At 38.3% G+C, this 107,556-nt stretch overlaps 3 protein-coding genes across 14 annotated transcripts; 1 reads left to right on the top strand and 2 right to left on the bottom strand.

Moving 5' to 3' along the window:
- The first annotated feature begins 4,182 nt into the window (after positions 1 to 4,182).
- SYCP3 (synaptonemal complex protein 3) lies at positions 4,183 to 16,776 on the top strand. 11 transcript variants are annotated; one of them, XM_013947572.1, is made up of 9 exons: positions 4,209 to 4,284; positions 6,368 to 6,509; positions 8,190 to 8,265; positions 9,334 to 9,368; positions 11,694 to 11,811; positions 12,873 to 12,972; positions 13,955 to 14,053; positions 16,352 to 16,456; positions 16,597 to 16,776. In XM_013947572.1, exons 2-9 carry the CDS (start codon positions 6,380 to 6,382, stop codon positions 16,648 to 16,650), a joined length of 717 nt encoding a protein of 238 aa, XP_013803026.1. In that variant the 5' UTR covers positions 4,209 to 4,284; positions 6,368 to 6,379; the 3' UTR covers positions 16,651 to 16,776. The 11 variants fall into 11 exon arrangements, with proteins under 11 accessions (XP_013803023.1, XP_067164401.1, XP_013803021.1 ...); XM_013947569.2 differs by lacking the exons at positions 4,209 to 4,284; positions 16,597 to 16,776 and adding an exon at positions 4,183 to 4,198 and having other exon boundaries at positions 6,365 to 6,509; positions 16,352 to 16,534; XM_067308300.1 differs by lacking the exons at positions 4,209 to 4,284; positions 16,597 to 16,776 and adding an exon at positions 4,186 to 4,198 and having other exon boundaries at positions 16,352 to 16,534.
- On the bottom strand, positions 8,746 to 38,954 carry CHPT1 (choline phosphotransferase 1). 2 transcript variants are annotated; one of them, XM_067308227.1, is made up of 9 exons: positions 38,659 to 38,954; positions 29,899 to 30,046; positions 28,699 to 28,840; positions 25,610 to 25,694; positions 23,828 to 23,959; positions 23,247 to 23,405; positions 20,719 to 20,844; positions 20,086 to 20,196; positions 8,746 to 9,093 (listed from the first exon to the last, which is right to left on the bottom strand). In XM_067308227.1, the coding sequence occupies exons 1-9, from the start codon at positions 38,899 to 38,901 to the stop codon at positions 9,022 to 9,024; spliced, it is 1,218 nt and encodes a 405-aa protein (XP_067164328.1). In that variant the 5' UTR covers positions 38,902 to 38,954; the 3' UTR covers positions 8,746 to 9,021. The 2 variants fall into 2 exon arrangements, with proteins under 2 accessions (XP_067164328.1, XP_067164335.1); XM_067308234.1 differs by lacking the exon at positions 8,746 to 9,093 and adding an exon at positions 16,515 to 16,676.
- A 5,544-nt stretch (positions 38,955 to 44,498) lies between these two features.
- MYBPC1 (myosin binding protein C1) lies at positions 44,499 to 96,665 on the bottom strand. The gene is given in 32 exon segments (XM_067289869.1): positions 44,499 to 44,599; positions 53,037 to 53,223; positions 53,977 to 54,113; positions 55,749 to 55,908; positions 58,162 to 58,301; positions 59,012 to 59,207; positions 60,552 to 60,640; positions 61,163 to 61,330; positions 62,239 to 62,280; positions 62,474 to 62,544; positions 65,976 to 66,009; positions 66,012 to 66,046; positions 66,122 to 66,260; positions 67,720 to 67,908; positions 68,541 to 68,645; positions 70,250 to 70,406; positions 71,564 to 71,697; positions 72,967 to 73,073; positions 74,380 to 74,542; positions 76,268 to 76,434; positions 76,742 to 76,847; positions 78,001 to 78,125; positions 79,866 to 79,998; positions 82,964 to 83,130; positions 87,112 to 87,168; positions 88,778 to 88,829; positions 90,106 to 90,223; positions 90,598 to 90,746; positions 92,217 to 92,321; positions 94,896 to 94,931; positions 96,239 to 96,274; positions 96,632 to 96,665. Coding segments are annotated over 32 exon segments (3,639 nt in total).
- Between the last annotated feature and the right edge of the window lie 10,891 nt (positions 96,666 to 107,556).

Here is a 107,556-nt window from a genome sequence, read left to right as displayed (position 1 = left end):
CTCTCATCTAGAGAGGTTTATTGCCTGCCAGGGGCTCAAATACCAAATGTCATGGAAAGACTGCCAAGGCTTGTCCATGTGTCAGACTATTACCCTCTGCTGCTCTTCCCTGTGGGCACTAATGATATGAAGGGCAAATTGGAAACCATCAAACAGGATTTCAGAACTCAGGATAGTGGTCAGGGGTCTGGGATCCCAGGTCATTTTCTCCTCAATCCTGCCAGTGAGGGGAATGGATGGGAGGAGGAGACGGATTTTCCAAGTTAACTGGCTGTACTGCTGGTGTTGGCAACAGGGTTTTGGTTTCTATGACCACAGGACCCTTTTGAAGATCGACAACTGATGGGGAGAGATGGGATCCACCTCACTAAGCGGGGCACACAGGTCTTTGCCAACAGGTTGGCCAACCTGGTAAGGAGGGCTTTTAACTAGGAAAGATGGGGGAAGGGGTGAGTTATAGAGACAGGGTAGTCGGCAAAATGCAGCTCAAGTCAGGATGCCTCCAACAGGTGAATGCAGCCAGGGAGCTGCGCACAGGACATGGCTATGGAGGATCCATTTTGCACCCCTCCTGGGAAACCTGCATGCTCGATCACCTCCCTAAAATGCCTGTACACCAATGCACGCAGCATGAGGAATAAACAGGAAGAACTAGAGATCCCTGTGCGGTCGCAGGGCCATGAGCTCATTGCCATTACAGAGACATGGTGGGATAGCTCGCATGACTGGAGTGCTGTCATGGATGGCTACGTGCTTTTTAGGAAAGACAGGCCAGGAAAGTGAGGTAGTGGGGTTGCTCTTTCTGTGAGAGAGCAACTGGAATGTACTGCGCTGTGCCTAGGGGTGGATGAAGAGCGAGTCGAGAGCTTATGGGTAAGGATTAAAGGGCAGGCTAGCATGGGTGGCACTGTTGTGGGTGTTTACTACAGGCCACCTGATCAGGATGAGGAAGTCGATGAGGCCTTCTACAGACAGCTGGAAGTAGCCTCACGATCCCAGGCCCTGGTTCTCATGGGGGACTTCAACCACCCTGATATCTGCTGGAAAGACAACACAGCTAGGCACAAACAGTCCCGGAGGTTCCTGCAGAGCATTGGTGACAACTTTTTGATGCAGGTGGTGGAGGAGCCAACAAGGAGAGGTGTGCTGCTGGACCTTGTACTAACAAACAAAGAAGGACTGGTGGAAGATGTGAAGGTCAGGGGCAGCCTTGGCTGCAGTGACCACGAGATGGTGGAGTTCAGGATCCTGCGAGGAGGCAGCAGGGCACCAAGTAGGATCGCAGCCCTAGACTTCAGGAGAGCAAACTTTGGCCTCTTCAGGGACCTACTTGGAGGAATCCCATGGATTAGGGCCCTGGAAGGAAGGGGGGTCCAAGAGAGCTGGTTAATATTCAAGCATCACTTCCTCCAAGCTCAAGAGCGGTGCATCCCTATGAGTAGGAAGTCAAGCAAAGGAGGCAGGAGACCTGCATGGATGAGCAAGGAGCTCTTGGCAAAACTCAACCAGAAGAAGGAAGTAGACAGAAAGTGGAAAAGGGGGACAGGCCACTTGGGAGGAATATAGGGACATTGTCAGAGTATGCAGGGATGCAACGAAGAAGGCTAAGGCCCATTTGGAATTAAATCTGGCTAGAGATGTCAAGGACAACAAGAAGGGCTTCTTCAAATACATCAGTAGCAAGAGGAAGACTAGGGAAAATGTGGGGCCTTTGCTGAATGGGGTGGGTGCCCTGGTGACAAAGGATGCAGAGAAGGCAGAGTTACTGAATGCCGCCTTTGCTTCAGTCTTGACTGCTCAGCCCAGCCCTCAGGAATCCCAGACCCTGGAGGCAAGAGAGAAAGTCTGGAGAAAGGAAGGCTTTCCCTTGGTTGAGGAGGATCGGGTAAGAGATCATTTAGGCAAACCTGACACCCGCAAATCCATGGGCCCCAATGGTATGCACCCACGAGTGCTGAGGGAGCTGGCGGATGTTATTGCTAGGCCACTCTCCATCATCTTTGAAAGGTCATGGAGGACAGGAGAGGTACCTGAAGACTGGAAGAAAGCCAATGTCACCCCAGTCTTCAAAAAGGGCAAGAAGGAGGACCCAGGGAACTACAGGCCAGTCAGCCTCACCTGCATCCCTGGAAAGGTGATGGAGCAGCTCATCCTGGAGGCCATCTCCAAGCATGTGGAGGAAAAGAAGGTGATCAGGAGTAGTCAGCATGGCTTCACCAAGGGGAAATCATGCCTAACCAATCTGATAGCCTTCTATGCTGGAATGACTGGCTGGGTAGATGAGGGGAGAGCAGTGGATGTTGTCTACCTTGAGTTCAGCAAGGTTTTTGACACTGTCTCCCATAACATAGGCAAGCTCAGGAAGTGTGGGCTAGATGAGTGGACAGTGAGGTGGATTGAGAACTGGCTGAAAGGCAGAGCTCAGAAGGTTGTGATCAGTGGTGCAGGGTCTAGTTGGAGGCCTGTAGCTAGCGGTGTCCGCCAGGGGTCAGTCCTGGGTCCAGTCTTGTTCAACTTCTTCATCAATGACCTGGATGAAGGAACAGAGTGCACCCTCAGCCAGTTTGCTGATGACACAAAACTGGGAGGAGTGGCGGATACACCAGAGGGCTGTGCTGCCATTCAGAGGGACCTGGACAGGCTGGAGAGTTGTGTGGAGAGGAACCTCATGAAGTTCAACAAAGGCAAGTGCAGGGTCCTGCACCTGGGGAGGAATAACCCCATGCACCAGTACAGGTTGGGGGTTGACCTGCTGGAAAGCATCTCTGCGGAGAAGGACCTGGGAGTGCTGGTGGACACCAAGTTAACCATGAGGCAGCAATATGCCCTTGTGGCTAAGAAGGCCAGTGGCATCCTGGGGTGCGTTAGGAAGTGTTGCCAGCAGGTCAAGGGAGGTGATCCTCCCCCTCTACTCAGACCTGGTGAGGCCACATCTGGAGTAGCGTGTCCAGTTCTGGGCTCCCCAGTACAAGAGAGACATGGAACTACTGGAGAGAGTCCAGCGTAGGCTACGAAGATGATTAGGGGACTGGAGCATCTCTCATATGAGGAAAGGCTGAGAGAGCTGGGACTCTTCAGCCTGGAGAAGAGAAGACTGAGAGAGGATCTTATCAATGTGTACAAGTTTCTGAAGGGAGGGTGTCGAGAGGATGGGACCAGACTCTTTTCAGTGGTGCCCAGCGACAGGACGCGAGGCAACGGGCACAAACTGAAACACAGACAATTCCATCTGAACATGAGGAAAAACTTTTTCACTGTGAGGGTGACAGAGCACTGGAAGAGGTTGCCCAGAGAGGTTGTGGAGTCTCCTTCTCTGGAGATATTCAAAGCCCACCTGGATGCAATCCTGTGCAATGTGCTCTAGGTGACCCTGCTTGAGCAGGGGTGTTGGACTAGATGATCTCCAGAGGTCCCTTCCAACCTCAACCATTCTGTGATTCTGTGACTGCTGAGAGAAATATTGCCTGTTGCATTTGTTGATGGAAAAATCATCTTTCGGCATCTTATCCCGTGAAAACAGAGCTAAAGATCATAGGCACTATGCACCATAGCAATCTATTTCGCAGGCTTTTTGTTGTCTGAGCAACACCTTGAAGCAGTTTCTAAGAAAAACAGGTAAATCTTCAGATGTGTGAGGTTTAAACCAGTTTAATCGTGAATCAGAAAAAAAAACAACCAAAACAACCAAACAACAAAAAACTTCCTTGGAGATGGACCTCTGCTCTCCATGTTTCTCCTGGCTGCCTTTCCCTTGGCAGACAGCTAAGCCTGGATGCCTGTTAGGCAGAGGTGAGTCTCTTCAACGTTATACTACCAAGTCAGTTATGCCCGGTTAAGTGCTTGGGACTCTTAACGTTGCGGTTTCTTTCGTTTGGCTTTTGGGCGGGTGTTTCTGCGTCCTAAATCTACAAGTGCTACACCGCGACCCCTCCCCAGCCTCCGAGCCGCTGCAGTGCCTCGGCCGCCGTGGTCCCGCGCACCTGCACGGAAGGGGGAAATGCCGGCCCGGGAGTTTCCTCTGGAAAACTGCTTCGGGGGGGACGCGTCCCGGGGAGGGCGGCTGAGGCGGGAGGGAGGCGCCGCTATGAGGGTTCCCGCCGTGCCGCCGCCCGCCCGGCACTTTCCCGCCCTTTCCTGCTCCTCTCCCCTCCCCCCGCCCCGGCTCAGCCGCTGCCAGAGCTCGGGGGGCGCCGTCGGGGTGAGGGCGCGGGCATCCTGCGGGAGGTCGCTGCGAGGCGCCCTGCCTCCCTCTCTGCCGTTGTAGGCGCTTTGCGGTGGGAGGCGGTGAGAGAGGAGGGGCTGAGGGGGGCAGGGGGAAACGGACACGCTTGGGGGGGGGGGGCAGGCGGCGCCCCTCGGAGTTTGAAACGTTGTGGCGGCGTGCCGGCCGCCGCCTGCCGCGCCGCTCTGAGGTAAAAATGGGGGGGGGGGGGCAGGTAAAAAGCCCCACAAGTGAGATTCGCCTCAATATTGGCTTATCTTCCCAGACAGGGAGAAACGGGGCGGATGGGTTTCTCTGAAGAAAAAAAAAAAGTCATTAAATAAACGACGGCAGGTGGAGGATATTTGAATCAGCCGAAGCAGGTAGTTAGGCAGGATGGGGCTGCCTAAAGCCTTGGTGTCTGGAGGGGCTGGGGAGCTACTGCTTGGTATACTGAGCTCCAGCACGCAGCAACGTGGGTGTCTGCCCCTGAGATAAATTTACAAATAAATACCTTTCTTCTCATGCTTGCAGTTTAGAAGGTCGAGAGTTTTTTTGGCAGCGCAACCGGACACAGTCAGGTGCCTTACCAGTCCTTTCTGCCTTTAGTCATGCTCTCAACAACTGCAGTAGTTGAAAATCAAAGTATGAGTCTTGAGAAATTTAGAGCTGTCCTAAATTTTCTCCTATTTGAGGATATTTTCAGTGCAAGGGGTTTTGATCCTTCAGTCAATAATTTGAAGAGAAGTTTCGGTCCTTTTTCAAAGAAACTTTTACGTAAGTTTGTAAAATCTTTGCTTCAAACTATACAGAGAAGCATCAAAGAAAAAAATGGTATATTTAAAAAAGCAGCGTTCCTTAGCAGCATAGTGTGATCGTGTTGTACACATCCCTGTAGTCTGTGGCTAAAAAGGCAAAGGTTGATATTTTCATAGGTATAGGCTGCTAATTCACGAAACGGGAATAGGACATTCCAGCATGTGAGATACAGCTGTTAATGTTGGGGGGGACTTCAACGTCCTGGAAATTCATAAGATTTTCACTGAAGTTCTCATTCTCTGTATAAGAATTTAATTTTCAGAGCTATCTTTGCCCAGGCTTTTGGAAAATACATTGATATTTCCAGCTGTGTTGAATTGTGTCTAGAACAAGATGTTTATCCACTGCTGAATCAAGTTTGGAAGACAGGGTACTTAAAGCTGTTGGGTTTTTTTTTTTCTTTTTTTCCTTACTCTTTCCCTCTTCCAAGTAGTCTTGTTATTTTTGGAAGGATTTTTAAAAGTATGTGCCGTGTAACACTTAGCAAGAGATACCAAGTATTTCAAGTTATCAGATTATGTACTTCCATAAGAGAAGAAATATTTTAACAGGAGCTCTGTATCTTGATGTTTTCTGTTATATTTATGTATTATTTCTGTTGTTGATAAAGCACTGAGAAGAAGTGTTTTTATTTTGTCATTCACACATTTAATGATTACAACTAATATTCTTTTCTTCCTAAACAGGTATTTTATTTCCTAAACATTTGTAAAAATACACAGTATATACTAAAATGAGAATTTCTAAAGTATATAAATGTATTTTTTAAGGATAGTGTTTAATTAGTAAAAAAATTACAAATATGGAAACTACATTAAAAACACAGTGCAGAGGCATAATAGCTAAAAGTTAAGATAATTCAGAAAATGAATGTAAAGTTTGACCAGGATTTTTTAAAATTGCTTGTGTGTGTGTATCTGTCTACCTAGCATGGAATGGAATGTAGAATCAGATTGTTCTTTATGGTTTATCATTTCTGTGTTCTATAAAATAGAATGTAAGCCTATTTTTATGGGAAAGTGGTACTGAATAGGACAAAATATTTAATAAATGTTATGGAAGCTGAGCTGGCAGGCACCTTAAAAAGTTATATAATTTACTTACCTGATTTTGCAGAAAAGCAAGGATGTTCCCAATAGTCCTGGTATTTTTAAGCTGTTCTCAAAAACACCACTGATGGTTAATCCTGTGGATTACCTCACAACTTAACTAGTTCCACTGCTTCAGTACCCTTACAGATGGAAACTGTTACAGGGATGTACAAGTCACTGTAAGCATCAAAGCATATTTATCTTTAAAGTATTGTAGGAGAAGTTATGTAACAAATACAGCATATTGTTTTAGTAGGAAGAAAATCTCATGGCACCATCAGGAAGAAAGCATCAAGGAAAAGCTGGTAAACCAGCACAGGAAGATCAAGCCATACCTGCCTATGACTTTCAAGAGGAAAGAAAAGAGCTGAGTGGATCTGAGGAAGATATTAGAGAAGGTGTTTATATCAATTAGATTTTCATTTTTTGAAAATGTGAAGTTTATGATATTTCTGACTATGAATAGAAATGAGGCTATTTCTGTGTTAGCAAGGGCCTGATCAAGCATGTTTCATAATATTTCTAGCAGTCTTCTAGTATGGTTTTGATTGGTAAGAGAAGAAAGCTCTTAAACCTACAGGTGGTGTCTTAAAATAAGATTGTTACGTGTTTTTGTTACCTTTTTTCAATGCCATATCTTTCTATCACCTGGCTGCATTTAATATTGTGAGAAAAGGACAGAAGAAAAAAAGCTCTGCTAGCTTGTATGGAGTGCTGCGTGGTCACTGCAATGCAAGATGAGCTCTACAGGGATGAGGAAGGGTAATTGGAGTCTTATACTGGCAGGGAGAGAAGGAGGCAATGCTAGAGTTAGTGGTGAAAATTTAAAGGAAAAAAGGTTAAGAATACTTTAGGAAGAATCTGAACGGAAGAAAAGAATGAGGAAGAAGCAGAGACATGAGGAAATAGAAGTCAAACAGCAGATTCCTTTTTAGTTTTGGGAGAAGTGTGAACCTTGCTTAAAAATGCAGTTCTCATTCACCAAAGGATAGTATTTTCATAAAGTCTGATGCAACTCTGCTTCTTTTGAGTTTTGTCTTTCAGCAGGCATCTCTGGGCTTTGTTTATCTATATTTTTCCCCTTCTTGTTATGCTCAAACTAAATCTTTTCCTTACAGAGAGTAAATTCTATGGGCAAATAACAAAACCAGCATCCTGAGTATTCCTTCTGAGGCTCGCTTGGCTGCATTTTGAGAAACATCTGATGGGTCTAATCAGCACGTTCTGGCCTTAAGTAGAGATGACTGTATCTGATTTATTTTAGATACTATATGGATCAAAGTGTACATTCCTATAACTTCTTGAACAAAGGGGTTGCAGAATTTGGAATTGGGAAAAATGTGTTCAGTGTGGGTTTTGTTTTATTTTTATTTTTTGCCTGCCAAATGAATTTCTTGTAAGGATAGCTGAGCTGCCTCACGCTACATAATTGTCTGCTGTTCTCAGGATAGCTTCTGTGGCTGTGCACACTAACATACAGTTTCAAACAAAATGTATATTTATATTTGTATTATGTTTCATATTTCGGGTAACATGTTTCTGGTTCGAATTGGATGTAATCTTTTTTTTTTTTTTTCCCCCCTTTGGTAATGGAAATCTGACCTCTGAGGAAATTGTTTATTTTTTAGAAAAAACATAAATATATACCTTTAGTTTTGCTCTTTTAAAGGTCAGAGCACACAATTTCAGTACTTTACAGTAAAAGGAAATTCTTACAAATTGGGCTTTCTCAGTTTTTTAGATTATTTTTACCTTTCAGAGTATTGGTATGTTGTGAGTTGGCGTATTTGTGTAGTAGTGGATTGAGAAACTAAAACTGGTTGAGACCAGTCTAGGGGAGCTCTGGGCATTGTCAACTGAAATCTAGTCTTGCAGAAGAATTCATGGCCGTCTGTCAACATCAGATTCAAAGTTTTAGGAGCTGCATGTGTTTTAGCATGCCTAATGGATGAGAGCTGACCCATGAGACATGTTCAAAGAAGTGGGGTTACAGAAAAATAACTATACTTTTAATAATTCAAATGACCCTCTGTGAAATATAAGAGACTTTTGTAAATTGTTTTAAAATTTATATTAAGGTGAAACACCAGTGGTGGACAAGCATGGAAAGAAAAGACCTTTGGTGACTCCTCATGTGGTTTCAGATGATGTGGGGTAAGGTTTAGAATATCTTTTTTTTCCAAGAAGAGCAAGCAAGTCTTAAATAGATACTGATTTCAGTTATTCAGTATGTTTGTTTTCCTTTTTTAAAAAACATTTAATTCAATTCAGGAAAAAATTCAGGTGACATAATATGTTAGCTGTATGTGGGAAAGAAAAACATTTAAAAATCAATTCTACAGCTTCTTTATAGATACTTTTCAACATCAGTGAAGAAATAAGTATTTGTGTGAGTTCTACAAATTCTGTTTCTTTCAAAAGATGATTTAAGTTTTATCCTAAATTGTTTGTTGTTTCACTAAATTTTTCCCTCCGATCTTAGTTGTTTGATGTTATTAACAGTACTTTAAATGATCCAACTATTACATGAAAAATAAACAGTGTAAAAGTAATGAAAAAATACAAGGGTTTTTTTTTTTTTTTTTAGCAAGATTAAGAACTGTTAAGTTGAAGATGCAGCTTTTTCTAGTTGATGAAAATGAAAGTGACATCCTGTGGAAAAGATAAGATGCATAAACAAGATAAACATTTTTCTTTATCTACTGTGTCTCTTTTTGTATTTGTCAGTTACTGTACCACTGCCTTACACAGTGGTGTACACATCTTAAAACTACTATAGAAACAACCCTGGTATTCTTTGATTTTTCTTACTGTGTCAGTCATGCTAAGCTTGATAGACTTCTTTTCATTTGATGTTCCAATTATATTTTGTGTTTTCTTTTCTGTGTGTGGAATAAGCTTTCTTATTTGTCATCCTTCCTCATTCAGGACTGTCCAAAGGCTTAATAGTATCTTTCTCTTGGAGAGTAAGTTAATAGACTCCTGTACATTAAAAAAAAAAAAAAATCACTCAAATTAGTCTAAAAACAGAACTCTTGCAGGAAGGGGAGAGGAGTAAAAGTGACATTTTTTATCTTGTAGAACAGCAGCAGCACTGTCATTGCTTGCAGGTAATAGGCATGTAAAAAAATTAGACAAAGTTTTAAGCGTATACATCAGGTCTTGTTCTGAAGTAGCTTGTGCAGAAAACAGGCAAATAAATTTTTAAACAATATTTTGTAGGGGTGAAGTACAGAATATGTTGGAACGATTTGGAGGTAAGTATATGTACGTTCTAATAAATTAAAACATAATTCATGTTTAAGTTGCAAAGTTGAAATAATTCTTTTTCACAAAAGTAATTTTCAAGATTTAGATAAAATGACCAATCATTATATTATTGGCTACAGCCACTTTCCAGGAAAAAAAGTAATAATTAATATATCTAAATTAGAGCAGAGGGAAAAGGAAGGAAGGGAATAACTGCATGTAAAAGGAGATGTAAGTATCAGTGTAGATGAATTATAAAGGGAGAAAAGGAAAGATACATGAGTGCTTTTGATTATCAATCTTATTTGTAATTAGAAAACAAAGATTCTTAAGACAAGGTTTAAGAGGCAGTGATTATATTTCAGAGAGATGGGACAATGTGAGTTAGAAAGTTCTCTCAATTTTTGTTACAATGAGGTGGAAGAGACTGGGGGTTGCAGGACTGGAGTGAGAAAGATACGTGTAAATATGAAAAGAAGTGGCTAAGTAGAACAAATACTTCAAAATCTAGACAAAGAATGGCTGTAGGTTGTAGAAGATGGTTATGATACAGAATGAGCTAGTAATCTGTACTTTACACCTTCAGAATTCTAGAGAATAGGTATTCAGTACAAAAGGGAATTTCAGCAGTCAGGAAGAATAATGCAAGTTTCTAGCAGAGCCAAAGAATGAGGCTAAGTGATGGTGATGGCCTGGTGATGACGGTAGAGAGATTTATGTATATCACCATATATTTATGTACATCACTTTACATTAGTCATTCACAGAAAATGTAACAAATCAGCAAATGCAGTGGAAGGAAGGGATAACATCTTAATACCAGTGTTACCTCCTTAATAGCTTGTTGATAATTTTGTTGTATGTGTGAGTAAATGCCATATGCAGTCACTGTTTGCCTATAGATCTTAAGGTGAAAGAGGAGTTCCTCTTTCCTTGCAAGGAATTCCTTAATCTGTGAATTGAGGCTTTGCTGTTAAGGCAAATATTAGAATGCTGTTGTAGATCTAGCAGTCTAGATAGGAGGAGGATTTCAATGTTGAATAGTAAGAAGCTAGGATTGCTTTTTACTGAAGACTCAAAGATAGAATAAAAAGAAGAAAAATGAATGAATCAGAGAGAGGATGCTGTCTGCTCAGAAATAATAGAGTTGGCATTAGCAGCAGCAGATGCCTCAACAAATTAGAGAGACAAACTCAGCAGATGTTTCCTGATATCTACAGCAAAAAGGAAAAGCAATTGCCTTATGTATTAAACCTGAGCTAACTATGACTTGTTTATTAAATCTCCAAATGTAAATTGAGACAGCCATATTAACTGATATTAACTTGAATACTTTTAGAAAACTACTCAGAGACTCTTGGAGGTATGAGAAATAGTTTGTCATTTGTTCATTTAATATGTTGACAGTGATAGTGATCACATACTTCCTTTAATTTATTTCTGAAATCTAATTTGAATGCATATTTCCCCAAAACACTTGGGTTAATGCTTTATTTAAGGAAAAAAAGACATTTTGAAAGTATTAGCGTAACTAAATTCTGTGAAGGCCTAGAAATTATGAGCTGGTAGTGCAGCCATGCAGCTAAATTAATGAGGATTTTGATGGTGTAACTGAAATGTTATTTGGACACTAGAGAAAAGAGCAGATGCCTTTACTCAGGTTTGCACAAGACATCTCTAGCTTTGAATAAAAGAGAACTTGCAGACTGGGAAATCACCAAATACCACGTTTAAGGTGCATAGTGTGAGCAGATTGGATAATGCTGCTAATGTTTTAAGCACGTATGTGTGCTTACTGTATAGATGAAGTTCATCATGGTTCATAATCAGTAGGAGAGCACAAGATTCAGTGCATAAGGAACTAATTTAAATGTATATAATGGAAGAACTGCAGCTATCCTAGATTCAAACTACTGGACAGTTGTGCTTTGCTGTGTGCATCTGCTCAGAGCAAACATGACACTGTATCCCCGGCCGTACTGCCTGAAGTCGAAGAAGCGAATGCAGAGTCAAGTCATGGTGGGGCCTGCTGGGTCTGGCCTCTGGGAGAAGTGGGATCCAAAGCAGGTGCTAGTGTGGTCAGTGGGGCTGGGCAAGGAGCTGTTGCGATGCCAGGAGTCGGGTAGGGTCTCTGGAGACTTAGGGAAGCAACACTGGAACCAGTGCCAAGAGCAGGCGGAGAGAAACTCTTAAAGGAGCACTCAGGAGCCCAGAACACATTAACTCTTTTCCATTAGAATGCACCTTTTCCAAAGAAAAGGGCACCAACATCTTTAGTAAAATGCATGTGTCTTGGTATACATAAATTCTAAATATTCTTTGTCTCAATCCAGCTGACATTAACAAGGCTCTGCTAGCTAAAAGAAAAAGATTAGAAATGTACACTAAAGCCTCACTCAAAACCAGTAACCAGAAAATTGAACATGTTTGGAAAACACAGCAGGAGCAAAGGTAACATTTGCACATGCTTTTTAAACATGTGAAGTCAAATTCCCTTTTGTGTCACAGCATGAGATAGTTTTTACATGATCTTAGATACAAGTTATATCCTACTTATATGTCTAGTCAAGTGCTCTGTTTCTTTTGACTCCAGTTATCTGCTTTGTTAAATTGTCAGTAACAGTTTAGCATAGCACTCTTTTGAATGAAGAAATTTGAGAGCAAGGTAACCTATATGGCTGGGTTACTATTTTATTTTTATGAAAAATGACCTTTAAAATTATTTTTGTCTTTTAAAAAATGTTTTTATTTCTTTAACTTCAGTTGGAATTTTCTATTTTATTCTACTTGAAAACTGAAAAATGCTCAGGAGAATTTTTTTGGTTAAAAAAAGAAAATTATTTTCAAACATTGTAAACAATTTTCACCCTTATAATAATGGCACTCTTGCCTCTTACGGCATGTTTAATTACTACTACATCTGATACTACAGGTAGAACAAATTGAAAAATGATACAGATAGATAGATAAAAACTGAAACTCAGCAATGTTTGTAACTGTCTTGCTGTTATATATATTTTATATATAAATATTTGAAACTTACACTGACAAGATGCAAGTTTACATAGATGAGCTAGAGCATAATGAACTAATGAATGAGCTAATTTATCTTGATGATTCACAAGTTTTTCATTACAAACCCCTTGTGCTAAAGCCATGATCGGTAGTTGGATTAGAAAAATGTAGTAAATCTGAGACAAGCTGACATTCTCTGTTAGAAAAAGTAGTTGTTTGATGTCATTTGTTTTTTTAACCTGATCATTGTATATGAGTGCTGTCTCCTTATATGTATATAATTCATATTCAGTCAGAAAAGAAGTGTGTGTTTGTGTATGAGCATTCAGTTAGGGCCAGATATCAAAATATCATTTGCCTTATCTATACCAGCTCCTTTATTATGATAGGAAAAATGTATATAATATAGATATTCTACTTCATGCATATAGACTTTTAGCTTCCCTTCTAATTCTTCATAGCATTTGTAATACTTAACGGCTAATGTCTGTTTATAGGCAGAAGCTCAATCATGAGTACTCCCAGCAGTTCCTGACTTTATTTCAGCAATGGGATGTAGATGTGCAGAAAGCAGAGGAACAGGAAGAAAAACTAGCGGTGAGTTTGCAGCATGGTGTGTATTTTACAGTGTATGCACAAGCAGAAAATAGTGCTGTTCAGACACTGAGAGTGCAGAAGTGTAAAAATACTTTATGTAGTTCAAACAAAATATAAGATTGTTTGCATCTTAAAAATTTCATTCAGGTTTGGTGACTTCCAAACCAGAAATGTTTAAGTTTTGTAATACACGGCAAAGAGAAGAGGTGAACAATGAGACTGTAGTACTTTATTGTAAGTTTATAAAGGTGAATAAATGGTGCCTTAGGCCACCATATGGCTTGGTGAAAGGCAAGACCGTTACGCAGGAGAGAGAAGCGCTGCTTCTGTGCATCCATAGACTGTGGGTTAGGGGAAGAGAGGATAAATGTAGAAGAATTGTAAAGGCAAGTAGTTGTCTTTTAGCCTGCATTGTTTAAAAATGTCTGTGTATGACAAATGTATGAGAATTTGATGATTAAAAGGGGATGGGAACTGTACTGTGGAATGTAATCACACGACATTGCTGTACTTGTACCCCCAGCATGTTTGCAAGTTTTGCTCTTCCACGGGCAGCACGTTTCCCTGGGCAACTCTGGAGAACAGAGTTGGATAGCAATCCCCACAGGATCATGGGATAATTCAGATCGGACGGGACCTCAGAGGTCACTCAGGTCTCTATCTAGTCTTCAGTCTTTCATTGATAAGAAAAAGGATAACTGCAAGCATATTTAGCCCAGGCATACAAAAACACTCTTGGAGCTAGCACAGAAGCAGCAAAAGCCAGTACAAGAACAGAGCAGATAAATCTCAGCTGGGTTCATGTAACCCTGCTTCATCTACCATTCCCCTCCCTCTCACCTCTGCAGACGTCTCAGCAGAGAGCTAGATTATAGGACCCAGACTTCCAGTGAAGGCAGAATTTCTGATTCTGACAAATGACATCAGTTTTGCTGTCCAGTTGCTTTTGGTCAGCTAAAATGATTTTTTGCTTCTGCTTCAGAATATGTTTCGTCAGCAACAAAAAGTTTTTCAACAGGCAAGAATAGTGCAAAGTCAGAGACTGAAGACCATTAAGCAGCTGTATGAGCAGTTCTTAAAGGTATAGTACATTCTTCTTAAGAGGCAGCTTATCTTTATCACATCAATTATTAAAGCTGTATTAATTCAGCCTTTAGAAAATACAGAGATGTAAGGGCCATTTAAGGAAAATAACAGCCTTGCATGAATCTTCATGTTATGTTGTTAGTATCATTCCCTGTTTTGTTCAGAACATGGCTTCTTCTCTCTAGACCTGCATATACTTTGCCCCTACTTAAAAAAAATAAGGTTGAATGTGTTCTGACAGGGATCTGATTGGCTTACCTGTTTCAAATATTTAACCTTAGCCCTCAGCGCATAATTTCTGAATAGAACTCAGTTTTGTGCCAGTTTGAAGGTTATGCATTAGTCAAATCAACAGGATTTTATCTTGCCTCTTAGATTTTTGGTAAGAAAACTGTGAAATTTCACTTCTTTCAACATCAATCTATTAAAAAAGTAAATTTTAAGGTGTAATTTTTTGCTTCTTATATGACTGCTAGCAGTAGCATCCCCCATAATGAGAATTAGATACGAAAGCAAAGTCATCTGTCATTAATCTTTCTAGCTATTGCTGCTTCTTGCAAGGGAAGTGCTGCTTAAAAATATCACTTATAAAGCCTGTAAAATTGCCCAGTTATAGTTCCCTTCTTTTTTTTTCTAAGCAACACTGATCAGAAAGGGTTTTCCTTTGTATAACCTAATACTAAAGATAAACATTCACTAAGATACCAACAGGAAGTAAGAAATAACAATTTATGGTGAAAATAGGATGACTGTCCAGCTGCATGGCTATATAATTGGTCCTGTTTAACTTTCCTGTTGCTTCAAGTGTAATTCATGTTTTTGCTGGCACTCCCTACAAATACTGTTTTTTTGGATGGTGCACATGGAACAGGTTATATTTTAAACATATGATTCACAGTGAAGTATTATTGGCCCACTAAATATGAGGTAGTTGGTAACTTTAAAATATATACTTTTTTTTTTTACTTTCTAATCTGCCATTTTAGTATATGAAGATCTTCAAATATGGGTGAAGTAAGGCTGTTGATAATGGCTTTCCTTGTTCAAATCTGAAAACTTTGTTTCCTCTTAATTATATATTAATGTAGATTTAAAAAGTAAAAGCCTAAGCCTGCACTGCTTGTTTTTTGAATTTTCTGTGGCAAGCAACATCTCTGGTATGTTGAATATAAATTAATATATTTTATTTTTTCCTATTATTATCAAACTTGACTGCTTTTTTAACAAAGCAGTTAACATACTAGACAGCAAAGAAAGTGACCAGTCAATAATTTGACTTCTTTTATCTAAAAACATAAGTTTTTTCTGCTGTCATTTTAAACTAAGAAGAAAACACTTGATTCCTAGAATTCCCTTCCCCCACTATTTCTAATTGAGTTATTAGAAATCTAAACTGAGAGAAAAATAATAGTACTTTAGACATTTGGTTTTGTAGTGAGTGCAGAGGCAGAGTAGGTTCAAGTCTTAGTTTCTGAAAATCTTTGATTTCTGTTCAAGTCATTTCTCCACTAGCTCTTTTTTTTTTTTTTTTTTTTTAATGAAATTTCAGTTAGGTATGAGGTCTGGTTTTTTTCAAGTCAGGCAGCTTTGAAAAGTAATCCAAAATAGAGCAATTCTTAGTTTTAGATAGTTGAAATTTACAGAGGATGTTACAGAAATGTGAAAATAAGTAATAACTGTTTTGCGTCTTCATCAAAGATGCAAAATCGAACAGAAGTTCAAGTATTGCTATGATTTTTTTTCCTCTGAGAAGATCAAAATGTAGAAATCAAGCCTCAAATAAGGTTAACTTTAAATTCGAGTCAAGAAAAACATGACTACGCACATGCATAAAGTTAGGTATAACTTTATGTATGAAAGGAAAGATAGCCTGTGAGCTTTACCTTAGCTCGTTTGAGGAGTAGTATGCAAAAGGGAGGAGATTTAACATTTTTTTTATATTCTTTACTTGTAGCCTCCAAGTTTGTCATTAGTTTAAACTGTACCTCTATCATTTCTGACAGATGTCTGTCTAATCTTTTTTTGAAGAACTTTATCTTTATTGATGTGCAGGATACTAGCTGAGGCCTCACAGATGCTGAGTGAAGGAGATTGTTTCCTTCACAGCATCTATATTATTTAAACATGAATGTAGATTGAAGTATAGAGTCCTGTACAGTTTCTTTCAAGTGCTTGACAAAATTTATTTATAATTATGAGTGACTAATACTGCTATAAAAATTGAATTGTAGTCTGAATAAAGTTTTTTTTTTTTAATTGTCAAAGTGTTAATTAAGCTTATCCATAACTTCAGAGCATGGAGGAGCTGGAGAAGAACAATGAAAGTCTTCTAGCTGGTGCGCAAAGTGAACTTCGCAAAGAAATGGCTATGTTGCAGAAGAAGATTATGATGGACACTGTAAGTATTGGATTTATAAAAAGTCAGTTAAATGCAAAAATAGAACATTCTATAAAAGTCATTTGATATTCATTTAATTAGCTCAGGGAATCAGATCTGGTATGGCATTAGTTCAGTATTATCTCCTTTTCTTGTAACAGCAACAGCAAGAGATGGCAACTGTTCGCAAGTCTCTTCAGTCCATGTTATTCTGATGGCTCAATGGAGAAACAACTTTTACCTAAGTGACATGATACAAGTATAGGCATTAGCCATAGAGAAGTATGTTAAGATTTCAATGTTGTAAAGTTCCTATTAAATGGTTTCATGGATTGTTCTAATCTCATGTTTGATAATGTTGTAAGAAGGCATATTGGTAAGTTCACTTTTTTTTTTTTTTTGGGGGGGGGGGGCAGAGAACAGGACCCAAACTCTAAAGCATTTACTATCTGCCCAATTCATTTTTAACTAATTGATACTCACTTTCATTAGCATTGGACTGCTTGAATTGCTTCACTTCTTATAATGCCAAATTGTGAACCACAGGCAAAATTAATGAAAAATGCATTACACAGATTTTGCACAGTAATTTTAGGCTTTTAGATACATTGTGCAAATAGAAGTATTTTTCCAAAGCTACAGAATCTTAAGATTTTCATAGTTTCAACATTTAGCCTGACCTATCAGCAGTTATAAAAGCCCATAAAGTATGACACATCTTGTGTAAGACTGTTAAATAATGTAATGTATATTACAGTAAATTAAGGTAAACTTTTAGTCTTTTACTGTGCTATGCCTTGCAATATTTTATTATCAGTAGGAGACTAGGAACTGCTGTAATTTGTCCAGAAGGCAAGATTTCTTTAATTCAATTAAGAGTTGAATATCACAGCTTTATATGACATCTGCTTAAATAAGCATAATTAAACACTACTACATGCATTTGGGGGTATATAGTTCTTGCAGCCCCCTGCTGAAGTAATCTAGCTCATACATTTGGTACAAGCTATTACAACCCTTAAGATGGAATATTCACTTTTGCGGTTTCAGATGACTAGCAATTTAGGGAGGCCTAGATTTTAAGGAGGAAATGCTTTATTTTAAGCTGATAACATTTAAACTGATAAGCTGATAACATTTAAACAACCAGCTTAGTGTGCACGCAGTTTGTTTCTACAGAAAGCCTTTAGGTAGGCTGAAATATTAGATAGTACCTGAAATATTTAATGCTTGGATTCCAATACACTACAATACCAGAGCCCCCTACGCACCTCTCCCCCCTGCCCAAATGTGATGTTTTCTTAACAATGTATTTCAAAACCAGTCCATACAGATTCTCTCCCCTACAACTTACTAGCATTTATATTTCAGAATCAAATTATCTGCTGACAGTTCCCCAGTTTAGAAAGACAGATTAATGATGGCTAACTTAGAGAGAATCAGCTATTAGGTTGCAACAGAAGTTGAGCGAGTAACCAGGCTGGAGCTGTTAAGACTCAGGGAAGGAGCAAAAACTGAAAATGTTTATTTCTAGAATACTGTCTGAGAAAGTATGAGCATGTGGTGGGTAATCAGGTAACCACACTAATTTGTAATTGTGGTACTCAGTCTCTGCCTTTTAAGGATATTAGATAATGCTATGAAATACAGTTAACAATTCTGGCTTGATATTTTTACTATGAGGGTATTTTAGTATTTCCTATTTCTAGTTTTCTGACTGACTCTGCATTAGTTTCCTATCATTCAGATACCTCAACTATATCTTTTAAACTACTTATACCTACCACTCTGGGACACCCATTTCTCCAGCATCCTGGGAAACCAAATTGCCTCACTTTAAAAGGTTGCCTACATCTTCTCCTACTCTTTACTATTTTCCCATCTGTTTGTCAGGGTGTAGGCTAAGTCCACTTGTAGATGCTTTGTCTTTCCCAGCTTTGAACAGGAGTAGTTGGACTCATTTGGAAAGGGGACTAAACTCGTAGTCTGTATTACTCATTGAAATGCTATTCCTTTGGCAGTAACTGGTATGATTAGCTCTCATGTATGAATATAGCCTTCTTATGCAGGAATGTGGTCAGTGGATAGTTACTATGGATGGTATTCCCCTCACTCTGCCCCCAAATTTAGCAAAAAACAGACCACAGTGGAAGTTCCTTGAACATCTCAGGCAGGTTTTTTTTTTTTTTTTAATTAATGTGCAGCAGCTATACAGCTGTAATGGTAATGTCTTTAAAAACAAATTATAGCATTCTTTATTGTACAGTTCAAGAAGGATTTTATGAATTCACATCTCAGCTACAAACCAGTAACTGGAAGTGATAATGAAAACTTACATTCAACAGCTTTTTACAGAAACCGTATTAAATATCTTTTTTTAAAGGATCTTAAGTTTTTAGGGCATGTTTGTTTGCAATTTACAATTTGCTGGTACTGATAAGCTACTTTTATTAATAAGTTACTTTTATTCAGCTTTTCTCTAATGGCAACAGCAGAAAGTAGCACAGAGCCTTAAAAACAGCCCTTAAGCTAGGCTCATTATGTTATCTGATGGCTCTGTTCTTAAAGAAAGAGAGGGGCTGATACTGGGCCTGACTTTTACTCTTTAAGACAGTTTCTATACATTAGGTCTTAGATCCTTGCAGTTTTGTTTGGATAAAGTACAGCTGTAGTTAAATTACAAGGCTAAACTAACAGTGATAGCAAACAGACTTCAGAGAGAATTAAATATGGGTGGGTTGTATTGTCACAGTCAAACAGTCACAGTCATGTAAGTTTATCAAACAACTTAGTCATTCACAGACACAAGTTAGGTGTAACAAGTTAGGTGTAACTAACATTAGCTAGGTAAAGCTAATGTCCTCAAAGTACCCACTAACTACAGTGTAGCAAATGATGCTGTACAATGAGGCAAACAAATTATTATGACTGCAAAACCAGAAACTGGCCTTAAAAAAAATGCAAGCTACAATTGTATTTAGTAACAGTAGGATATATTCTTAGATACTAGAGAATGAATACTAAAGGCATTCATAACAGTATTTGGAAATAGAGGAGTTTTCCTGATCTGTTTCCTCCATCCTAATATTTCTAAAGAAAAAGGTACTGAATTATCAGGACAGGCATTAACTTCTAGTTTTACCTCACGGATGCCTCATTCTACCAGTCTTAATAATGCAGTACTGGATTCATCAATACCTCTGACTATCACTTCACAGCAGTTCTAAGAAGACTTTAGAAGTTAATGCTAGGAAGACATTAGTTACTTAGTCTATGAAAAAGTGAAACTCCTCCTAGAATTCTGAGTGGCAGCACTTTGGGTTGCAGTCTACAGGCACCAGAACAAAAGTACAGAATTAAAGTTATCTAACAGGAGATGGCAAGTTTGAACATGGTATTCTTGATATTAAGTAACAGCTGCAGTGTCTAGAACACAGGGGAAATACATCCTGGTTCAGAAGTACTAATCATGATAAGATCTGCAGGACTTTGTATTTAGTAATAATCTAGGACAGTGAGCTCTCTCATAGATTATTTTCTTGAAAAGCTTAATCTGTCTTCCCAAAAAGAGAGGCTGCTTCATTCAACATTCCCCTAACTGCTTCACCTCTTCTCCTTGATCTATTTAATCAGTCATTATGGTTTTGAACCTGTTCAGGAGCTTGATGAGATGAAATTCTGAAGACATGTATATGAAGATGAGCAGCAATCTGTAGGCACACACCAATGGCATATCTCAGCATGTCAAACAAGGATATGACCTTAAAAAGAACAAAACAGAACAAGTTAAAAACAGAAATATCTTTCAAGATTGTCCCTACTATAAATTCAGCTTTACTTTACTCAGAATCTATCCAAGGTGGCAAGTTTTATAGGCATTTTAAGAGTTTTATATAGACTGATCTAGTTTGCCTGGGAAAAACAAATAAAGAAAAAAAAAACCCAAATCCCTCACAAACCAGTACTAAACACTTATGCAAGACTGAGATCCAATAAGCAAAGCTTAATCTACATTTAGCAGAATAACTTTGAACAAACCACCTGAATTAAAGCATAATTACAAGAAAGATCTGTAATGTTACTTTCACATCTCTGTTCCAAGGAAAGAAAGCCAGTCCATCCCAAAAACATAAGTTTACACAGTATCCTGGCACTCCATTGCCAGTGACAGCTGAAAGTGGAGGAAGTCTAAACAGCAGAACAGAATAATAGGGACAATTCTCAATCCATTCCTTTAAATATATGTTACACATGAAAAGACAAATGTAAAACAAAATACTTACCAATGCTATCCATAGAACAATATATTCATCAACAAAACTGTTGAAGTACTGGTCCAAAAACAGAAGCCCTGGCCCAATAAATGCAGTGTCTTGAAGAGAGATTTCACTTTTTGTCATGTGAGCCACCTATTAAAAAACAAAACCAAACCACTACTTTATTAATTATCAGTGTAACTACCAGAAAACCACCACCTTATTAAAAAAAAAGGGGGGGGGGAGGAAGGGGGAAACGTTGTCCTTCCCCTCAATAGCCTGTTGCCCAGGGCCCTAGGGGAGCAGTCAGCAGGCAGGCGAAGGGTTTGACAAATGCTTCAGCGCCTACTGTTCCCTGCCAGATTCTTGCTGAAGGGCTAAGTAACTTCTCTTTCTGTGTCATTCAAAATACAATACTTTAATCAGCTGATACCAGCTATTTGAGTTACCAAACAGTGGAAGTCTCTTAAAGGAATCTCAGCTTCTCACAAGGACTTCATGTTTAAAAGCTGCTATATTTACTGCTGCTATTGCATTCCAGAAGCTTCAAATGAAGAGCACCTCAACAAGTCTGCCAAAACATCTCTTCTCCCTTCCCAGTTCACATCCATTCATTAGTGGATCAGTTTCAGCTGTGCTGCTGTTGGTATTTTTAGACTTTATTATAGAATGTTTAATTGTGTGTATGTTCTTGAATGTTCTTGTGTAATATGTAAAGTCACATCTATCCCATTGTCTTTTAGCTACTTGGAAGGGTTTCCCCACCCTTATTTTTTCCATGCTATATTTGAAGGTTAAGACTATGCCAGTGTATTACTAGAAGTGAACACTATTCACTTAGTGTTTTTAAATTGAATTTGAAGAAGATGGTTGTATTTAGCAAAAAAATGAACTTAGAAACTAAGCTTTTGCTCAGGTGACAGCACTTGTTTTCACTGTTTAGTAGAGATACTGACCTGTGTGCACAGAAACACTTTACAGAATGACCAAGAAAAGAAGAAAGATTACTGGGAAGTGGGAGAGAATCTATTTTATTTTCACCTTGAGCCTTCCATATCTAGGATTCTTTGAGACAACTTAAGTTCACCATTAATTGAGAGGGAGCAGAAGAAAAGCTTTTATAAGAAATTGGAGATTGAATAAAGGACATATGAGGAGAAGTCCATACCAGGAAGCTCAATAACAACAGAAGAAAAATGGTCTAGCAGGCATGTCTGCCATAAGAAATCACCCTATCATTCCTTGCTTCCTTGCATTGCATAACCTTAACCCTACTTCCCAAGTGTATCCGTGCACTTGGTTCCCGAGAACAAAGTTGTCTCTTGGCATAATATACAGCTCAATTATATGCCAAATAGCAAAATTCACAGGAAAGCCTGTGCCCTAAAGATAGGACAACCCCCAAATGTTTATACCCAGAAGGCGGCTGGTAAAAGGCTTCCACTCTAAGCCAACTAAGGATGCATCTCCACTGCTAAAGGCATCTGCTGCAGGGAGGGATTCCTGGCTCATAGTCCAAGTGGGGCACAATTGTTACACGGGGTCAGCCTTCCTGGAGTAGCTCTGACACATCCAAACTGTACAGTGCTTAACCCACCACTCCTCTGGGCCTCACACACAGTACCATCCTAAGAATTTTTGATTGCAGTTCCCTCACTCCAGCATGTCTAAAGGACAAGGCCTCCTGAAGTAGCATCAGCAAACTGTGGGAGCTAAACTTGGCATAGTCCTGTCCCCCCGCCTGTATACATCAGCCTCTAAAGCAGACGATCCTGAAAGCTACAACATGAACAATTAGGGCAAACTATGATTTGCTCAAAAAAGTCCGTGAGTGAATTAATATACACACAGTGATGACAGCTGACTAAGAGGACCTATGAGCGAGCCAAGGTATTTTACAGTGTAGATGAAGAGCCTCAAGTTCAATCTTAAGGCTCAATCTTCTTAACAGAGCCCTCCCTCATGAACTAAGTTAGTAGTAGAGGTCACTAAGTGAACTCCTGTTTAGCTAGGAGGTCTGCACAATACCTGTTTTCAAATGCATGAAAAACTTCAGGCTGTTGCGGTGGGGGGGGAAGCATCAACTGACTGGATTACTGTTAGCAAATATGTAGTAGGGCAGATTTTTGTAAAGTGATGACAAAGTTTTTAAATCCAAAGGAGATAAGAGAAAATTTTATCTCATTTTAATGATAAAATAATGTTTCAGATAATTAAGCTGGAAGTCACAGCACTGTTAGTAAGGCCCTAGCTTGAGGGGCCACAGTTTTGACAGTAAAGACATAATATTGTATATAAATTATTATTTGTTATTCCTAGTAGTGAGCTAAGCAAATCTTTGAAAGTTCTAACAAGTACATTCAACAATAAAATATGTTTGCATCAGTGTCAAATATAATCTCTCTATGGAAGCCCAAGTAGTCTAGTTCAGTGTTTTGGTCATTATGAAATTGGTAACCCAACAGCAGAGCAGCACCCACTAACCTAAGCAAGCAAATCTTAAACATAGCATAGTTCTTGGCTAAGAAGTTTAGAACTGAAACAAGATTCCTCACCACTAACTTCTGTGAGATTTTAGCATTCACAAATCCAAATGTCAAGACATACAGGCAAGGATGTTTTTCAAACAGCTGCGTTGTCGATTTTTTATAGATCATAATGGCCAGTGTAATAAGTAGTCCAATATTTAGACCTGGTGAAAGAACACTTGTTCCCTGAAATACAAAGGGACAAAAGATTATTCTTAAGCTTGAATCACACCATATTGTCTAGAATTTACACTTATCGCAACTCCCACTCAATAAAAACAATTAGAATTGCTCAAAACTCAGGGAAAGTTCTTAAGCACTATGCTGATGCCATTCATATCCTTCACAGTGACATCTAATCAATTTTATAAAAAAATTCCTTGCTTGTTCCTGTTACAGAAGATATCCAATAATAGGTGTAGAGAAGACATGAAATCTCTGCTTTGGCCACTCAAAACTCAAAATATAATGAATAAATAGCACTGAAGTGTGAAATTTGTATGCTAGCATGCTTAAATGCTCAAACCTTTACAGTAATCACAAATCCCACCTTTTTTGCTAGTAACATAAATTATTCAAACCCCATTCAGATTTTTAAAGCAACTTACTGCTATTGTAGATCCATTCTTTCCAACTCCACCACCAAAAATGACATGGAAGTAATTGAAAAAAGAAAGTGCTGTTCCACACAGTATTCCAAAAACTGGCAAGAACTTCAGTTCTAAGCCTATCAAAGGGACCTCAGCAGGAAAAGCAAGAGAAAGATGTTACAAGTTAAGGATAACAGCATTTTTAAGAAGTGAATAAAAAAAGCTACTGATCCGTACTAAACAATTGTTTTATCTGACCTATTGCTTTCCTGAGAACAAGCTCAGGAGGACAGTACAGGAATTTGTTTCTTTACTAAGGAGACAATGGATTTCTTCTGGAATGTTTAAACTCCACTTTTGAGTATTTAAGTTCTGGTCTTGAAACTCAGCTAGATTTTAATGTATTTGTCCTTACAATATTTTTCGAAAAAAATTTTTTTTTTTTACTACATAATCAAAAGCTTGACACAGACTCCTGCATAACCAAGGCATAGGAGGGAGAGAAGGATAGTTCCTCATACTTCACTGGGTTACACAATCAGAATCACAGGAAACGCAAACACCATCTGCCTGCTTTGTGTTTTGGTACATATCGTTTGTATGCTGTATCTTCACATTTAGAATAGTATCCAGACAGAAACTTTAATTAAACAGTTACCTTTCAGAATCAATTGCAGTTTCAAGGAAACTTCCAAAGGCAGCAGAGGATTAAAGAAAAAAAGAAAAGTAGCAATTGAAACCATTGACTATAAGTTTTTGAATATAGATAGTTTTGAGATACAGCATAACTACCATAGATTTTAATGCTGACAAACACAAAAACAAAACCCCAATCATAATTCATTAGGGTTTAAAGTCTAATGCAGCTAACTTTGTTTTCCAAAATGAAAATAAGCTGTTGGAAAACAGAGCAGAAGTGGTTTTCGAGATGGGGGAAGAAAAACAAAGTTTAGATAAACATGTCATAATTGTCAAATAAACTAATGAATTAATCTGAATTATTGGTGGTTTATATTTAAATTAATTTGCATTGGTTATCAATACCATAGAATGGTCTCAGCTGGTTCGTGTCCTGTAACCAAACAGAACTATACATTTCTGAGTAAATAGACTAGAAAGGATCATGAAGTTAGTCTAATATACTTTTGAACCCTTCCACTTGTGTGTCTTTAAAAATCAGAATCAAAGCTAGAGATAGGGAAATGCTTCTGGACAGAAAATACTTTGTAAATATAGATATTTACATAGTTAGAAATATGTTTAGAAGCCAGAAGGCTAGAATTAGCTCTGTCATAAATGTTAAAAGTCTAGTACATCTCAGTTGACATATAAATATGGTTTATTTAACCCCCTCCCTCCCAAAATGAAGCCCTAACTTCATCCCATGGTTTCTTTTAGATTAAAGCATTTAATCCTTAAGTTTTAAAATAAAGCATCCTGTAAGAAGTCATTTAACTGAGCAGAAATGTATGTCTTACAATAAAATATACAAAGGGAAAAAACCCACAAACTCTTTGTTAAGGCTTAAGCATGATCAGAGTATTAGTTGCAGATCATAAGTTTATATATGGCAGATGGGGTCTTTTTTCCTCTACATAGCTCTGAATTCATGCATAGGAAGTCACAGCATTTTATCAAAGGTAACTACAATGTAAATATGACCTACAGTCCATATTTGCACAATAAGCTATAACAGAAGATTAGATGACTAATAAGTGTTGATAATACTTGCACAGGATATCTTCAAATACCATAAGAAATCTGAATACTTAACAGGAGCTGAATTCTCAATGCACTTACCTTATAGTCCCATACTGCTGTTCCACCACAGGCAGATATTAAAAGGAGCATTGTTATGGCTAGCTGAACCTCAGTTACATCAACTCTAGGAAGGGAAAAAAAAAGAGGGAGGGGAAGGAGATCTAGTTCAAGTAAAAGTATAGTATAAGTGTGAGGGGGATCAAAAAGTAACAGTTACTTTAAGTTACGTCCTCATGCTATGAAATGCATATAGAATATGATTTTCCTTGACTGAGGAAGATAGTCTATAGGGAAGCACACATCCTTAGTTAACATTTAAGATTACACCCATGCTCTTTATATACAGACAGCTACATATAAATTTAATATAGGAGAAAAAGCTTTAATTGTTAACTATTTGATAATTTTAAACAAATTTACAAACTTGTTGCTGTGTAATTATCAAAACAAAGTTAGAAAGTTAAGCTAAGTTCATAGTAAGTGCAATCAAATCTTTCCATTAATAGTATATCATATAACAATATGATCCATGAACAGCAGGTTGGGACAGAAGGGATTTTTAAGCCATATTAACATCTGATGTTACTGTCCACATTAAACTTTTCTTTCATCTGAAAAATAGTGGTAAAATATGCTAAGTTTTATCACATGCTTCAAACTTAGTCTTAGAAAAGCCAATATTTAAGCAGCAACTAGACAATATGCCATGTTGCTCTTTATTGCTCAAAGCCATTGGAATGGGTAGTCCTCTCTCCTTCCTCTGCTTTTCTCTTCACTCACTTGCCCTAGTATTGGTGATACTCATAGGATGGTAAGGTGAGCCAATTCAACTTGCTAGCCTAGCTTACATTTTTATTTTCTGTCTGTTTAATGAGTTGACTCAAAGTCAAATGACAGAGTCCATGCAGGCAGAAAATGGGACTATGCTGCTGGGACTGGGCTTTCCCTCTCTACCAGGGATAAAATTTTACAGTAGCTCAGCTGCTGCTGTAGTTGCACAATAAACATGTCGTGCAAACATGTACCAAAATTTAGTATTTCAACTTTCCACAGAGGCTCAGACAGTTGGTGGCACCACAGTCCATCTTCTGTACCCTTTACTAATCCAGCACAAGTCAACAGGGTTCAAAGATTTTTCTCGGTATTTTGCAGTATTCTGCATAACCTGACAGTGGCACAGTACCCAACTGCTCCAGTCCTTGCTGTGATCAGTGCTAGGACCCTCATCCATCACTTTACTTCTAGAAGTCAGAGCTGCTAGCTGAGGAACAGCATCAGTGAAAGCTTCCATCCATGTTATATATTATAGTTAGAGCAGTAAACTATTGACTTAAGCACAGAGATGAGAGTCTAGATTAAGAGAAATAAGAAGGAATAACTTAGAAGATATTTCTAAAGTTAACAAAAAAAAAAAAAAGCTTAAAACTGCAAGTCTCAAAAAAACCCCAAAAAACTGTTTTCACTAAACAGAAATAAGGTCTTAGAAAAGTTGTGTCTATTTAACTTCAAAAAGCAAACATGGAACACATGCTTAAACTTCGACACCTTTTAAACCGTTTGTGCTGTGCAGTATCACTGTATTCACAAAAAATCCATTAAGTTTTTATGAAGAAGTTTTTATGTGGTATGGGAGCTTCAGTGCCTTCCTGATATGGGGAAATCATTTTCATATTTTATGCATGAACAAAAGGCACAGAAAAGCAATCATTTGTTCAAAATCCCAAAGCTCACAGCACAGTCCATTTCCTTTCATGTAGTCTACTGTCTTAGGCACAGAAATTATTCTCTTTGATCCATCACTCTAAAACATCTATTCTTGTCTACCAGACAAGATGTCCTTAATAATAATTAAAAAAAAAAAAATAGAGGATGGGTAAGCAGGTAGAACAGTTACAGTTTGTGTGGTGAAATGCATTATCAGCAAGTAAAAAGAGCTCTTAGCATCACAACAGAGACAGCTTTCTTTTGAGACAGTATGCATGGATAGCTGATTGCTAGCCTGTATGCCCAGTGATACTCAGATTTGCTAAAGGGCTTGTTACAGGTCAGAGCTAGATAGTAAACAGGTGATTTAAACTTGACTAGAATTATCTGAGGAATAGCTTTCATATATCACATTTCCTTTTTTTTTTTTTTTTTTTTGCCAAGAAAGTCACTGACCTTCCCCAGTCATCTGGCTGAGAAATTTACAGTTGTAAACTGGAGTCATAAGCAAGACCCTATTCTTTCTATTTTCAGAAATCATTACTAAAGTGCAGCTCATTGTTTAAACACAGTAAAAGACCATGGCTAGGCACCACCACAGCTGTGGGAGGGTTCAGCATTCCCCATCCTATTAAGGGTTAAATTGAAACAGTTATCTTCCATACAAATGTCAATGACTCCTTCCACTACAATTTGGGGAGAACAGACTACATTTCTACCAAGTCATGAATGGCATCACAGGAATCAATACAACTGTCATCTAACACAAAACCTAAAGGACATCAAAGGCAACATGAGCTAGATTAAAAACAAAGCCCCCAAATAAACCTGGGGTAATTCAACATGCACTAGGCACAGCTTGTGCAATTCCTTGCCAAAGGATGTGATAGATATGAAGAGTTTGTTCAAAGGAAGATTGAGCATGGTCATGGAAGAGAAATCCATTATCAGGGGAATTTCTCTAAAAAGGCATGTGGTTCAGATTCCCCTGAGCTGAAACTGGTGGCTGGGAGACTACGTAGGGAGGTATAGTAGATGCTTGCTCTGTTCTTACTCCTACACAGAGCACTTGTTTACAGTCCCTGTGGGCAAGACAGAGCTTCAGTCTGAGCCTGCATGGTGCTTGTATAGGTTCTGTGAATAATTCTGCAGACAAAAAAGCCAAAATACATGGAAATGAAGCTTATGTAGCTAAAATCAGTTGCTAAAAGAACAAGTCCTGTACTCAGTATAATGCAGAGTTTTAAAGTCCTTACCAGGTAGGACACAAGTCTGCTGGAGTTAGGGGGAAGGAGGAGAGAGGAGGAGGAAGGGGAAGAAGGGGAGGAGGAGAAGAAAGCAGGAAAAAACAAGAAGAAAGGGAAATCAAGCAGCTAGTAGTCTCCAAGATTAAGTCACATGTAGTTCTAAAGATACCTACTTACTTTCCAAACTTTAACATGCCTGATACATATGTCTGCCAGTGAGCAGAATAGAACATGAACAGTCCCACAAAACAACAGAAAAACAACCAGTCAGGATTTGTTCCTAGTCGGATTGCTATGCAGGATCCCAGGACAACAAAAACTGAAAAGTAAAAATGAACATGTTAGTCAAATACCCTCTTTGCTTGCAGTTAAGAGAAATAAAATTACAAGGCATTCTCCATCACTGTAACAAAGTAATTACATTACTGCTATTTTACTCAGTAGCTAACACCAGAGACAGTTCTGGCAGGAGAGACCAAAACACTGGACTCCTTTTCTTCCAAGTGAGGGCCCCAGTTTCAAGCCCACAGTGGTCATTCCCTCTTCTCCTGGCCCTGGGACTTTATGTTCTTTGCTACCCAGGGGCCCAGCTCAGCTCATCTAGACACTGGTAGTTAGCACTTCTCCAGGAACTGTGGATGCAAAGAACATACTGACTCCCAGGGCAAATGCTTCAGCCATTAAGCTATTATAGAAGCATAAGTATTGCCATCGACAGCAGTTGAGTTTTGGAAAGGAAAACTGAGTGAGGCTTACTTTTCAGGGGCTCTAAATCAAAATTTTTTTTAAATCATTCTTCTAAGGAACATAAATCATCCTCCTCCTCCTAACTGCGTGGTGGGCTGCCCTATTATCAAGCTGATGTTTTTGTCACCTGGATCCTAAAGTGGAACCCTTAACTTCACATGTGGAAATATCAGTCTTTTAGGTACCTGAATCCTTTAGTAGGTATCACCTGTACCCTGCTGCAGAACACATGCTACAGAGAGTAAAAGCCTGCCTAGAGATTCTTTACTGGTCTTTTTGTTCACAGTTCTGCTCATTTAAAGAACTTCATATTTCTTCATCTAGAAGTAAGAGCAGAGCGCATGTTACCCAACATCTGCCAAAGCAGCTGTTTAAACATCCTCCCTGATACTGGTCACGGATACGAAGGTCAGGGCAGGCCAGGTTGCAGTGACCAGGAGATAGTGGAGTTACCCTAAAGAAAAGGGAACAAGGCAACCTGCTCTAGCCGACCCTGCTCTGAGTAGGGGGTTGGACTAGATGGTCTCCAGAGGTCCCTTCCAACCTCAACTATGCTGCGATTCAGCAGCTCCTCTTGACAACAGGCAACTTCTCTTAAAACTAGGATGGATAACAGTAGGTTAAGGCTACCTGTGGAAATAGAGTCGCAACCATGATCAAAGAGCTCTCCTAGAGGAGAGCTACTGTTTGTTCTTCTGGCTTGCTTCCCATCAATGGCATCCAGAGACTGGTAGATAAAAAGTCCTAATGCACCCAGGATGTATGTCCAAAAAGGTGCCTGAAAGAGATTCATATAAAGTGTCACTAGGCAGTTCCCAATTTCTTATCCAATAATCTATTTCATTAAAGGTAAAATATCTTTTATCACAGAATTAAACTACATTGTGCTATGTGGCATGTAGTTAAAGGACAAACCAAATTCTGTATGCTATTCTCTAAATAAATTGTAGTAGCTTATATAATGAATTACTCCAGATACACCAGTGAAAGAGGTCCTTCTTTAATTTTATTTATTAAACTTAGCCTCACTTCTGCATCAAGACTGAGTTATTCTTCCATCTTAACACTGAAGTATTTCTATAGTTATTTGTATTCCTCATACTGAAAAATGTTATAAGAACAAAATTAATCTTTAAAAAAGAAAATGATAGTAAAGCACTTAAGATTCTTAGCAGTTTGTGATAGATGCTTAGGCAATTTTCTCAGATTTTTAATGTACAGATATAAAAAAAATTACATTTTACTAAATAAAGACTTCAGCTCTGAGGGAAGGAGATTTTTCCAACATACAAAAATTGACTACATATGTACTTTGGAAAAGAGTCTGAAGAATTTAAGCTATTCACTAAATATGAAGGAGCAACTGTCTAGTTAATGTAGACTAGTTATTAGAGTTGCAAAACAAGCTGTGAGTTATAGTAATGCTGGTCTTCAGGTCCAAAGGAACTGTCCCACAGTAGTATCTTTTAAAAACATTCATTTCATACACAAAGCCAGAATGTCTTTGCCCAGGAAGTAGTTTTTACTAAAAAATTACTTAAACTTCTTGCACAAAGTACAGGTCACATTTTTGTCTCAAGTGGATTACAGCTGTATTATTAATATTAGTCTTTAGAACTGCTGTTCATGAAGAGAGCAAAGTTAGGTATAAATGCTGGAAGCAGCTTGCAAGTAAATATGTGAACAGACATAGGCAGTCACAAAGCTTAAGTCTGTTCCACTCCCAGGTAATGGCCTGCAGCTGTGGCTTTAGACCTTTGCAATCCCTCTCTTGCAGTGCAAATAGGCCATATGATGATGTTTATTTCCTAAGTCTAGTAAAAGCTATTAAGTATATTTAGACAACAGATCAAATCTCAGTGAGTCTATAAGTGAGAACACACTTAGAAATCCATGCAACTTGTCCACACGCACATAAACCCAGTGTCACTATTGGGAAAAAGGAAAAATGACAGCTGCAAATCAGTTGTGATACTTCATATGAAGGGACAGGAGATCTTTCAAGGCAGCAGTGAGAATATAAGTGAGGTGAGCTGCTTCCCCAGCCCTTTTGTCTTCTCATTGTTATACTCACTGACTTGATTTAGAAAAAAAGTTACACCTCAAATTAGATCAAAAACCAGATTCTTCCCAAGAACCACCACGCCTAAGGAAAGTTCAAGTCTGAGCCTAAAAAATAGTAATAGCTTTTCTGTTGTTATTTAAGACTTTTTCATGTATTGAAGGGTGGCTGATAGACTATGTTATCCCCTAATTTTGTGCTTTTAATATGGAAACAATATTGTCATCAATTCTATGATATTCCAATTATCCATTATTTGGATGATTTTATTAATAAAACATTCTGTCATTTAAAGTCAAATTGTATGCTGCTTTGCCTAGCTTTGAAGCAACAGACATTCAAAGTAGTAGGGACTCCGGCTATAAGTCTAGATTTGCAAGTACATAGAGACCTAGAAAACTTATCAAGATTCTTCAGAACTGGCAAGGCCATCTCTTCCCTTAACCCAAGGAAGCGAAGAAAAGCTGCAAGCCTACAGATAATGACTATGAGTAAATACTTTCATTCCAGCTGACATTCAAGATATTGATGTCACAAAAAAAAAAAAAAAAGGCAAAGAAATCACACAGTGGAAATCCACCCCAAGTGATTACACCAATACGTGTTTGTTGTTTACCAATGGAATTAGTCAAGTTATTTAGGTTTCTTCTCCCTTGATAGTTGAGTTAAACTGGAAGGAATTTTATTTTGAGAGGAAGGGGTTAAACCAAGAAAAAGGGAATAAGTTCTTAACCTTCATTTAGAAAAATTTTATCTCCCCCTAATGAAGGGGGAAAAGGCAGAACCTATCAACAACAGGAGGAGTCTATTGCCACACTTAATTTGTGAACCACAGAGAGCTATGTGCAGGAAGAAAGAGCTCAAGGGCCTTAATGGGCACAGGCTCTCTTTGGCATGTTCTGCATGGAGGCAGAGGCTACCTGCACCATTCTTGCTCTAGATGTTTCCAGAATATACGACTATCAGCCATAAGCCAGACATTTCAGGACATAAAATAACAGTTAGGACCCTGTTGAAGCCAAGATCAATCATTTTACTTGTGACATAATCCACATATTGAAGCTACCACAGTAGCTCTAGTGACTTTTTCAGAATAACTTTGTTATGCTGTGAATATTTGTTATTCTCAGCCAAACCTGCTCCTCAGACTTATGAATTAAGCCTTATGAGCAGAAAACTAAGAGAAAGCAACAGTTTCACTGTAGTACTATAATAATTTTAGAGGTACTTCCTATTTTATCACTGATATCACTTCGAAATGCCACAAAGTTAATTCGCAATATTTTATGAGGTAGAGTTACTGTGACATACTTCTACAAATTATGAAAAGCTAGCTTTAGAGATCTATTCAACTTGTCTTGCCAGTCCCTCAATTTTAGAAAATATTCAGGCCACATCTGGCAATTATGTCCAGGCCACCACTGGTATTTCATTTGCATTAAATCCCCTCTTTTTGCTATCATCTACCTATAACTGAATAGATTTTAGCATGCTTTCTAAAGTCATCTGGTTCTGCGTATCATTGACAAAAGTAATATGCTCGCAGCCTTCCTTAACCTCTCTGTATTCCTCCACACAGTGTCACACAGATCACCAATTAAGTAAAACGCCAGTGTGTGGGCAGGTTCTTATTTCTGACTGGATCATCTCCATAATTGAAACACTCGTCAGTAACAGAAGCCTGTTATGTCACTTTTTTCATCATTAGCTCTAATGCTTCTAATTCCTCCTCACTCTTGTGGCTGTATATTTGGTATTATCATGATCTTTTGAAATGAAATTTCCATGAAATACAGCTCAATTCTAATCAATACCAAAGGTTTCCACGTTGGTTACTGCAGTCAGTTTATCGAAGTTTCTGTAACACCATAGTACATGATATAAGTATTCTTCTTCAAGGTAATGTTATTTAAGTTTATTTTATCTCAAAACAAGTGTGACACGTTAAATGTAAAAACAAGCCAGCTTTAAATATCAGACCTCCATTAGATCTTAAAAGCATTTTTGACAAAACAATGGCTTTTGTCTGGTTGCGAGTTATAGTATGAGTTTTATCATTAAGTCTACTGACTCGGTTCTGTTTGTGTTAGTTCCTGCTGGGACAAATCAAAGCAATGGTGTCCCCTTGGACTCCAAAACGAGAACGCTCTGCTCCTTGACAACCTGAAAAGAAGGGGAGAGTCTTCATCCTCCTTCCATGGAAAGAGAGGGAGAGTTTTCATCCTTCTCCCAGTGCCTATTATCTGTATGTGCTAACACTCTAATGGATATATCTGTATTCCCACACCTGCGAAGAGGGGAAGAAGATTCATTAAGAACATAAGAACAGGTGTCTGAACTGCTTGAGGGATTAGAAACAGAATCTGGAGCATTTCGCCCCTACGCTATCAGTTCAAATCTAACTAGTAATAGCCAAAAGTAATTTGTTATCAACTACACTTTTAACAGCTTGAATGATCTAGTTTTTATTGGTAAAACACAGTTTTCCAAATCTCAAAAAGTGCACAAGGGTTTCCCAAGCTCCTAATACTTTCTACTATCCACCCTCTCAGAACAGATACAGCTGCCTTCTCCTCCTCCTTCTTCTCACATGCCTGCCTCTCCATCCAGGGATGTCCCTCCCAGCTTCCCACGCTGGGCCCAAGCAGTTTGTAAATTAGAGAGGTGGGAGCATTTGAGAATGCTGACATGGCTGACAGACTCAGCAGAAGGTCATTTGGAGGTTCCCAATAATCATCAGCTCTTCACTGATGAGGTGTTTATTACCTCTGCCCAAAGTTACATCCTGTCTAAGCGAATATATTATCTGGCCAGAGCTAGATGCTATTCTAATGGAACTAGAGGGGAACACAAATCCTGTAAAAGACTGCTTCTCGGCTTCAATTAAAAAGGACGTATGAAAGACTATAGAGCCCTAGAATCCTGTCAAATGCAAGTTTTGTACAGGTTAGGTCATCTACCACTTTAGAGGGTGTCACATCTACGTTTAGAGATGCCAAGACAACTTGCATATAGTGTTTGACAGATGTGTGGCATGCCTCTCCTTCAGGAGAAAGTGTAGGTTGAACAGGGGTCCTTATTCTTCTGTTCTTGTGAGTCCGTAACACAGAAAACCACAGACAGCTGCAAGAGATGAGATACCCTCCTAAGATCACTTACCATTTATTTCAAGAAAAGTTCAAGCCCAGAGAGTTCAACAGCCCAAGCTTATGCTATGTTTAAAGATTTGGGCCTCTCCATTACTCACCATATTTATCATGATCTAATTCTCTCAGTCTGACCACACAGCCACTGATTTTTTTCCAGGGTCTCCTGAACCTCCACTGTCTTCCCTTATGCCAAGTGCCTTTTTTTCCCATTCAGTACTGGAGTGCTCCATTCTTCATTTCATGGGTACCGTGTGGATTCCCTCCCACCCCAGTGTTTTACACCTTTCCCTCTACCAGGTCAGGGGCTTAATGCTTTTTCCTTCACACTCCCACACCCTAATTGATACCAACTGCTCCACCCCACCCTCTTCTCTGCTTCCTTATTCTCTCCCATACAACACTCAGCTGTGTACTTGGCATATACGGAATGGCATGTAAACATCCTGTCAGTCTCTTCCCTTCATTTCTATTTGTGGGAAAAAATCTCAGACAGTCCCTCTTTCAGTTTAGTTCTCACCTAAGGTTTGTTTTTTGAGGGGGAAAAAAAAAAGGCAAAGCAGAGCTACTTTCGCTTCAAGCAGTTAATAATAGGGCTAGCAAGAGTCATCTGCAACTTCCCTTTTTGGTCTCCTCAGATGTATGATTTTCTTGATAGCATGTTTCAGCAAGGTATGGTGTCCCTCTATAAATGCACCCTACCGTTACTTTAATGCAACTCTAGAAAGGTAACCATCCCAGCCCTCCTTTCCCTCCCTGGCTGTGCTTTCTCCGCACAAGCACCCTACAGCTTCTACCCCCTTTTGCCATCACTCACCAAATTGCAAATCCATAATCTACACTTTTCTCTTCCTGCCTTCCTCTATTCCCGGTGACCTGTATCGACTTAACATGAAATTACAGATAGCAGAAACAAAGGCCATAAACCCTCCAAACAAATAAGACAGGAGTGAATCTTACTTAGACCATTTTAGAGTCCATGTTGCTTAGATCCTATTATAACTGCTATAAGCTTTTATATATATATATATATATGTATGTATGTATACACACATACACACACACTAAATACACATTCTATATATTTTTTAGTACATACATATATATATATTTTTTTTTCAATACAGAGTCATAGTTACTGTTAGCATAAGTGTCTATCCTAAAATTCTAGCCTCTCATGCTACTTTTATATAGAGACCTGCGGCTAGGCTCTAAGGATTACTGAAGTTAGGCCTCTCCATAAGCAACTATGAAAGCAGCATGATCAGAGCTTCATTTCCCTCTTCTGAAAAGATAAAGAATTATATTTAGCCAGTTTTCTTCCTGGTGTTGATGCAAGGAAAAAAATTAACATGTGAGTTTTGCCCAGAACAGGAAGGGGTCCAAGAGACGTGTGTCAAACCCTAAGGAAGTAACTGTAGCTACTTCAGAGAAGTCAGTTTGCGGTGGAACGTTTTTCTTAGCAAAACAAACTGCTCACTATCAAATGGTGGGGACAGAATGAAAATCCTAATCTAATGCATCAAATATGCACTCTTCATACTTTCAGTCAGCAAAACTTTAAATTCCTAAAGATTTATAATTGGTGCATTAAAAAAAAGAAAGAAAGAAAAAAAATCACAGTGAAGTAGACATTGTAGACATTGCTACCTGCACGTTTCATGTTCTGTAGAGAATTATGTCCTTCCTGTCACCATACTTGGCATACCAGTCCCCATATGTTATTTCTATAGATTTAAGAGTTACACAACCAGAGAGCAAACTGGAACAAACATGCTATAAAAATCTGCACGCACAGATTGCAATGACAGCAGTGCTTGAGGGGTGCGGTCAGCCAGGACTTAGGCCAAGATAAGAAGGCCTATGTTGACATGTGCATTTATAGAAGACAGGAACATAACCCATAGTCCTTCTAGACAGGAAAACATTACTAAAGCAGACAATATTTTATTGGAGTCGAAACATGCTGTGCTAGTCAGTAACAAACCGGCTTTTAGTGGATATTGATTGTGAAGAAAAAAAAGCAAGAATAGCTCATAAGGAAATAATTGCTACATAGTAAGAGAACAAGGGAACATTGTACAGTGGTAGGAATTAATTGTATTGCATGGGGGAAAAAGTATCATTAAATTGTGAAATTTGCTGCAATAGGACATAATGGACACAAAGTGTCAAACTAAAGTCAATAGGCAAAATCATGATAGGGAGTGTGTGTATGAGGGGCAACAGTTTCCCTAGTTTTTGCTATAACAAATAACCTGAATAAAACCCCTGACCAAGGAAACCACTGTCTTTTGTCATCTGGAAGGATACACAAGGGAAAGATCTCTTTTCTAATGCTCTTTCCTAAGCATCTGCTACTAGCTGCTCTCAAGAGGGAGTTTGAGCTGGGTGGCTCTCAGGTCTGACCTGGCATGACTTATATTCATAAGACTTATGTTTCATCACTTACCAACTACCAGTCTTTTGTTTGGGATGGCTTGTACAGATATCAAGACTTAAGTGTTTTCAATACACTACTGTTAAAGGCCAATTTAAGGCTGGTTAGAAACACACACACAAAACAACTCTAAAAAATGCCTCCTTGTTACCTTAGCCAATGTTCCCACACTTCCAACAAGAGTGTAAGTCTTTGTTAGTCCACAGCATCTGATAATCAGGACTTGTTCATAAATGGACTAGAAAGGTGTGGTGTGGACTAAAGAGGCTTAGGGGGCTGGAGAGGCACGATGCTGAAATACACTGCCACTGTTGGTTTGGTCCATGATTTCATCAACTTCAACATAATTTTCAGTTCCACCTCTCTCCTACCCCTTCCAGCCTAGGTATTCCAAGTCAAAAAAAACAAGTTGATATTACAATAGCACACACAGCACCTACCAGTGTTGCAACAGTTTTAGCTTTTTAAGAAGACCACCTAGACACATGACATCTTAAGTGGAAGGCAAGATGTCACTGAACAAGCAGAAGAGAGATAATGATGGCCTAACTGATGCAGCAAGAAAGAGTCAAAGCTATGCTCACAGGAGAGAGGCAATGAAAATTAAACCTACACTCAAAGAACAAAACAATAGGATAAGAAGTCAGGCATCCTACTATATATTTATAGCGGCCATCCTGATGTCTGAACAAGGAAATTTGGCCCAGACTGTAGTTCTTACAAAATTCAGCTTCTGCAATTAAAAAGCAGTAAAGTTTCTAGATCTCAGTATAAACCTCCCTGAAAGGAGTAATTCCCTGGATGTCTGCAACACAAACATTTTGTGTAAGGTCCACAAATGAAAAATAACTATAAACTGACCTGCCTTTTTTTTTTTTTTTTGGAAGAAAGAAATCAATCTAAAATGCACATCCAGACACAAAGCCAGCTATTTCTACACCATAAAGGTAAACTGAACAAATGTAGCAGCTCTGCAAGCATTTTAGGCGTGAAAGGGCAAGCAAGGGATAGCATCCTTGGCCTCCCCAAACCCTCATTCCTACCGCGAGCCTCCCCTCTCCTGCCGCCAGGCGCGCTGGAGGCCCAAGCAAAGCTAAGCTTGACCTGGCTCAGTTCCTCCATGTGGTTACCACCACAAACACCTCTGCTAACACGATGCGTAAAGCAACTGGAGACAACGAAGGGTGCTTCTTTCAACAGGAATGCTTGCCAAAGCGTATGGAAGTTACTTAATTAAAAAAACAAACACTATCTCTGGAGACGGGGTTGGCAGCTGGGTCGCGACCGCACACCGTGGCGCCCAGCGTGGTGCGGGGGGCTCTGTCCCCACGGCGATCCCCGGCAGATGAAGGACCCGCAGGCTGGGAAGGAGAGACCTGGCAGGGCCTCGGGGGCACCCCGAGCTCCGCCGACCGCCTCGGAAGGGTTTTTCTGACCCGCCAGCCCGCACGCGGGCAGCCCAACGCCCACGCGCGTGCCCGGCTGCCGCCCCACTGCCCCAAAGCGCCCTCCAGCCGCCGCCGCCGCTGCCCCGGGCAAAACCTTGGCCCTCCCTTGGCGGGAGGAGCCGCGCGGAGGCGCCGCTGAGGCAGCGCCTGGCTGCGGCTGCAGCAACGGCCCCAGCAACGGTCCCCGCGCCCTGCCAAGGGCGAGCGCGAACCGCCGTTTGCCCGCAGCCGCCGCGGCGCCGGCGCCCGCCAGGCCGGGCCGGGCCGGCAGGGGGGCGGGGGCCGGGCCGGTACCTGCTCGGTGGCGCTGGGGCAGCAGGCGATGAGCGGCAGCGCGGTGAGGCAGTTCAGCAGGAGGCCGCCCAGGGTGATGGCGTTGGGGGCCAGCCACAGCGGGACCTGCTCCACCAGCCAGGCCCAATAAGGCTGCAGCGAGGGCTCCAGCAGCGAGCGCCCCGCCGCGCTGTAGCGGTGCTGCTCCAGCCGCTTCAGCTGCGCCGGGCTGAGCGGCGCCGGCAGAGCCCAGGGCCCCACCATGCCGCCCGCGCCGCGCCGCACGGGACGGGATCAGGCCGCCGCCGCCGCCCGGGGCGGGGCCGCGGGCTGCGCCGCAGCGGCGGGAGGCGGAAGCGGCCGCCCCGCCTGAGGGGAGCGGCCGCCGCGGCCGGCAGCGCTGTCGGGGTTCAGGGCCCCGGGTAGCAACATCCCCGCCCGCCCCGCGGCGTCGCCGGAGCCACCTTCCCGCCTGCCGCCCGCCGCCGCCATTTCCTGCGGCGGCGCGTCGTCGCCGGGGCGACGCCTTCCTGCCGCCATTTCGTGCGGTGCGGGGCGTTGAGGGGCCTCGTCCCCCACTGAGATTTCTTTCTTTTTCCCCCCCCCTCTCATACATCTTGTTTTCTTCCCGCGTGGCGGCGTGTTTCGGGAACCGGTTGCTGCCGCAGCAAGGCGTGAAGGCAGGGCTTGTGCAGGCAGGCTGTGAGCGAGGGGCCTGCAGGACAGCGCAGCCGAGCCTGTTGAGAGGCCATGGAGAAATAATCCGGATTATACCTCCCAGGGAGGTGCCCACCCTGAGAGCAGGCCCTGATCCCGGAGGGCTGGCACTGCCTCCGCCGGGACAGGGGCATCCGAGCATGGCACTAAGCAGGACTTCTCTCAGAGAAGGCATTTCGAAATACGCACGTCTTTTCAGAAACAGTGATGATTTAAACAGTTTTTTTTTAAAATTCATCTTGTGAACAATTTTAGATTCCAATGTCCATGAATCTCTGGGATGATACTTTTTTTGAATGTGGCCAAGGAAAAGTGTATATGCAAATCTGTATGAAAGACAAAGTGTAAAATACAATCTCTGACCAGTCTATACCCTAATGATATCTACTTAGAAGTAGTCATTTTTTTAAGTTACTCCTTTTGGGCCAGAGGTCGCAGCTTTCTGGCCAAACAAACGTGTTTGTTCCTGGACAGAGCAGTTTCCTGTTATTCAAAATAAGCAGATTCCCTTGTCTAATGAAGTTGATATGTTTTTGAATAGGTTTTTCTGCCAAAAGGGTCAGGAACGTTTGACATATGGAAAAGGGTGGTTTCAAAATCACTTGACATAGTATGTGCATCCCAAAATGCTATGTCATTATTCTGCCAATTTCTTTTACAGTTCAGTAAATACAGTACCGTACTGTGACTGGGCTTAAGGGCCAAAACAAAGAGAGGAACAGCCAAGAAATAGGAGCGGGGAGGGGTAACACAAAATATAATGAAGGAAAATTGAATGACAGCCAGTTAAGAGGAAGGCCAAAGGGAAATGAGACAGTTATGTAGGTTCAAAAACAGCCAGACCCCCAAACCACTGGAATCACTGGGTTTGGAAGAAGGTAGAAAACGTCGTTTCTTTAATTCAGTCTGCATCAGTGTTGTCAGTGAACATAATGGTACTGATATTTATGGAGAGGCAGCTCAAGCTTTTCATGATGCCAGGAGAAAAAAGGTGTATTTTTTGTCTTTGTAAGCGTTATAACCAAAACACCACTACCTCTGTGTTCTTAATTAGAAACTTAAGCAATCAAGGCAGAAAGAAAAAGGAAAAAAAAAGGGAAAGTACGAGGAAAATAAAAAAAGAAAGTGATATAGAAAGTGAGTGCCAATTGAATAGAGGAAGAAATGTCTTTACTGTTGAATTTATCACTGAGTTTACAGATAGATTTGTTTTATATTTTGAAAAGTATTCAGCAACAAAGCATAGCGTAGCAGAACCTAAAACTAGAAGTCCAGCGTGCTTTACATTTTCAGCACTTCCTCAGTATTCAGGATTCACTTTTGCTTCCAAATGCTTTTTGCTTCCGCAAAGCAGCAGCTTCACTTGTCAATCAAAGCAGGCTGTGAAAATCAAGTGACATTAAGTACACTGTGCTTAAAATAGAATGCCTTTTGCTCCAGAATCTCAAAATGCAACAGAAAACATTCATAAAGTCTCCCTTCACAGTGCTCTGAAAAAGGTGGCACTATTCTTCTTTTTTTTAACAAGGAAAGTACAGGAAGATTAAAGAAACAAATCTTAATGGAATATTTTTTAGCATTTCTGATTTTCAGTAAAGATCTCCTTATAAACAGCATATCCTGATTTAAACATCCTTTAAAAGATTTGCATGTGTGTTTCTCCTCCCCTTTCTACATTTGTGTGGTTATTTTCAGTGAGGTAAAAATGGGCTGACACTGGCTATGTTTTTTTTCAATAGGAATGCGTGGCTGCAGTGCCCTTATCAAGCCCCACATACACTGGTCCGAGACCGGATGCTTATACAACAGTAACATTTGTACACCAAATGCCCTTCCATGTGCAAAGAGAACAAGCCAAAAGAAAACAAAATATTTTTGTCTGACTTAAAAAAAACCCCACACTCTTATTTATTTATTTATTTTTTTTCTGATGTGTGTTTGTTAGAGTCTGCTTTCTTGTTCCAGGTAATAACTTTTGAAGACCTTGACCTGTTTCAGTCAAACTGAGCACCAAGGCAGAGGTTTCAAAAATACTAAGTTCCTACCAGGTTTGTGAAAGCAAAAGCAGACAAGAGCAGACAAGAGGGTCCTTACTAATAGTGCTATTGAAGGACAGCTGAACTGTAGCCTAAACCCCTTTTAGCTGTCGGAGATTGTACATAGGGGTCAGATAATATGAACAATGCAACTAGCTGAAAACCAAACCAGTTTCACATCTTACTGAACGTCAGGGAACACAACCATAAACCATATAAGCACTGCTAGTTTCACTTTTGGAGCTTTTATGTTTTGCTTTTACATTGTATCACAGGACTGGTTTTGTTTGCAGTCCTGGTTCATTCCTAGGTCTCTTTGGACTTTACTAATTTATTTGAAATTCCACTTGAACCTATTTTAGAGAAATTTTGTCTTGGGAGCATTGGACCATATATTTTACAGCACGGTGTTCTGCGGCTGCTTCTATTCTCCCTGGGTTGTTTTGCATAAAGTTTTTGTTACCTGTAGTGTGTCTCTATCCTCCCAAGATAGTATTAACCTCAGATTTCATTAGCGTTCTCTTAACTCTGAGTTTTAGGTCACTTCATTTCATCTGTTGAACACCGTCCCTGGAGAATCCCACTAGGCAGCAGATCATAAATCAAAACTTTATCTTTCATTATTCTATATTTAAGGTTCTTCAGCTGGTTTGAGATCTTGAAATTCCTTTCCTATCCCATCCAATCCTGTCCTATACCTGTCCTATATCCTAGTGGAGTGTATCCTATCATTCCTCTCAAAGTAATTTTCAATTAATTTTGAGCCCAGAGGCTTGGCTGGTCTGGGTAGTTATTGTGAGTATGGTTTTATAGCACACTAATGCCCCCTCACCTGGATTCCACCTATGACCCAGTACCTAGTACTTCCTGTTGGCAATGTGCATTTAGAACCCGAGGGACAGCCAGTTGCAAAGCAACTGAGGTGGGATTAAGGGCATCTGAATATGAAGTTTACCGTTCAGGCAGTGAAAAGTAGCTTAGTTCAGCTTGTCTTTTAACGCTGTTGGCATCTGGTAGAAATTAGAGTAGCTAATTCTTTCTGCAGAAAGCCTATAGAAGCAGAGATTTATGCTGGCCACCAGGTTATTATATATGATATCTTAAGGCTGAGGCAGCAGGTATATAAGCTTACAGCTGTAAACATAGTTGCACACAAAGCATAGATGGCTATGCACATTCTTTTTGGCTTAATGAAAAGCACAAACTCATGCTAATTAAAGCTTATGTTGCTAACCATAATATGTCTCAACCAAGTGATATTATTTAAATGAGGGCCATGTGCTTAAAGCTGCAAGGCATGTATTCAAACTGACCCTCTCCCCCAGCCTTGCAGGCTTAATGACAGATAAAGAAAGACTTGATTCACTGGTAAGATACAGAATAAAGAAAAAAATTCAAACATTGATTCCATTTTCTTTTTCTTAGATATGTTGTGTGCTTTCATGTGTAGGTGTGTGTGGAAAAGAGAAAGAACTGGTTTTGGTAGGAGCAGGGTGAAATGCAGGTTAGGGGGTTCCAGGATCACTGGGAATGGAGAATTCCTTCCTTGCACAGAAGGCAGCATGGAAGAAACCACAAAGATAAGGAGAGAAGAAAGAAAAAGGATCTCAGAACAAGTGAGTTTGACAGAGCAAAGCAAGAAAAGGCAATCAAATTCCCAAAGTGAAAGAGGAATTGGTAATCCAAATGTAAAAACACCAGATCAGCAATGGTTGTTCATAGTAACAAATCCATTTATTTTTCCATGATTGCTAAATGCTAGATGTTTGAAAATGCACTGACTTGAAAAATAACCATCTTGCAATGACTTTGCTACTGGTCTTAGTAGACCATTATCTGTATACACCATAACTGAAGACAATAACTAGTCAGTTAGCTCATAACCTGGCCTACCTATATATTTGTACTGAGAACTGGTAAATGACAGGAAAGTAAAGAACTGACAACCTAGTCAAATAATATGTGATCTTGTATCTCGCATGCTTGAGACTTTGATGGGGACTTAAATGCAATACCACCACTGCTGAAATATTACTAATAGCCAGTTCTCTTAGAGGTTAATGACCCCAGAGCTGGAAGATTAATGCAGCCATTTTAACTTATCTAAGACTTTTTCGCCTTACACAACAACAGTAAACTCACTAGGGGTAGACTCTGAGTCACTTATCTGCTGTGATACCTGCCAGAACTCAGTGAATTGCTGAGGAAAGCGGCTGATCCAAAATGATGAAAGCTGTCACTGTTGGTATTTATAATGTTTTATATTGGAAACATATGGATATTAAATTGACTGGATCAGATATAGTTTTTTTTCTCCATTCACATTCTGCATCATGTAAAAGTGTAAGCCCATTGGATCATGTGACTGCTGATACTGTGTCCCACTCAGTATAGTGGGCTCAAGTTCCTGCATCACAGTATGTGGAAAGCAAACAAGAAATGTGGTAAAATGAGACAGAACAACAACTAAAAAAAAGTAAACAATAACTTGATAGATCTTAAACACTTCATATTTATTGTACATTAAATAAAACAATTTCAGTTCAGTTGGGAGATTTATGGGAGGGATTTAAGAAATCAAAACTTCTAAAGGAAGATATGTTCTGCTTAAATGATCTTTAAGTACATATGTATTAATTACGTATAGTAAAACCATATTCTGTAAAACAATTCTCAGGTGAATAAGATATGCTATCAAAGAGGTATGTAGTCCAAAGGTCTTATTGCACAGCTACTGGTTAATCCATATGCTTTCAGCCTGAGAAAGATATGCTTTGTCCCACTGAGTACCAACTCTGACTGCCTCCTCATGTTTATCACACAGCTTCTCCTCTTTCCTTGTTAAAAAACAAAATACAACATCAAACAGAAAATAAAGCTGAACGTTACAAAATGTGTGTTGTCTTCAGTTCATTTCATTTCAACCCCAAAGCAATCCATGCGTATTCTTTCTTTTCAGTAAGCGCAGGTAGGGAAAACAAAACAACAAATAAGAAACAAAAAAAAAATCCCCAACCACACGTTTGTTCTGCCATTGCAAGAAATAAAATGCTGTAATTCTGGCTACCAGTTTCCAACGCAGTGGCAGGAAGCACTGTGGACGGGCTCTCACTTCCCCTCAGTTTTGTCTGGCTGTACTTCACGCATATATGAATCAATGACATGCGGAGGCACTCCATCCATTAATAGTCTGAATAGCGAAAGACCACCTACAAAAAAGGAACAAGACAATTTTCAGGTTGAAGGTCCCTGGAGCAAGAGGCTGGTACCATTATTTTCCTGGCTTAAGTGACAGCTTTAGTCGATCCCTATCCTATACTTCATTTTGAGATGTGGTAAAATTCATGCCTGTTCAAAAGGCCAGCACAAGAATTAACCATCACTGAATCTTTTTTCTGTGGAGGACTTGTACCGGTCTCTTGCCCAGGGCAAGTTTCATTTCTGGCAAGTCATTTTCTGTCATTTGTCTCACCCCATGCAATAGGCTAGAAGCTTCACTGCAAGTAAGCCTCCTGATTTCCATTAGGAGTGTAGTTGAAGATGGAATTCAGCCCAGAAAGAACAAGGTAGAAAACACCTGACACCAAGGGATAAAGATGAGTGGCGGAGAGCATGCAGAGACATTCAGATGATTTTAATGTTGGGTTTTATAATAGTTCATAAGTATTTAGCAAAATATTTATCCCATTGCTTGAAATTTACAGCTGGGATGACATATGTAAAAGAATAATACAGAAAAGTCAGGATTTTAGATGTAGGTGCCTAAATTTAGACTCCAGAGAGAACGGATGAAAGTCAAAGCTTTCTTCTTCTGGGGAAGACTTGAAACGAAGAACAACTTTCAATTCATTTTGGAATAAAAAACAGATGACATGAATCACCTTGGATCCAGGTGCTTACTCTGTGAAAGCTCTGCCTGTCGCTGGGGCTGTGGGGCTGCCACATGAACCCACAGGAGGGATTTACCCCACACTTGGTTCCAGCCGCTGGCATCTTTGTTAGCTGCAGCAAATGAATGTCCATGCTCACAAGCCCCCCTGAAAATTTCCTCTAGCCCTGACAAAACTTTGCTTCCTGCCGCTGTGAAAACGAAGTTTCTTCACTTTGCAGTTTTATGGTTGGTGTCAATATTCACAGAGCAGGTATCAGAAGTAACATTCAGGGCCTTTTAGGTCTACATGCTTTAGGGCTTTGGCTTGGTCACAGTGAGTAAAAATTGAAGCAAACGTATTTTAAATCCCCTTGCCATAGTATCAACCTAGGCTTAGAAGAAAGCCAATGGAAGTCCTCGATGTTTTATCTGTTGTTCTTGAAAAAGGGGCAAGGCACATCTTTAAAGTAGATTTTTAATAATTTTGGCAATCCAAGGCAAAATTTCTGTCACTGCCCCCCAAAATATGTGTGTCTGGTGTCTAATGCACCAGTGGGGGCCCCCTGGATCCCACTGACATACAATTAGTCATTTAATACAAATAATCCAAATTAGAGCTGAAATTTCATGCCATTGAAAAAAATGCCATGGAAATCTGTAGAAGAAAATACATGAATATTTCTATTAATTTCACTGAAATCAGCCGGCATTTGGAAGGAACAGTGGGAAAAAGATAAATATTTTGCTAAAAACATTAGCAGTTGTCCTTTTTCAAGGGGAAAGGTGGCATATGTGGTAAGAAAACTGCATACCATTGCTATTTCTCTTACACGTCTGTGTGATTATTCCATCCCGCAAGTTGCAAACCATCCACTAATAACCGCACTTACCTTCTCAGCCTTTTCGGGAGCGCACCAAAAGTTTTAAAGCAAAAGTACATTTTGAAGAGGAAGATATTACTGTCTTTGAGTGCTTCAGCTAAATGCAATTGAGCTGATCTTTACATACAGCAACTGTTCTGATTACAGATTTAAGGAATTTATAACCTTTATTAACACAAGGATCATCCAGTTAAAGTGCTATTAGTCACTGGGGATTATGAGTAACTGTGCTATCTCATTTAACACTGTTGTTGTTTCAGAGCTGTTTGTTCCCAACTTTAGGTGGATGCACAATACAGACAAAAAAAATGCATGCTTTTTAGCATTCTTTTCAACTCATGAAGTGCAAATTGTGATAAAAATCATTCCTTTTTTAAAGGAAAGTAAGTGTTGAATAAATATTTCATTTATGTAGAGGTATAATCCTATATGCAAATAACTGTCTGTAAATGCAGAATGCTCTTTCATTACTTGCATTTTATTCATAATAATGAGTTATCCTAGCTCATGCTGTGTTAAATTCCACTGAAGCATGTGCACTATTAGAAAGTAACGGGATGTACTACTGACAGGGATACTATAACAAGCAATTATTATAAAGATCTGGCTTTAATATGCATTAAAACTATCATGCTACTCATTCCAAAAACATTTTCATTAAGTAACATAATGAAAATCATGCCATACTAGGCAAACTTTGTATGACATGAAAACAGACATAAGCTTCATATGCAAGAACCATATGAAAGCTTACCTTAGATGACAATATACATTCAAAAATCCTTACTGTGTAACTAAGGGAGAGAGAGAAAGAGAAGTAACCATTGAATCACAAACACAAAAGTGGAGAGAAATTGTTGAGTAAAATTATGTTTACAATTATGACAAGATGATGTTTTAATCCTTAGTCATGTAAAATAGGTAGGAATAAAAGCACATGAGGAGTAAAGGTAGGGATTCAGTTCCACTTCAAAATTATCAGTAATATGTAAAAACTATATTAATATGTTCAAGTAACTATAACTCCTGTAATTAGTCTAGAGTATTGATTGGAACCAAATTATGCACCTGACAAAGTTTCCAAACGTAGCTTCAAAAGAAGCTAACACATATATATATATAGTGTTTTCCGCCATGGGAAAAAAGCACACACATAACACTGAAACATATATATATATGTCAAAACTCTATAAGGCAAAATAATCAAGTACAGATGAATTACATAGCTATGCACTAAAATATGTACTTTGTCACACATCAGCATTTACATTACTTAAAGCATGCCATTTACTCTATAGGAGCCCTTTAATTAAGCAATTTGACTCTACAGAACATACATACATATATATATATATATATATATATATACATATAAAAGCACTTAATTTTGTAACTATTGTAGCCATTTAGGAAAAGTACCTTAATACTTCAAATACTACAGGAACATTATCTAGCCTAACGTGTTTTAGGTTGGAAATAGTAGATTTTGATGCATAAAATAGTGGAGACAAGTTTCTGGGCATCTCTATCATTTTAAAACTGCTCTGTCAATATTCTGGATTTGGGCAATGTTAAAAGCAAAGACATTTCTATAGAAAAGGCCAAATTCTCTGCCATTAAAATTCACTGATACTGAATTTAAAATCTTCTGTAGAAGCATATGGAGTAGAAGCATATGCTTGTAAGTATAAAGTTTCCACTGATTTCAACTGAATCAAGATTTTGTCCTTAGATTTTGTAGTGTAAGTGCAGGCATGGATTAACATTTTGAGCACTAATTAGTAACCAAAGACTAATCTATAATAAGGAATGTTTTTTAAGAACAACAAAAGACTTTATGATACTTCTGTTCTTTCAGTAGTTCTAAAAACTAACTTAGAGTTAGCTTTTGAGATGCAAATTTCTATCTCCTGAAAGGCGTCAGTATTCTGGTTAAAGGTAGTTACAGTTATTAAATAAATTCTTTATATGTACAGGTTGTTCTATGCAAACATAGCAGAAATATGTCTAAATAATTTGTAACTCTGAAGTTAAATTCCTTTATTCTTGATTACTTTGGCCTTCTTTGCTCATGTGACATAGACATTGTATGCCATGAGCCACTAGCTAGTTTAATCTAAAAAAAGCAAGTAAATACACACCTTGCATGCAGAAAACACATTTTTATGTGAAAAGAGAGGAAGGGAATGAAATGGAATGTCCAATGGAGTATGCTTATTATAAACCTGATTATTCCCCGCCAAGAAGAATGGTTCTCCTGGGTTAATTACTCCGTGATATATCACTGCAGAATTAGAATATTCATAGTGGTATTTATTCTCATTTGAAATTCTTCTCAATTGATTTTAACACCTTATTTTTCAACATTTCTCATATAGCATCTTTGCTATCATCAACCTATCAGAGTGATCACCAACCTTGATTTCACTCTTCAGGTGAACATTCTCCAAAACCACTTGTTTCATGATACTTGAAGCGTGATGCTTTATGGGTATCTTTTCATTTACCTCAGTGAAGTTAATAAGGAGTCATTTCTTTATTGTTTGTAGAGAGAGATTTACAGCCATATCTAGGGACCTACCTCAACAAACTTTAAAATATAAAAATACATACTTTTTATATTCCTTAGTAAGCTGAGTATGAAGAATATGAGATTCTGTGTATGTGTCATTGTTCAAGTTATATATGAGGTAGAGCTATTCTTTTCTCTAAAATGTATTAGAAATAGAAACATGATATTTTTCAGCACACGTATTTTTTAAAAAGCCATTGTATATACAATTGTACTGAGCAGGATGTAACTGCCATTTTAAAGTTCACTCAGCAAAACTGAAAATAGAAGAATGAAGTACTGTCTATCTGAAGTAAAATTAGCAAAAGCAAAAAAATTTTTTGAGGATAAAATAAGGATTTAAAAATGAACCATTTGTTTTTGTGCTCATAATTGCCATTAAAACATTTCCAGAAATTAAATTTAGTAACAGCTAGGGGTTTTAAACTGACACCTAAAATACTGTAAGCAAATGGCTTGGCAAGTAGAAAAGTGTAGCACAGTGAGAGTATTCATGGCCTGAGTATTCATAGCTCCTCAGTTGTTCAAACACAATGTCAAATCCGAAATCCTAGACTGTTCTCTCAATAATTCTTCTGTGGCATTCTTAGGACTGTGCATATATATATACATGTGATAAACTTGCAATCTTCAACAGTTCAGAAATAGGTGGATAAAAGAAATTCTAACCAACTTAAGGAAATTTCACTTACTGCAATATATACTTTTGTGTAGCATAGCGCTGTTTAGCATAACTTACTATCGAAAGATCTGTAATAATAGCACTGCAGCTAGTATGTTCACCAGGTATGCAGCATGGCCTTGATCTTGTTGGCCTTATTCAGGCAACATTCAACTGGATGCCAGTATTACAAATTTAGACCCTGATTGTTCCTTGCTGGAGTAAAGGTGAACCAGTTTAACCTATACGTATAAACACATCCACACACTTACACACACACTTACACACACACACACACACACACACACACTGCAATCCATTTCCAGTGAGTCAGAAACCCATAACTCTTTGCCCTGTGCAGTCAGTTGAACATCCCTCCTAAATGAATAAACAGGCTGGGAAATTTAAGAGAATGATAGTTCAACAAATAAGTAGACAGAAGCATGAAATAAGGTGTAATTATGTTTTTATGCTCTGGTGGCCTAATACTTGTTTGCATTTGTCTATACCACACAGCAAGCCTTGAGCCTACCCTGGTTTGCCCAGCTACAGCTGCTGTATTCCCTGAATTCATCAAACTGCCAGTCATTTTAAGGCTGTCAGCACTGAACCCTTACCACAGCTGTATGGTGCCTACGCCCTACAGGTTGCTAATCTGAGTGTTCTTCAAAAAAGGAGACTAACGTGACAGCTAAATCTGCCAGGATGCAGAAAGGAGTCCCAAGGGGGGTGATGACTCCCAGCCCGAAACCCTGGGGAGGGAAACAGGACTCACAAACCATATAGGCTTGGTGGGAGGGAGCAGGGCTGCACCATGTGATGGTTAATTTGGGACTGGATTTGGAAACTAACTGTTAACTAAGAGAGGTGGGACTTCAGTTAATGAAGCAGCCTGTCACATAGCTAAGGAGAGAGGAGTGACACACAGCCCAGCTGGGATACTGGCTAACAGTGTTTTTTGAGGACTTCTTCCAGATGTGATGCAAAACCAGGATATTGTAGAATCAAATGCTCTAAGATGTCTGTGACACAGTATTTAGAGTCTATTCCAATTTTTCAGTCGATCTTCTAAAGTTTAGATATTATCTTCTTCAAGAAAAAAAAAAGGTATTTATGAGGCTAGAAATGTCTATGCTACCAACAGCTTGCAGTCAGTGAGTGTGGGAGGTTTTGCTTAAAAGTGGGAAAGGGTGGACCCAATCTTGAGAGGTCTTTTAATGCATTCTTTAACCCTAACAATAAACTGTAATGCTGTCATTTGTCTAACCTGCCCTTAAAAGCACTTGGTAGCAGAGGCTCTACAACCTCTGCAGGGAATCTGTTCTAGTGCTTCACTGTCCTTACTGCTATCTACCCTAAATGTTTGTTGCCATGTTGCTAGATATACTTTTTTTTTAAATCAGACAGCCATTGTGGAAAGAATGAGCTGTTTATGGGAAAGGCTTGGCAGCCTGTGGAGACATTGGATTGTGCTCTCTGTTTCAGACCCCTACTCAGAAAACTGGACATATAAAAGTTAAATAAATATGTCAGCAAAAATTCTCAAGTAGGTCATCTCAAATGTACCTAATAACTGCTTTAATGGACAGAACTATAAAGTTTTTTTCTAATAAATTACTTATAATTATTATATATATATATAAATATATAATTTCTAATAAATTACTTATAATGCTGGAAAAGGATCTAAGCATTTGCAACATGTTTCAGATACCAGGACATAAATGTCCAATAGCAAGAAATTGAATTCTAAACTCATCTCTCAAAAACTATAGCATAGAACAGCCTTCTTGGAAAGGGAATCTGAATGAAGACATGGCACTTGTATCATGCTTCAAAACCAGCAAACTATAATTTATCATATCTCCAGTGATAAAAAGATCCAAGATCAGCATAAGCATCCGTATTTCACAACAACTGAGAAGGGAATTACTGAAGAACAATATGTAATCTTGGGCAACATTTGGACTTTGGGGTTCCTAAACTGGACTGGCGTTACTTCAGTTATCTCATATTTAAAAAATGTTTCATAGTACTCTGTACATTATATAACAGAAATTCTTCTTAAAACTAAGGATAGAAAAAAAGGCTTCATGTATTCAAAATGTAGTATTTGATGGTGCTACAGGCAAAGTGATGAAGACTAAAAAGTGAGAACTGAATGTAAATATGGGTGAGGACTTTAGTGCTTGGGGATTTAGGAAGTTTAATGAAATAGCAAACTAACTTCGTCTTTTGGCATAAAGAATAAACGAAACAACTTTCTCAGGTGATGACATCTTCTGTTACACTGTGAAATAGAAAGTTTGCTTGGGATTAAGGAAAAGATTCATAGTTTTGAGACAAGGACATCACTTTTTAAACACAAGATCTTAAAAATAAATCATGCCAGTTAAGAAATATGATATTATGCATATTTCATTAGTTATATATACAACTTTATAGACCAAACATTTATTGCAATATTTCCTTGCTAGCAGATTTGAGCTGTGGGACAAGATACATCAGTAACTGCAGAAAATGCAAGTTGTAATCCAAAACAAACACAACACAATTCATAAGGATATTAAACATATTGGTTTTCATTATAGATGAACATGATGGTTGTAATATAATTAGGGCCACATGCAGATAGCCTGAATTCCATATAAATTCCTGAGTTAGACACTTCCTATTGGTTGGCTATAGGCAGTTTGCCTTACTTAGAACCTCAAAATCATTTTTTTATAAACACTCAGTTTTTTCTATAATCAAGGCAAACAGCTTTTGGTGGAAGTTAGTGCAGCTAAATATGACCCTGCTTTTTACTAGGAAGCAATTTTCTGAAAAATATTCTCTTTAGATTATTCATTAGTATTCCAATCCAAATCCTATTGCCATTCATGATATCCTAGTCAATGCTAAACTACTTGGAATTCATGAAATGTATCTATTAATGAAAAAAAAGATAAGTTTTCAGCAGTAAAAGTCTAACTTCTTCTTCCTCTTCTCCTGTATTTGCAAAATCCATGATTTTGAATACTCTGTTGCTAAAGCAAAAACAGCAATTCCATTAACCAGCTTTTGTCCTTGGGAACAGTACTAATTTTTGCCACATGTTTTTGCTAACAAACTACACTAAGAGGATTTCCTTGGAGGCAAATGTTTGTTTTGTTTAATACACCATTTTAAGGCAGACAAAATCTGCCTTGAACTAATGTTTCTTTCTGTTCTTTTCTTCTCCCCTCCTTCCCTTTACATTTCCTTGAGATCTGTCTCCTATCCAAGATGACTTTTTTAATGTTGTCCCAAAGACATGTTCCCTGTGACTGAGTCTTACTAGAGTTTGTGGTATAGCTATATATATAGCTAGAGTTAAGTGGTGTAGCTTTGCAAGTTATAGCCTATCATTGTTTCACTTGTGAAAAAGCCCTTGCAATCAATGAATGCTTGAACTGGGAGGTGGGAAGAGGGTTTAGAGCAAGCACAACATGCTTGCCCTCTAGGACATAACAAAGCTACCAGTATAGTTTATTTTATCCTAACCAAGCTATTATTTTCTCCTGGGAAATTTTTAAAAGAGTTTTTTGAACCTTCCTTTGCATTTGCCTTTCATACTTTTGACTCCTACTTTGGTGGTATTCAGAAAAACAGTGTATTTGCAATGACTTAAAACTCTTACCTTTCACTTCCAGTTTGCAGTCAACTTCTGCCTCTCCAAGTTCGTTGATTGCTCGGCAGGTATAAGTACCTCCATCATATGGACTGGGTTTGCGGATCTCCAAGGTACAGACACCTTGGTTACTGAACATTCGATATCTTGGGTCATTCATTATAATCACTTTGTTTTTCATCCAGGTTATTTTGGGCTGTGGTAAAAATAAAATCAAAACCACATGCACAGACCTATGAACTGAAATATTTTTTATCTTTTTGTGATATTCTGCTGAAGTTGAATAATCCTCCAAGTTAATCAGTAAAGCGTGTTTTTAAAATAATTTGCACACAGAACAGTCAGAAACTGTGAAGGTGCACAGTAAACAGTGAACATGTTCTTAAGAGAAACACTCTTGAGTTCTCATTTTACTGGGTCAGTTCAGTTTTTCACAACGGAAAATGGATCACAGAGACACAACTCACAAGAAACTGGTTGCACAATGGTCTAAGAACCTATGTGGTCCCCAAGTGTTTTTGCAATGCACTATCTTAAACAAAAAAAAATTAGATTTTTATAGACTAATTATGGTTTTATTTTAGTAACAACCTTTACTGATACATTAGCCATACAGCTGGACCCAGTATAGCCCAGTCATTTGCTGAGGTCCTGTCCTTTCACTGGGTTATCTGTGGATTTAATAACTATTACAATACATATAGCAGAGCTAGGTAAAGTAGGGGCAGAAGGAGATCTGTCTCGCAGTACAGCAAATCAATGGCAGAACTAGGAAGAATACTTAAGGAACTTGTTCCACTCCTTTTCTGTATTCTTTAGAGCCCATACCACACTTTCTCCTTCAGCCTGGCTTGTGAATGAGACAAATGGTAAAAATGGTATTAAAATTTTTATTGTCAGATTAAATTCTCTTGTGGTTTAATTGATTCTGTTAAGAGATATGCTGTACCTTGGGGTTGCCTCGAACACTGCAGTTCAAAGTAGCATTGTAACCAGCTATGGCAAACGTGTTAACTAAAGGCTGAGTAAACAGTGGTCGTTCGCTGAAATCAAAATCTTCGTAAACTGGATATTTGTAGACTTTACCTATGAAATGAAAATCCAACATTTTAAAGAAGTGTTATAGTGTAGCTAAATATTTCAGCATCTTAGAAAGATACAAAGAGTCTGAGTCTGTTCTGATCTGCACTGCTTTGTGTACCAACATAACTGGTAATTGCATTTGGGCAGTTCCTGTGCACAGGTATCATTAAAGGTTTTTGCTTCACTGAACCCTGATCCAAGCTCTCATATTGAGTCCAGTGCAACGTAGGCCTAGGGTGAAATAAGAGTGATAAAAAGAAATTCCTATAGCCCGTCTTTTGTTCACAATCCCTTTTCTAATAGAAAAGCAGTTTTCTTTTTAATAGTGGAAGTAGGTTCTAGTACCAGCACCTTAAGTTCTTCAGCCTTTAATGTGGATGCTCATTTCCTGATGATCACAAGAGGAGTTTTCTGTGGCCAATATATACTGTGGGAATTGTCCTCTATGTCCCTGAATTTAGGCTGATTGTCTTCACACTACACAACCTTTGCATGTAGAGCTAGGCAGGAGATTTTGTCTGAAACAACTTGCTGGTGCAAAGTGCTAATTTATCAAAATCTCCTGGTTTCAAAGCATGTTTGATGAAACAGGGATCATGTCCAATTGCCTGCCAGCTTATCTAATGGGTTGTGTGGGAATGTGGGCTTTTTCTAAAGCTATGGGTCAGGGACACTCTTGCAATGTTAAATGTTTCCAGATTGGAGACCCTAGGGCTACCTTGTTGCCCACTGTGGAGACAGGAACCAGAAAGTCCCTGAAACTCCAGCATTAACTAGGAAGTGGCTCCATGTCCAAGTTCCACTGCTGGAAGCCCCAAAACCTTGAGAATTTCATTTCAGGGTTGCCTGGTTCCCCATCATATGTCAGGGAGCCTGGAATACTTTTCTTTTTTTCCCGGGGCTTCTAGATTTTCTGCTCTGAAGAAGGAGATCCCTGTCTGTGTGGGTTGTAGATGTCTGTCCTCCGCATCATGGCAATCTATATTCCTTTCTTTCAGACAAACTGAGGTAAACTGGTTTGATTTTCTTCCTTTAAACCACTTGTTTGTAGAATTTCCCTTCCATAAAATGGCAATTAACAATTTTTTTTTTTTGTTTCAAGTGCCATTCTGCACTCAAACTTTCTGAAATGTCAGGACTTCTGACACAGCAGAGATTCTGAATTTGTCCTGCTCCACCTGTGAATAATGCTCAGTGGGGGTTAAGCTTACCTCTTGGATCCTGCCCTAAAATGGACTAGAAGCACTTGCACACTTGATACCGGGTCTCCATGGGAAGGCAGTAACCTACCGCTTCTAACAGAACAGCTTCTTAACTCCTCTTTCAGCTCTTGTCAACTTAGAGCTGTCAGTGGTGACAGGAGTATGAGATCCAAGATCATAGAAAGTGATGGAACATGAGAAAAAAGTCCCTCTCTCGAAAATAAAATATGGACCAGGTGGACAAGCCAAAAATGTAGTGTCCTAATATGAAATGTCCTAATATGGAAGAAACAATGACTTGTTAGCTGTTAGTTGCACCTGATCTTGGGGTTAGGAATGTATATGAATGTTTGTAGACACGGCCTTTAGTTCTCATCACCTTCCATACTCTGGAAACACCCCTTCCCTCTCGATAAGGAATTGATAATTAGCTAACCATCTTTTGCAATCAAAGCACTCTCTTTGGTCATTGTTGCATCCTCACTGAGGCCGCACATGTTTTCAGCAAAGATCCGGAAGTAGTACTCATTTCCTATGACAAGTTCATTAATGGTGGCGCTGGTGCGGTGGTAGTGCTCAACTACTGTGAACCATTCCTGAAACACACAAACACAGAGCCTAAGCCTCCCGGCAGTGCACAGCATATCTCATCCATTAACTGCTTGGAAGGATCATCAAGCCTGTGGGAGTAAGAGATTTTTTTAAGGGTACATTGATGATTACTGACGTAGCGAAGCTAACAATAATTAATCACCCATCTGAACTGGTGATAGTATCACACATAGTTCACCACTGAGCACTGCAGGCTGAATGGAAAGTGAACCCTGCTGATTTGTTGCACTCTGTTAGCTGGGAGGGATCTTTCTAGGACATCTGATATTATAAAGATTGCATCGTGCAAGGCAAGGCAGGCTCCCTCTTTCAGATTCCACTCTGCTGGCAGAGAGTATCGCTGCAGATAAGAAAACTGCAGACTAGGGGAAAAAACAAATCCCTTTACAGTAATGTGTACTACCAGAGGCTGATGCACTAATCTGCCTCCTCTTCCACAAGTTGAGTGTTTATGAGAAGTGTAATTTTATCCAGGTGATTCCTCCAGACTGAAAGCCAAATCTAAAGGCTGAGATGGGGAGGTGGGTTTTAAAGCCTCAGCCTGCAGCAAGAACAGACAGCTCAAGTGGAGAACAGTATAAAAGTCAGTCAGAAATTTTTGCCTGGAAGGAGACAATAGAGAGGAGTAATATCAATTCTTATGTGATTACAATTTGAGAAATAGTTTGCAAATAGAAGGCACTATGAGCTTGCAATAAGCAGCTCCGGAAATTCAGGGCAGTGCATAGCAATTTGTGATCAAGGCAACTAGAAGACAGGAACAGGCAATCGCTTGTCCTCCTCCTGAACAAATTATTGTTGACGTGACCTCATCATTTCAGAATTCCTCTGATTTCGGCACTGCGCACATCTCTTGGAAAGGTCTGAGAGTTTAAGTGCATCCTGTTTCAGGCACCTATCTGTGTAACGCTTGCAAGAATCATAGCTAGATGAAAGGCATCACTTTAAGCAGGGCATGTGGATTCTATCCTAGTACACAATACCTTAATAGTAAACAGAGATAAAAGAGATTAATGCTAAAAATACATAATATGAGCACAACAATGTTTTTGCTTTTCTTTACTCTGCCCTACCTAGTTTTCTTGCTTTTCTAAAGATGTGCTATTCTAAAGGTGTACTTTTTAAAGATGTACTTGTGTTGAGTTTCCTGTGCCACAGTTTGCACTGATATTTTTTCATTTTAAGAGCCATGTTATTTTAGATTTCCCAGAAATATAGATAATCATATTCAGAAATGGACTGCCACTCCATAGAACTTGGAGTGTTTTGTTTTTTTCTCTGGGGAACTATTTTTAAGGAGCTGCGTTTTGGGACACCGACCTTCTGTAGAAGACCGGCTGTGCCAGAACCACAAAATTCCACACTAGAGACAATGCAGGAAAACTATGTCATGAATGACCCATGACGCTTTGGACCCTAGACAATGCTGTTGTTGCTTTCTCCTTAAAACAGTAACTTAGAGACAGGGGACATCATGGTTATGACACCATGGTTATGGTCACTGTACAGAGACCATTGCATGTTATGATCTAAAGAGAAAGGAAAAATGAAGAATGGGAAGGGAAATAGAGGCACAAGAGGAATGAATTGATCAGACCTTGGTGCAAATCAACATATTAAAGTTCTTTTGGGGCAAAAACGTTCTCTTAAGATTCCCCAAATAATATCCTAGATTTCCAGTGTTCAGATTTGTAGTATTAAATGTAAGAATCCAACTACTGTCTTTTAAAGAAGTATAAAATTGATGTTTGTTTAATGAAAATAATAAACATTTTTATGTCATATTTTTCACCTGTAAATCTCAAAGCATTTTATAAATTATGTATGTATCATATCCCCATGTGTAGCAAGGAGTGGCAATGACTTACACTGCAACATTACAGGGATAAATGCAATAGTGCTGCATTTTGATTCTAGTAGCAACCTGCTGCCTTAAAAATTAATACTTTTGTTTTTTATTCTCTGTATTGAGAGAAAGGAAAAAAAGCAGAATTACTTCCCTCAAGCCCACCTGTCCTTTCCATGCTAGTCCTCCTTTTTTGCTTCATCTGAAAACATTTCCATTTCTAGATTTTAGATACAATAAATAGGGGATATTTAAATGTGCTTTGCAGATTTTCCAAACATTGACCAGTCAGTGCTTTGTCCACCTACACTACTTTAAGCAAATAAAGCAAACTTCTTAAGGAAGAAGTTCATGAGTACATCAGCCTTTTACAAATCTACTTATCACTTACCATACTCTTCTTGTCTGCTTTTTGAATAGTGTACCCAGTAATGGCAGCATTGCCATCATCTTTTGGTGGCTTCCAGGATAAATTTACATTTTCTCCCCAGACATCCTCAATCATTACCACCTCTGGTGGTCCGGGGCGATCTGCAATGAAAACATGGTAGCTGACATCTTCCACTGTTTGCTTTCTCTCCCTCTTTCTTACACACACATGGCAAACCCAATGTCAAAAGAATGCCAAGATTGCAAAACAAAAGTTTTAAAAGTTAGGGCATGCCAGAGCTATGAAAAACTTAACTTGACCACTTTGGGGGTATGAACTATAATATGTTCCTTAATTGCATAAGGATGTGATATTTTGGGAAAGCTGTAAGCAGTTGAAAATGTGTTCTTAAAACAGGAAGTGTCAGTCACTTTAAAGTCAGTGTATCAGTTTTGCACATTGTGTAAAGAAATAGATTGATAGAAAAGTAAATGTGTTTTCTTTTCTTTCTTTTCTTCTTTCGTGTTCTTTCAACATTTAGGGTTTTTCCACATTATGCTGGTGAGAAATTTTCTACCATTTCTGGCTATTGCTACCATTCAACTGGAAAAAGCTTCCATACTGGATAAACAAGAACATGAAAAACAAAACAATAAAGTATTGAAAGGGACTGGCATTTTCTGATGAGCACATGCCATTGTCCAGGGAGGTTTATTTAGAAACCACAAATCTTTAGCCAAGTAATCTGATGTGGAGAGTTATCACTGTAGAGAAAGATGCTCTCTTTGGGATACCTCTGTTTTCCCATAGCCTTGAAATGGCTGGAGTAGGCTTCTCTGGCATGTATTTATTTTAGTTTTTCAAAACATACCAACGATTTGAATATCTATTGTAGCTTTGTCCTCCAAGTTCTCTACTTTCACTTTCATGTCATATTTTCCAGAATGGCTCCTTTCTGCCTTTCGAATAAAGATGATAGTGTCATTTTCAGTGTTGCGGATGTTGATTTGGTTCTTGTCTACTGGAGCACCATTTTTCTTCCATGATACTTTTGCCCTTGGTTTTCCCTGTAAGAAGTCAGAAAAAAATTGATATATGATTTTGGGAGAGAGAGATCGGTGTTAGTCTTAAAGGGGAAATCAAAACCATCCTAAAAGAAACAGTGAGAATTCTTTTAAAAACACGCAGCATTTGAGAGGCAATCCCATTAACTCGCCTGAAATGCAGCGTTTTTTAAGAAGCAGACTGAAAATATTTGCAAATTCAGGCTAAAATTGCACAAACAATTTCCAGTTTTCTAAAAGAAAAGGAAAAAAAACCAGAAAACCTACAACAAAATGTTTCACCCTCTAGAAGTGCCTGTATTCTCTACACTGCCAGTAAAAGAGGAAGGCATCTGAGTAAATAGTGGGCTGGATCTCTAGGGATCCCTACTGCTCTTCTTTTGTTGGGAAAGCACTTGGAATGGTTATTAGGTAGACCAGATTGACATGTTCTGTCATGGGGTGACATGCCTACATTTTTGGTAGGGCAGTGCCCAGTTCAGGTACTTGAATAAGACGAGAGTGAATTCCACTTGCATCCCTGTGGGATTTGTGCCCCTCTGGGGACAAGCAATATACACTTGCTATCCAAAGAGGGTAACCTCACCCCTTTTTTGAGTGCCTTAGCTTAGAGAATAACCACAGAATATTGTTTTATCTTCTTGGGAGCAGTGTATCTTGTTGTGTATTGATGAACAAGCTTTTATTAACCTTGTAGAAGTCATATTATGCCCAGTGTTTTTATGCATGCAGAGAAGACTTAGAAATGAATTCAGTTGTAATTCTTGTCTTCAGAAGAATAAGGACCCTGCCAGTAAAGAGGAACTCACTCTTGTAAAAGGTAAAGGAATGAAGGGTTAACACTCTGCTGTGGGAAACCTGTGCTATGTCCTTGGAAGTAGTGATACTGTAGCTGTGATCCCAAGGATTTAAAAATTGCTGTGTTTCTGTGGGAGACAATGAAACTCTGCCCAATCTGCACCTCCTTTTTCCTTGCTCAAGACAAGGCAATGATTAAATGTTACAATCCCACCCTTGACACCATATTTATTACTGCCAGCGTAACTGCTTTGTGTCATGCTAGTGATTATCTCATATGTGATGTCTGCTGGGAGGATTTATAAGTGTCCTGTGGATGACCAGATAATGAATCAGTCTGTGTGTGCTAGTTACCCAATTAATTAATTTCTTTAACATTATGTCTTTCAGAAGTCAAAGAAAAAAGCTTTCAGACACCTATGTATATCTGTGTGCTTCTACGCCTGCTTAAATTAACTTACTGTACCACCAAAGTTACAGGAAAGGAAGCTTAAAAAGTGGCAATATAAGAAGAATGAGTATTTTCCTATCTGCATTTTCAGTTCTCACCTGGAAAGGAATAACAAGATTCACAGTTTCTCCAACTCTTCGAGTATAGGTTTGTTTTAAGTGTCTTGGTAGACGAATCTTCGGAGGTTCTAAAAAAAAAGAAAGCTTGCGTTTGACATTTATCTTCTTTTATAAGTGGGGCAATACTGGTGCTGATCATTATTAGTATGAGAATGTGTGGTCTGCAGTTCCTAGAAGTGACTAGTGAGTGAAGTATCTTAAATATTCCTGGGTACCACAATGTTACACTGTATTGACAGTACACTGCCAGTGTTTGTAACCCCAAATACTATGGTGATAAGAAGGGGTGAAAATCTTAGCTCTATTTAAAAAAAAAGGAAAATCAGGTTCTAGTTCTGCAGAAAAAAAGCCTTTCAAAACCTGAGCAGTGGTGAAAGAACTCAGACTTCAGAACTTGAGAGATGAAGTCTCAGAAATGAAAGAAATAAAAAGAATCCCCAATATTTTTAAGGACAGTTTCATGATTTCTAGGCACTGCAAAATGACTATATGGCCATATCATGTGATTAGCTAGTAGGTATTAGCCTTAAAAATAACTAAGTATGGAAGCAGAATATATTTGTGTGTGAGTGTAAGCAAGAGGCTCTTACCTATCACTTCCTTGACTAAAATAGGCTGTGGGTGGTACCTAGGCTCACTTGCACCAGCAGCATTCACAGCTTTTACTCTCACAAGGATTTTTGAGCCAGTTGGCAGGCCATTGATAGTAAACTTCATTTTGTCTGTCAGTTCTGGGTTAGCCACGATCCATTCATCCGCTAGTTTAGGGAAAAGAAGATGGGAGGGAGAAGCAAAGGAACAGGGAATTATAAATATAACCACTGCACCAATGAGGAAAATCACAGAATGGTAACTGATTGAAAACACACTGAAGAATTCCTCTATTTTGTTTTTTAATTAAGGTATAACATGATATTGATTCACTTTAACCATACATAGGAAATATGCTTCTAACAGTAATGGATTTCTGCCAATTATATGTTTATATTTAGATAAATAATGTTTTTAGAATGTGGCTACTTTTTAATTTTACATGAGAGAAATCTGATTAGTCTTTAAAGTCAGCTGATAAAAAACAAGGTGGATGGGGAAATAGAGTAGATTTCCGAAAGCACTCAGCATTGCTTTAACAGCTTCCTTGGAAAGAAATGAGTTTTAGAATTCATTTCAATAAGATCACAATTAATTAGACCAGTGCTGAGTCCCCTTGAAAATACCATTCAAAGTGCAGAGATGAGAGAAGCACAGGGTATTTACAAAGTGCACTGACATGTCATCTCTCCTGGTGCCTTTAAAAAAGGAAAGCTGTATCATAAATATTCACATAATTACAGCCTTCTCAGTTTTTTTTTTTTATTCTACCATTAGGCAGTTGCATATAATCCATAGAGTCATTGTAACAGTACATTCAGAAAAGCTCCAATTACAAATGATACTTCCTTTCCCATCCTGTCCACCAAGCATAGATCACTTTAATGCTGCTGACACCTTGACATTTAGAGTCAGATTTATGTAGCAGCAAGTCAGTAAGTATCAATACCTTCCACATCTTATGAAAATAGCGTTCTAATATTGGCATAAAAGACAAGAGCACCATTATAAGCTGGAGCACCCTGGAGATTTAGTGCACAGTACTGTGGTACATTTTCATAAGTGTGTGTCTTACTTTTACGAATTAAGTTCTCTTTAAAGCTGCTTCTTTCACTTTCTAACACAAGCGGATTGCAGTCAATGACTTAATTTCCAGAATCCCTCCCCACTGCCCTTCCATGTAATGCAGCAAATTCTGTAGATCGGTGCCCATAGAATTCAATCATACTCTCAGAAAGCTAGCTTTATTTTTATTAAGAGAATTTTTCTTTCATTAAGGAAGTTTATATACCTTTTGCTGAATACCATACCTTCCAGGTTATAAGGTGGCTCCACCATTTCATCACACAGATCTGTCGATACACCTTGTGAGAATCCATCATTAAGATTAATCAGAGACACCCACTTTCACACAGATGGAGCATTTTGTCAGGGGTTAGCATTTCCTGTTAGTAAGTCTGCAAAGATCTATGCTGGGATTTAAAGATTTAGAGGACCTGTATTTACGGAGTTTGCAGAGAGGAAAGAGGCAGGAAGGGGGCATCTAGATCAAAGAGATGTTATGCATGATGCTGACAGGAAAGCGAAAAGAGAAAGCAAGAGGAGATGGGTTTTTTTGGTTTTGCCTGATCAATCACAGTCCTGGAAAGATGAAATGAAAGAGACTAAAGGAGCATTTGGAAGACAGAGAAATGAAGCAAAAATGATGATGAGAGAAAGTGTAAGAGGAGAAGAAAACATATCATAAAGGGAAGAAGAAACTCAGAGAAGAATTTTGAGCAAGAGAGAGAGAAAAAGAGGAAGCTTGAAAAAAAATTGAAGAGACAGAGGAATAGAATATATTTAGCTAAAGGCATCAGAGAAAGAAAATTAAATGAGACAGAAACCATGAATAAGAGTAGACACGATGTAATCACAAAGGCTTTATTTCTTGGTCAAAGTCATCACTGCCCTGGATTCCCTGGAATCCTGGATTTGGCAATTTTCAGGATAGTAAAAATAGTATCCTGGAATCTATGCGTGTTCCTGGATGGATACACTGGCAAAGATCTCAGCCAAAAAAAACCTCTCTGAAATGCCCCTTTACTAGCTATGAAAACAGATCCTCTGCAGGTACAACGGCCTTTTGAAGGCAGATAAATATAATCTCTGAGGAAAAACTAGGGCTCATCAGATTACCCTTGAAATGTCACACAAGAACCAGTCAGCAGCGTACATTACTAAGAATTACTAAATTACTACTACTTCTCCAGTGTAAACAAGGTTTGCTCTACTCTGAGTCACCACCACAGCAAGAGGTTCAAGCTGGATGTTCTAAACTGGCCACGGGAAAGGGAGTCCTATATTCGTATGTATCGTGTTAGTCATCCCTATGTACTGCCGGTTTCAGATACTCATGATGAAACTCCAGTTCTGCAGTATACCCACAGAGCTGTCAGAGATTTTATTGTAGCTAAGGAAGTCCAAGAGTCCTGCATGTAGATCAAGTTATGAGATTCAGAATAAAAGGAAATACAAATTTGGGGGAAGCCAAACCAATGTTCATCATAAATGACTCTTCCAAATTATATTTGTATATATTTTCTTCTTGCTATATCCAGCCTGTGATTTTTCCTAAAGATTGCTATGATAGAGAAGACTTGAAAACCCTCTCTAAAACTACCTCAATGATGTAAATGAAAGAACAGTGAAAGTAAAGACAAATGGGTTTATAGGCACAGAACTAAAAAGAAAAGAACAGCAGAAAGAACATAGATAGTCATAAAAAGTACCCAGGAATTAAAAAGAATTATTAAACAGTACAGGAAAAATTAGTCTGAGGCAGAACAGGCACTAGGAAAAGTGAGAAAAGGAGGCACCGAGATACTGCAAGAAAGAAAAAGAAGACTGAACATAGAAAAAGGATCTATAGTAAGTTACATGTCTTTTTTATTGGTATTTTCAGCTTGTTTCTTCCTAAACATTTTCATAACATATACACATAACTAATGTTTATTGTGTATATATAGATGTATATGCATATATGAGAGGCATATATAGATATACATAAACACTCAAAAAGCTATGTAAAATACATTGTACCCATTGTATTTTAACTGAGGTGGGTAACAGTAAAATGACAGGCTTGACTGCCGTTTTGTTGTATCTTTATATGTTTTAAACCTATCTGAAAAATAAAAAAGTACAGAATTTGTTCCATTCAAAAGGTATACAATTATCTTTTGTCTGATAAACCTTAAAAGGTAGGTTCGGAAAATTCATTTGAATAGCAATGTTTGCATTATCATAAATATATTTCCTTTCTTCTCTTGTTGTCTCATTTGGCAGTGAATCACGTAGTCTAATGTCAATGGATTTGTGACTGCAATGTTGAAACTTAAAAAACCCCCTCAAATTCTTTTATTTTTCTCCCTACCATCCTACTAACTGCAAACAGCATAATATATAGTCCTCATATTGTCAGTCCCCTCTATAGCCAGTACATAGCTATACCTATGCAGTGGAAATAGGAAAATATGTCACCTACAGTTGTTGCATATTAATCTGAAACTGCATGCTTGCTCTTTCTGAGATGTTTCCGCAGCTTCCTCCCAGTATACCCTTCCTAGCATTACAGCTGTGTCTGCCTTCAGGTAATCTTCAGACCTCCGAGCTTCTTGCAGTCTATTCCTGTTTTTTACCGATATTCAGCTCAATACTACAAAATGCTGAGTGCTCCTGAGAAAAGCCAGTGGTTCTTCTTCACTCTCCCACTCGCCCAAGTGAGAACTGAGGGCACACTGCTCCTGTGGTATCTGACCACTTTTGTGAACTATTATTTTCCTGGATTGTCTGAATATGAAACACGTGACAGCATGAATCACAAGTTCTGTCCTCTACCTCTTGTCTCCAGGCTGTGGACTGCATTCATAAAAAGCTTTCATTGAAATAAATGCCCTCATGTAAAACATACCCAACCCATCACTTAGATTAACAACACTGTTAACATCAGCAGTTGACTGAGCTGAACAAAACTGTGTTCCATTCATCCAAACACACAGTGTTTCTGGAGTCCCACTGATCAGCATTTGGCCACAGTGGCTGGATATTGCATAAACCACTTCAGCCTATTTAGTACTCACCCAGGAGCTGCTAGATTTTATTTTTTGAAAACAGACTTCATTTGATGTCAAGTCAGAAGAAAATCTGTTGAGAAATACTGAAGTTCTGCTGTTTGATCACCAAAGCCTCTAGTTGTACAACATATGTTATGTTTATCTATGACTTATTATTTCACTCTCATGAGTTCAATCTCTCTCTTTTATCTTCAACTTTCTTCACTTCCGTATAGTTTTATGTCTGAGATGGATACAGTTAAAGATCCTGTATCTAACTACCCTGAAATGTTGAATAAATTCAATATCCAGACATGAGCTTTGCATGCCTAGATAATGTCTACAGCCAGCTGTTGGGGAGGCTGTCTGACCACAGTATTGTGAATTGTCATTTGAAGTAGCCAGTTAGTAATATGATAAAGTAGGCATTACCACACTAAGGACCTCCTGTGCCTAAAAAACCGCCAACCTGCACATAATTTGTATCACATTTACACTCATTTATTATTTCCCTTCTATCCATCTACCCATCTATCCATTCATTCATCCATTTACTCTCTTTACTGCACCCAACTTTTGTTTAGCTCAAAGATGAGGAAAGTGATGAACACAGTACTTGGTACATTACGACAGCTTATACGGGGATTTGGGGGGAATTCAGATCAAATGTAAGATCGATCAAACTACCATAACAGGAGGGATCTGGAGTACAAACTAAAGAGAAGCCTGAACAAAATCCTGCAGCTTGAGGATTTTGACTAGTTAATCTTTGCCGTAAAGTGAGAGCACCTGACATCCATAGAAAAAGAATGGAGAAAATCTCACCTATTTTCACTACTAGTAATATACCACAGTTACTGTCACTTACTTCCTTCAAAGCAGTACTCTATAACATAGCCGTCTAAACCTGCCGCTCCAATGTGATCCGGTGGCCTCCATTTCATTGTAACTGAGGTATCAGTTACTCCATCGACTGCCAGGAGAGTTGGTGGACTGGTAACAGCTAAAACAGGCAGGTAGTGGGAACAAGGCAGAAAACTGTATTACTACTAAAGTTTTGCATTTATGGTGTATTACTCCAGTTTAGCATCAGCAGACTGGCAGGGAGCAAGCTAAACCCTGCTTGCCTGACATTTCCATTCATCCTGTCACATCTTTCCCAACTAAGACAAAGTAGGAGAAGCAGGTACTTCATTCAGTACCTGTTCACAGCCTAACCTAGAAAGCCAGGCTTATTCTGCTGCAGACTGAGAAGGACAAAGAGCAGTGAAAGCTATAGCAGAAAAGATTTGAGTAACACATCCTACAACAGCGTATATTTTCTCACAAGAGGAGAGCACACTGCAGCGATAAAGCCTTCTCCTTGCTGCTCCTCTGCATCATGGGGGGCCTCTGAGCAAGGCAGAAACTCCTACCAGCCTACAGAAGAAGGCACCATTTCTTTACAGGGACATGTGGTTGTCACAGTAGTCTGAAAATCTGTTTCTTTATATGAAAAGCCCCTCAGATTACTCTGACATTAGGCCAATGACAATGCCCCCTAGTTGTTACAGTAATTTAAAGCACAAATAATAACAGGACATGTAGAACAGTTTGAAAAATGGCCTGGCCTTGTTTAGACTGTCTAAAAAAGGATATTGTAAAATACGTGATCCCTTTCTGAAAAAAAATAAATCAACAACCCTATTTCAGTTAATGGGGGTGGGTGATTGAAGCATAGACTGAAGTTAGGGATTATTCAAATATATCTTATCATATGCCCTATTATGTGATAGCAGGCAAATTCACTTAATTTTGACACAGTTTTCTATCTTTATAATAGATTGTATACTTGCTTTTTTGAATAGGAATGTATGGATTATTTGTGAATATGTGCACTTTTTTGCATGGCAAAGCACTATGTAACAGCAAAGCATAAGTAGTGAAATTTGAAAAAAGTCTCATTGTCATAACATGCAGCATGAAAATGATGATCTTTAGATTTCTGGACATTCTTTCTGACTATTTTTGGCCAAAAGCCAATGCCTTACTGATCTTATAGCAGGAGAAAGACACAAAAGAAGCAAGACTATAATCCATCATCTTTGTCAATTCTCTAAATTGCCACTAGTTTGACTCTGTTGACTCAGAGGGTAGATACGATTCACAAAAACCTCAGCCGACTGATTACAGTCTTTAAAATGTATTGTTCATAGTCTATCAGCCTCACCTATAGTATGTCAATGTGTTGTTTTTGTGCATCATTTTTCTGGATATGTCTGCTTGTTTCACGTTTATAAAAGACTACAAATTCTTCAGAGATAGATATATAATTTGTACAGCACCTAGTAAGGACAGGTCCAGGGTATTACAAGTGTAAGAACTAGTTATATAACTAAATGACAGCAATAATAAATCAAAGAGAATTTTCTAAATGCATGTATTCTAAATTTTCTAAATGCTCTGTATTCTTCTTTACTTACCTAAAGGAACAAAGGCCTTTGAAGGCATACTTGGTTTGGAAATTCCTATTGCATTAACAGCAAATACACGGACCTCATAAGCAACACCTTCAATCATCTTCTTTGGCTCAAAAGTTGTTTCTTTACAGAGCTCAAAATTCAGCCTCATCCACCTGGAGCTTTGTTTCTTTTTCCTTTCAATGAAATATCCTATTGACCAAAAAAAATGGTAGTATAGTAACTGGTGGCATAGGACTCAGTAATGAGGAGTCTCTTTTCTGACTGGCTAATAGCCCTTTTTCTGGATACAACTCAATAACCCCTTCTAGCCTTAGAGTGGTTTAGGGCTTATTGTTTCATTTTTCCCATTGCAAACTATTTGAAAGGCATCTGTTAGACTTTCATGGCCACATGCAATCTTTTTTCAGACCCAACTTACAACACTGCTGTGTTTAGTTCTACTGGTTTCCGGTCCACTCTGACTTTACTCTTTTTTTAGTGTATGGGAAGATATTCCTCAGCTCAGTAAATTGTTTGCAAAAACGCTGCTGACGTTCAAAATGACTGATTGAAGTCTGGTATTACAGTAATGCAGAGATTGTCTTTCAAACTCCATCCCATGGGGAGAGTGATACTGTGGCAACATACAAAATGGCAAATCTCAAAGCATCAGAGAACAAGATATCTAATAACAGATCAGAAATAACATTTTTGTAACTGACTACTCAGAGAGGAATTCTTCAGAGCCTGAGCTAAACTCTGATAGTATGGGGTCCATTATTTGGAGCTTGTTTCTTTTGTCTATGTTAGAGCATCACCTCAAAAAAAAGAAAAGCAGCTACCTAAGATAGGTGATCCACCGTCATTTGCTGGAGGTTCCCAGGTCATAACACACCAGTCTTCACCCACCTCAGTCACATTTGGTGCCTGAGGAGGATCAGGGACATCTATTGTAAACAAAGGAAATAATAGAATAAAATGAAAAAAATTAATCTTTCTTCTTTCTTTTTTTCCCTACGCTGAAATAGAAAATGCCAAACAAGAAACAAATTTGAATAATTTTTGAAGTGCAACAGGGTACATTGAAATAGAAAATGTATGAGCAGGCACAAAAGTAAGCTTGTGATGACAAGAAATGGTGAGTTTGAATGAATGGGGGCCAAGTACATAGATAAGAAAGAGTACCAGCGAAATAAAAACTCATCCCTAAAATGTAAGCTACAATATTCAGGTCAGTAGGTAAAAGACATGGCTACTGTGAACATCCTCAACCTTTTTGTACCAAATTATTCATAGGCAGGAAAGATGTTCAGAAAGCAGTTCTGAGAGGATGTGCTTTGCTCGTCCTTCCGCTGTAGCTTTATGTGAGTAACTTAGGTACAGTCTCACACAGAGCCATAGGCATTTAAGGGTTTTCTGTTGTCATATCTATCATTTTACTAATAGATATATAGTTCCCATCAAAAATCTGTGACCCTGAGACAATTGAGGCTTTCTCTGTAATGCATAAGGGGAATTACATGTCCTAGAAAGGGTCACACAAAGGCTGAAGAGGGAGCTATGTGGGCTAGCCAACAGAGAAACAAGAGCAAAACATCATAAATTCTTCTTTAAAGTTCTAAATTACTGTTTTCTGGAATAAGCACCTGAATAATGCAGAAAAGTCCTCCTTGTACACAGAACTCATTGTACCTAATTCTCTAAGATAGATGATTCCCTAGCCTCACACTGTCTCTCAGTGCATCTCAAATTCTTTGCACAGTTGCTGGTTTCAGTGGTAGGACTGCAGAGCTCTTTAGCCTGATATTTAAGGCACTTTCATGGGAGGTAGCCCTTCAGGCTGAGAAAGAAATTGAACTAAAATTTGCCCATCTAGAGTAAGTTCTTTGACCAACAAGCTACTGCACAGTGGTAATGTCAGCAGCAGCCCTCACTTTTTTTTAAAAATTAAGCAGTTGTTGCATTATTTCATATGGATACTGATTCAGCAGACATGATCTAGGAGTTCCTAATGAGGAGGGAGAGAGAGAGGGAGAGAGAGAGAGAGAGAGAGAAAGAAGATCCTTGTAGATTCTGGCAGGAGGTTAGTAGGGAAAACTGCCAAGCTCTTGAGCACAGTCAAGACACTTGAGAGACACTTGAGGACATGAGCTAATGCATGGCCCATAGCCACTTGGAGAACAGAGAACGTCAGCACCAGCCTGAGGCAATTACAGAACCCTGGCCCCTGCAGCATAAGGTGGCAGCAAGGCGCTAATTAACTCCTGATTAAATCCCATCTTACGTGTCCTTCAGTAGCTCTGGATCTTACTATCCTTGCACCTCAATTCCACATCTGAAAATGGGGAAAAACAGGGAAATGGAAGGTTTCTGAGAACCTACAACAGTTAGGTAGCTAGGGAGGACAACATCTACAGAAGAGGCCTATCAGCTGTAGGAAGAATAATTTGGCCCTAGTTTGGGGGCAGAAAAAGCAGTGTTCTTTAAGGAGCATTAATTGAAGAGTTGTGATAAAAGACATCACCTCGGTGCACTGTCCCATATGACTTACCAACCACTTTGATGTTGATTAGAGCTGTGTCCTCTCCAGCCTCATTCTTCAATGTTATTCTGAAAGGGCCTGAATCTTCCCTCTCAGCTGTATCAATGACCAGACAGCTGCTATCTGGATATGTTTCTGCCCGTATTCTTCCACTGTCTGTGATCCACTAGGAATCAAAGTAATCAGAGGGAAAAATCATCTTTTCTGATTTGGGAATCAAAATGAACAAAAATTAAAATCCAAATGCAGTACTGGACACTTCTGCAAAATGAATAAAGCAACTGTAAGACAAACTACATGAAAGCTGAGAATTTCAAGCACTTGATCATCATAAAAATGACAAAAGAACTGAGGGACAAGTAAATAACTTTAAGGTACTATAACTGTTTAGTACTCGTTTCTGCCATCATATCTGAAAGCAAGAGATGTTATGTGGCCATCTCTTGTCAGGTGAGCAAGAACATGCTTTGATCAACACTATCTGTTTTTAATTCGATGAAGAGCATATTGTTTTCTCAGCTTTCTCTGAGAGTCCTAGATTCTCCCAAGAGCCTTACAGACTGAAATGTAATTCATTTACAGACTGGAATGATTGTAAAGGTCAGTAGCTTGTCCTGACTGATTTCAAATTATGACATGTATTTTGGAGTAATTCTCCTAGAATAATTCCTAATTTGGACAAGCCCAAGGTGTTGATACTACTGTTAATATTTGAAAAATACTAGTCATAGGTTTGACTAGATAGGTGTGATGAATCCAACAGGTACAGCATGTTCCAATTTTCACATGGCATACTGAAAAGTAAGTGGGAAAAGTCTGGATTTTGGTATTATTATACAGAGATTGGTCTGTGTGATGTTTTGCATTAAGACACTAGACTATGCATGCCTGGCCTATTGTTTCATTCCAAACTTGACCTTCCATCAGAATTTATCATTCATTCTCCAAAACCAGGCCATACTATGGCTTTTTGTCAAAACCAGGCAGCCCTTCTGTGCAGTATGTACACAATAAGTAGCAATTTGGTAGATTTTCACTAGGTTTCTTCTGCATCTCATACATCTCTCTCCTTTACAATTTATTTATAGCAGACCATTTTTTCCTTCATAATTTCAACCTTTCCTCAAAAAGACCTAAAAGATAGTAAATGATACATATCAATTTTATCTTTCATTTTTGACTGAGAGGAGTTTTTGAGATAAAATGTTATCTCCTTGTTATATGCTGCCATTAAAATCAATGGCTTCACCAGGCTAACGATTATTTTTTGAAGGAAAAGGCCCCTTGTCAAACTAAAGAAACATGCATACAGTAACAATGTACCTTGTCCCCTTTACTCCACATGACTTTTGGCGTTGGCTCGCCAGTGATGGGGATCTCAAGTCGTAGTTTGCTTCCTGCCACAACTGTCACGGTGTTATCGTCCCCAAGACCATCCAGGTGTAGTCTAGGAGGATCTGAAAATGGAGGGATTATCAAATTTGTCATAGGGCGGCCACTCTGAGAGTTCAGTGACCTGGGAACAGGTCTGCGATATAGAGAAACAAGCTTTTCCAAAGTTTTGGATTTTCAGGGCATTTTTAGTCAACTGTTCTTTTGTTTGGAAGAAAATTTGTGAAGATATAAGTTTTCTGAAGAAAATAATTGTTTGATGAAAAATGAATCAGAGCACCACATAAATTTTGGGCTGGTAGGACCACAAAAGAAAAATAATCCATCTTTCTGCTCTGAGGCAGAATTATGTATATTTAGATTTCCTCTAAGTGGCTTCCAATGGAGGGATTTTGCGATACCTGGAGGTATCACATTCCAGCCATCACTGTTCATACAGTTTAAAAGTTTTTTTAATCCAAATCTTTTCTCTGAAAACTAAATGATCACTTCTTGTACTCCATGGATATGGAGAACAACTGATGACTATCCTCTTACAATTTTTTTCACGTTGGAAGATTATGTCTGTGAGCTTATTCCTCTAGTACGCTCCAATACTCCAGTTCCCCCTCCTCCATTCTCCCCCACCCTAGCCAATCTTATTTCTAACATGGGTATCCCACTTCTTTCAGCTTCAGTTACAGACCATATTTCCTAACCCTTAGGTCATCTATATTGCTCTTCTTTAGACTTCAAAGTCTTAAAATTTAGTGGCTGCTTTTAAAGGTTGAGTTTAGCCAATGAGGTATTGTTGTGTGAAAAAGTCAATGCCTTGTTTTATTTTTGTTTGAATGATTGGGCTCATTAACAAACCTTCTCTTTTGCTGATTGAATAAAAGTTGGTCAGAAACATTTAACCATCTATATATTGTCTAATGTATTTGGGGCGTAAGACAATATGTAGTTACTTGACTACTCCTTTGCCAAATTAAGTTCTTTTTTTGGAAATGTCAGCAAGCCAGCTCTTCAAAGAACACAACACTATTTCTAAAGACAGGAGAGCAACAGATGTTTTATGCAAGCTCTTAATATTGGTTTATGTTTAGGAATTCATCCTTGAGAAGCCTTCCCTGGGGGGTTTAGGAACAAGCTTGCAAACTGTGACCAGATCCTAAACTCAAGCAAAGCACTCTCCAACCAGCTTACTTGCACTTTGCAAAGGAGCAGATCTGTTCTATGTGACAGGTACCCATTCCGAGGAAACAGACGGATTGAAATCAAAGACATTTCACACTGTTTCTACTTTCCACAGGTCAGAGAAAGAAAATGTTACAACTTGCTGTATGTGTACTTACCTACAACGTGTACTTTGCATGGAATATTAATATTATAGGCATCTGGTACAAACATATATTCACCCTCATCATCAACAGCAGAGCTTGCTATAATAAATCTGTGGATTCTGTGAAAAATTGAGAAGGAAATCTATGTCAATTATCCTCTGAAGACTGCTTGAGGCTGTAAGGAAAAATCTGTGAAGATAAACGTTCACCAGATTTGTGCAAGTGTGTAAGATTACTGATTAAAAAAACCCAAAACACCCTTTTGCTGGCTGCTTAGTGGTATTTTAGGTGATTAAATACTTTGAGGTTTGTACCTCACATTATTGAGAAGACTGTCAAATAACGTAACCCATTTTAATACACCAAATGGAAAAACTACAGGATTATGGAAAAATACAGGATTGTAATCTCTTTGATACATGAATTCTGTGCTACTGCCATTAGATAGTGATTAGGTTGTCCATGAAGAAATCTTTAGGTGATCCCATTGTGAGAATGGTCTAATTTTTGTCAGTCCTTTTCTGCTGACTGCATCTTCATGATAGGATCCAATATACTGGTTGTTTGCCAGAATAAAGAAAGGGGTGAGTAAAGCATATGATGTTCTTACTACCTGACTGAATCTTCAGGAATGCAATGATATTTTTGCTCACCTACCAACTGCTCTGGCTAAGCTTCGTTCAAGGCAGGACTCACCCCTTTCTGCTCTCCTCCCCTCACATCATCCTATGGGTCTGCAAGGGTTGTGGAGAGCTGCTTTGCCTTGTGTTAATGCAAGGGGTCACTGTACAGCTGGCACTTGTGCCCAGAGTGCCCAATTGCTGGGACTTAGGAAGTATTATAGGGTCAATGTGATCACTTCATAGCCTGTTCAGGAGCATCTTCACAAGTGCAGCTCCCAGCTTTATGAACTGTCAGTGCCATGCTGAAGTGCAGGGGTTGTACTTAAAGATAGGACCTTTTATTTATTTATTTTAAAAACTGACAAACCTTCCATGGAAAAGGACAGATTATAAGTGCAAAGTGACCTGATAACCACCACATACTTTGCATGGGTAGAGATATGAATTCTGAGTTGACATGAACAAAACCAGACATTTTTAAGCTATATATTTTTAGTATTGTCTAACAATCATTTTGACCTTGCTACCTAATGTTCCATGCTAACAGCAACAGCAATGTCAAGAAAAGTAAATATCTGGGATGTAGATGAATCGAGAAATTTGATTGTTATCCCCTACAGCCAAAAGACACAAGCTGAAAGGGTGCAAGGAGATGTGGCCTTTTTGATAATAAAGATAAAAATGTTTGAAGGACAGAGACCGAGTGTGAGAACTGAATAAAATTCAGTGAAATAACCCACACATTGACACATCTTTACAATGTCACTTCATTACAAGTTAAGTCAATACTGAACGTGCTTACCTTCCTTTGTGATAAAGCTTTACACGGTCACCAGCTTCAACCAGTTGCCCATTTTTGTACCACTTCCCTTGCACATTCTCAGATATCTCACACTTCAGGTGGATCTCCTGTCCAAGCCTCACAGTTTGGTCTTCTAGTGCAAGTGATATCTTCAGTGGTCTCACTTAGGAAAACAGAAGCATAAATATTAATGCTAATATGAAACAATAGTTTATGTTTCTATCCCAGAGCTGCTACTAGCAATCACAGTAATCTGCAAATCATAAAAATGCCTCCAACTTATATATTAATAAATAAAACTCCCGAATCCAAATACCAGTAATATGTACATGTAAGTTAACCTCTTTTTATGTTGAATTTCCCTGTAGCCTGCTGCCAAAATACCCATGCCCTGACTGAGGAATCCCTATGGATATAGCCAGTGGAAAAACTAAGTCCAGAAGCATATCTGAATTCTATTCCCTCTCTTGCATTTAGGTGCTTGAGGTAGGGTGTCTCTATTCCCACAGAATCCAGTGAAAGAAAGATCTGTGTCCCAGGACCAATGAGCTTGAAGTGATTCTCACCCACCTTTCCTGTCATCTAACAGTGGTATAACCGTTCACATAGTTCTCCAAACTAATAGGAGATGATGACTTGACTTACCAAAATAGATCATCAGAAAAATAGACTGCAATTCTGATCCTTTTTTGCCAGTCTCATAGCAAAGGTTGACTGAGCAGTAAAATTACTTCACAGACTAGTTTTCACATTTGCTAAAATGCCGTAACTCATCCTATGAATACCCAAGGATATTACTCGCTTTTGTAAAAATTAAGTTTAAGAACTGGGGCACTTTACTTTCTGGAAGATCAGATGCTCTAGACCAGAGACCAGGCTAAATGCATGGTACCATGTGTATGCAGTAAATACCCCTGACTGTGATCTCAGGAAGGAAACAAAGAATGATGGGAAAGGCTGCATTTTAAAGAAAGCTAGTGGAAAATCCTCAGAGGATGCTTCATGAACCTACCATTGTGGCAGGAAAGATGACAGAGTCCAGTAGCCATGGACAATCATTTCCAACTTGATAACAGAATGAATTCATTGGGCTTAGCGTGCCATTTTGTATAAAATGTCAAAAGTGTTAGAAATATTAAAAAATGAGTGTATGTGTATATACGATGTATGATAAGTTTATGACGCAGACACAAATTTACCACAACTACATATGATCTCAGAAGCTGTCTGACTCATCTACACAGGCAAGGCCAATTCTAGTAATATACATACATGTACTTGCAAAATGAACATGGGAATTTTACAACACATTCCAGTCTGCCTAAATGTGAAGTGGCAAGAGATTATAAGGATGCAAACACTTTGCTAAAAAACACAGGCATTTTAAAGAGATATTGTACAAACAGTACTGAGGGTGCTACATAGTCATATTTTTGTGCCTATGGGTTCAGGTGAGGTGGAACTGGTGCCTGTTAACACTACTTGGAGCCTAACTGTAGAATGGCTTTTATTTCCAAAAACATTTTTTTTTCTGATTTTGGCTAAAAAGCCTTGGTTTTTGCTTTCCTGTGAAAAAATAAACGTGTTCAAGAAGACCAGATACTTCCATTGGAAAGTTCACTTTGTTAACTCATCATAACTTTGGATGGATAACTTTGTTTTCCATCTTAACAGAGTGACAGAGAGTTTTCAACAAGGACTAGGTCATTGTCTATTAATGCAAACAGTGTCTAACGGAAAGTCATTGATCCTGGAGGTCTGCAACAAAGAAATCAATATGGGAGATAAGTCTCCCTTTAACCCTCAAGAAAAGGCAAGCCAACTAGGTATTTCTGCAGACTAGTAGATTATGACATACAAATTCAAGAAGAAGAGGTATTATACGTACAATCAACAGAAAGCTTAGCCTCTGATTGGCCTCCAGTTGTCATTACTGAGTAAGTTGCACTGTCATTTTTTGCAGCTTCCTCTATGATCAAAGTGTGTTTTTTACCCTCAACCTTGATTCGATATCGAGATTTAGGTTCATTGGTGAGTTCCACACCATTCTTAAACCTAACAGAAAACACAGACTGATTATTCTTTCAGTAAAAATCCTGGGTGAATAAGACTTCCATGAACTGGAGCTTCCAGAGAAGATTTTATTAAGACTTAAGGCAAAATAAAAGGTTAAATGAACCAAACTATGAATATATAAGCATATTTTTGTTGTTGCTGCATTTTTAAATACTGTTTTTCTGAGATTTTCTGAACAAATTTCATGTTTACCAATATAGAAAAAGATGTCCACATTTTTCCTGCAGTTAAGCTATTTTGGGTTTTACTCTCAAAGAAAACAATATCTATTCAAAACGTAGCTTACCATTTCACATTTGCATCGTCCTCAGACACTTCACAGCTCAGTTCTACTCGTTCACCAACATAGGTATTGGTATCCTCCAGGCCTTTGGTCACCAAAATTGGAGGATCTTTGGCAAGAGAAAATTACAGATTTACAGTTTGAGAGAAAAAGCTAAGTGAAAGAGATTTTCAAAAGCATTCTATAGAAGTTGACACTACTTTAAAATTCTAATGTCAGTCTCGGTGCAGTTTTTCCTACCTGAAATCAGAGAGGAGGCTGCCCATTAAGGGGCCAGTACGAAATGGGAATTAAAAAATAACAATTTGTTCAAATAAATACCTGTCTTGTGTCCCTTTTTATTGACAGTTTGTCCAGGTAGGTCGGTATGAGAAGCTGAGATCCCCCTCTTGCCTCCCACAGATCCCTCTCAGAGTATGGCATTTTCATGAGGTCCTGCAACCCACTATGCACAATAATATGACATACCACTGTGCCTTTATTGGCTTAACCCATTCCTGTTGTCAAAATTCAAGTTTATTTAATAGTAAGAGATCATACAACTCTTATACTACTATTTTCATAGGTGCAGTTGGATCCATCATTTTAAATAGCTTTCTGAAATATATCTGATGTCTTTTTCTTTCACTGTAAGTTTTGTTTTCCTGAACACAGGGTTTCCCCAATCATTTTCTAAAGGACCTCTAATGAAAAGGTCCCTTCAAACTCAGTTTGTTGTGAATGTGAGTGACACTATTAATGTTATCAATAAGTCTGTCAGCACTGTGGGAGCAAACAGGGTAAAGAACTGGCCACCCATCCATGGCTTTTGATAGAGTCTTTCCTTAAATTTGGACAGATGGAGCTAAAAGTAACAGCTGGAAAGACTGGTCTGAGAGTACTTGAAACAGATCAGTTGGATCAAGAGTATCAGTGTTATCAGGTATCCAATGTGCTGTTAGGGAAAGCCAACACTGTGATGAGTGAGTCTCCAAAATGACTTTGAAACTATGAAGGGATCCACAGTCCAACTAGATCCTAATGCACAGTATGAAATCAACCATATCCCCATTTCAGAATTATCACTAAATTGCTAAATCTGGGCCAAGGAAAAAATAGTCAGGAATCACAGAAATACATGCAGAGTGCTCCTAAGTGCTCTTAATACAAATACAAATATATACTGAGCCAGACCCTCCCTGTTAATTTCTGTTACAGTCAATGAAACCACATGAATTTACACTAGGTGACACTACAAAATAAGAGCAAGCAGATGTAATTACCTCTCACAAACAGTTCTGTGGAGCATTTCTCATCACCAGCTGTTACGTAATAGCGAGCATCATCTGTCATTGTACAGTTATTGATGAATAAAATTCGCTGGTTACCTTTGTGCTCAAAAATGTATCTGTTTGAACAAGAATAGAGCAAACATACATTAGCAAAACTGTTGGACATCTTACTTTTGTTTTATCTAGAAGATGCTTTAGGGATTATTACTAGTGAAAATCTTGGTGTGTACATAGAATTAGAAAAGTTGTCCTGGGAAGCAATTTCCAGGATTCAACAGAAAGGATAAGAAATATTATAGACCTTGTAGCAAAAAAAAAAGCTATAGGGTACGGTGTCAACTAGCACGTTCTGGCTTGTTCAAAAATCTCAGGCTGGATGATATGAAAAAATAAAAAAATTAATATGCTCTGAAGGATGGCAGAATAAAATGGTGTCTGAAACTCTAGGTGAGCAAAGATGAAAATAACCAGTAACAGGAGACCATCTTCATTCCAACACTCTTAGCATTTTTATAAAGTACAATAATAGCCAAGGTTAAGAAGTTACTGTTATTGGTAGGCCAGATGGCACAAGAGATCAGTAATGGGATATGGGGTTTCGGTAACAGGATATGGAGCCCTTCACCTTTATGTCACCAGTTTAGATCTGCTCCAGGTTTGTAATGACCAAAGCTCATTAGCCTCTGACAGCTGCTTCAGCAGCCTGAAAGAAATGCACTGGGGCATTCAATCCAGGTCCTTCTACTAGAGAGGTATCCACATATCTGCCTGTGAAACAGTTCTGAACTGCTCGTGACAGATAAAGGGGCTAAAGAAAAGATACCCTCTTTATTACATATTTTCTGTCAGTCACAAATACTACTCCAAATCCTTCCCATTGAGTTATGCAGCAACAGAATAAAGGGAATTTGCTATTCTATGTAACAGGGCTTTTGCTAACAGTTATTTTTTCATAGGGTCAGAAAGAGAAAGGTGCTATGATTTTGTGCTGTTGAGCAACATTTGAGGAACAGGAAAGCTATGACTAGCTGTACATTATCAGTCGTAGCTGTGTCTGACCACAGAGTGGAATTTGCTGAATCAGGACATGAAAGCTGGTCCCTGCATAAAGGACAGGGCTCAAGTTCCAGCATTGCTCTACCTGTACTGGAGTGTCTGCACCTGAAAAGCCACTTACTTCTTCTAGCTACAAGCCAGAGTGTAGGCCAACATGCAGGTGGTACTGTGCAGGAAGATGAAGAAGTCTGGGTGTATGTAAGCTAGACCTGTCATGCATGACCAAAGTCGTGCATGACCAGAGCTAATGCAGGTCACTGAGTTCAGCGTGAGTGTTAACTGGTTAGCGGAAGGTGAGACAAACCTTGCTCCCCTTTCCTCCCTAATACTGGTCACCTAACTCACAGGCAGTGCTCCTCAGAGATGATTTTACGGGTGGTTTATGAGTCAGGTTGGCAAGTGTGTGAGGATAAACATCTCTCCTCTTAGCACACAATTACTATAGAAAGATTCTGACCTTCTGACATAAGACTGAGAACAAGAGATTTATTTATGTACAATGCTTCCCAGTTTTTAAAAAAACTGAGAGGCAAAGCATGGCTCCATGTCTTGTTGGGGATGTTTAATTTTCATCTCTTGAGGCAAAGGAGACAATCTACATTAACACAGCGTACAGGGACTTTTCTATGAAGTTATAGATCATGAGCAATATGACATCATTTGCATACTGTTTCAGTATAATCAAATATCAGAAATAAAATTGATGCAAATCTGGGCAAAGAGATAGACCTGTTCAACACAATTGCTAAGGAAGGACATACGTACATGTTTTATTACTTACATTCAGTAGAACCACTTACTTTGCACTTGGTCGTATTTCTTGGCCATTTTTATACCACTTGAGTTCCACTGTTGGATCTGCCAGTTCCACCATAAACCTTACTTTACCTCCTTTATCCACCTGATATGCAGGATCAAGACCTTTGGCAAAAGCTGTTGCAGAAGTAAGTGTTATTATAAAAGAAGATGAGAAAAAAATGATAATATGAATGCTGAAAGGACATTGCATATAAATCTCATCAAAGCTGACAGAATATACATACATTATTCATCACTCTACATTCTTAGACTCGTCCAAATGAATCAGTTTATGTCCCAGAAACAGTCTTAGCCAAAGTGCGGAGCTATGCTGATCTGATTATCCTGACCAAGCTCAAGCTTATATCTCTTTATGACTTTGCAGTATGAATGTATTCTGGACAGTATTGGGTAGACATACCTTTAAGAGCTTGCTGAGAAGCACTAAGTCAGAATTAAACTGTATACAGTTGGTGCTATGGAATCATTTACAATGAATCTGTTATGAAGGAGTTCTCTATTAGTACTGCTGTGTAAGTTAACTGGGAATTTTAAGCTAAAACTCCTGTTGACTTTCCCACTATCAGAATAAACATACTGGTGTGGCTAAAAGCCAAGTTATCTTTCCTGATTCTTTCTGTTGGTTGCAAGGTGCAAATTACAATTCCACTTATAATAAATGTTACAGCTGTAAAATATTTGCAAAAATATTTGAAACCGGGCAAAAGTTGTCAGTGAATGACTCCTAACAGGGCTTTTCAAAAAGAGTCTGAGGTGCCAAAGTACGCCACTGGGCAGGGTAAGGCAGGTGCAACTAATATTTCAAAAGATGTTAACACTGACTTTTTAGTTATTGCCAGCCACAACAGTCGGACCCAAAGGAACAGATATCCAGTGGCTCAAAAATAAATAGTGCTGCAAGAAAATTTTCCACAGCTAAGTAAGCAGACTCTGATAAGGTTTACATCATGCACATATCTGATTGCAAGGGACTCGATGTATTGACGCAGCAGGAGTAGAGCTACTGAATTAGAGCAGGATTTATTATGTATCTGGCTGCAGCGTAACAGATTTCAATTGATAATAAAAGGTGGTGTGAGGGAAAAACACCCTACTCCCAGCCAGTCAGTACAATGGACATTTCCCCCACCATCTAAAGACTCTCCTGTAGGGAATACCCTGTCTACTGAAAAATCCTGATATGATTGGCAGCTCTGTCCCACTCAACGGGGAGCTGTGGTGAGGGACCAGACAGAACAGTCCCAGGGGCTGAGGGCTACTCCTTTCCCAAGATCCAAGCACATCCATATGATGCATCTGTGTAGGGTGCAGTTTTTCCATGCAATTCCTGCACCAGTTTCCACCACTCCTCCTGCACCAGCCTCGCGGGGGATGGTGAGGAGTTTCCCCATCTTCCACCCCTCAGGGAGCTCCCCTGAACAGAGAAACCTCCACAGTGGCTCAGCCAAAGCCCATCAACTCCAACAGTGGCCAGAATCAGATATAATGGCAAATGCAAAAAGATGCCCATCAAAATTAACGTGTAGTATCACACCTCTGGTGATGGAGGAGGAGAGAATGTATATCAGGCAGCTGGATTACTACAGGCTATTTTATGCTAACTTTTGTACATGTTGAGAGAACCTGTGTTCTTATTTTCTAGATGAACTCAGTGTCTCTTTCAAGCAGACTGTGTCTCAACAACAGCTTTTGGATAAGAAATCTCTAAGTTAATTAAATGTTTAAAAAGATACAAAGATATTTCCATTTTATAATTTTAAATTAGTTATTTTTATTTTATTCTGGATGTTTCCTTATTCTCCTTTGAGGAGGGGGAAAACAGAAACAGCAGACTGACCTTTTCTATATCATGAGTTTGTACACTAGAATGTTAGAAAACAAATTATTTTAAAAGCAAGGAAAAAATTATGGCTCTTTGAAAGTCCAGCTGGCTATAAATCAGTTCAAATTGCCTAAGAAGACTGAAGTAAGTACAACAGTTTTTTTTTACTTTTAAGAATGTAAGTCAAACTGAAATACACATATCTATACGCCAAGATACTGATCCAGAATATCTGATCTGGCCTCATCAAATTCAGTGCAGAACCAAAAACACTGAGCAAAAATAGTTTTGCACTGTCTTTATATTCACCACTTTTTAACACAAGCCCAAATGTTGGCCCAGTCCCTGGCAGAAGTCAGAGTAGCTTGAAGACTGTTATAAATTCACCCATTTGCCATTGGTCCCCATGACTGATTTAAGGGGTAAGAACCAGCACGGCATAAAGAAGTTTTGGCCATGCTTCCTTTCCTTCGGGAAGATTCCTGCATTTCATGCAGGGTGGGGGTTTCACCTACACGAGAGGGAATCCTCCAGGAAACTGGCGGAGCAGCAGATGTGTACTGCATCCCATTCTGAAATGCTCTCCAGGAACAAGCAAAGGCCAGAATATTATTATGGGCAGTGTGCTGTATTTATATGTATATGTGTGTGTATACATATTACACAATATATACATATATTTTATATATACATATATATTCACACACATACATATAAACACATATCTATAAGTATGTATTGCACCACTCATTATTCAATATGGTAGATGAGGAGGGACATCCCTGAATGTGCTTATCCCACACAGCAGGGAGGGTTTTTAATCCAGCTGGGAGTTCAGATAAATGTCAAAATGAAGTGCAAAATGAAGTGGTGAAGAACAAAGGATGTGTTTGGAATGATTCCATTTTAAAGCAGAAGATATTACTGATAATACAAGGTCTAATTCCTATATTGTTTAAACAGGCAAAACTTTTCCACCTATCTGGGGGACTTTGTGCTGGTAAAAACTATTTTTGGCCAAGAGAGAGGGACATTTTTGCTAGGCACGGAATGGGACAGGGTGTTTACACTAACTGCGGTGGACCAAGCCTTCTTCTGATTAACTCCTTGCAGTTTCTTTGAGAAGGCTGAAGAGGTGGTGAGCAAGCCAGGGCAGGCTTCACCCCACCTTTACACAGAAGGGCAGTACATTTGGGCTTTTAAAATGGATGCTCATGTTTGACTATAGAACTCAAGAATATTCTGCCTTATGCATACCTGCACTCTTCTTCACTTCCCTGCGCATGCGCTTCAGACGCTTTAACATGCCCCTCAGGTCAGTGATACCATACTGAAAAGCAATCTTCTCATATTCACTGGGATTAGCATTCTTCAGGAGTTCCCACACATCTACCTCAGGTTCTTCCTCTTGCTGTTTAATCTCCCTAACATTAGCAAAATAAAATTGTGGGAGAAGAGTTAGTGAGGCCTCATCACACCAGAAGAAAGGTGGAACTGAGTCCATGGTGAGGTTAGAAATGTTTTTGTCAAAATTTGAAGGCTGACATCAAGTTTTTTTATTTCACTTTGAAGACAGACCTTCCAAAGGCCCATTAGTAAGGGAGTTCAAGCCCTAGACTTACTCAGTATCAGTGGAATAGCTCAGAATGATATTCTGACTTTAGTTGATATGTCTTCAAAGTGTAAGGAGAATTTGGATATAAGTTTAGTTTGGCCTTCTCGGATGTAATCAACTATGAGAGTTTTTATATTTCTTCATTATAAAAAAGATTAGTTTGATAATATAGTCCTATAATAGCAAGTGGGCTAAACATCCTTAAATCAGTTTTATCTGTTGTAACTCCAAAGGAATCAGTTATGATTTATGATAGCACAACTGAAATCTGAGCCTAATCCATACATTTCATATATAAAAAAGCTATCCAACCCTGAGTCCCTGTAACTGTTACTAGTGGTGACCTGTGAGAGGACATATTGAAATCCAAAAGAATCTGTACCAATTTATATTTATACCAGTACTTCTCAGATTTGTTTAAAATTGACATATGGATAGGAACTGGGGATTTCCACACCAGCCTGGACTTCCAGGATGAATGTATTGGTCTATAAGGGTCTTATAGACCTTTGTGTAGAAGCTTGAATACCGTATTTATTGTATACAACTTCAAAGTTAATACTTGAGCTAAGACAAACAATGAAGTATAGATAATTATTTGCACAGGGGCAACCATTAAATGAAAGAATAATGGAAGCATCCTAAACAAAATGATAATTTTTGAGATTGACAGCTTAGCTCAAAAAAGTAAACTGCTAGAACGATCCAGGAAGTGGAGCAGAAACCTTGACCTTGCTTCCTGTAAGTTTGTTAGGCTCAGGCCAGGCTCATTCTGTCTTAATCTGGCTGGTCTAATGAAATCAGTACTTTTGGTACCAGAGTGAGAAAATACATATTTAAGAATTAAAAAATGAATGAGCTTTGCAGTGAGATACTGTTAGAGCTGAGATCTATCAAGTCAGAGAGGGAATTTTGTTTAAAGTAATACAGAAAGTAGCACTGGGATCCCTGAGATCCCCTGAGATCCCTGAGAATCCCTGCATAGTTGGATGAGTAATTATGGAAAAAACATTATGTTGTTTAATCCATGAGGTTTGTTAATTTTCCTAGTATGTCAGTGCTATTTTAAAAAGGAAAAAACACTTCTGACAGAGGATTCTTTGAAATACTTACATCATTCTCTTTGAATAATTCTTAGACATCATTTCATGTATGTAATTTTATATTTCGCTTGTGCTCATGATTTCTGGAGACTGACTATGTCCTGTGTATACTGGCTTTTCAGTGAGATTCCTTCTGCTTGGCAGCAGGTCAAAATCAGCCTGCAAACATATGTAAAAGCTGACCTACCCTATGGGGTAGAACTGTCATCCCACAGGGCTGGCCGCTTGTCATGCAGCTCCTCTCCATGCTAGGGAGAGTGACACTCACATATCCACGTGACTCAGGATAATAGGCCTCCATAAATCAGGCGGTAGTTGAGAATGAGGATCAGTTAGACTATCCTGATTTTCAACCAGTTTAAAATAATTTACTCCAGACTCTTTTTCCTCTTGTACAACTGGAGGACAAATTTTGACACCTAGAGCAAACCGACTTTGTTCTGAGAACACGATAGTTTCTGCTGTGGGTAGTGGGCAAACAGTGTTCAATATTTTCTAACCAGATTGATTTAGCTACAAAATCTCTTTCAGATCTTTTCCCTGAAGAGGTGCAATTTGTTGAAAGATGTACTTTTTTTAAAAAGGACCTAAATGTTTCAGTGTTTTTGAAATCCTGTGCCTTCTAGAATTTCGTGCTGTTAATGGCCCATTGCATTGACAAAGCATAACCAGTCACAGAGTATCTTAGTGAGATAAGAACTGATTTGCCTTCCTGCAAGACAAGCATGAAATTAGAAAATAGGCAGTATATAGATTTTGTGCCTTTAGATTTAAAAAAAAAAACATATTTCAAGTACTTATGCACCACAGGTGAAAAGTTCTACTCTTTTCTTGGTAATACAACCACACAAAAAAAAAGGCATACACCTTCAGGAGGCAACATTGCCTCCTGAAAAATTGAAATTCATTGAAAATTTGAAATTAACTGAAAATTTGACCTGCATTTTTCTTGATAAAAATGGATATTAATATCCACACTGGGGATTAAGTAGCAATCAGCTTTCTTATTCATAAATATGAGGTTGCATTTCAGTGCCTGAAGTAAGGCAGTGACACACTGGTTTCACCAATATTAAATAATGGTGTTTAAAAACTGAAAGTTTGCTTTCCCCATTAACCACACAATAGTTATACTACGTTTATATGCTATGCAGTATTTATCTTATAAAACATGTGAGTTACTTGTTAATGAGGTGATCATGACTCTCATTTCACATTTCTCTTTCCACAAGAACACCAAGACCTCTTACATGCAAATCTCATGTTACCAATAAAACACCCCACAGGCAGTCATGAGAACTGTCATGGTAAGTTGTATTAGTATGATAAAATGTCAAACTGAAGATCCTAATTAGGGATGAGAAGATTAAAAAAAACCCAAAGGCCTGGTGGATGTGAGTCGGTTCACGTAATTCTTTCACTTCCTACTTTTACTTTCAGCCTTCCTACTTTCTCCAACCAGTTCACTTTTGCTTAAAAGCAGTGGTTTAACCTGTTTAACTCCTATTTAAGAGCAGTGATTCCAGGGCTGGACATTTTTTCCTTTGTAAGAAACAAGTCAGATACTTCAGTTACTTAAATACCATCCATGCCATCATACTTCACAGAATCACAGAACCACAGAATCACAGAATGGTTGAGGTTGGAAGGGACCTCTGGAGATCATCTAGTCCAATGCCCCTGCTCAAGTAGGGTCACCTAGAGCATGTTGCCCAGGACGCTGTCCAGATGGCTTTTGAATATCTCCAAGGATGGAGACTCCACAACCTCTCTGGGCAACCTGTTCATGAGCATATTGTGAACTTTTGTGTAATTAATACCGCATATTGTTTTTTTTCCCTTTCAGAGTAAGTTGTAGATAAGAGAAAAGGTCTAGTTCTTTTTCCAGTTCTCTATGTTAAGCTCTCAATGATTTCTGTGACATATAAAATTTTCTGTGAGTTCTGTGATAAATTAAAAAAAATGAGGAAATGACTAACTGATGTAGATGGGTAAGTGAATTTTTCTTCACCATGAATTGTCCTAATCTATTAAGAGACTAAACTGGGTCTAAGGTCTGAAACAGCTGGAGACATAACTGTGGTAACACCAGATTTTCAAGGTGAACCAGAGAAACATATGCCCAAGTTTTTCCCCATCACTGCCTTAAAACTGAATATACCACCACTGAACATTTGCTTGCACATATTGAAACAGAAAGCTACAAAGAATTAATACCATTCTTTATGTTTTGAAACCATGATATATGATTTTTCATCTCAGGATGTTTATGAAAATGAAATTAAGATGTACCAAAAAAGATAAATTTAACCCTTGCAATTTTTTATTTCTGTGCCAGGCTCAATTTTCTGAACTGCTCATCCCTGTGTAGGAAATTCTCCCCCTCTACCCTCCATGCAAACACAAAAGAAATAGCAAGTAAACTAGATGTTATTGGTCTCTTTAGGTTGTGGCTCACTTTTTTCCTGGTACACTCAGATCTGAGGCTTCTTTTCTGCACACACACTTACAGGTACAATTAACTGAACATTTGCATATTATTTTATGAGAATGATAGTTAGAAACATTGAAAAGGATGAAAGATCACAAAATTCTTAAGAAGTTATTAATGCTACACCTGACTCTTTCTGTGTGCGAACCTAATGGTTTGCAATCCACACCTGCTCACTGCATCACTTGGTTCTCACCTACGTTTCAGGAGACCACTAAAGTCAAGTTCTCCTGCATCGTCTTGTCCATCACCGCTGTTATTAATAGAAAAAGATCAAATCTTTGTTTAATACAGAAAGACTTGGACAACACACATTGCAAACGCTCTACACACATTGCTCTCATATATGTAACTCTGTCTGGACACACAATTAATGGTATAAAATCAACACAAACTTGTATTCTTTTTCACGCAAGTTATGTTGCCTTTGGCACTTGTGAAAAATAACACAAAGGTTTGTATTGCTTGCTATTTTACTTTGATGACAAATTTTTGTAATTGTATACACAAATTTGCCAAGATTTGTGTTAGATTTCAGTAACACAAATAAAATTAAGCCAGTCAACACAGAGCTTTGTTTTTCATTTCCGTAGTGTATGCGTATAAAAACAAAGGGCTCGTGCTGATCTTTGCTATGAATGTAAAACAAAGATTTGCATTGCTGCTTGTGATGCATTTAACAATGCATAACCATGTCAAATACCAGATTGTGAAGCATTACACTTAAGATTTAACCTTTCTCTCTAAATGAAGGAAGAAATCAGTTAAAAAAAGAAAAACAGAAACTGTACACTTTTATGGATGAAATCATAGTCTTAGGAAGGTGCATCCCCTTCTATTAGGAGACGTTAAGCATTAAAATCTTATTATAAAACATACATATACTGAAGCAAAGCCCTCAAAGTTTGTAAACAATAAGAGCAAAATCCTGCAAATGTGAAGTCAAATGATGCCAAGATTTCATCCCAGACTTTGCACACAGGGCATTTCTTAGAAAATTAGAGATTTTCTCCTGCTTGAACAGAATAGTCATTGCACTTTTTAAAAAAATGTGCTGAAGAAAGGAGTGCACCTTGAATTTAATATCTTTTGCATTTACTCTTTAAATCACACCTCTCAATAAAAAGTTACCTCTGAGTCGCAAATTTGCTTGTATGTGTAAATTAACCAATTACATTCATTTTCTGTCTATAAAATATTTTCAATCTAAATACTTCTGTCCTAGTAAGACCATTTTCTGCATAAAATATAAAGATGAAATCTTTATACTGGTTTTAATAGCTATTTTATCTCAAAGGTGACTAATAAAGGAAAAGACTTCAGACACAATGCTTTATCTTACAGCTTCTGCAATATATCATTTGTAATTTTTCTGATGCCCTTATGATGCACTTTTTTACTGCAAGATAACGTAGGACCAACTCCTATCTTTTTGAAATCAGTGGGAATTTTGTCTCTGCCTTTGATTAGTACAGGACTGGGACCAGGAATTTTCATATTGTAGCTAACAATTTTCAGGCAACATGCAGTAGAATATTTTACTGAATGAAAATATGATTTAAAAAAAACTCTAAAGAAACAAATATTTAATTCTGTCTTAAATATTGCACCTCCCCTTAAAGCAATGACACTGTAATTTCACAGTAGAGTATTTAATATCATATGTACCTTCTATGAGTTGTAACTATTTGATTCTACCCACTTCCAAACTCCATAGACCCCATTTCTTTAATGTTAAAAAAAAAAACCCAAAACTTTTTAAAAGTACTTGATACATTTATCTACCAGGGCTGATGCAAGCTCTGTACATGCTATCAGCATCCATTACTGAGGAACTTCATAGGATCAACATTTGAGGTTACCTTCTTTTGAAAGCAGACCTGATGTCAATAGATGGAGCAGCCTGAGAAGATTCTATGGAACAATAACAATACAGGAATTAAAAATGTAATTTGGTGGTCTTGGCATATGAAATTTGTTCAGTGTCCTGCTAAGTGACCACAGTCTGTGCTTCTTTGGTATTAAGCTCTGATAAATGCAAACCTGCTCAGTGCAAAGCTAAATTTTTAAAATGCATTTCTCTAAACTACATTCTGCATTTCTGCATATGAGACCAGTCTCTGTGATGTTTCTCTTGCATCCCTTTCTGCCTCCATGCAGGCTCTGTCCTTTTTCTTCCCATTCCCATGCTTTCTCTCCTGCTTGCATCTTTCAGTTTCTAAAAAAACTCAGCATCAAAGAGACACTCTTCTCTACAGCTACAGGCTCATGTGGATTCTTGGCACAAGGATGAATCCCCCTGGTGTGAATTACCCGTTTGTGCCAGCTAATCAAATTAAATGGTTCTGATGCCCAGAAAGCGAACGCATGCAGCCATGCTGGCCACCTGCCTAGCTGGCCTGTGAATACACACACGTCCCTAGGCTCCTTGGGCTGTCAGTCAGCTGTCAAATATTCCCTTAACTGTGGCCTGCTTCCCCGGGCTGATGAATGAACAATCTGATCTAGGCAATTTGGTAGGCATGTTTTATTAGGGTGAACAACTATTTTGTCCACTGGCTGCTGGCCCGGGAATTTGGGAAGACATCTCTCCTTCTCAGCCTGATCGTGCAGGTATGCATGTACTCTGTTGTGCTGACAGAACTGCTCTCTAAGGAAAAGATAAGTTTGTGCGTTAATGTTTGCAGGCATAAGCCCTTTTATAATGCAGAAATAGTCAAAAGCATGAATCTCTAGTCTTATGCACGTTGTGCTATTCTTTTTTTATTTTACTATTTTTATGCAGACTGGAAGAAAAGGTTTTCAGGTGTATGATCATACCATGATTTAACAGGGTGCAAAGCACTAGAGAACTAGATGCGTTCCGTATCGCTCTCTTCAGATGTGACTAGAGGAAATTTCACTCTCTGAATAGTCCTAGGCCTAGCTCTCTGCTTTGTTTGCCAGAGCCTGATTTCAATTCAATGGGAGTTTTACCTAATTTTTGGATTGATCCTAAATGTCTCACATAGTCAGTATCTATCCCAATGTTCATTTAAATAACGAATCAGACACTTAAAAGACCTCTCAGAGATCTATGCTAAGAAGTTCACTTAAAACATTGCTTCATTTAAAGATTCTGAACTAAATTATGTGGCATTTCAAGTGGAAAAAGAAATCTTTATAAAGCTAGACACAAGTGGAATCTTACCGGTGACTTCAAGGTCAAAAGAGCAGCTATCAAACTTGTCCTTATAAGATACTTCACAGCGGTAGTTCCCTGCAAAGTTTTCCTTAGCTTGAATAATATGCATCTCAAATGTGTGAATCTAAAAAAAAAAACAAACATAATTATTCAGTAATGCGAATGATGCATTTCTACAAAGCACAAATTAAAATTTGCTGCAAATATGTTCTTTCAGACCTAAGTCAGGAATAAGGAATAACTTAAATAAAGGACTCTGAAAAGAAACTGCAACCCACAAATGACAACTGAAAACTTTGATTTCCACACCACTGCTTGTCCTGCACTGGCAAAGCAGAATAGTCTGTTTTTACTCAGGATCCGAGAGCATCCTTGAAAACTTTGTGGTGAAGCCAGGATTTGAATCCACTTCTCTTGAATTTCTATTTATTGTCTTAAACTGATCTTTATGCTCTCTTTGGAGCTTTGCTTCTTTAAGAAGGAAAAGCAAAGACACACCTTTGTGTGACGCTCAAATGATTCTTTCAGCTGCAGGTGCTTCCCCGCTTTACTGGCCAGGTCCATCCATTTCCCTTTAAACCACTTAACATTTGGCTTTCGCAGAAGATCTTTGGCTTCTACTTTGGCTATAAATGTGATAGTTCCTCCTTTTTTAAAAAGAGAAAAAATAATTCAAACATTGAGGAACATATGGTTGGTCAGTCATGTTTGTACAAGTTTCTTCTACTACTACCTCTTTCAATCTCCATGTGTTAGCTCTACCATGACAGTAAGAATCAGATGAAGTCCCACAGGCTGTGATAATACTGCAGAGTGTTTTAGAGAGTAATGACTTTGGTCCTGGAAGCATTCTGGCCATGGCAATGTGGAGCTTGAGACAAACTGAGAAGCAGGATAAATTGGTCGAGGCAAAACTCCATGTTGTCATGGGTGAATTGCTCCCACTATTTGAACTTGCTTGCTTAAAACAAGCAGTGTGTAGCACAAATATATTCACAGGCTGGAAAAGAAAGCCTGGAGCTCTTCATGCATTCCTATCATTAATTCTTTAAGCTGAAAAGGGAGGGGAAAGATTTTTCTGTACACAATAACTTGGGAACAGTGAAAGTTAGCTTGATTTCCAGAACATCACTGCCCAGCCCCTGTTGAGTTTCCATCCTAACATTTATGAGCTTCAGAGAAAAATACATCCAATTCCTTCTATCTATTTGCCAAATAAATTCTCCCAAGTGCTTTTTTTCTACCCAGAAACTGAGAAGAATGAGAGCACATATAAAACAACCTGACCACCTATTAGTGTATTCTAGGACATAGAAGAAATATTAAGTAGCCTGTACTGAACTTTGCAGCATTGCTGCTAGACTGCTTAAGATGCAGTTCTTAGGGTACAGATACATTAACATTTTAGTCTGGCTCAGGAGTGCAGTTTTGAAGTGAACCTCGTAACTGTCCCCATTTACTGTTCTCTATTTTACATCACAGAACGGTCTTGAACTGGATTCCTTGAGGAACAAAAGATTCGAGGTGGAACTAAAACAAAAGATGTACTCCAAGAGTTATTAGTTGTGCTCCAAGTTACCAGTTGTGCTAATAGGTATCTAGACCACTGTATTAGACTAGAGCTAATCCAAAGTAAATACCTCCGGAATGCTTTGGTGTTGGTGACAGGTCCTTGTTACCAACCATTTCACTCTAGAGATCTGCTCTTATGGGTCTACTTGCTAATTTACACATAGCTGTAGAGTGCAAAAGCCAGCCTGGGAATTTCTAAACTAGATTGCAGTCCATTGGGTAGACCTTCCTGATTCATCAATAATATTACAGTTAAAACACCAACATAGTATTCATCTTCTCCAGAAACTCTCTCTCTTAGCTGTTGCTTTCAGTAAACTACTAGTTCTCAAGTTTGTTTTGAATTAAACATTTGGTTATTGTCTCTCTTGGTACATTCTCTTTTGCCTTTGAAGACTGGGGTTCACGTCCAACCAAAATCAGTGGAATTACTTGTTGCTGAGGGAGGAATTTGAATGTTATATGAACTGCACATGCCTTTCTGGTCTCTATCTCAGTCTCTGTCTTTCTGGAAGCAGCTTTTGATTTTGTTTCTAAGCACTTACCAACACTCACTGAACCACTCTGAGGTTTTTCAATGAATAAAGTGGATCTCTGGGAGTCGTCGTGCTTTTCTGTCTCCTCTGGAGCTCCTTCTCCAATAGACCATACTGATATGCAGAGAGAGAAGGAAATGTCAATTATCTGAGCACGTTTTACTCCCTCCAAAATACACTTACCTGGACTTACTAAACTCTCTGACCCTATTACCTCTCTCTTCAGATATCCTGAAAGATATGTAAGTTTTTGTTCACACTGACATCCATTATTTGGCTGTCATATTGTGTACAGTTCCTGCAAGAATGTTATCTCTGTGGTGATAGAAAATGAAACTATCAGGGAGGAAGACAGGGGAACCTGATCAGCAAATGCTGATACTGTGTGACTTGAATGGCACCAGCATTCAACCATGAGTGCTTTACAGATGCAATACACAGAGGCCAGCTCTTTGTTTTTCAGAACAGAAACCAGAGAAGGAAGTTCTGAAAACACGAACAGCTGTAAGCACGGACAAAACACATATGATGGCCCAATGCATAGTTTTTGTAGGGATCTCTCAGTCTCAAACTTTGTTGCTTGTACAAGCTAGTTTTTCCTCTTTGCTAGCAAAATAGGGCAGGGAAGAAGCTTGCTTTTGAATTTCATTTCTCTTTTACAGTGATAGAACCAGAGAGTTTGGGGATCAATCAACAACATGTCCTGCCCTGTGCATAGGCTGATATTTTACAGGGAAGTAGCTTGTCAGAAGCAAATGGTTCTGCCACATGTTCAAACATAGCACCTTCTCTTCTGGAAGTCAATGAGATTTTGGAACCAAAAATGAACAACAATACTGAGAGAAGAAGCAAGTGAGTGATCTCCCCAAGGCAGAGAACTGTGCTAACACAGCTATATGTTTCTGGTGTTTATGCTTGTCTGAACAGCCCTGGCTTTGTGCTGTGCAGTTACATCTTGGGAAAATATATGCAAAACCCTGTTCTAAGCTGATTCCTCCCCCTCAAAAAGCCATGGAAAGCAAGATGGTGAATGTCTGTGCGGTACCTGCTCCCTTTCTCCAGGGAGGCAAAGTATGTGTCTCATATTCCAAGTGAGGACTCGTGGAGTCCAAATGTCAGTATCTCTTTTGTTTGAGGAGTCAGGGCAGGGCAGAGGGGAGAATGAATGAAGACAGCGTTACCCTGGTAGCGCTGAAAAGTAGAGCAAATGTAGAAATGCATAGGTATACTGGACAAAGCAGGCCATCTCTTTCAAGTCAGACCTGCATTCCTTGTTCTCCTTGGACTTCTAATCATTTCTGAGTGGAAGGTAGTTTTTTTATAGTTTATCCACTGGCTTTTTGGTTTTGGTATCATAACTAGCATATAAGATGAACCAATTGCACAACACTTCTCATCTAGTCCAGTGTCCTTGTTGAAATTAAAAGTTTCTCTCCGGTTCAGTATTTTCTGTAGAAACTAATTTGCCAGAAGTCAGAATTGTCTTTCTGCTGTGTAAAGATTACTGCTGAAGGAACCTTTATAACTCATGAAAATTGCCATTGTACGAGTGGAACACAGCTCATGGCACATTGGTCAATCATGGGAAAATGAAACCAAATTGGTTTTACTATACTGAAGTCTATCACGAATTTCAAAAAGGTAGGGAAATGCTAGATATTTCTGCTATAAAATCTTTGCCTTTCAATCTTTCAATTAATTACAGGTAGTGTGTCTAACAAAACTCTGTATATGTCTGCTTGTATAATATTTCTTACATGTAAACACATACATATACGTACACATAAATGAAAACATGTACACAGACATACATGCACACACATATATATAGATAGACACATATCTGTATGTACTCTATCTAGATTATGCCAGTATAATATACTAGTACCGGAAAACACTTAAAGTAAGTACAAGTGAGCGTGACAAATGAGAGTGAATACGATGATATGACAATGTTTGGTACAGGAACTGGTCATGCGCAGTAACAAACCTAACAGACCACATGATGAAATGAAAAAATGATATTAATAGATGGAAGAAGCTTACAAGGAATCATTAATTCTGTACCACACAACGTATAGATTACTGCCTCCTCTGGATTTTAATGTTTTCCTATTTATTAAACAAACAGAACAAAACATAGATTTGACTTGGATTCACAGGCCTGGCATAGGTCAGCTATGCCAGTTCAGTAACCATGGTTGAAGTACCAGCTGCTCATTTTGTTCCAGAGACTGCAAATCCTGAAACCACAAAATCGGGTGCAGTATGTGTTACCTGGCAGAGTGGGAAGAAAGAGATTATGACTTTGCTAAGTGCTCCCCACCGTCCTTTGAGCTGTGAGAAGAAGCCAGTCACCTACATTCTCCTGGGACTTGTGTTCAGGTAAGCCACTGTCACCCTGCAGGCTGAGGAGGAAGGGAATAGTTGGATATCTATCCATATAGAAATAGATACAGATAGATAGGTATGTATGTATGTGTAAAGATTTATACACGTCTTGTCTTGTGCAACAGAGTCTTCTCTCACTCCAGTTCAGCTACTAGAAACCTATTTTCTCTGATATTTAAAAGCATTTGTAAAGTTAAAGTTTGATACTGTATGACAAGTGAAATTAAAATCAAATGAATATATAATTGTATTATGTAAAAATTGGACTGTGTCAGCAGGTTCTTCAGGAGGTCTCACCTGAATCTTTTCTTTCCGCTGGTTTAGAGGGACCATCTGAAAGGGAAGAGTAATTTAGATGACACTAGTTCAGAGATCACAGTTTAACTGACCTCAGAACATTGGCCTTTTAAGAACATTAATTCTTCATGCAAGAGGATTAGAATAAATATTTAGGACTATACCCATGAGGAACTATTTGAATACCAGAAAAAGGAAGTGAACAACAGAGGAAAAAAACCCCAGATCTCTCTCTCCATTTTCTCTAGAAAAGCTACATTTGTTTAGTTCAATTCCCACCCAAGCTTTCCTTTATAGTAGCTCATACTTAGAAGGGTTCCACAAAGCTGACAATTTTTCCTGTAATTTGTGTAGTTTGAGATAACAGATGATTTTCTGTAATCCATTATTTATCTGAAAGGACAGTACTCTGAATTTTCTAAATATTTCTATTTATTTATCTAGGTTGAACAAAATCCTGATAAATAGTTAAAATGAAATTTTAGGGTTCTGTGATTTAAAATGTTATTTATATTTTTAGTATTTACCAGTGAGGTCTTCTGCTAGTGTAAACCACTGTGCTGCTACTGATATGATTCAGCCCAATTCTTTTGGGAGGATTCAAGAAAATGTGATCATTTAAGACAGTGATGATGATTCAAAGCATATTTTTCATCTGACAAACTGCAAAGCCTTGTTCAGTGTTCAAAACCTATGTTTCGTTCACAGTCTAATATTTTTAAAAAGCGAATTAACAAATATCATGCTTGGCAAACAAGGATGAAGTTTTGGCACATCCAGATTTCCTGTGGTGCATCTACCATGACGGACCCCTTTGCTGTTGCTTTTCTTTTCGTGCTAACAGCTAAAGGCATTTTATCTGCCAGCTGAGTGATGGCTTGGAGTGATATATTCAAGCTACTTGTCTTCTAGCTGGTTTGTAGGGCAGTGGACTAAGGTGAGGTGATAGACAGGTTTGTAGCGAAAACTATTTTGAAATCATAAGGCATCTGTTTGATTTGTAATTCTGGAATTTGCTCTCAGGACTAACCTTAAAAATGCACTCCATAATTGTCCACAGGAATGGATAAGGGGGATTGCTTTCAGAGCTGCTAGCTGATATATTACTTTCCAATGGCAGAAGTTCTACTGAAGATCTCAAGACAGGACCTAAAAAGAACTTGTCTGGTGTGAAGGTCTTATACTTCTGAACAGAGATTAATTTAATGTAGGGCACCTCAAAATCACTTTCTCTAATGAGTATGTTTTGAGTGCAGTCCAAAGATTTGGACTCTTTCTTGGTTAATCGGTCAGAGAAAAATACATACATACATACACACGTAAAGTACTTCCACACGCCTAACCTGCTGGTGGAGTACTAACTGAAGTGTCATCTTCATCTGTGAAAAAAAATACAATAAAAAAGTACATAAAGTAAATGAAAGCACAGGCGATCATCTGCTTTAAAACAACTACATGAAATGCAAAACCTGCAAAAGAAAGGGAAAAATCGTAATAATCAGGAACACTCACAATGGAAACTTCAAACTGATGAAGAAAGCTTTCAGTCATTCAGCAGCTGAAATGGTAAACCTTAATGTTTCAAGCGAGTACAAGAAAAATGAGATGTGAACTGTGATCTATTATTAAAACATGAGTTTATATGAAAGTTGCTGAGTGATTCTGTTTGTTAGAGATGTAATCCACAGTAAATACAAAAAAGCCACAATGAAATCAAGGTCAACCACATATCTGACCTTCTGAGGAAGATGCCATTTCTCTGATGTTCATGTCTGCAATTAAAATGGGCATCATATATGCATTCAGCTTCATTAAATCAAGATATACAATAGCTAAAAATACTCCACTGTATTTATACCATGTAATTGCTGTATTAGAAGATTAATCTAAAATGCAAGAAGGAAACAACTCAATTTTCTCCCATATACAGGTTAATATTTTAAAATAAGGACTGAATTATTATCATCACATTGGATTTTTCTTCTAATCACACAAAATGTTGACCATCATCAGGCATTAAGTCGCTAAGAGCAATTGTTATCCAGGTATTTTAAAAAGTTGAATCTCATACATTATGATGATTTCTATTTATTTATATAAATGAAAAGCCTGAAAAACATGAAACTGACATTAAACCTGAAATAATGCAATCATAATTATTAGAAAACCAGAATGATAAGGTAAAGACAATCTTTTCATCAGTTTCCTAACTCTCACTGAATTTTAGATGGTGACTAGAAACCTTGGATATATCACTTTCTGATGAAAATAGGCAAAATGTCTTGGTGTCTTAAAAGCATATTGATAAAAAAATTAAAATTGCCTGTATAGCATTGGGAGGCTAGAATAAACTAGATGTATTTATGATATGATACATATATAACATAAAGGAGGTTACATAATGTGTCTTTTACAAGGTATCATAAAATCATCTGGAGAACTTTTCACAGTGGAGGAGAAAGTAGCTGAATTAGAACAATCTCAGAAAAACATAAACCCACATTTTTAATGAGACAAAAAATTCTCTTTGATTTCAGATCAGGATTCCAGAATGAAATTTTAACTCTGAAGTGATTCTTTTGATATTGACCTTTTCTTAAATCTGTCTCTATTTTCTCAAGGACAAATTTAATAGCTACGGCTAAATCATATATAAAATATAATTGCAATTTTAAAAGTTGTGGTCACATTAATTTTTTATACTTGTTTAACTACTGATGTCTAATTGAAAGGCTGATAATAGAATTCAGCTACTTAGCCATAACATTTTACTCATTCCTTTTTAATGATTCATCAAAATTCTTTTAGAACAACCTTGGGAACAGGATGGCAATTGTAAAGGGTAGGTCCATAAATGAAGGATTAATGTGTCACCTTACCAAAATGATTTCTTATTCATAGTTTAAAAAGTTTAAAAAGAACACTTTGAGTAGGAAAGTTCTCACCACCTGCATGTTCCAATGGCATCAGCATAGACTGAAGATGTTGATTTTCAGTGAAAGCATCGTAATGATAAAGTCATATCAGATGTTTTAACATATTGTGGTAACAATTAAGGAATGCAAGACTGGAAATTTGGCTCTATATTTCATGAAAATATGAAGTAAGTGTTCATGTCTTTTTGTTAATAATATCACTGCTGTGGTTGATGATAACTTTGAAGAGGTACAGACTGCTATTCTCTCTGCCCAGGAACAAATAATAAGATCAATTGGCATAAAATGTTTGATGTGATGCACACTACTTGATGATGTATGATAATCATATTATTAACAGATTACTCTAGTTTACTTTTCTTTAAACATTTGAAACACTAAAACAACAAAAGGGGTTATTTGTTTTGCAGAAGGATCACTGGGTTTTCTTCATTGTAATCTATCAATTTTCAAACAAAACATTAACCTCAAACACACAGGATATTTCAGAACTATCAAAATGAAGGCACAGCTGAGTGTACTGTAAATGGAAAGAGTATGAAAAAGCAATAAATGCCAGTAGCATTGTTTTGACAAATGGGGTAACTGTATCAATCCATCACTCCTTATGTCTTAGGCTTCCAGGACAAAAATAACTATTAATTACATATGAAAAATGGTTCCACAAAAATAATAAATTTGTTTTCTGTGAGGAATGATTTTTTTACACTAGCAATAACATCTATTTAAACATAACAAAGATCCAAAAAAATACCAGACTTGATGGTAGAACTACAATCATTATTTTACTGTCCTTTCCCTCTACAAGTAGAATTTCAATGGAATGTATTTATCTATCTATCTGTTGCATGACAATATTGTCACAGTAGGTTGAAAGGATGTGTAACTCTATAGAAATGTTTGCTTTTTGGCTCCTATTCATGTATGGCACATTTCCAATAACAAATACACCATTTATGTTTACTCCCTTGTATCTAAATTGAGAAGCAGGCCTCTTGAAATTCCATCAGGAGTGAATTTTTTGTGGTAGAAAAAAAGAACATTCTGTATCTCAGAAGTAGCTAATATAAAACTTTTTTATATTTACAATTAGTTTAACTTCAATATTAAAATATGTGATTGCTGACACAGCACCAGCTTTGAAAAACTGCCAAAATATAAGTAATAAATTACTGCTTTATATGAACTATTGATATCAAGAATTTTAGACCTTTTATTTCTCTAGTTTGAAATCAACCACAGAAAAATGGAAACTGTGATTCTGCCATCAGTCACACTGTTGATAAATGTAACATTTTGCAGACGTGAAAAATAATATTAAGAAAACTTTTTCTTTTTTTTAAGTACATTCAAGAAGATTGAAAACCATGCACCACCACCAAAGTCCTGATGCCACAGAGCCAAACAGGAATTTTGAAATTTACTCCACTGGAGCAGCACCTCAAACTTGATTTTGTGAGAAGAGAGCCAATAAAACAGTTAATCTTTGTGGTTGTTCCCTGCTCCCACTTGCTGATAGCCATGGGAGCTGGCATGAGAGACACAGCAGAAATATATAAATAGGCAGGAGTGGTGAACAGGGCAGAAACACTGTTTTCAGTTGCTGTTGACTTCAGAGTGCTTTAACGTATCTGCACTACTGCACCCTAGAATAAGAGTTCAGGGTTGACTAAGATAGGAGGTAGATACACAGTGCAAAGAGTGAACCCTTGTCTTCATGGTACTTATACAAATACAGAGTAACTCAACACATGGGTTGAATCATTTTAATTATTGAAATTACTGAACACAGTTTAAGCTTTCTATAGACCAGGAGTTTAAAATCTAGGTGCCTTCAATGACATACCCGATTTTCAAAGAGTATTCAGCAGTCCCATCAAGGGACTTGGCACTTTGGAAGTCCTAACTAAAGCATGTAAATAAAACAGTGGAAGTTTTAGTAGAGAGATGAATGGATAAGTGAAATCTGGAGAAACTACAAGGATGAAACATGCAAACATTTTAGTAGATGGTTGAATGGAACCTAGAGAAAGAGGTATCAGTAAAACATGCAAAAAGTTTAGTAGCTCTCTGAGTGGCTGGATGGAACCTAAAAAAGGAATGAGCAAATTGATATTAAATTTCAAATATAATTCCAGCAATTGGGAACACAATGATAACACTATTCAGTATATAAGATAATGCTAATGTTAAAAACAAAGGCTGAAAAATGTAAAATGAATCAGAATGAGATAACATAGCAAATTTGGTAGGATTTCACTGAGTCACTTTTTGCTCTGAAAATAAAGTGAATACTCAAATGTACCCTAAAATTTTTACTAAATTACTTCAGATTTTTTTGAAATTAGAAATGCTATAAAAGATTATTGTATGCAAGAAAAAATTATTTTTACTGCTCTAAACTACAGATTTACAGCAAAAGAACTGTAAGATAACAAAGAATTTATCACTCTGGTCTCCATTTCTTAACTTTACAGTGAACATAAAGGGACATAAATACTTAATTTCACACAGACAATGACTACTCAAAAGAAATAAAACAGTAAAACAGACACACAGATAGGTATACTTTACCTTCCTAACTTCTGCTGCTAACTTTTAGAAATGAGGTGAAAACTATGAACAGCCTGGACCAAGCTTTCTTTCCCAGATCTCAGATTCAGGCATAGCCTGACTGCACTGCTGAGAGGAGCTGTCCCAGATTCCTATAATGCACTATTTTTTACAATTATCGGCAAAGAAGTCACATGTGCTAACACACAGATATCTTAGAATCACTGATCACTTAGATTCACTGTACTCAGATACAAAATCTTTCCCATGTCATCCTTGCTGAGGGAAGTACCCAAATCTGTTACTTCTGAAGCCACAGAAACAGTTTTTATAAATAATTTATACAAAAGCTGGCCTCTAGCTGGTTCTATCCTCATTTCCCTGTTAAACTGATCATCTCTTAGTGTAAATGATACTGAACAAATGGGAAAAATAGAACCTTTTCCTATTTTGTGTATTCCACTTACCATTATAAAGATTTTTTTCTAATAGATAAACATAAGGAATCAGTTTAAGAAACTGTATTCACCCTTACATGGTGATACTATGCAACAAAACAGGAGCTGTTAGGAGCAATTGCACTATATCTAATGAAAAAAAAAAATGAATACTAGTTTGTGGAGCATGCTGAGAGTCTGACAATGACCTTTGCATTGCTTTGCAAAGGTGATGGCCTCACTAGAGTATGATGGAAGGTCATTCTTTCTGCATATTGGTATTCAGTTTTTCACTGGAATTTTTGCTCAGGTGGCTGCTGATGTTGTGAATTAAAACTGGAAATACTTCCCATTCTGACTTCTATACTAGAATCTCAAGCAATTTTTCAGACAGTAAAATCCTTCAAGGTAGAAACAAATGGGTCAGCACTGAAAAAGCTTTTTTTGCCTTTAGGAAATATGTGTGTTCTTCACTAAATTCAAAACAGAAACAGTATAATCATGTATAAAAAGAAAATAGAAGTACTTGAGATACCTACCATGTTTTCTTTTTAATTCAGTAAAATGTGGACTTATAAGCACTGGGGAGAATACTATTCTCTTACGTCAAAATTAAAGCAAGCAGAACTAACTGCTGGAATAGCTTGAGGTAAGACCTTCACCTTTTCCCCTACCATTAGGCATGCAAGTTATTCCTGAATTGTGTTTGCATTACCAAGATGACAGATTTGACTACTCACACAACATTTTGTGTGTCAAAATAATTGCCCAATGCAAGGATAGCTAGTATAATAACATGCACTGAAGCCTGGTTCAGCATTTTTATTCTCAAAAGACTACTTAAATAACACACTCTCAGCATTTATGTTTTTACTTTGCTTACAGAAATGGCCATGCACACCTTTGCCAGATAAATCTGCAAGTATCACGTATGCATCCTGTCTGCATAAAAGGTAAGATTTTGTCTAGAAGAGCCAGAAAAAAGCCAGAATATATTTTCAAGCAAGCCGTTTCTTGATTTGCCATAGAAAGCATAACCATGCCAAATAAAAAGCAAGCATTACATCAGAGTGGAAAATAATTGATTATTCCTTTCAAAATGAGCTGATGAGCTGTTTGAATTCTGCTTAGGCATGGAGTATAAAAAGGAGTGGCATTTGGCCTAGTTCCCTCAAACTACATTTTTTTAACTGGAAAAATAGCTAACAGAGCTAGATTCTAATCACAGGAGTAAAGAAATATATATTCAAAGTGTAGCTGACTTTTAGATGCATTGTTAGTGGAACGTTTAGGTGTTTGTTCACAGCAGACAGTCCTCAAAGACATTTTCAGAACTTGTAATGAGCTCAACCACTGGTCCCCCCATGAGGAAAGAAAGAAAAATATGTGATTTTTTTTTAGAGGAATATGTAAAATCTATTGGACTTTTCTGCAAAGGTAGAACATGCAGTATCAAGTTTCTGAGGTAGAATGGAAACAGCTTAGGATGATAGTAGGAGATTGTTCCCTTTATTTGAGAGTACCGATAGGCATAGTATCTGAGTTTTAGCACTTTTGGCCGGTGTCAACATCCAGGCTCAGTTAAAGAAGGCTTTCTGCTCATGCAAATCATTTGAAATCTGATCTATTAAGAAAATAGTCTACACAAGCACTGTTGCTAACGAGTATCAGCCTTGTTCACAGAACTTTTGAAGATACTCATAAATATCATAATTTCCTTGTGCTGGGTAAGTCATGCAGACCCCCCCCCTCTCCCCCCATGAAGCTTCATATCACACTTCTGCAATTTGGCGCACCAAAATTCTGAATAAAGCTCAAGCAATCAAGCATCAGAGAAGCATTTAGGAACGTTCTATTTACCGCCATTTTTTGAAATATGATTTCAGACTCACCTTTGCCCTTTTCGGTTCCACCCTCTTGTAGTGTTTTTTGTTCTGTGTAGGAAGTACAAGTATATTTTTGAAAGGATCTTAAAGTAAAAAGAAAAACTTATACAGCATTAAAAAATACAGCAAGATTCTAGGTTCTGTTAGTATTGAAAAAACATGATTAAAAATTATTGAGATATATACATATAACATACAATTGTAATTTCATAAAGTGTTATAGCTGCATGCATATTAATGTATTTCTATGCTTTGATTGTGTCACATAAGACTGATATTTCTATACTCAGTGGAAGCAAAATGCTGGTTTGTTTAGAAGGGGTCCTTTATAAAAGCCGTTGCAATGACCTCAAATATCATTGCTGATTTCAATGGGCTTGGATCACACATGAGATAGTGCCACATGCTGACTGTATCCAGAGCTCCATCACACCTGTCAATTTATGCTTAGGACAAGATACACTGCAGAGAGAGTGTACTGAGGGTGTTCTTGATTCTTTATCACCACTATCATCATCATCTTTCCTAGGCTATTTGGTTTTAGTTTACTTGATCAGAAGAATTGCTCTCTTGTCCAATATTCCAAGGAGGTGTAGATGGAGTATCTCTAACTTTGTATGTATGAGAAAACTCAGACAGTAGTCTCAACAAATTCAAAATTTTGAAGAGTTTTCTCTATTTCAGTATTTGATAGGATTCCATTTTGTTTCCTATCTCATTCAATTTGCATACTAGGCCATTTAGAGGCTCATCAAGTCATATGAATTGTGCTGTCTTCAAGGTATAAACACTCAATGCTGTATTTCCCACAAAAACTGACTTTCTATGGTGAACTTACCTGTCAACTGCCTAACATAATATGGGGTTGGGATGAAGGTCAGCGGGCTAACACTCTGTCAATATGGAGCTAAGATAACTTTTGTGCCATTGAGGAAACACCTGCAAGAACCAGTGGACATTATTTCTGACTTCTTGCTCACAGGTGCATACCTACAGTAACCATGAAAAAAACATGAAGTTTGGAACACGTATTCTGGAGACTTGACGGACCCTCAACTGCTTCTGGATGTCAGATATTTCCAAGTTCCAGTTGTCAGTAATATAGTTGTCCACCTTGGCCAGTAAGTCATACTTGTTCATTTTTTATAGGGATTTTGTACAGTAACACGTTCCTTTCTCACTAGGAACTGGGATTTTAAGAGTTCCCTGCTCTTGGAAGGTGGTAGCCTGCCTAAATCCTATTTGAAAACTTCATTCAGGGCTGAGTTTACCAGCCTCATGCTTAACAGTGAGATTTAGAAGGAGCTCTTACAATGGCATCCCAAAAATTTCCTGGTACAGTTCAAGATGATGATTATGTCCAATAAACTATTTATATGTTTAGCATTTGGATACTTGAACAACTAACTTCCCTCTTTGTAAGATAGCTCTTGGGATTCTGAGACAACAGTATCATGGGTTAGGCAGAGTGGAGCTAGGAGGAAGACTTTCTGAGTGACTGACACTTTCCACTTAGCAATATCCCTGTTTGGTCTATGCCTAACCTACAAGGCCTACTGACAACTTACTTGTTTTACAGAAGATTGTAAGAAGAAGAGGTATGGGGAAAGGGAATGGGGTTAAAGGAGTGATTTCATATTTAATCCTGTGTAGTTAAATAAAAACAAAGAAGCTGTTACATATTTGACAAGGTCAGTAGATATTTTTTGATGTAATGCATCAAAAATGACATTCCTTTCTGCCTATAAAAAACAGTTTGTCATTTCAGTCCTACTTGTAAGTTAGGATTGATGAAGAACATAAACTCAAGTAAAAAGTATATCAAATAAGAACCTCAGTGTGAATCTTTTGTAATTAATTACTTTAACATCAACTGTACAGATTTTACTGTTGAGTAAAACTCATTAACCATGATGAATGAAATATCAATTAACTTTCCTTGTAAATATATACAATATGAAAGAATACATCCTAATATCAAAATAATATACAGGCTATTTAAACCTGTAAATCCTTGTGGTGAATGATATCACTACCTTCAGCCTTTGCCATTTTTTTGTGAAAGAGAGTATCACTTAAAAATGTTTTGAATCAGTCTCATAAAAACGTCAATTTGCAAGACTGTAAGTAAATGATGGTTTAAAATGTGAACTGGACAATAGTTATTCTGTATGGTATTGCTGTTTTGGTAGCTAAACAGAGAATAAAACTCACCAAGACGTTAAATTAACAATATATTTATTCACCACCATCTGAGAACATAACTCAACTTACCCAATACAAATCAAACCCGCAATGCAAAGACTTGCCTACCTTTCCAGCTCCCACTGCAGAAATGGTAACAGCTTTGCACAGAGTTTCAGCTTTACTTGAAGCCCTGGGCAGTACACATGAGTTTCACCTCACCTAACTTCAGCTTCCTGAGTTACTCACCCAGACCAGTCTAGTCAGCTAGATTCCTTGGGGTAATTGCCTGAACATAGGCATCTAGTGGCATTTTAGAAACCTTAAGGTTATCTGGGAAATGCTCATGGGACGAGCAGATATGATACAGGATCTGCTCCATTGCTTATAGGTGGAGCATTGTTGACTAACTTAGACAAGACACATAATCTTCCTATGCCTAAAATTAGGTGATATGTATCCCATGCTTGATTCTGTCATCTTTATTCACAGTATACCTTCAATGAGAAATGAAAGGGAATATTTTGGTAATTAGATGCTGTTTAGCATCAAAGAAGAAAACATAATTTAGCCACAGAATTTAAGCAGTCATCATTCTTCTGTATTCTGAAAGACATTTGCATTATCATGGAAATATGAAATCTCTTCCAAACAAAACTTAAGTCTAAGAAATCAACAGTTCTCAGGCAAAGTGAAGGAAGAACATTTTATTTGGGCAGGCTTTCTTACTTTTCTTACCATCCCTTCACTTTCACAGGCACAATGAACACAAATGCAGTATCCAGGCTCATGCAATTCTCTTGTTAGTCTTACAGAGCTAATTAGCATATTTTACACTAACCTGGAGGTGGTGGTGCACTTTCAGCTTCAGTCTCTGAAAAATGAGGAAAGAAAACAACTATTGACCTTCAAGAAAAGCAAATATTTTTCACACATTTGGTATATGGTTGTTGAATTTGGATGCAGTTTGGGTTATTTAACTTGCTGCCTGCACCTATTTGAAGGACAGTTCCAAAGAAGAGGGACTCCAAACTCTCTCTGGTGCGACCTGAGTATATGAGAAAAGGTAATGGCCACAAAGCGCATTTGGGGACTTTCATTAAGAAAAAAATTTCACCACGAGGGTAATGCAGCACTGGAACAGGTTACCCAGGGAGGGTATGAATATCCAGACCTTGTAGTTTTAGAAGAATCAACCAGACAAAGCTGTGGCCAACCTGGTCTTGTGATGGCAGGAGTTTGGCTTTGAGCAGGAAGCTGGGCTAGAGAGCTCCAGAACCCCCCCTCCAACCAATATTTCTATGATTCTACAGTCCTCCTTATTTCATATTTCAGCTGTCATCTCTGTATTATACATTATTCAGATATGATTTGTTCTTCCAGATACACTTTTTCTGTAGCTTTATATTTAAAATTGTTTTATTTTGTACAGAAAGAGACATCATTATAGAGTCCACCCCATACTACGAAGAGTCTCTGTAGCAGTCCAATACCCTTTTTCCACAGCTGTTATCTCTAGTCACCTCAAACAGGCATTAAAAGTTTTCCCTACTCCTTGCTTTTATTATGTTTATATTAAGAGGAGTGTCTTGATTTTCTAAGGGACCTTATCCTCTCTCTGTTAGTAGAGGCCATTACAGCATGTCTTCTTCAATCATATGCAATAGGAGTATCATCTCTGTTCAGATCAAGACCATGTCTATTCCTAAACACAACAAAAGTGATTAACTGATTGCTCTATGTTAAGCTAACATGCATAACTACGACTTTTACCAAAATTGGTATAGGACCCATTTTTATCAAAATGCATATGGTTCAGGACAGGATACTCGTCTAGCTGCATGTTTCCATAATAATTTGTACAGGAAGACCTTGATACATTTTGGAACATTTTGGCAATTCTAGTTAGGAGGACAGTACTTGCATATCATGGAATCCATGCTGAGTTTCAAGTTTGGGTTTGAGTTGCTTAAGTTAACTGGTCTTGAGCCTATATTCAAAAGTACAGCTTACAAAATCAACATCATCGCTGATACACTTTTGTCAGATGATATCCTGTGTTCGAGCAAATTTTCCATCAACTGGAATAATATTTGATATGACTTTAATAGTGAAGTGTAATGGATACATTAACTGAGGAGGATCACACACAGAGAGGATCTTGAGTCCTTTATCACATTTTCACTGCACCATCAGATCTAGAGTTCAGTGTTCAGTGCAAGCATAAAGTGCAAAATATCAACTTAGCTGCTCTGTGTCAAGCCTACAGCTTTTTTGCTTCTTCTTTCTTTCTGTCATGAATTTTAAATCCAAATCGGGGTGAGAACACTTCCCTTTTTTTGGATGTGTGATATAGAAACCAGGTTTTCTATCCTACTTAAAAGTTATCCTTTGGGATAACACATACTCTCATCTAAAAACATAAAAACAAATTAACTTGATAAAGTTTATTTTTAAAACAGTTAAAGAAAATTTATTGTCAAACTATAAAAGCATTAGGACTCAAGACTGGTTGAAAATAGAAATACTTATTGGAAATAGTGCATCATCTTATAGCTCAACTACTTGCAACAAGCAAAGATTTAAAAGGTTAAAATTTTTAACTGTAATAGTAGATGGCTGACACTAACCCTTGTCGTGTTATGGGTATTAACCTTTGGAACCC

The sequence above is a fragment of the Apteryx mantelli genome, chromosome 1, assembly GCF_036417845.1.
Source record: "Apteryx mantelli isolate bAptMan1 chromosome 1, bAptMan1.hap1, whole genome shotgun sequence".
In the NCBI taxonomy this organism is placed as follows: Eukaryota; Metazoa; Chordata; class Aves; order Apterygiformes; family Apterygidae; genus Apteryx; species Apteryx mantelli.
The sequence above is the reverse complement of the archived record's forward strand: the minus strand, read 5'-3'. Positions and strand labels throughout refer to the sequence as shown.

Bases quoted from the DNA above. Each gene is read 5' to 3' on its own strand.
- SYCP3 (XM_013947569.2), top strand. From the start codon at position 6,380: ATGGCACCATCAGGAAGAAAGCATCAAGGAAAAGCTGGTAAACCAGCA. The intron at 11,812-12,872 runs GTAACATTTGCA...GTCTGTTTATAG, and splicing joins AAAACACAGCAGGAGCAAAG to GCAGAAGCTCAATCATGAGT. The intron at 14,054-16,351 runs GTATAGTACATT...CCATAACTTCAG, and splicing joins TGTATGAGCAGTTCTTAAAG to AGCATGGAGGAGCTGGAGAA.
- CHPT1 (XM_067308227.1), bottom strand. From the start codon at position 38,901: ATGGTGGGGCCCTGGGCTCTGCCGGCGCCGCTCAGCCCGGCGCAGCTG. The intron at 28,841-29,898 runs GTAGCCTTAACC...TTTACTTTTCAG, and splicing joins TTGCGACTCTATTTCCACAG to TTTTTGTTGTCCTGGGATCC. The intron at 20,197-20,718 runs GTAAGTATTTTG...GTTCTTTTTAAG, and splicing joins TTGTTCTATGGATAGCATTG to GTCATATCCTTGTTTGACAT.